Source organism: Eurosta solidaginis, chromosome X, assembly GCF_040869045.1.
Source record: "Eurosta solidaginis isolate ZX-2024a chromosome X, ASM4086904v1, whole genome shotgun sequence".
In the NCBI taxonomy this organism is placed as follows: Eukaryota; Metazoa; Arthropoda; class Insecta; order Diptera; family Tephritidae; genus Eurosta; species Eurosta solidaginis.
In genome coordinates, this window is record NC_090324.1 from 8,896,223 (window position 1) to 9,040,401 (window position 144,179).

Consider the following 144,179-nt stretch of genomic DNA (forward strand, 5'->3'; position numbering starts at 1 on the left):
TTTCGAGGTATCGCAACTTAGACTTTGTTTGTACGATATGGGTATCAAATGAAAGGTGTTAATGAGTATTTTTTAAAGGGAGTGGGTCTTCGTTCTATAGGTGGTCGCTTTTTCGAGATATCGCCATAAAGGTGGACCAGGGGTGACTCTAGAATATGGTTGTACGATATGGGTATCAAATGAAAGGTGTTAATGAGTATTTTAAAAGGGCGTGGGGCTTAGTTTTATAGGTGGACGCCTTTTCGAGATATCGCCATAAAGGTGGACCAGGGGTGACTCTAGAATGTGTTTGTACAATAGGGGTATCAAAAGAAAGGTGTTCCTGAGTATTTTAAAGGGAGTGGCCTTAGTTCTATAAGTGGAAGCCGTTGCGAAATATCGACATATAGGTGGACCAGGGGTGACTCTAGAATGTGTTTGTACGATATGGGTATAAAATTAAAGGTATTAATGAGGGTTTTAAAAGGGAGTGGAAGTAGTTGTATAGGTGGTCGCCTTTTCGAGATATCGCCATAAAGGTGGACCAGGGGTGACTCTAGAATGCGTTTGTACAATATGGGTATCAAACGAAAGGTGTTAATGTTAATGAGTATTTTAAAAGGGAGCGTGCCTTAGTTCTATAGGTGGAAGCCGAAGCGAAATGTCGCCATAAAGGTGGACCAGGGGTGACTCTAGAATGTGTTTGTACGATATAGGTATAAAATTAAAGGTATTTATGAGGGTTTTAAAAGGGAATGGTGGTAGTTGTACAGGTGGGTTCGAGATATCGCCATAAAGGTGGGCCAGGGGTGACTCTAGAATGCGTTTGTACAATATGGGTATCAAACGAAAGGTGTTAATGAGTATTTTAAAAGGGAGTGGGCCTTAGTTCTATAGGTGGAAGCCGTTGCAAAATATCGCCATAAAGGTGGACCAGGGGTGACCCCAAAATTTGTTTGTACGATATGGGTATCAAATTAAAGGTATTAATGAGGGTTTTAAAAGGGAGTGGTGGTAGTTGTATAGGTGGTCGCCTTTTCAGAGATATCGCCATAAAGGTGGAACAGGGGTGACCCTAGAATGCGTTTGTACAATATGGGTATCAAACGAAAGGTGTTAATGAGTATTTTAAAAGTGAGTGAGCCTTTGTTCTATCGGTGGAAGCCGTTGCGAAATATCGCCATAAAGGTGGACCAGGGGTGACTCTAGAATGTGTTTGTACGATATGGGTATAAAATTAAAGGTATTAATGAGGGTTTTAAAAGGGAGTGGTGGTAGTTGTATAAGTGGTCGCCTTTTCGAGATATCGGCATAAAGGTGGACCAGGGGTGACTCCAGAATGCGTTTGTACAATATGGGTATCAAACGAAAGGTGTTAATGAGTATTTTAAAAGGGAGTGTGCCTCAGTTCTATAGGTGGAAGCCGTTGCGAAATATCGCCATAAAGGTGGACCAGGGGTGACTCTAGAATGTGTTTGTACGATATGGGTATAAAATTAAAGGTATTAATGAGGGTTTTAAAAGGGAGTGGTGGTAGTTGTATAGGTGGTCGCCTTTTCAGAGATATCGCCATAAAGATGGACCAGGGGTGACTCTAGAATATGTTTGTAAGATATGGGTATCAAATGAAAGGTGTTAATGAGTATTTTAAAAGGGCGTGGGGCTTAGTTCTATAGGTGGACGCCTTTTCGAGATATCGCCATAAAGGTGGACCAGGGGTGACTCTATAATGTGTTTGTAGGATATTGGTATCAAATTAAAGGTATTAATGAGAGTTTTAAAAGGGAGTGATGGTAGTTGTATATGTGAAGGCGTTTTCCAGATATCGACCAAAATGTGGACCAGGGTGACCCAGAACATCATCTGTTGGATACCGCTAATTTATTTATATATGTAATACCTGCCAAGATTTCAAGGGTTTTTTATTTCGCACTGCAGAACTTTTTCATTTTCTTCTACTTAATATGGTAGGTGTCACAACCATTTTACAAAGTCTTTTCTAAAGTTATATTTCGCGTCAATAAACCAATCCAATTACCATGTTTCATCCCTTTTTTCGTAGTTGGTATAGAATTATGGCATTTTTTTCATTTTTCGTAATTTTCGATATCGAAAAAGTGGGCGTGGTCATAGTCGGGTTTCGTTCATTTTTTATATCAAAATAAAGTGAGTTCAGGTAAGTACGTGAACTAAGTTCATCATGTTAACGGCCAAGCGGAAGGACAGACGGACGACTGTGTATAAAAGCTGGGCGTGGCTTCAACCGATTTCGCCCATGTTCACAGAGAACAGTTAGCGTCATCAAATCTATGCCCCTACCAAATTTCAAAAGGATTGGTAAATTTTTGTTCGACTTATGGCATTAAAAGTATCCTAGACAAATTAAATGAAAAAGGGCGGAGCCACGCCCATTTTGAAAATTTCTTTTATTTTTGTATTTTGTTGCACCATATCATTACTGGAGTTAAATGGTGACATAATTTACTTATATGCTGTAAAGATATTAGATTTTTTTTTTAAATTTTACTTTTAAAAAAATTTTTTTTTAAAAGTGGGCGTGGTCCTTCTCCTATTTTGCTAATTTTTGTTAAGCAGACATATAGTAATAAGGGTAACGTTCCTGCCAAATTTCATCATGATATCTTCAACGACTGCCAAATTACAGCTTGCAAAACTTCTAAATTACCTTCTTTTAAAAGTGGGCGGTGCCACGCCCATTGTCCAAAATTTTACTAATTTTCTATTCTGCGTCATAAGTTCAACCCACTTGGTAGTTTCATCGCTTTATCTGTCTTTGGTAATGAATTATCGCACTTTTTCGGTTTTTCGAAATTTTCGATATCGAAAAAGTGGGCGTGGTTATAGTCCGATATCGTTCATTTTAAATAGCGGTCTGAGATGAGTACTCAGGAACCTACATACCAAATTTCATCAAGATACCTCAAAATTTACTCAAGTTATCGTGTTAACGGACGGACGGGCGGACGGACGGACATGGCTCAATCAAATTTTTTTTCGATCCTGATGATTTTGATATATGGAAGTATATATCTATCTCGATTCCTTTATACCTGTACAATCAAACTTAATATACTCTGTGAGCTCTGCTCAACTGAATATAAAAATTGTTTTTATTTATTTGAAAAAGGTTTATTTGACAAAAAAAGTAAGTATTTACATTGAGCCAAGTAGCCCTTATCTTTCTGAATGTATGTATATGGATGGATGTGGCTGTGTCGGTATGTATTTTGTAATTTGTTGATATTCCCATGTACAAACATATGTGATGGCATGTGCACAAAATGTTCAATATTCATATTTAAAAAATATAATTTATGTATATGCTCTCATTTTTAAGGAGCCCAAATGGAATTATGAAATTCTCACATGCATGTATATATGAACCAGCATCAGCATGTGTACACAAACTTACAATCAAACAATCATATGTGTAAGTATGTACATACAAACTTATACCCTAATAAAAAAACAAATAAAATGTTCAATAATGGAAAATCATGAGTTCAATATTAAGATAACCTTTAGTTAACAATCTGCCCCTGATTGGGTGCCCGACAGGCCCGTTTTGCAGATGAGAAAAAAAAAAAAAGGGGGGGGGGGGTACTACAAGTGCCCATCGACTCCTTTTTGTAGAAGAGAAAAATGGAGGTTGGGGTTGGTGGTTGGTGGTTGGGGGGTTGGGGGTTGGGATTGGGCGGTACTAAAGGTGTCCAACTGCTACTTTTTGTAGACGAGAAAAAAGAGGGAGGGATGGGGGGATTTGGGAGCAGTCGCTCGATTAAAAAATCTATGGGACTCTTTAAAACGGCTCGGGTGAAGTCTAGGACTCATTAGAAATATGAGGAGACTTTTAAAAATTTGCGGCCCTTTAAAAATGTAGTGCCCCCCATTTAACGATCCTCATTTTTTTTACTCAAAAGATGTCCAACTTGTATACATTGAGACAAGTAGCCCTTATCTAAATGTATGTATATGGATGGGTGTGTCTGTGTCGATATGTATTTTGCGGTTTGTTGATATATATATATATATATATATATAATTTATATGCTATCATGTTTACGGCAAAGCTCTGCAAAAGGTAAAAAGCTCTAAGCTTTTTCTTATACACCACTAAGCTTTTATGCGCCATCTAGAGATGCCAATCGGTATTGTTAAGCTCTTGAGGTACCTGAGGGACTAAACAAATTGGTTCACGGCGTCGGAAACTTTGGGGCTACTTCTGCTCCTACTCATCATTTGGATAATTTGGAGGAAATTAACAACGGGACCCAAATTCCCGGAATTGCGACTGTCCATTAGAAGAAAACATTAAGAGGACACTTTTCCAAATCCTGATCTGCGTGACGCAGATCTTTGAAGGGGGCGACCACGACGCTAGGCGGTCAGTCGAGTTTGGGACGGAATATCACTTCAAGCTGTTTAGTTTAATTAGTTTTCAACTTGTGTTTATTTCTAACTGTAAAATATACTTAATTGTTACGAAGTGAAATCTTCTGTTTGTGTTTGTTCTTTGGGCGAGTTGACCCAACAAATTAATTGTTTTATATATCAAGGGCTATTGCCCTTTAACTTGTATATAGAATATGTTCCCACAAAACTTGAGGCTAGAGGTCAATCTAATTTTTCGATACTTTCAGAATTACATTTATTGGCTCTTGTATAATGGTGATATAACTATTGACGTAATATTTTAAGCAAATATTTTGTAACATGAAACCAAATATTCAACTTTTTCCGACCTCAAATAATTAACATTTTTTCAAAAGCGCGCCTAAAAATCATATCCACACCATTAGGAATAAAACTACATACAGAGTATTTGTGCCTACATGGTGATCAAAAGGAATATAAACAAAAAGGCAACTCTTAGAGACCAATTGTACAGCGAACAACGGGGCATTCATATAGCTTAGCAGCTAAAGGCTTGCACTGATATGAATGTTGGAGATTCGAGTTCAACGCTCAGCTCCCGAAAATCTAGCTGATGAAGAAGTGAAATTCAGAAACATATCCTATTAACCATCGCCGTTTGTAAACTTACAATTTTTCTCTAATATCAATTACAAAAACCATTGTATAAAGCAATATGAGCAACGCTCGCTAATTAAATACATATGATCATATTGATATAATAGTAACAGCGGAAGTATTAAAAATTAATACTGTAAAAATCCGAACAAATGTTACTAAGCTTTCAAAAGCGCGCCTAAAAATCATATCCACACCATTAGGAATAAAACTACATACAGAGTGTATATGCCTACATGGTGATCAAAAGGAATATAAACAAAAAGGCAACTCTTAGAGACCAATTGTACAGCGAACAACGGGACATTCATATGGCTTAGCAGCTAAAGGCTTGCACTGATATGAATGTTGGAGATTCGAGTTCAACGCTCAGCTCCCGAAAAGCTAGCTGATGAAGAAGTGAAATTTGGAAACATGTCCTAGTAACCATCGCCGTTTGTAAACTTACAATTTTTCTCTAATATCAATTAAAATTTTTTAAATATAAAAAGTTTCAGTGCACATACAATTTTGTATATGTATTTTGATTCGCACTTCCATATACAAAATTTTGAGCAGCACTGCATATATACATTAATAATAATTGAATCTTGGAATATTCATTTTTTCTTTTTATTGTATTTATTTTATATTGTTTTTAATTGCTCGCATATATTTATGTACTAATTCAATTTTATGGAAATTTCATAGAATGTAAAATAAAATAAAAAAAACTGTATTAAAACTAAGTGGAGCCTAATTATGAACTAGTTTGGAACTTTGTGAAGAATCCATACCCGCCAACTTCAAGAAAGTCCAAACGAAAATAGAAAGAACTCAATGTGACATGAAAATAATTTTTATTTATTTATTTATTTGTTTAAATCAACACAGACACAAAGCGGTCGACTGCTGGATATAAGATACAATACATATAACAAGGAAAGAAAACATAAGCGTAAAAAACAAAATTTAAAGTAAAAACTTAAATAATATACAATCAAATTAATTAAGTTAAATTTTAATTAATACATAAATCAAATCGAAAATAAAAATTAGTTAAATTAATATTGAAATAAAATTGACATCTTATTTAAAAATCTTTAAAAATATCATGCCAGACGGGAGAGTATTTCCTTACGGATAGCAGCAATCGAATACTCAGAACTAATACAGTTGTACAGATCGTTATAGCGCGAGCGCAAATTGCGAAGAGGGCTATATTTGGCAAAATTACGCCGTAGAATGGGTAAATGAAAGAGTACATAGTGTCTTGTAGGTATCGCAGGAACAGAAAAGTTCAGTTTGCTTACAAGGTCAGTGGAGTCTACCTCATCGATAATCACTTTATGAAGGAACATTACCCCGAGTAATGTTCTTTTATTCTCTAAAGTTGGCAAACTAATGAGAAGAAGTCTATTTCTATAAGGTGGAAGATGTTGATTTGATTCCCAGTTAAGACCGCGCAAAGCGAAGATGAGAAACTGCTTCTGTACCGATTCAATCCGATCTATATGATTTTTATACCCCGGGGACCAAATACAGGAACAATACTCAAGTATTGGGCGAACCAAAGATGTTGAAAGGGTCTTGGTTAAATAAGTATCATCAAATTCTTTAGCCCATCTTTTAATAAATCCGAGTACACCCGATGCCTTATTTACAATAGATGAAATATGCATGTTAAAGCTAAATTTCGCATCAAAAAGAACACCTAGGTCACATACTACAGATATACGCTCCAAGGGAGCACCATCTAGCATATAGGATTTTAAAACTGGGTTGACTCTGTGAAATGTCATTAGTTTACATTTGCAGCAGTTCAAAACTAGTACATTTGCTGTACACCATAATTGAAATGAGTCCAAATCGGCCTGAAGTAAATCCAAACGGGAAGAGTCAGAAGGCAAGTATGTATAGCATAGTTTAACATCATCTGCATACATTATAACACGGGAATACGAGATAATCATTGGTAAGTCATTTATAAAGAGGGTAAAAAGTAATGGACCCAGATGCCTGCCCTGAGGCAAACCAGAAGTTACTTCTATCAACTCTGAGAGACTGTTTTAGAACATAACTTGCTGAGTTCTATTTAAGAGATAGCTGCGAAGCCAAAGTAATAAATTCTTCGAAAAACCCAGTAAGTCAAGTTTATGAGTTAAAAGCTCATGATTAACAGAATCAAATGGTTTGCTGAAGCCGGCATAAATAACATCGGTTTGCTTATTGGATAAAAATCCACCCATGACTAGAGAGGTGAACTCAAACAAGTTGGTTGTCGTTGGGTGAGTGATAATAAAGAACTACATATATATTGAATTTGCTGAAGCCGGCATAAATAACATCGGATTGCTTATTGGATAAAAATCCGTCCATAACTAGAGAAGTGAACTCAAACAAGTTGGTTGTGGTTGATCTTCTACGCACAAAACAATGTTGGCTAGGTGATAATGAAGAACTACATATATATTGAATTTGGCAGGTGATTATCTTTTCAAACATTTTTGGAATAGCCGGAAGTTTAGCTATGTCCCTGTAGTTCTCAATATTGGAAATGATTGAAGGGAGCAACGAAGATTTCAGAGATAGTGTAAATAATTTAAGGATCTGCTGGGATAAATTGACAGTGCAGAACTTTAGCACACAACTAGGAACACCACCTGTACCCGGAGAAAAAATAGGTTTAAACTCCAGAAGACTCCTCCGAACAGAATCTGTGTCTATGGCAGGATCTAGAATACAATTAGAACTTTATAAGGTGTAAGGATAGAGATCCGATTGAAAAAGTTGAGACGAATAGGTCGACTTAAAGTATTCAGCAAATAAGTTGGCAACATCATCATCCGAGCTTGCGTTCTTACATCCATAAGCAAAAGCAGACGGAAATCCTGAGGTTTTTCTCTTGGAATTGACAAAACTAAAGAATTGTTTCGGGTTGTTAAAAATGTTAAGCTTACACCGATTTAAGTAACATTTATAGCACTGCTGATTAAGACGATGAAAATTTGATCTAGCATGATCTGATATTTTAAATCGTTTGTATAGGCTAGATTTAATATTATTTAGTCTTACAAGGTGGCTTGAAAACCACGGGGGTTTGCCCGTTCCAGCAATGCCATGACGCAGAGGCACGCAGCATGCAAAGAAACCATCGAGAGAGCTGTAAAAAATAGAAGTTGCTGACTCGACATCTTTACAAGCATAAAGATCAGACCAGTCATGGGTGGAAATAAGATAATTCAGCTTATTAAAATTTGCCTTACAAAAACATCTTGATCGAAAGCTAGATTTTACTTTTGCTGCATCAAACAACACAGGCTGAGCATAATCAAGCATTACCTCAAGTGTAGGATGAAGTGGGTCCTCTGGAAGTGATAATGGGGGAATTTGCCTAAGGGCAATACCCACAGCCTCATCCACAAATACCAAATCCAGCATTTTATTTTTGCAATTTAATATATTGTTTAATTGTAGTAAATGTATATCAAGCAGACTCTTACAAAAAATCATGCTGAGTGGTGGACGTCAAACAGTTTAATTCATTGTTGCCAATCCAACTTACTTTAGGCAAATTGAAGTCACCAAGCACCAACAGACCAACCCTATCTCACAACTGAGAGTAAACACTACGTATAGATAAGCTATGTTGAGTATAAACATGCATATCCGAACATGGCGGAATATAGCAGCAGCAAATAAATAGACTAGCACTATGTAATGAGATCTTTACTGCTATAAACTCAATATCAGAGTTATAGTCCAACGACATTAATTCTGACGGTAGGCTAGAGTCTACGGCTATAAGGACACCACCCGCTCTAGATACACGATCGCGCCTATACACGACATAGTTATACGAGAAGATCTCTGAGTTATAATTATCTTCCTTAAGCCAGGTCTCAGCAAAGGCTATCACTTGCGCTGTGAACGAAAAACTATTTAGAAATAACGAACTCAATTTCGATCGTAAGCCACGAACATTCTGATAATGAATAGATATATAAGACAAACCGATATTTACGTCTGCTGTATTCTTGCCGCGTCCGGTAAGTTTTTTGAAATTCTTACATTTGCCTTTTTTGTGAACAAATGTGCCACCCAATGTTTCGGCCAAAAAGACTATTCAAGAATTTTGTCAAAATATGCATCAGGCACTGATATTTTAAAAGACGAGATGTCCCTTTCATACTTAAAATTAAATTTGTAAACACTTAATTTAACAGGTTCAGAATCAAGCTTGGATACAATATAGTTAGTTATGTCATCTTCCGTCAACGATGCGTGAAGCCGTGATACAAATATCGACCTACGAGGCGGCACAGCAGTCACCTCTCTGTGGGCCTCAGGTTGCACTCCAGTATTAACATCATTAATAATATTATCAGCGTTATCGGCAGACCCAATATTAGCGGAATGAGGCTTACCATTGGTATTTACAGCATAAGAGGTACTTGAGGTGTCGACGGCATCACTGTAAGTATGTGGGGCGACAGTATGTACATTATCGGCGGCGGTGAAATTGTTTGAATTAGCGGCGCCAGAATTTTCAAAAGCAGACAGCCTGGCGTCACTGCAGACAGTGGACGGTGACAAAACAATTGACGAAAATGAAGGTGGGATAGGCACAGAGAGGGGTGTAGGTGTGAGCATAGCCGATGCATTATAAGCTATATGTAGCTGTGAACCTTCTAGAGGAGTGTTGAGAGGGGGACCCGTACACTGCGAATGCGAGCCAGAACGCAACGGCGGGAAAGTGCATAGATCCATTGCATATGTAAGCATAGCATCGTTGTTGTGTTTTGGGGGCAAAGTACACGAACTCACTGCAGCTTTGAGCGCACCGATTTCGGCAGCCAACACACCAATGCTATCACGATTGTTCTTATTGTTTTTGTTTTTATTTTTTATTTTTATTTCTAGCACTGCGCTTAAGTATATTTCCAAATATTAACCTATACAAATCCCTTAATTTGTTTGAATGACTAGATGTGTTCAAAAATGCATGTCAACAAAAACGTTTTACTACAATTCAAAAAAACTTAGAAATATAATTAGTAAACCTTTTTTTGAGAGAAATTAAGTATAAAATAAAATTAACATGTATTTAATTCCGTTTTGATTGCAAAAAAAAAAAAATAAAACTAATCAAGTTCGAACCTGGCAGCCACATTCTCCCATTATCCATTACACCCTTTACCACCATTGTGTCGACTCACTGCAAACCTCAAATGCACGCAATGCTGGACTGAGTTTACGGTAGCTTGAGCAGTGGCCTACTTAACAAAAACAAAACTCTCAAACTTATTCCCCCTTTAGTATCAGTCAGGAATTAGAATTCCACTTGCAAAAACTTTCATTTGTAAGGTACTCTTAATGTCAGACACATACACGTACGTTATAGCAGCACTAACAGTTTTGACTGGTCCAAACTGCGTTGCTACTATAACACTAACAAGTAAAAAAAAAAAACTTAAAGATAGGAAAGGACACATTAGATGGTAAGCAAATGAAATAGACTTAGGGGTAGATATGAAAGAATCTATTAAAGAAGAGGAAAAGTAAAATGGACGAGAAACAAAAACTCATGATAAAAGAAATGAAAAAATTTGGGATATTCGTTGAGCGCCATTGTTACGGTACTGCCTGTTTTTGTGGCAAGGAACGGTGGCAAGCAGGCATGCAGTACTGTAACAAGGCTTCTACTTCATTTGAGTTTGGTTTTTATAGGAGGAGGACTCTACTCCAGATGAGCGTAGATATAAGCGGAGGGACTCTACCTCTACTTACTCTTATCTAGATAGGGCAATACAGTACGGTAGCCATAAAGAATTTAAGTTTTAATAAGTACACGTATATAATTAATTCGAACACACTCACTTTTACTTTCTGAAGGAGTAGGCACTCTCTCCCATATTTTCAGAACCCTGTATCGACCGACAAAACCCCAGTATTGAGGAAGCCCGTCACATTATTCAAACACTTTTATTTACTTTTCTGAGCATTATCTCAGTTAAAAATTAAGATTTATATGATTTCAACATTTTCTGTTTAATTTTTGAATTTATTCAGATAGTCAAATAAGTGCATTTTTAGTGTGTAACGTTACGACAAAAGCAAGGTTCTTACTTGCTTACTTACTTAATTAAACTGGGCTTTGGTAAAATTTTATAAAATGCCGTTGTATTGTTTAGCCAAAACAGAAAGGTTTCACTCCAAATATTACTAAATGCAGGAATTTTATTACTAATTCAGACGAAATTATTCAAAAATGCTGTCACTGCTTGCTAACATAAATATATTGGTGGAAAAACTAAACAATGCATTTCATTTCAGTTGTCTTTCGGTCCTTGAGCCGATTGATGATTTTACGTCACCCGGTAAATACATACAAGAAAATTAAAAAAAAATTAAATTTGAAGTGGTTATGTTGATAAATTTATTATTATGCCAACCAAAATTTTATGGTTAAAAACATTTTATTTATTCGTAGTTTAAAAATGCAATTTAAACAGCTTTCTGAGGGCGATAATCTAAATATCATGTATTTAAGTTGAAATAACTGTTTGCACCATGAGTTCTCTCGTGAATTTTAATATTTAAATTTTATAGTAGGTAGATGTCAGTAAACTAGCATTACTCACATTGCTGTCCTTCCTCTGGTAAGTTGGTAGTCATTGCCATTTTTGGAGGCTTTTCTTGTACTGGGTAAACTCGCGTCAATATTTGTATCAACGCAGCCAATGAACAATCCGGAATACTTGGCAAATCTAAAAATAATAAAAAAGTATTGTAAGGCATATTTCAACATACTTTGCTAAACAAAATAGTATATATTTTTATATGTTTCAATGGTGTTTCAAACTTAAATCTATTTTTAAGAACTCATGAGTTTAACACCAGTTAATAATACTTAGTTGTTGTCATGAATTCTTAAAAGCTCAGTAAAACTGAACACACCATTAAAATAGCTTCTTCCTAAATAAAAAGTATTTAAACAAACAAATTATCATGATCTGCACAATCTATTAAAGGCACAGAATACCTATCTACTGTTCGCATAACAATGGGCGAAACTGAGGTTAGGTTAGGTTAGGTTGGACTGGCCGGTCCTTGAGGACCTCACATAAACTCAATGAGTCCGTAGTGTTACCAGAAGTTTATCTAACGATCAAACTGAAAACCCCTATCAAAAGTAATGACCAAGCCTAATTTAAAGGCATGTGACGCCAGAGGGCAGTGTCTAGTCAGAATACCTGCCATAAGTCTGCAGGCGAAGCAGTGGCGAATAAATCGACACTCAGAGCAAATCGCGGGAATCTAGACCCAGGGACAACAGTAGGCTCTTAAAAAATTAGAAATATGGAACGCCACCCTGAAGTAATGCGAAAGCGGTACCGGGGTGGCCAACGGTTCCAAAACGGGGCTGGTTTTAGTCTACGGACACACGGTTCCTGCGACGGCTGCAATTATGGTGCATTAGGCATTTTTCAGCCCTCACGCAAAAAAAGTCCTCTCTTTTTAATAATAGAAGCAACTTCCTTAGTCTAAGGTTGTAAGACCTGCACATAATCTTCGAAACTTTAGCACGCCGTAAGGGATGCGCCCTTTTTAGCTAGTTTATCCCCTTTTTCATTCCCATCTATTCCCATATGCCCTGGGAACCAATATAGATGTATGCCTTTCCCTGTCCGGATTCTTCCCAGGGATTGCTTACACTCTAACAATCGTTTAGATGATGCGCTTGGCGAGATTATGACCTTAATTGCTGCTTGGTTGTCAATATAAAAAAATGCAAAAAGCATTCGTGGTATGCAGAAGTGTTTTCGACTTGACCGCTTTGTTTTCGTTTTTAATTTGTGTTTGTATTTGTTTTCGAGTTTTTGCTCTCAATTTAATTATGGATGAACTTTGCGGAAAATGTGATAAGGGGTTTGGTCATACTGACAATACAAGTGTGCCGTGTAGTGGCTTCTGTAAAAACCGCTTCCATCGTGCGTGTTGTGAGGGCATCATCACTGAATATGACGTCAAGCTGATCAAAACAAATTATCATATACGCTACATGTGTCCGGAGTTTGTTAATGCGCCTGTTAAGATTTCCAAGGGATGTTTTCACCCAGATAGATGGAATAACAAACTTAATTTGTTGTAACCAAACATCTAGTATTGGTGTGTTGACTGCCGAAATTGGTGCGCTCAAAGCTGCAGCGAGATCGTCTACTTTGCCCCCAAAAAGCAACAACGATCCTAAGCTCCATATGTACTTGATCTATGCACTCTCTCGCCGTTGCCTTCTGGCTCGCATACAGAGTGTACGGCCCCCCTCTAAACTCTCCTCTACAAGGTCCACAGCTACATACAACTGTTAATGCATCGCCTATCTTAACACTTACACTCCTCAAACCCCCGTGGTTCTCAAGACATCTAGTGAGACTATATAACATTAAATCTAGGCTATACAAACGATTTAAAATATCAGGATGAAGCTCCGATTTTTATAAATATTTAGTTGCTAAATCAAATTTTCATCGTCTTAATCAGCAGTGCTATAAATGTTAAACCGGTGTAAGCTTAAATTTTTTATCAACCCGAAACAATTCTATAGTTTTATCAATTCGAAGAGAAAAACTTATGGATTTTCGTCTGCTTTTTCCTATGGATGTAATCACGTAAGGTCTGATGTTGATATTGCCAACTTATTTGCTGAATACTTTAAGTCGACCTATTCATCTGAACTTTTTCAATCAGATCTCTATCCGTCCCCTTAACAGTTCTAATTGTATTATAGATCCTGCCATAGACACAGATACTGTTCTGAAGAGTCTTCTGGAGTTGAAACCTATTTTTTCTCCGGGTACAGTTTGTGTTCCTAGTTGTGTGCTAAAGTTCTGCACTGTCAATTTATCCCAGGAGATCCTTAAATTATTTACACTATCTCTGGAATCTTCGTTGTTCCCTTCAATCAACTCCAATATTGAGAACTACAGGGACATAGCTAAACTTGCGGCTATTCCAAAAATGTTTGAAAAGATAATCACCTGCCAAATTCAATATATATGTAGTTCTTCATTATCACCTAGCCAACATTGTTTTGTGCGTAGAAGATCAACCACAACCAACTTGTTTGAGTTCACTTCTCTAGTTATGGACGGATTTTTATCCAATAACCAATCCAATGTTATTCATACCGACTTCAGCAAAGAATTTGACTCTGTTAGTCATGAGCTTTTAACTCGTAAACTTGACTTACTGTGTTTTCCGAGGAATTTATTACTTTGGCTTCGTAGCTGTCTCGAAAATAGAACTCAGCGAGTTATGTTCAAAAACAGTATCTCTGAGTTGATAGAAGTGACTTCTGGTGTGCCTCAAGGCAGCCGTTTGGGTCCATTACTTTTTATCCTCTTCATAAATGACTTACCTAAGGTTATTTCGCATTCCCGTGTCTAATGCATGCAGGTGATGTAAAAATATGCTGCACTTACTTGCCTTCGGACTTTTCCCGTTTGGATCTACTTCAAGCAGTTCTGAACTGCTGGAGATGTAAGCTGATGACATTTCACAGAGTTAGCCCGGTTTTAAAATCCTATATGCCAGATGCAGCTCTCTTGGAGCGTATATCTGTAGTATGTGATCTAGGTGTTATTTTTGGGGTGAAACTGCGCTTTAACATGCATATTCATCTATCATGAACAAAGCATCGGGTGTACCCGGATTTACTAAAAGATGGACTGAAGACCTTGATTATCCTTATCTAACCAAGACCCTTTAAACATCATTGATATGCCCAATACTTGATTATTGTTCGTGTATTTGGCCTCCGGGATATAAAAATCATATAGATCCAATTTACGTGGCGTTAACTGGGAATCAAGTCTTCATCTTCCGCCATATAGAAATATACTTATTCTCATTAGTTTGCCAACTTTAGAGAATAGAAGAACATTAATCGAGGTAATGTTCCTTCATAAACTGATTATGGATGAGATAAACTCCACTGACCTTGTGAGCAGACTAAATTTTTCTATTCCTGCGAGAACTTCGAGACACTATGTACTCTTTCATTTACCCATTTTCCGGCATAGTTTTGCCAAATATAGCCCTCTTCGCAATTGGTGCTCGCGCTATAATGAACTGTACAACTGTATTAGTTTTGAGTATTCGGTCTCTGCTATACATATGGTCTGCGCTCAAGTTGCCCAGAGGCACTGAGCCTAGTTGCAATTTGTAACGCTATGTTCTTTGCTACTAGGTCTACAGGTAGAATGTGCAGAATGGCATACAGTGATGCCGTGGGGATGTTTTCAGGGATCCGGTAATGATTCGCTTTCCGCAGTCTTTGCTAGCTTAAACATTTTTTTTTACTTATTTTCGAAGAAGACTCAGATCATTGCTCCACCATTGCGGCTTTGCTTTCCTCTGAATCTTCTTAAAGGGCAAGCTCTGTTATACGCAATCATAAGCGTCCTTGTTAGGAAATCATTGAAATCATCAAGTTCCTCCACATTGGCAACCTCTGTGGGTTGTCCCACTTTTGTTTCTGGAATTTCATCCAGTTCGCTGACCTAGGGTTTCTAAAGGTTCCTCCCTTCACTACCCTCTTTAGGGGGAGGCCAAAGCTGATATATGCATGGTCGGAGAAGGATGGTCTAGTAAGAACCATCCAATCATGCCTTGATATATCACGTTCAGAGCTCAATGTAATATCAAAAACATTGCTTGATGTTGGACTAATGTGTAGGTACACTTACCTTGTTGAATATTATATATCGACGGCCACCGCAGGTCGCATCCTTCCTTCTCTTTGCGCATAACAAACGTCAAAACTGCGCGCGCTGAGCTCAGGAACCTTTCGTCCCGGTGAGAACCACGGCTGCTGGATCAGCGCCTCCTTAAGAGGTAGGAGGACTTCTCTCGACGCTACTTTACTGTGTTGGAGGTTTATCTGTAAGGCACGCAGCACCATTGGGCTGTTTGTCCCCCTCCAACACGTGACGTCTTCGTCCTCCTCTGAAGGAGAAACTGAGTAAGCGAGAAAAAATACAATCACCAAGTTAGGCTTTGCAAGTTTTGTGCCAAGTTATTCTTGGTTCGGATCTCGGTGAAACCTTTGCAAAAACAAGACTAAATAGCTTAGCCATGATTACGTGCCGCCTTTCGAAATTGTACCATCGCAATATACCATTAAGGATGACGGCAGTATGCTCGCTATAAACTATGCTAGACGAGAAGCAAAGTTTTTTTTCATATATTTTACAATCTTGAAACGTTTCTAGAACTGTGATATCTTTTACAATTTTTCATAAAAAATCGATTTCTTAGCTTTCTATCTTTTTATTAAAGCAACACTCCTCGCGTCCACTCTGTCGCCAGCCTAAAAGTTTTTTTTCCAATTATTCCCTAATAACATAAATAACAATTATTGACTGGTTGCAAGCTCATTAATTTTTAAAAATTAGGTAAAATTGAACACGAAATTAAAAATATACAAACAAATTAGTATATTAACTGAGCACATTACGAGATTGGCTAGCGATGATTGCGTGGCGGTTTTCGAAATCTAACCACAGTAATACGCCAGTATATCTACACTCGTATATTTAAATTAGTTATAAACGACTTTTAAATTAATCTGTTTATTAAACTGTTATGATTCATTATACAGAAAAAGCTGAAAAGAATTAAACATACTGGCTGACATTATAGCTATTTCTTTTATTTTTTTCTAACCATTAATTTTATATTAAAAATCGTGTTTTGAGTTATGATACTATTGATGTCCGGCATATGTAACACAATGCTTCTTAACGAACGATGGGTTGCTAAAAATGGCACCGATACTGGGAACCCATTACGTTTGAAGTCTTTTCCCAGTTGTAAATCTGTTGGAATGGAAATTCTAGCTGATCTTTTTTGCAATATATATATTCATCCGTACATTACTGAACTGAAACTGAAAATTCCACTTCAATTGGGGTTTTACCCTCATAATTTGTATGATTTTTGATCCTGTTTTCAATAAGCTGCATTTTTGTGCATTTATTACTGAAGTGTGCAGTTTCAATGCAAGTTTTGATGAACATAGCTACACAATTATAGCCTTTTATTCGCATTTATATTATTGTTTTTTAAAACACAGTTATATTTCAACCTATCCTTATATAAAGGTCGTAACATAAATGTTTTGTTAAAACAGCGTACCTCAGACATGCTGTTAATAAGACCGTTTCTCGGAGAAGTATTTATTAAAGTCGTATCTCAGTTAAAAAGTTTAGAATTTCAATGAAAAAATGTTTGACAGAAGCAGAGCTGATGAAGAATGAAATCATTTGCTTTTTGAAATTAGAGCTTTTCTACAATCAGTATTTCACAATTTTTTCTGCCTACGAGAATTATGCTTTCATTTTTTTAATTCTGCAATAATGCAGAGAAATAAGGATTTCATTCAGCACCACATGCAATTGAAAAGAATGTTAAATCAGACTGCAGAAATAAATATACTGAAATCAATGAGTGCACTCAGGTGATTTCACATTTTTGGTGTGTGAAGTCATGCATTCAGTACCAATCACTTACTACAAAAATGCGCAAATAGTACCTAAAATAGTACGAAAAAATTTTTCTTTCCTTTTTATGAAAGTTTAGTTTTAAAAATTGGTTGAAAAAGTTTTTATGAAGATAATTAGCGTGAGAATGGTTAAAACAACTTGCTCAGAGCATTAAGCATGACAATTTTAAAAATGTCCAGTTATATTGAAAAAAAAAGTATTATTCTGGCAAGTTGAACATTCCTGTCTTTCATATTAAATTTTTTATTGGAGTTGCTGATATAGTGACTTTTTTACTTGGGCTTATTTAATTAACCCGCGGAGCATATTTGGGGATTCATTTTGTTAAGTTTTCTTAACAAAATTTGCTCGCTTTTTTCGAAGGAGCCCTTTAAAGTCGCTTTCACAGCTTTAAAAAAGTTAAGCTAAATGGAAAATAAATGCTTATCAAATTTTTTTTGGGAAATTGTATTTGACAAAGTGCAAAACCACCCAAATAATACAAATCGCGAACGTAAGATTTTACAGCTCTGAACCCCAGATACCCCACTCATAAATTTTTTATTTTAACCTTAATTTTGAAAGATAACGGTTGAATAATATGTTGCTTTCACAAATGCGAAAGACTCTTTCAGTAAGCAGAAGCATTTTTAAATTTAGAAAAATGATACTTACCTTCTCATGGTACAAATTTGAAAAGAAAAAGTTGTCTACAGTAAGTTTACTACCCACCTGTTTCCAATATCGGGTTTCCCCGTGATAATTTTGATACATGTAAACTTTATTTATCTCGATTAGTTCATGCCATTACGATGCAGAGTGACAGATGAAACCAATCACCTTATTATCGTGGGTAGAATAAAGTAAAATATATATATCCATAATTCTACATCATTTGCCCATATTATGCCCAACATATGGCACATTTAGTTATATAAAAATGTGTGAAAATCGGCGTGATATCGAGCAATTTATTTAAGTGCGCTTTGGGTGTAAACTATGTATGTAAATAATGTTTTTTATGAATGTTTGTTTTGATGTCAATTGTTATTTTTATTTTGTTTATGTTTCTTTATATTGTTATAGTTAATCCTGAAGACGGTTACAGTAGGTAACCGAAAGATATTGAAGAAAAAAACTCAAAAATTTTTGAAAAATTTTATTTACAAAATTGGACCTCAAGCCGGCAAGAAAATTATTTATTTAAAAAAGAAAGGTCGTTAAAAACTTATAATGTACAATACGAAAGGCACGCCGAACGCATACAACAGTAAAATGGGATATGCAGAAATAAAAAGAAGCTATGGCAACGAGAAGGCAACTATAAACAAATTTCAATTAACTGTAAAAAAAGTAACAAAACTTAAATGTAGTATAAAATGTTTGGTAAAGTGTAGAAAATCCAAATTAGTTCCTAATTTTATAAGAAATTCAACTAGAAGTGATAAATTATTTGCATAGGACGGTGACAGACACACAGATATAGATAAGACATTAGACAGACACACATACAACTACCACTTGAAAATTCTAAGCCTACTTATAAAACAGAAACACAACACATTAAAACGGCAACAAGAAAAAATGGAATATGCAACAAAAAAGCTAAAGAAGAAGCTGAGCGAACATGATTTCGACGAATTTGTGAAAAGAGAAGAAAATGCCGCCAACCAACTTACCAAAACATTGAAGAAGAAACAGGAATCAAAGCACGAGAAACTACGAAGCAAACAAAATAACATACTCGTCGACAACAAAAAGAGCAAAGAGTGGTTTGTAAACAAAACAAACGTTGAATTCCCCCCAGATATAAAAACTCTGATAACAAAAGGTCCAAAGTTTGCGCTGCCGATAGAAAATGAGAGATTTCCATTATTCCAATATATCGCGGATGGTGAGGATCTCATACAAACTATTAAAACAAAGGAAGAACAAGAAGAAGCGCGAACTAAATTATCACAGCTAATAAAACATCACACAACAACAAATAAACCAAGTGCAATAGATCGTGCAATATCGGATACAGTGAAGCGGACGCGGAATTTTCTGAGCAAAAATAATAATATTCGTATTTTAACATCGGACAAGGGAAACCAAACAGTAGCAATGTATATGTGTGATTATGAAAATAAAATGAAAGATGTATTAAATGACTTGACAATGTATAGAGAACAAAGACAGGACCCCACATCGAGGCTACAAAGCAAAAACAATAGCTTAGTTGATAAGCTTTTCAAATTGGACCTAATTTCAAAGGCCGAAAGAAATAAGTTAACCACGACCACGGCACTATCCCCACGAATTTATGGACTTCCGAAAACACACAAGGAAGGAACACCACTTCGGCCGATTTGCTCTGGGATTGGGTCACCATCACACGGCCTATGTAAATACATTGCCGACATATTAAAAAACGTCATGACGAACTCCATATATAATATTAAAAATTCGCTAGAGTTTAAAGAAAATATAAATAACTCATATATTTTGTGACGATGAAAAACTTATATCTTTTGACGTAATTTCCCTATTCCCCAGTATACCCACACAGCTAGCACTTGACATTATAATAAGAAAATGGACGATATTAGAAAAACATACGAAAATGCCAAAGAAACTATTTATGGAAGTATTAAAATTCTGTATAGAAGAAAACAGATATTTTAAGTTTAAAGAGACAATATACACACAACTAAAAGGATTACCGATGGGATCGCCGACTTCACCAGTGATTGCAGATATCGTAATGGAGGAATTATTGGAAAATACAACTGCAAAATTGACTAGAACACCAAGATGCATTACCAAATATGTGGACGATCTATTCGCTATTATAAATAAAAATGACGTAAAAAGTACACTTGACGCATTAAATTCATTTGACAAAAATATAAAATTCACAACAGAACTCGAAGTGGTATAAGAAATCAACATCTACCGGACGAATCATCAATTTTTATTCAAAACATCCAAAAAAGATGATAATGAATACAGCAATGGGCTGTATACGACGTATGTTACAAATATCAGACGACACTTGCCACAAGGAAAAAAAAGAAGAAATTAAATTAATATTAAAAAGGAATGACTTTCCTGACAATGTTATCAAAACCTTAATAAAAAGAAGTTTATCACAGACGAGTCAACGTGAATCCGAAAAAACAAAAATATTCAAATCGCTACCATATGTACCAAAATTGTCAGAGCGTCTAGAAAAATCAGATTGCTATAATAGAGAAAAAGTGAAGATAGCTCACAAACCAATAAACACATTGAAAAATATTTTTAACAAAACGAAATCCGAAATTCCTAAAACAGAAAAAAGTAATATTGTCTATAAAATCCCTTGTAATGGAAACAAAACAGAATCATGCAATAACTTATATGTGGGAACAACGAAAGCAAAATAAAAATCTCGACTAGCGCAACATAAATCCGATTTTAAATATTGTCATGAAACTATTAACCAAAAAACAGCATTAATGACACACTGTGCAACGAAGAACCATTTTCCAGACTTTGATAAAACGACGATACTCCAACAAGAAACCAATTATAACAAAAGATTTACACTGGAAATGCTGCATATAATTAACACACCGACCAGCATAAGAATGAACTACAAGACGGACATCGATAATTGCGCGAGCTCCTACAGACATTTGATAACAAACAGACGGACAGTACAAAACTCCGCGTTAAGCAGTGAAGACGCGCAAAATAATGCATGTAAATAATGTTTTTTATGAATGTTTGTTTTGATGTCAATTGTTATTTTTATTTTGTTTATGTTTCTTTATATTGTTATAGTTAATCCTGAAGACGGTTACAGTAGGTAACCGAAATATATTGAAGAAAAAAACTCAACAATTTTTGAAAAATTTTATTTACAAAATTGGACCTCAAGCCGGCAAGAAAATTATTTATTTAATAAAAAACTTATAATAGTAAACTATTTACTTTACTGCAAAATGTCTAAACTGTACCTACTCGCTAAGAACCATGGATCTTACTTATCTCTTATTCTTTATTTACGTTGTTTGTTTTAAATGCTCTTTTTTCATAAAAAAAGTTTCTTGCACTTTTAATGGTTTTTATGTTATTAGTAAAATATATATACGTATACGTACTCACCGTATAGGTTTGTGAGGTCTCGAGAACTAGTGTTTTAGATAATTTTTTCTAGTTTCCGAATAATAGCAACATGTGCCTTCAAATGGGTTCATGAATATGCCAACAAATTCTAAAACTTCACCTTAATTAGGGATGTCAATATTTTATAATTTCGGAACCCCGGGATTTTCAGGATCTTGTATTGTAATTAATACCGGGATTAAATATTATTTAAATTTCAAAAACTTAACCTACGAAAGTGCACAATATTATTTGGGATAACTTTTTATGCATCAAATCATAAGGGTTAAAATTAATTCAGAAATAAATAGGCTTCAAACTTCGTTGCATAATATTTTCAGTTCAAACTAACAATCACATATTTTGAAAAAAATATAATACATTGTATAATAAGACCATAATTTCTTGAGAACCATTGTGATCTCATAAATTAAAGAAATTTCATAACATCCTACTTATGTGTATGTTCTGCTTTTAATACTAAGCAACATTCAAAAACTTCAAAAAGTATTCCTACATTCAAAAAAGTACTACTACTAGAGGTTTGTATGTATTCGTATGTATATGAATGTGCGCATGCTAAATTGGTATTGAATTAGGTAAGCTCTAAAAAGCGGTTATCTGACGGCACTTCATGTTTCTTAAGAAATCTGGAGTCCCGAAAATGCTAGAATTTGTATTAAAGGTGAAGTCTCTGAATTTACATCGTTGGCATGCATGTTTAGGCAATTGTCAAATAAAAATAAAAAATGTATTCAAATAATTTTACACACCAAGCACACCAGTAGGAAATGAGCGCATGTTTGGCAAAGTTTCTGCAAGCCTATCTAATGGGGATTTCCTTTCTTTCTTATTGTTACTATTTAATAATGTAACGATCACTAAATTTGTACAAAATGATGCTTTTTCGGGCAGTATTTTATTAAATGAGGACGAAAACTTTCGGGAGAGCTGCGAAAATCGTGCAATATTTATTCCAGAAAAGAACACAAACATGTCCACTGCCAAGAGTGGGGAAAGGGTTTTGTAAATTTGTTTCACAAACTTCACCCTTAAATTGAACAATTTAAGTCTAAGCACTCCCCCAGTATTACTTTAGCAATTTTTTTGCTTACTGCCGGCCCCACCGTACAGATTAATTCTGCTTAACCGGTTCCCCAACTTTTTTTTTCAGAAAAATATACGTACTTATTCTCAGTACTAAGAAGTTGTTTTCATGGTATAAACCAAACAAGAAAATTATGATCTTAATGTACGTTTTAGCACAACCAATTAAAGGACATGAAGGATTCAAGTTTTTTATTAACACGCTTTTATTAGCTTGGCCTGTATGTAACGGAATCTTTGAGCTTAATTTTCACCGGTTTCTAGAAGTCTGATTAATTTGAAACTTTGCATACGTATCAAGGGCCGATGACAATGCATTAATGTGATGGTGTGGTGACATAAGGTCAACGGCCATAAGGTCAATTGGCCTTATTACCACTTTGAATAGCCATAAGTTTGATTGAAACTTTGCACACGTATCAAGGATCAAGGACAATGCATTAATATGATGGTGTGGTGACATAAGGTCAATGGCCATAAGGTCAATTGGCCTTATTACCACTTTGAATGGCCATAAGTTTGATTGAAACTTTGCATACGTATCAAGGGCCGATGACAATGCATTAATGTGATGGTGTGGTGACATAAGGTCAACGTCCATAAGGTCAATTGGCGTTATTACCACTTTGAATGACCATAAGTTTTTTTTTTCAGAAAAATATACGTACTTATTCTCAGTACTAAGAAGTTGTTTTCATGGTATAAACCAAACAACAAAATTATGATCTTAATGTACGTTTTAGCACAACCAATTAAAGGACATGAAGGATTCAAGTTTTTTATTAACACGCTTTTATTAGCTTGGCCTGTATGTAACGGAATCTTTGAGCTTAATTTTCACCGGTTTCTAGAAGTCTGATTAATTTGAAACTTTGCATACGTATCAAGGCTCGATGACAATGCATTAAGGTGATGGTGTGGTGATATAAGGTCAACGGCCATAAGGTCAATTGGCCTTATTACCACTTTGAATGGCCATAAGTTTGATTGAAACTTTGCACACGTATCAAGGCTCGATGGTGTTTGGAGCTCGTAAATAGAAAAAACATTATAAAGTCTGTGTGCTTTGATAAGCGCTAAAAATTGGTGAAACTAGCAAAGTAGTGACAGGTGATGTACCAGCATTAATAAAGTGCCTTTCTTGTGAGATTCAATTATATTTAATTTAAATAAAAAGGTGAAAATATATTTTGCTTGTGCAGTTTTGTGTAACTGTTAAGCAGAAAATGGAAGAGTGCGGGAAATGTCGCAAAAAAATAAGAGGGGAAACAGGTGTAAGATGTGAGGGTGTGTGTGGTATGGCCTTAATTGTTTGCAAGGTTGTATGATGATTTATGTTTCCAATGTTGATGAGGCTTTAAGGGAAATCTTGGCTATTTCAGAGGTAAACAAAATGAATTTGAAAAAGCAAAAAAGCGAAATTGAAAAAATGTTGAGTGAACATATAAGGGAAATAAGCGCTTCCATAACTCACAACGAAAGAGAGGCGAAAATAATAGTAGAAAAAATCTATAAGGTGAACTCAGAAATACTAGAGTTAATGAAAAAAATAGAATGCTTGTGCTTAGAAAATAAGGATAAACTAAGTAAAGTTAGTATATCGAATGAGGCGTTCACTAAGCAAAAGAATGAAATTATTAATGAAGTTAAAAAGGTTGCTAATATCCCTAATGAAACAGAAAGTGGAAATTATAAAAGAGGTTAAGAAGGCTGCAAATCAGAATAAAGGTTTTGATGGTGGAAATGTTTCTACATATGCCACTGTTAAAAAAGGCATCCCTCCAATTGTTATTAAGCCCAAAGTGAAACAAGCCATTGAGAAAAAAAAAACGGATTTAAACAAAATAGATCCATCCCATCTAAATATAGGAAGGGTACAAAACAAAAATAATGGCACGATAATTATAAGCGCTAATACAGCAGGCGACAAGGACAAAATTAGAGATACGCTAACAGAAAAGTTGGATAAAAATGTGTATAATATTAATATTATATATTGTAATATATTTTCCTAGAGTTGTGGTAGCTAATATTAGTGCAGAGCATATCGAGAGCGAAATAGTTAGCCGGATCCTTGCGCAGAATGATACACTGAGGGAAGCTAATATGAAATGTATTACAATTAAACGCGCTAAAAAAGAAAATAGAGGACAACATATTAATGCAGTTATAGAAATAAAATAAAAATAAATGTAAGGCGCGATAACCTCGGAAGAGATCTAAGGCCGAGCTTCTCTTCCAATTTGCGTCGTGCTCCTCTTGATTTTCCCTACAAATTGGCCGGACGGGACCTAAATGTTTTATGCCGACTCCGAACGGCATCTGCAAGGCAGATGAGTTTTCACTGAGAGCTTTTCATGGCAGAAATACACCCGGAGCGCTTGCCAAACACTGCCGAGGGGCGACCCCGCTTAGAAAAAATTTCTTCTAATTTAAAAACCTTATTTCTAAAATTTTGATGTTGCTTTGCCCGGGGTGCGAACCCAGGGCATACGGTGTGGTAGGCGGAGCACGCTACCATCACATCACGGTGGCCGTGCATAATAGAGCATACATATTATGAGGCCATCCTGACACATAAGAAAATTAATGTTGGATGGGATCGCTGCCCCGTTTATTACGGTCAAACTGTAAAAAGGTGCTACAAATGTTTAGGGTTTAACCACATAGCTGCCAATTGCACTCTGAAACAGAGATGTAGTAAATATCTGGGAGAACATGAGGCAGAAAACTGCCAGGAGAGCATGCCCATTAATAAATGTGGTAATTGCGTAGATGCCAATAATCAGTTAGGTTTTAAACTCAATATAGACCATAGCATAATGAGCCATGACTGCCCAGCTTATCAAAGGAAGCTTAAACTGGAAAAACAACGAGTTGGTTTTTAGCAACCAAGGCGTACAAGCCCAGTAATAAATGTTTTTGATTTGGAATGTGTCTACTTGAATATTTGTAGTTTGTTAGCAGATAAAGCAGAGCTCGAAAAAATTATAGAAGAAGTGGATCCGGACATTGTTTTATGCTCAGAAACACGTATAACTTCAGATATTCTTGATTCTGAAATTAAAATTGCACCGTATACATTAATTCGCTGCGACTCCAATAGTAGACATACGGGAGGGGTCGTTTTGTTACTGAAAATGGAAATCAAGTACAAAGTCAGGTTTAATCGATCAATTGATAGAAATGTATGGTGTGCTATAATAAAATTAAAACAAGTGGACATTAAGTGGCAAATAGGTGTGTTGCACCATTCCCCAAGTTCTAGTGACAGTGAATTTTTAAATCACGTAGAGAGTATTTTATCAGAAGTATTAGAATCAGGTACGAATTCTCTTCTAGTTGGAGATTTCAATATAAACTTAAATATTAACTCTTCGCGTAGCTACAAACTGAATGAAATTTGTGCACGTAGCGCAATGAAACAAAAAATAAATTTCAATACAAAAGTCGCGGAAAATTCTCAAACAAAAATAGATTTATTATATGCAAAGGCTGATATACTGTCTTGTGTAAATCTTGAAGACCACAGAATATCCGATCACGAAACTATTTCATTTGCTATAAAAGTAAGTAATTGAAACCCGTTACGAAGAGTCATTTCATCAACATCCTGGGAGAATTATTCTGCCGATAACTTGACCACTCTACTGAGGAATTGCGATCTCAGTTTAATAAGAATGTCATCGACATGGTCAACTATATAAATACTCGTTTACTAGATTGTATGCGAGTACTAACGTTTGAAAAAAACAGTACGGTAAAGTTAAGAAATAAATGGTATGACGAAGAATTGACAGAATTGAATAAACTAAAATACCGGTTGCACTCACAAGCTAGAGCAACGGGTGACTATACTGAATATAAAATGGTCGCGAAGTACTACAAAAAACTAATCAAATTTAAAAAGATTAAATACATGGAGAATAATATTGATATCAATAGTTCAGATAGCAAGGTAATGTGAAAGCATCTTAAGCATGCTGTAAACTTAACGGGGCCACAAGAAAAGATCTTGACGGTGATCGTAAAAGGTGTGACATATGGTAAACCTCGCGATATTGCTGAAGCATTGAACTCCTTCTTTATAGATACCATTGTTGATATAAACAGGGAAATTGAAGTTGTTCAAAGTCAGAACGACTTCCAATTTACAGCTAGGTCGTGTTTAAAATTCGAAGAAATTACGGTTGAGGAAGTTACACGTGTAGCAAAAAGGTTCAAAAATAAAACTGGGGGGGATTTACTTTCAGAAGGCGTAATTAAAGATTCGGTATCGTACATGGGTTTCTTCTATGCAACCGCTATAAACAAATCCATGACTACTGGAATAGTGCCAGACATGTGAAAATTTTGACAATAGTACCAATTAGGAAAGTAAAAGGTTCAATAATGGCAGAAGAACTAAGGCCGATAAATGCATTGCTGAACATAGAAAAAATTCTAGAAATTGTAATAAAAAATCAACTGCTTAATTACTTAGAAAATAATAAAATCCTTATAAAGGGACAATCCGGTTTCCGAGAAAGGCACTCTTGCGAGACAGCGTTAAATTACGTCATATCTAGCTGGAAAGAAGAGCTGAGCCTAAAAAAACATATAGTAGCAGTTTTCATTGACCTGAAAAGAGCGTTCATAACAATTGATAGAAATACAATGCTCGATAAATTGGTATTAGGGAAAATGAATTGCAGTGGTTTAGAAGCTTCTTATCAGACCGGAAACAAAGAACAACCATCGAGTCAGTAGTCTCATCCGAGGCACAAGTGGACATAGGTTTACCACAAGGGTCGGTATTAGCACCAATCTTGTTCAACATTTACATAAACGATATACCATCAGCACTGAAGTATAGTAAAATCAGGTTGTTTGCAGATGATGCGCTACTTGAAGTAAATGAAACGGACATTTCAATAGCAAGGAGCAAAATGCAAGAAGATTTAGACTCATTGTATAGATGGCTTTGCATTAATAAACTGAAGCTTAACGTTAACAAAACTAAGTTCATGGTTTTATCTAGGACGACCAATAAAGAATCACTTAATTTAGATCTAAAAATAATGAATACAAGCATTGAGGATGTCAAAATATTTAAGTACTTAGGGATCCTGATTGACAATAAACTGAGGTTTACGGATCATATTGATTATATTGTTGCCAAAATGGGCAAAAAATTGGATGTTGGAAGAGATCGTGTAAACTTATTAGTAAGAAATATAAGTTGAAAGTATATAGATCCATCATAGAACCGTACTTCTTATATTGCCCTACAATATTCTTTATTGTCAATGAAACACAAGTAGACAGGTTACAAATTATGCAAAACAAAGCTATGAGATTTATATCGAAAGTGAGGTAAGTCACTTCCATAAAGAGTATGCTTGATGCACTAAACTGGTTGAGTGTGAAACAGTTGATATTTTCCCATAGTATGAAATTTGTATTTTATATCAAGCATGGTAAATTACCAGCCTACCTAAGTGAAAAACTTGTTTATGTGAATGAAACCCATTCTTACATAATCAGGGAAAATAATAATTTTAGATTACCTCTTCTCAAAACAGAAGTGGACAAGTAAAATATATTTTACAAAGGCCAGAAATGTTTTAATGAACTACCTAATCATGTTAAAAATTGTGAAAACTTAAACACCTTCAAAAAAAGTTTATTAGAATATTGCAAAACCCGTCAAATAAGATAAAATATTTTGTATCTGTATTTCATGTTACTGATCCTTGAGCGTACATGGCAATCCAAATAGACACAGAGGAACCTTATGCATCAGGTCAAAAACATATATCGCTCGCAATAAAATTGGGAAAGAATTCCTGAAAATATCGTCCCAGACAAACAGTTGGAGTGTTCATGTGAATCAGTATATTCCTACAACAATCATATATTATAGTTGGTTGTGTTTACATAAAAGCTGGTACAGGGATGATTGGAAACGCGTCCTTTCCAACCGTCCGATAAGAGTGGCTCGTTCTGCTGAGCTGCTAGCTTTTGGGTTGACCGGAATCAAATGCATTCCGACAGCATAAATAATAAAACTGTGTAATCATACGTCTTGGAGTAGGGCAGGGTTGAGAACACGTCCTTCCAACCTCCCAATGAGATGACTCCAAGACTCGCCCGTTGCGACCACCAGTTCCCGTGCTGATCGGAATCTCATGCATTCCGACACCCCAAACGCTAGAAATCCTATTATTATTAAAATATATTTATAATTTGTAATAATCTAAGTTTTAGGCTTAAATTGCCGTAATAATAAATAAATAATAATAATAATAAGGTTAATGGACATAAGGTCAATTGAACTTATGACCACCACAAATGGCCATAGATTTCAAACCTTGCACGTAATGCGAAAAACGCATTCCTCTATTAATGATAGAAGTGGATGCATGGCACATCTAAGAAAGAGCATACTGGAGCCCTTTTTAACACGCTTTTATTAGCTTGGCCTGTATCTATCTATGTATCCATGTATGTATGTAACGGAATCTGGAGTGGAGCCGAGAGCCCCGGTAATGCAGAGCTCCGAACTCCGTTGCACCTTTTGAAGCATTTTAAGATACGTACTGTTAGCTAGTGCATGCCACCAGACCAAGGCATCATAAAGAAGAATCGGGCGCACAATGGCTGTGTAAATCCAGTAGGTCACCTTAGGGGAGAATCCCCAGGACGTGCCAATTGCCCTCTTGCAGGTAAACAGCTCTGCTGCTGCCTTCTTGGATCGCTTCACTATATGGTCACTCCATAATAGCTTCCTATCCAGAATGACTCCCAAATACTTGACTTGATCGCTAAACGCTAAGAACGTACCTCCAATTCTTGGCGGTGTAAGATTTGGTACTTTGTACCTCCTCGTGAAGAGGACAAGTTCGGTTTTATCCGGGTTGACTTCCAAACCTCTGGCGGGTTGTACTGCTGGAGCAGCTCCAGGATGTCAGCTGGGTCCATTGGCGTCACTGGAACCCAGGCTCTAGCCCTTGGTCGTGAGGGGATATCACGCGCCTCCACTACCTTGAGGCGCGCGCCCGGTTATATCACCCCTCTCAGCGTGACGGCGGCCCTATAGAGGTTTGCCGACCTGGCGTCGTCACAGCTAATTAGCTTGGCATTGCCTGGAACTACCCTGCATCGGTGAAAGATGGCGGTGGACCAGGGTTGCCTTTCTTAACCTCAACGGCCACCGTAGCGAGCCCGACCTCGATCCACTTCCACTGTTGTTTCGGGATCCTGCCATCTTCGCTGCTCTCGTCTATAATGCCAATGATCTGCCGACCCTTGGAAATTTCAGCGAAAGACCGCGTCCAGCCTCCCTGCGTCTTGGCCCTTTTCGGTGCCGTGGGGTTGGATTCATCCATGGACCGCTGGCGTTTCGAGGTTTCATCACTCTCGGCAAAATCTTTTAAAATTACTTGAACTAAAAAATAAAAATAAATAATAGTTAAAAAAAAACTAAAAAAACACGCTTTTATAGCTAACCGAACTAAAAAGTAGATAATAATTTTCAATTAAAAAGAGTTTATATAACAGTAGTAGAATATCAAACAATCATTTATAGTTAATCACCTCAAAATAAAATTATAATGAAATTTAAGTTATTAACAGAATAATTTAATTCACATTAAAAAGCGTGGGGTGCTTGATATTGTATGGTGCAATCATTCTATTGGCAACTATCTGAGAGGAAAGATATGAAATGATATGAAAAGAGTTTATATTCTTTTTAATTGAAAATTATTTTCTACTTTTTAGTTCGGTTAGCTATAAAAGCGTGTTTTATTTAGTTTTTTAAACTTTTATTTATTACTATCATTTTAAATGATCCCATCAAGTAAATGGAGCATTTTATAAAAATTTTCTTGTGAACAAAAAGTGTTCAGAACGGAGAGTTTTTGTTTTTTTTTATATTTTTTTTATGGAAGTTGAATGAAACCAGGCTAATCCGGTTCATGCCGAGTAGTTGTGGTTGTTAATCGTCGAAATCCAAAACTGCTCAGCTACAGAGGAAACCAGGCTAATCTGGTTCATGCCGAGTAGTTGTGGTTGTTAATCGTCGAAATCTAAAACTGCTCAGCTACAGAGGAAACCTCATCAGCTAAGTAAAATAGATGCCGAATTAGTAATTAATATACATACATATAATGGATAGAATTAGTAGAAAATGAAATCAATATGTTAACGAATACAGTTAGTTACTATTAAGAGAGGAAAGAACAGATTTTTTAATACAAAAAAGCGAGTCCGAAACATCAAATGTGGTAGTGGGAGTTGAAATTCTGACACAAACAGCTGAAGGGCTCATTTAATTCAAAATTTTTTCTACAATATTTTAGGTAGAGAGGCTTAAGATGTCCTGAAGGCCGGGAAGGGACTTTAAAGTTGTTTACTTCGCTCAACAGGAATGAGTTAGAGACCGAACCATTTAGTAATTTAATCATATATACAATTCCAAGCATTTCCCTACGACTAGCAAGGAAATCTCTTAAGGAGAAAAGTTAGAATTGTTTTTGGACTGATTCTAGCCGATCAATATGAACCTGGCAGCTCGGGTTCCAAATTATTGCACCATACTGTAATATCGGCCTGACTAATGTTGTAAAAGGGCTTTAGTAACGTACGGGTAGCTGAATTCTTTATACCTTCGCTTTACAAACGCCAGAACACCTCTAGCCTTATTAACAGTTGCAGTAATATGAAGGTTGAAGTTAAGTTTACTGTCCATATCAACCCCAAGGTCTATAAAACTGTATACATACCTGTTCAAGATTATAATTGTAAAGAGTGTAGGAAGCTGGCTGAAGTAATCTATGTACATAAATTAGCATTTTTTAAGATTAAGTGGCACCAATTGAGCAATGTGTCCAAATCTGATTGCAAAAGAGACCTTTCTTTGCTTGACGCCTAGGATAAAAAAGATTTACATCTTCCTTTGCAAGAGAAAAACTAAATATTATTATTAACTTATTTATTTGAGCGAAATCCAAAATTTTCTTGCTAACGTATTCTTGGAAAAAATACGGCGATATATATTGTATGAGCAATAAAATTTCCAACTGGGTACGTAGTCCAATATTGTGCTTATGTCATTAATGAAATTTTTTATTTTTATGTATTTTTTTGTTTATAACAATAGAAAAAACATCGCCTTCCAGACACAGTGTAGCATTTTCAACAAACATGAAATATAAAGAAAAAAGCTTATAGCCAGCTAACGTGATTAAAATTACAGTTGCACTATTAATAAAAAATCACGTTGTTGTCATGCGAATTTCATCTTTTTATATAAAAATTTTCAAAAAGCCTTCAACACGATACAGGTCATATTTTTCATTAAAAATAGTGGTAAATTTTGATACCATTAGCTGCCAAAACTTTCTAAACTTTCAAAACTATTGCAGGGGCTCCAAGAAAAAAAAAATCGTTTTTACAAATTATAATCTGTACAAAATCCCCCTTTCTCCTTAAGTTTGATCCCATTATGCCTTTATTTGTACCAAACGCAACGGGAAGCTTAGTCAATGCACAGAGATATCACACCTCTAGATCTAGTGGAAATTAACTATCACATTTTGGTTTATTTTATGTTATGCACACAATGCCAAAGACTTTGTAAATCGGAAAAATGGCTTTTTTTAAGTTTCAGAGTATCTTGCTTTTTTTTTTTTGTTCAATTTCGATACATATTTGCTAGTAACAGTATTCAAGACTGTCCCAGATGTGAGTTTTACTTCATAATGGCGCCTGAAATGTGGAAAACGTCAACAATAATACCTGTGGAAAAAGTTAAAAAGACAAAGCAATCTGAAGAACTTAGACCCATAAATACCCTGCCAAGTGATGCTAAAATTCTCGAAGTCGTTGTTAAGAATCAGTTGGTGAATCATCTTGAAGTAAATAATATACTAGTCTACCAACAGTCAGGATTTAGGAAAAAACATTCCTATGAGACAGCGCTGAACTTGGTGATATCTGATTGGAAAGAAGAGGTAAACAACAAAAAAGTAGTGGGTTCAGTTTTCCTTGACCTCAAAAGAGCTTTTGAAACGCTGGATAGAGAGATATTAATAAAAAAAATGCAGCGGATTGGCATAACTGATATTGAACTTAAATGGTTCCGCAACTATTTGAAGCAGAGAAAGCAGAAAACAGTTATAAATGTTGTGACGTCGGATGAATTAGAGGTACCCATAGGGTTACCTCAAGGCTCAGTATTGGCACCTATACTATTTCTTATATACATAAATGACATAGTCAATGCTATCGAAGGTTGTGAAATTAGACTTTTTGCGGATGATGCATTAATTATGATAAGTGAAAATAATATTAATACTGCACTTGCCAAAATGCAACATGAACTAAATAACTTGTATAAATGGTTGTGTGGTAATAGACTGAAACTAAATATTAATAAAACTAAATATATGATAATAACAAGGAGGAATATCAATGAGGATGATATAGCCGAGCTAAAAATAAATTATGAAATCATACAAAGAGTTAACAGTATAAAATACTTAGGAATAAGAATTGATAATAAACTTAGATTTGAAGATCATACAAATTATACAATTAAAAAAGTTTCTAATAAAATAGGAGTCATGCAGAGAACAACTAAATTCATTCAAGAAAAGTACAAAATAATTTTATATAAATCAATTATGGAACCGCACTTCGTATATCGAATAAAGAAGTAGACAAGCTCCAAAAGCTTCAAAATAGATGCATGAGATTTATTCTTCAGAAACCTAGAGATACACGAACGGCTGACATGTTGAAGACTTTAGACTGGTTAAGTGTGAAACAAAAGATTTTTTTCCACTCCATGAAATTCATATTTAATATCAAAGATTTCATTTCATTTCATTTATTTATTACGGCAAAAAATCCTAATTCATAAATTAAATTAGATTACAATTTACAACTTATTGCTAAGGTTTAACAATATTCATAAAGCTTTGCTTTAAAAGCTACGATTTCATTACAACTTTTTATATCTATAGGCAGTTCATTGAAACTTTTTAGACCTTTATAAAAAATATTTTGCTGATCTATTTCAGTTCCGAATAAAGGCAGTTTGAAATTATGTTTATCCCTTGTATTAATGTTATGTGTTTGCTTAACTAATACTACGTTTTTACTTAGATATTCAGGTACATTTTCACTTCTAATATTAAATATAAACTTCATAGCGTGAAAAAAAATCTTTTGCTTGACACTTAACCAGTTCAAACTTCTCAGCATATCAGGCGTACGAGTATCTCTAGGTTTTTTAAGAATAAATCTCATACATCTGTTTTGCATCTTTTGAAGTTTATCTATTTCTTTGTCTGACACAATGAATAGAATAGATGGGCAGTATACAAAGTGCGGTTCTATAATGGACTTATATATAATTATTTTGTACTTTTTTTGAATATATTTGGATGTTCTCTGCATAACCCCAACTTTCTCGACTGTGTAGTTTATATGTTCTTCAAACTTGAGTTTGTTATCAATTATAATTCCCAAATATTTTATACTGTCAACTTTTTGTATTCTTTCATTTATTTTTAAACCAATTATATCCTCATTAACGTTCCTCCTTGTTATTATCATAAATTTCGTTTTGTTTATATTAAGTTTCAGTCTATTTCCGCACAACCATTTATACAGGTTATTCAGTTCATGTTGTATTTTGGAAAGTGCAGAATTAATATTATTCTCACTAATCATTATTAATGCATCATCAGCGAATAGTTTAATTTCACAACCTTCAATAGCGTTAACTATATCATTAATATAAATTAAGAACAGTATCGGTGCCAAAACTGAGCCTTGTGGTAACCCTATGGGTACTTCCAATTTATCAGACATCACGGTATTTATAACCGATTTCTGTCTCCTCTGCTTCAAATAGCTGCGAAACCAGTCAAGTTCTATACCAGTTATACCCATACATTGCATTTTTTTAATTAAGATCTCCCTATCCACTATTTCAAATGCTCGTTTGAGGTCAAGGAAGACTGAAACAACCACTTTTTTATTATTTAACTCTTCTTTCCAGTCATGTATCACCAAATTAAGAGCTGTCTCACATGAATGTTTCCTTCTAAAGTCTGACTGTGGGTGGGCTAGTATATTATTATCTTCAAGGTATTTCATTAACTGGTTCTTAACACAAGCTTCAAGTATTTTACAATCACTACACAGGGTGTTTATGGGTCTAAGTTCTTCAGGTTTTACTGTCTTTTTAACTTTTTCCACTGGTATCACCGTTGACGTTTTCCACTTTTCTGGTACAACACCCTCTTCTAGGCTGTTATTGATTATTTGTGTGTAAAAATATCCTGTATACGATATACAGTCTTTAAGTACTCCATCAGATAAAAGTTTTCTGCCGACTATTTTTTATTTGAACTCTTTCAGAATATTAATAACTTCGTCTGTTGTTATTTTGGCAAACTTCAATCTAGAATTGACTTGTACATCACTTAGTGCTACACGGCAAGTTTCTATGATGTTATTAATTTCTATTACGCTATTTATAAAGAACCTATTTAGACCATTTGCCAGCTCAGTTTCATTTTCTACCATCATACCATTTATTATCGCCTTTTTAATCCCTTCGTTATCTCTCGTTAAGCAAACCGCTTGCATGAGATGTTTCCACATTTCTTTGGCGTTATTTTCATTCATTTCGACTTTATTTTCCATATATTTAACTTTCTTTATTTTTACTAGCTTTTTGTAGATACGATTTATATTTTTATATTCGTTCCAATCACCTGTTTGTATCGCAAGCTTATAATTATTATATTTGCATTTATGCATTTGCGCCAATTCTCTGTCGTACCATTTATTCATTAGCTTGATATGAACTTCTTTTTCATACGTTAAACTCTCCATAGCTTGCATTATTATGTTGTTCACTAATTCTACTTTCTCATCAATTAGTAGGTTTTCATTTATGTTGAAATTACATGATCTCAGGAGGCTTATTAAGATTTCACTATTATATTTATCCCATGCTGTGATTTTCTTGGTCATTCTCATCTGGTATGATCTAGACGTTTTAATATTGAACATTATTGTTTCATTATCTGAAATTTTGTATGCAGGCAAATTATTGCACTGAATTTCATCTGAATTTGAATATAATAAATCAATTTTAGATGCACTTGTATCTGTAATTCGAGTATTAAATTCTACTTTTTGGGTCACACCCATCACAGAAAATATCTCATTCAATTTTGTACTATATGTTGATATGTAGTTCATGTTTATATTAAAATCCCCGATTAGTATATTACATTTACTTCTTTCAAACATGGAAATGTACCTGAGTACTTAAATAAAAATATAGCATTAGTTGAGCAAACTCACAACATAAATACGAGGAACAAACATAATTTCAAATTGCCGTTTTTTAGAACTGAAATTGATCAACAGAACATTTTCTACAAGGGTCTGAAAAGTTGCAATGATCTGCCCATGGATATAAAAAGTTGCAACCAAATAACAGTATTTAAAACAAAATTATATGAATATTGTAAAACCATAACTATAAGATAAAAAAACTGTAATATATTCTAATTTACGAATTAGGCTTCTGGCCGTAATAAATAAATAATCTAATCTAATCTAATCATAAAGGTATCATTAACATGCTGCAATAAAAGAGTTCAAGTTACTTGTGCATGGTGATATAGACAGAGGTCCAAAATTATAAAATGTAAAATCACTGATAAGCAAAGTTAACCATATTAAGAAATGATAAAATAATTGTTTTGTAAAAACAAGCTTATATCTGCAAGTGAAATAGTCTCGCGGTCTTAAAATATATATTTGGGGAAGATCAAGAAATGCAAGGCCTTTGAATAATACAATCACATTTTATGTGTTTTTGATATAAAGAGGAACACTGTGCACAACTATTTGACGTCTACCGTTTCAGGTTTTTAAACGCATTTTTCCCCACCTTCACTGCACTATAATCTGCAAGAAGCACTTCATGATATTCCTTATTTATGTGGCAATTGATTTCTATTTAACTTTTTAAAAAATTATGCTTATTTTTGTAGAAAATACCAAAATACAGTTTTACAATATAAAATGTCAAAACATTGAGTCAGAGTTACCGTCGCTATTGAATGCGAGAACCACATTTTGGATTTATGATTGGAAATTATTTTTTTGGAAATAATATTTTATTCCAATTATGTTTTATGAATGTATTAACTCATTTGTTCGTGTTTCTTATTTATTTCAATCAGAACTGAAACGTTTAAAATTTAATTTCATTGATTTCGGGCAAAATTCCTCGAATAAAACTTTTTAGAATCAAACATAATGTTTTAAATGAAATATGTCAGCCCGGTTACTTATAACTATTTTGACACCTTCAAACCAATCACAGGTATGTTAACTATCAAAAGTACGAAAATATCAACCCTGAAAACGGATATTTCAATGGAACTGAATGAAAAAGTGAATGAGTCAACAAATTTTGCAATCATCGTGAGTGGGAGTGCTCTCGATGCATTCACAATCAATCTGAATGCTTTTTTTACAGTCATGCAATCACTAACGGAATTTTTGAATGGAAAAAATGAAATCGCATTCAAACTTGGCTTATATATTTGAAATCAAACAATCATATTTTTAAAATGAATCAATCTTGATTTATAACTGTATTGATTGAATCATTTTACAGCTCTGGATAGAAGAGATATGAACTAGTAAAATGTATTCTCAAAATTCGTTAACTACTTAAAATGCTAAACTATACTATCGAAGACACCGAACCTATACTCTGGTTTGCCAATTTATGTCTTTTACGAATTCTAAAAAGCAAATATAAAATAAGTAATAATAACACATTTAAAGCTTTTTTAACAACAAAATAATTTTTTCAGTTACAGCCTTTTTAACCGTTCTCCTAAGATACGACTCTTTACTCAGATACGGCCTTATGAACAATATGTGCTTATTAACAAACCTTTTTAACTGTTAAGATAGGTCGATATACATATGTAGCGGCAACACTGAACATCGATAATCGTTAGTCGATAATATTCAAGCGGTTGGTGTAAGCGCTAACAACAAGACTTTACCATTCGTCGTTCAATCGTGCATTATATAACACAGATAGTTTGAATTTCATATTGGCTTTTATTTAGTGTATCCTTTTTATAAGTACATTTGTTAATAAATCATAATATCAACAAATAAACTACGATTGGTGACCCCATCGATAAAGAAACATGAATACTAAAGGAGATATTTTTGTAGACGCATCAAACGCGTTGCAAGTAGCTCGTGCCGCAGTGAAGCATCCGCCATTTTGGAAACCTGATGTTCAGCTATTGTTTCAACAAGTTGAAGCAAAATCGCTCGAATATAACGACAGATAATACTAAATTTTATACGCTAGTCGCGGAAATTGATTCCACAGTGCTTAAACATGCAGCTGATATTATTCGAAGACCTCCGGCGGCTAACAAATACGATGCTTTAAAGGAGCGGCTAATCAAGGAGTTCAGCGAATCAAAAATTATACGAATGATACGTCTATTGAGCGACAATACAATCGAAGGAAAAAAGCAGACAACTTTTCTTCGAGAATTACGCGACCTGGCAGATGACCATCTCAATGAAACAGCGCTGAAATCTTTGTGGTTACGGCAGTTACCGGCAAATGTGCAGCAAATTTTAGAAACTATGGCAGGTGATCTAGATAGTTTAGCAGATAAAGCGGACAACATCATGACGGTCAGTAATGAGCCATTAATAAACGAGATGAACGACTTGGGCGCGGGTAATGATGTACTAGCATTGTAGTATTACCAGAATACGCTTTACCCACAATTCATTCCTATGCATATACCAGAATACGCTTTTACACATAATGCAGTCTTATGCATATACAAATGCATATTCAAATCGACCACACGCAGGCATAACGACCCTAATAAATTATATTGACCCCGGCATGAGTTTAATATCATACAGACATGCCGACATACAATGCACATATCTGTTTACGTTCGTCAACCCTATTTGACTGACACATTGACCAACTCTCTAACAGCATGACCGGACGTCAGTAACGGTTTGTCAATGTGCCTGCCAAAACATTTATATGTACATAACAACCAATATCTAAAATTAAGTCAAAATAAAATGCTGACTGTATATATGTATCAAGAATGTAGATTAAACTAGGTCGATTTGTATGGACGAAAGTTAACCGATATCGCGCCATCGATTTTTCGATAGGATTTGGGCTCAGGAAAAAAAGTTCCACTACGCATACCCAAAAAAATAATTTTCGAGACTGCAAAAAAAATGACGAAAGGGTAAATTTTTCGACCAAAACACTCCCCAAAACCCAAAAAATATTTTTTTTTCTTCAAAAAACTGTTGTAAAAACGTTGGCGATAACAGTTTTTTAAAAAAAAAATATTTTTTGGGTTTTGGGGAGTGTTTTGGTCCCAAAAATTTATTTTTTGGGTATGCGTAGTGGATCTTTTTTTCCCTGAGCCCAAATCCTATTGAAAAATCAATGGCGCGATATAGGTTAATAAATCGACCCAGTCTAATGAAGATGCCTTTAGCTTGTAAGTATTAGTGAAATTACGTATGTGTAAAATAGGAAATTCTGTATAAATAGTAAGGCATTTCTTCAATAAAGACAATCAATTTTCAACGCTACTCATCAGCGTTTCTCTTTCATTTGTTACTAAGTTTACATGGCGATCCTGCCAGTTTGGTAATTTTTTAGCGGAAAAATTTGCTCATAAGCGCCATCCTAAAGGATGATCAATATAAGGACTAGAAATAAATAATAAAATCCTAAAAAGGATCTAAGTAATTTTTCCAAAATTTCTTAAATCGGTAAAAAAAATAAAATTTCGTACATCAAAAAAACAAAAAAAATCCATTAATTCTGAGGATGAAAGAGACTCTATTTTTTACTGGCAAAAATGCAACTCACAAAAGGCGTATACAACGAATTAACCAAATGTTGTCTCCTTATATGAATTAATCGGGGATTGCCCGTATTGCTTTAAATGTATGAACATTTATTTAAAGCAATTTTTAATTTTATAATTTATTTAATAATGTGGGGAACATTTAAACAACGTGACATCAGGACGGACAAGGCGACAGCTGTTTCGATTATACCTTGTAAATCTGTTCAAAGCCTTTTCTCCCGGGAGTGGGAGTCGAACCCGCACTCCTACGATAGATGAAATGGTTACAAACGCATTCAGCTACGTCATGCCTTAGTTGTTGTAAATTTTTTTCCAATTGCCTTCTTTCGCATATATTATCTTCCACACATCACATAATTCGTATGTAGTTATGTATTGAAGTTATGCATGTTTGCAAAATACCAAGTTTCTATAAAACCGCCTTACAAACGTGCATAACTTCAACACATAACTACATACGAATTATGTGATGTGTGGAAGATAATATATGCGAAAGAAGGCAATTGGGAAAAACTTTACAACAACTAAGGCATGACGTAGCTGAATGCGTTTGTAACTATTTCAACTATCGTAGGAGTGCGGGTTCGACTCCCACTCCCAGGAGAAAAGGCTTTGAAGAGATTTACAAGGTATAATCGAAACAGCTGTCGCCTTGTCCGTCCTGATGTCACGTTGTTTAAATTTTTTCCAAATAATTAAATAAATTATAAAATTAAAAATTGCTTGAAATAAATGTTCATACATTTAAAGCAATACGGGCAATCCCCGATTAATTCATATAAAGAGACAACATTTGGTTAATTCGTTGTAGTTCTATAAATAGAACAAAAACAGCAATATACCAAGTTCCTATGAAACCGGCTTACAAACATGCATAACTTCAACACATAACTACATACGAATTATGTGATGTGTGGAGATAATATATGCGAAAGAAGGCAATTGGGAAAAACTTTACAACAACTAAGGCATGACGTACCTGAATGCGTTTGTAACCATTTCAACTATCGTAGGAGTGCGGGTTCGACTCCCACTCCCGGGAGAAAAGGCTTTGAAGAGATTTACAAGGTACAATGGAAACAGCTGTCGCCTTGTCCTTCCTTATGTCACGTTGTTTAAATTTTTCCCAAATTATTAAATAATTATAAAATTAAAAATTGCCTGAAATAAATGTTCATACATTTAAAGCAATAGGGACAATCCCCGATTAATTCATATAAAGTGGAATAATCACAGCAAATTTCATTCCGACGGACGGCATAATTGTAACCAACAAACTCCTTTTACCCACTGTGTGCATAAAAAGGGTGGAATATCTACCACATTCATGACAATAGATCAGCACTAAGACTGATAGCATAAAATTGGGACATTGGTGGCTGGCAACATTCTGACTGGCAGCAAGTTTTATAAGTATATTTTATATTTTTAGAATAAATTGAGCAGCCTCATGGACGCTAAACCATTAGCAAAAACTTTTGTTTTTGCTTAGGAATTTTTTTTCTTAAGTAGGACTAGTTTAATTGAAAGGAAGTTTGAAATATTAAGTTAACATTGTTAAAATTTAAAGAAAAATGTTTTGAAAAAAAATTTAATTAAATATTAAAGAATTAATTAAAAATTAAAAATATCAGTTAGTTAAACCAGTAAATTGTAATGCTTAGTCCTCATACAACTCCTTAAATGCGGGAAGAATAAAATTTTCAAATAATTTGGTAAAGTAAAAAAAAAATACCGAGAGATTTTTCAAAAAACCCCATCAAATGGTGGGATGAAATACAACATTAAAATTAAAAATAGTAGATTACGAAAAGGAGTTAAATTGGCTAAAACCATTTTGGAAAAAGATAGGCATGAATAGGGAGCCCACAATAGAGGATGTAAAAACCCCCACAACCAGGGAGGAAGAAACCATAAGGATGATTAGAATGGTATTCCCCAATAGGGATTAAAAAGGAAAAAAAAAATGTTGGTCTATGAATAAATAAAAATAATACAAAACAAAATTTTATATTAGTAGCACAAAAATAGCATAGAAATAATCAACAAAAAATATATTTTGTAAAATTAGTTAAAAGAAGAATAAACTATACCCAAATATTAGTAACTTGGAAAAAAATTATAAAATTCTCTTTTTCAAAATTTTAAAAAATATTAACTTAAATAAAAATATTTTTAAGGAAATTTTATAACATTTTTTATAATGTTAATTGAACAAAATAAATTAACGAAATCTATAAGTAATTTATTTAAGATAGAGAATAAAGTCGAAGAAATTTTATTAAAATTTGAATTTACCCCTTATTTATTGAAACAGGAAAGTAATTACAGAAATTTCAAAATGTCTTGGTGGACAAAAATAGCCCAAGGCATTATGATAGCCATAGCTGGTTACGAGGTAGGAAAAGGAAACTCTGAAACAACAGAGAACAGGATAACCAAGTATGAACCACCAATAGAATCAGATATGAAAAACGTTCCAAACGTCCCAGATGTTTGGTTAGCAGTAACAATTTGTGGATTCATGCTATTGACCATCACAATAGATATGATGCTCAAAAATTACATGAAGCACAAATATAGGCAATAGAAAAACGTGCAACAGCGCGTCTAAAAATTTTTTCTTCCCAAATCTCCAAAACTCAAAGCTGAGGAAGAGCAATAAATAATTCAAGTAAACCCCAAATAGTAAACTTCAAAATGTCGCAATCGACAGTAAAGGCAGCTCCACTAGCCCTGCCCAAATTAAACAGCAAATCAAGAATTTGCATAATTCACATTAAATACCACAGTAGTTCCTATGGAAGTTATCAAAATAACATCCTTAAAGGCTTATACCACAACCCTGATAAAATTCGTTTCAGTGGATATATGCAAAATACAAAAACTATAAAATCAGCCCATAACAGCAAGAATGAAGAAAAACACGAAGAGAACCTTAAAATATATATAAAGCGCTATATAAATTTGCAACAAAAAGACATGTCGCGCTCGTTTTCATCTTAGGATAGAAAAATGCTAGCGTAGGAAATACAAGCAACCTGATTGTTGATGACAAGATTGACTTAGGACAATTGATTCAGGCTGTGCCTGCAATCTAGGTCTTGTAAAAAGTTGTCCTGAGGGACAAATTGGTGAAAATTATAGAATAGTACTCGAGTAGGCAAATTTAAAATAATAAAAGTATGGTACGATTCTGCCTGCGGTGGTGAGTCACGGCGGTATGCAGGCATGCTTGTTAGCCCACGCTAGCTCGTCGGATGGGGGGTCTTTTCCACCGGCCTCACCTGCAGTACTCGTAAACAAATTATATGTAAATCATGCCTATGCTTGTGGAAGGTGATAGTGTGAAAGGAAGCGAAAAGAAGGATAGGAAAGAAGAGGCCCGTCCGGTAAGGTGGAGTCTGCCCTCCCACTTCTACGTAGTGTACGTAGCCTTGGGCTCCGCTAAGACTCCGTATACCGAGCGAAGCACCCTTTGCCTGACACTTGTCCGTCCGTTAATTGTCCACTACGTCTCTGGTCAACTTAACATCCTGTCTCTACATCTGTCTGCACACCCACGTCCCCTCTTACGCTCTTGTGTAACGCCCACACCAAACAACAGGGTATCTTATCTACGCATCATGGTATCTTACCCCGTTAATCAAAAAAAGGTAGAAATCCAAAAAAAGCAGAACCAACGTTATTCCTTAAAAACGTTATAAACACATTCACATTCCTTTATTTAATTCAGATATTAACCTACTCTTATATCTACCCATATATGTATTACTAAGTTTCTTATACTAATTCCTCGGCGGCCACCGTGGTGTGATGGTAGCGTGCTCCGCCTATCACACCGTATGCCCTGGGTTCAGCTCCCGGGCAAAGCAACATCAAAATTTTTAGAAAATAAGGTTTTTCAATTAGAGGAAAATTTTTCTAAGCGGGGTCGCCCCTCGGCAGTGTTTGGCAAGCGCTCCGGGTGTATTTCTGCCATGAAAAGCTCTCAGTGAAAACTCATCTGCCTTGCAGATGCCGTTCGGAGTCGGCATAAAGCATGTAGGTCCCGTCCGGCCAATTTGTAGGGAAAATCAAGAGGAGCACGACGCAAATTGGAAGAGAAGCTCGGCCTTAGATCTCTTCGGAGGTTATCGCGCCTTACATTTATTTATTTTTATTTTAATTCCTCGTTCAAAAATAAACAGCAGTTGGCATATCTGCACTTAGGCCTGCCTATGTGCAAAGAAGAAAAGAAAAGGTCAACTACCTTACAAGTTAATTTCAAAACAAATCCATAAAAAAAATTTATATTAAACTTTTGTAAGTGGTGGAAACTTCAAATACGTGAGGCTTCAATTCAACAAAATTAATCGAGCTTAGTAGATATGGAGTTACAGAGCCTATCATAAAACTATAAAAATAAATTAATTATAAAAGTAAAAAAAATAAAAATAAAATCCAATCATAACTCCGTTTATTTTTCGGTAGTGGTTCTAGTTCAATGGCCGCCGCTGTTGGATATTTAATCCCCAAACTAATCCGTCTCTTAATATTCCAACAGGCAGCAAAAAAAAACATATGATAAGAAAAACATGCAAAATAAAATATGTATGTAAAATTGTATGTATATGTATATACTTAATTATGGGTATTATATTTATGTGCTAGCACTTACCGGTTTATCCCACGATGAGGCGCCGCATCTAGGAGAGCTGTTGAAGCCAAAAGGCTGGGAATCACTGGGCATTTCTCGATGCAGCCGTATGCTGCAAAACTACTCGTGCCGGGAAATGCACCGGTGAGAATTTGCGAAAGCAGTGAGAACAAATTGATGTACGACTTGAGAAGACAGTCTTTGGCTATCCACCAACCGCTGCGCTTCCAGTCGTCATCAACATTACAAGGTACTTTTTCTGCCTTTCATTATTTTACTTTCTACCTTTATTTAATTCTTGTATATATTTGCATAAATTCATATATATCCTTCTATATATGTAATTTATCTCTTATTTTTATGCAAATAAACAATCCTTGAATTGTATTCTAATTCATTGTTTTTTCTTTCTTTGTGGTTCGCTGCTTGAGCAACTTTTCCAACTCGTGAGTTCGTACCGGCGCTTTCTTTCGTCGCTATCCCCCCCAAACATTTGGTCCTTCGAGCCGGACCAAATTGTTCTAATGAAATCTTAAAGTACAGCTCAAATCCTTCGAAAGTCTATGTATGTAGACGATGTACTAGCAGGCTTTCATGACGTATCTACAGCGCTGAGAGCACGAAATGAGCTAATTGAAACACTAGGTAGTGCAGGTTTGTCTCTAAGAAAGTGGTCGTCAAATTCAAGGGAAACTTTGATAGATCTTCCCCGAGACCATTTATTAGATAAAGATTTCTTAGAATTAGAGGAAACTAGCACTACAAAAGCTTTAGGTATACGATGGAGTGCTAAGTCAGATCAGTTTTTCTTCCAAGTTCATACCCCTCCTATGAAAGACAACTATACCAAGCGTGAAGCGCTCTCGATCATAGCAAAGCTTTTTGATGCAGCCGGTTGGCTAGCACCAGTAGTAGTATTAGCAAAGATAGTCATGCAGCAAATTTGGTCAGATGGTACCTTGTGGGATCAGCCTTTAAAGCTTCAAACTCTTTCCCAATGGAAAACCTTTTTGGAAAACTATAGATATGTCGAGGAGATACAAATTCCACGATGGGTGGAATACAACGAAAAATCGCCCTTCCAAATTCATGCCTTTTGCGACGCCTCGGAAAAGGCATACGCGGGGGGATATACTTGAGAGTGGAAACCGCAAACATCACTTCTTCTCACCTTTTATTTGCAAAAACCAAAGTTGCACCAATCAAAACGATTTCTCTACCTCGATTGGAGCTATGTGGTGTTCTTCTCATCGCCGAAATGCTTCAAACTCTCCTCAGCGAACTTCCATTTAAACCGGAAAATATCTTCTGTTGGACAGATTCAACTATCGTGCTAGCGTGGCTTAAAAAGTGACCTAGCTCTTGGATCACCTTTGTCGCTAATCGAGTGGCAAAGATACAGGAACTAGTCGAGGTTGATCATTGGAATCATGTGGACTCAAAGGAGAATCCTGCAGATCTTGGTAGCAGAGGAGCCTACCCCGTGGACTTGCGAGAAAATCAGCAATGGTGGCACGGCCCTCCTTGGCTGATAAAGGATGCGGGGCAATGGCCATCGTACTATCCTGAAACCGAGGACTTAACCCTCGAAGCGAGGGAAGTGAAGGCGCACACTTCAGTCGTATCCAAATATGAGGACCTTCTCGCAAGGTTTTCTTCGTTTCCGCGAGCACTTCGGGTGCTTTCCTACGTCATGAGATTTTACCATCGGACTTGTACACACACGCGTCGGTTCCATGTGTATCCATCTCTTATCATCTCGGGAGAGGAAATCTCAAAAACGCGTAGACGGCTAATTATTTTTGCTCAGATGAATTGTTTCCCAGAAGAGCATCGCAATCTAACGTCCAAAATTCCTATTAGCTCGAAAAGTAAAATTTTGACCTTGAATCCATTTTTTGACAGTCAGGGTGTAATACGAGTCAACGGCCGGTTAGCAAACTCGCCGACCATACCCTACAACGAAAAACATTCAATTCTACTTCCGTACAACTGTTCGTTTTCCAAATTGCTAGTTTACTTTCTACATTGCATTTCCCTTCACGGAGGCAATCAACTGACACTACGGTTACTTCGTCAGCAGTATTGGATTCCGCAAGCCAAAAATCTAATCAGGACTACGATTCATCATTGCAAACCTTGCGTTCTGCATAGACAACGAGACCAAAGTCAAATCATGGCTGCTCTTCCAGAGGAAAGGACAACTCTCTCCAGACCGTTCGAAAACACTGGGGTCGATTTTGCGGGTCCATTCGACATTAAGACGTATTCCGGATGATCGTATAAGGTGACCAAAGGATATGTGTGCATTTTCATTTGCTTTTCTACAAAAGCAATTCATTTGGAAGCGGCCAGTGATCTCTCCACAGAAGCCTTTCTCCGGGCCTTTTCTAGGTTCACTTCCCGCAGAAGTTGTCCAAAAAATATCTTTTCGGATAATGGGACAAACTTCGTTGGTGCGTCAACCAGCCTTAAAAAGGATTTTAAGCAATTTTTAACCTCATCTCAGGAATCCTTGTGTAACCTCTATAGTCATCAAGAGGTGTCGTGGTACTTTATACCGGCGGGCGCTCCTCACATGGGTGGGCTATGGGAAGCTGGGGTTAAAAGTTTTAAATTCCATTTCCGAAGAGTCGCTGCGTTTCAGAAATTCACATTCGAAGAGTTCCAAACTCTGTTATGTCGCATAGAAGCTTGCCTTAACTCTCGACCACTATCGCCAAATTCCACTGAAGTATCGGACTCTGCCGCCTTAACACCTGGTCATTTTATCACGGGAGGTCCCATCCTCTCGCCCGCAGAACCATCCATTGAAGCCAATCCCACATCGCTAATTAATCGGTGGCAGAAGTTAAAAGCTTTGAGCCAACAGCATGCCCTTCGATGGAAGGAGGAATACTTAAAAGAACTCCACAAAAGTTATAAGTGGAAGTTCCCCAAGAGAGATATCGCGATTGATGATTTAGTAGTTGTACGTCACGAAAATATACCACCCAATGAATGGCGCTTGGGCCGGGTTACTAAGGTCTACCAAGGCACCGATAAAAGAATTCGCGTCGCCGACATTCGCACCCAAAAGGGAATGATAACGCGCCACATCGGGAAGTTAGTAGTCTTACCCAATTAACTTTTATGTATATTCTATTTCTCTCACTTTAGCATCATGGAATTGGCACGTTTAAATGAATCGACAACCTCCACGGCACGCGCCTCATCGCCCCCAGCGCCAACTGCACCGAAAAAAGCCATCCAACCCCCATCAAAATCGGACGGCCGATTCAAATGCAGAGTTTGCCACCGCGCGCATCCACTGCGGTACTGTAAGAAGTTTCTGCAAGCGAACCATGAACGTCGTTTAAGACTCGTACTATTGCATCGCTACTGTTCGCGCTGTCTAGCACACTCACATGGGGCCAAAAATTGCCAAAGTAGTGGAACATGCCAGTACTGCCATGACACTCACCACACGCTCTTACACTCCAAAACTCCTCTATACCTCCAAAAAGAGGTGCCTCAGCTTCTGACGCAACTCTCGGGAACCATCACTGTATTGCCAACCGTCGCGGTATACTTACATGTGGAACAGCGGAGGGTTTTGACCCGAGGCCTGCTCGATCCGTGCTCGCAGACGAGTAAAGTTTGTGGGTCATTAGTCAAGCGTCTCAGCTTGCGAACCTTACCGGTGGCAATCACCGAAATGTGCGAGTTGCACGTCAGCTCGTGTAATGACCCATACGTGCAGTTCTCGTTTGCTGCTAGGGTCGTCGCGGAGGTCGGGTTGAAAACCCCTGTCCGCCACCTCAGCCAAACGACGCGAGACAAATTCGTTAACCTGCTATTAGCCGATCCGAACTTTCATACCTCGTCCGCGGTAGCCGTAATCTTCGGCGGCGATGTACATAATAAAATAATGCGTACCGAGAGCATAGCGTATTCTGGGTATCCTACTGCCCAGAACTCAATATTCGGTTGGGTCCTTTCTGGCCCATGTGCCCTTTAAGACAGATCTACCCCCTACTGGGTACCATTTACAAATTTACGAAGGCGCCTCCTTACTGAGGACTAGATGTAAGAATATACTATAACATATTGAATTCCTAAAACATACGTAGTTATACACATATATAAATAAAAGCTCAACAATTTATTTCCTTTACACGCATGTTTGAATTTATAGAGTTAAGCATTATATTGTAAATTGAGAGCTACTACATTTACAACGAATCTTGTACATACATAGATTACCAACGTTTATCTCCAAGTCATTTGCAATTCCTCAGTATTGCAAGACTGGCGGCAATGTTGAAGCCAAAAGGCTTGCAATAGTTGGGAATCACTGGACATTTCTCGATGCAGCCGTATGCTGCAAAACTACTCGTGCCGGGAAATGCACCGGTGAAAATTTGCGAAAGCAGTGAGAACAAATTGATGTACGACTTGAGAAGACAGTCTTTGGCTATCCACCAACCGCTGCGCTTCCAGTCGTCATCAACATTACAAGGTACTTTTTCTGCCTTTCATTATTTTACTTTCTACCTTTATTTAATTCTTGTATATATTTGCATAAATTCATATATATCCTTCTATATATGTAATTTATCTCTTATTTTTATGCAAATAAACAATCCTTGAATTGTATTCTAATTCATTGTTTTTTCTTTCTTTGTGGTTCGCTGTTTGAGCAACTTTTCCAACTCGTGAGTTCGTACCGGCGCTTTCTTTCGTCGCTATCCCCCCCAAACAGAGCAGTGCTAAAAATTATATATATATATATCCATACATATGTACATAAAGAAGACTCATTAAAAGGAAAGCTAAGTGAATAATCTGATTTCCAATGCCTAACGTTGGCTGGATCTCAGAGAGGACTTATTTTGGAAGCACTTCCGCCTTTAGTCATGCGGTTGTGGGCTGGATTACAACAGCCAATTCTATTTCGGGCTTTACGGCGGTCAGAAAAATTGTTTAAAATGAGGAAACAAGGAAGAAAAAACCCCAAAATGGGGTTAAAAGTGCACAGAAGGTGAAGTGAAAAAAAATTATTGAGTGCCTTGTGACGGGCAAGATCGGGTTCGTTCAACCGGACCTAAGTACGGATTATAGGTGGGTCAAAGAAGAAAACAAAAACAAAGGAATGAAGAAGGAGGGAGTTGGGAAATCAAAATTTCCGATTACCTCAATCGAAATCTTCCTCCTTCCCGTTTTTCCTTTTTTTTTTGGTTTTGAAATATATTGATTTGACCAAAAGAAACACAAACAGAATGCAAAAAAAAAAATGAAAAGCTTAAAAATGGGTGCAGAGAAAGTTAATCTGTGAATAAAAAAAAAAAACGCCGTGAATTATTAAAAAGTTTAACCAAAGAAAAAACGTTTTCCCTGGAATTCCCCCAAGGAGGGTTAGCCTAACAAGAAAAATTCGCTGTTATGTATGTACATAAAGTTATCATACAGTCTTAATATAAATTTATGTATATGTAAATGGTTCGCCGCCAGTCTTCTCTCCGCGTGTTTGTTGTTCTTGTCGCTGGGCTGATGCTGTGCTCTGGCCTCGTTGGTCTGGTGCTTAATCGTCGGTGTCGTTCTCCAAATAACATAGCTTTAGGGGGGTATAAATATGCTGCAATTGTTTATTGCCTCCAGGCAGTTCAGCTGCAGGAACCTCTCGACTGCTTATTAGTTTAACGGCCTTTCGTTGAGGCCCAGGAATACTCCTGCCGCGTGAGGATCTGAAATAGACAACGTATATTACCATCTACGATTCGCATTGATTTTACACCTTCTAATTATTTTATATAGATTTTATTCACTTTCAGTTTATCTCATTTACTTAAAAATGTTTTGTTCACTTTATTACTAGCCTTCGCTTACATTTTAAATTATTTTATCAAATTTATTTTTAGGTTTTATTTAAATTCTAAATTATTTTATTAACTTTATTTTTAGGCTTTATTTAAATTTTAAGTTATTTTATTAAATTTATCTCTATGTTTTATTTCAATTTTAAATTATTTCATTAGATTTATTTTTAGGTTTTATTTAAATTTGAATTCATTTTATTAAATTAAATTTTCAGGTTTTCTTTAAATTTTAAATTATTTTATTAAATTTATTTAATTTATTTTTAGGTTTTTTTTTAATTTTATATTATTTCATTAGATTTATTTTTAGGTTTTATTTAAATTCTAAATTATTTCATTAGATCTATTTTTAGGTTTTACTTAAATTTGAGTTTATTTTATTAAATTAAATTTTTAGGTTTTATTTAAATTCTAAATTAACTGTCGCTAAATTAAAATAAATATTACTGAAGGGAGATAAATAAAATTGAAAACAACCTAACATGAAGTGGGAATACACCAGCATACGTAAGATACAAACATCACAAAAAGAATTAAAAGAAAAATTAAATAAATAAGTAAAACTAAATAACTTGAGATAGGTAGTCAATAAGATAGCGTCATATAGGTATACACATAATACTACGTCAATCAATAATTTTATAAATAACAACATTGACGTTACTTTACAATTAATTCCTGCGGTTGCAGTTCGTCGAAATAAGTGTCCGTGTTGTTACTGACAAAACGCACATCCATTTTATTAAACACATACATGCACTAAACACCTATCTAAACAGCGAACATATCTTTAGCATGGTATATGCCGATTTTCTTGCCACTAGTGTCACCAAGCTCATACATGGAGTTCCCCATCGAGCGCAACACCACGCACCTGACCTGGTTTGGTGCAAGTTTGGCGTTGTAATGGTCCACTTGCGAGCTTTGCTTGAAATTTCGGCGATATACCACTTGTCCTATCTGAAACCTTACTCCTCTACCCCTAGTGTCATAAGCTTTTCCACTTCTTTCATGTGCTAGCTTTAGTTCCTTCATGGTTTTTTCCCGGATGAGCTGCAATCGGTCTGTCCCTACCTCCACTTGAAAATCTGCGTCCTTGACGGAATGAAGTCGTCGACATATTTCATAGGACGCCCCGTGTTGCATCATGGACATTCCGAATGTGGCGCAAACGCTGCGTCGCTGATGTATTTATCCCAATTGCGTTGATTTTCGTTTATGTATGACCTTATGATTTGCAGCACCGACCGCTTAACCCTTTCGGCTGCATTTCCCTGCGGCGAATAGAAAGCTGTTCTAATATGTTTTGTTCCATATTTTTCTAAAAACTCCAAAAATAGCTTTGATACAAATTGTTTTCCATTATCCGAGTGGAGGTACTTAGGGACACCGAATACATGAAAGATGTAGCGCTCTAAAAATTTTATAACTTCCGCTGAAGTCGCCTTCTTCATGGGTTTCAGAAACACAAATTTCGAAAAGTGGTCAAGACGTACAAACACATAAACATTACCATCACACGTACGCAGATATGGACCCATAAAATCTATAAATACACGTTGAAGCGGCCGTTCGGTGATGTGCTGTTTTACCATCATTGGCTTATGAAAATTATTAAGATTTTTATTCCCCTTACAAATATCACATTCTTTAACAAATTTTTGTACATCAGTCACCATCCCTGGCCAGTAGTATTTCTCGCGGATTCGTGCTAGGGTTTTGTGGATACCTCCGTGGCCAACAGATGGCGAACTGTGGGCGCTTTCCACTAACCCCGCTCTCAATCCCAACGGAACCCAGAGTTTCCACGTCTGGTCCGATTGGAGTCCGTCTCCCCGGTCAAATTGCGTTCGTCGATAAACTTAACCGTTCGAGGTACACAGGTCAGGTAGTGTGTCTTTGTTTCCGTCAACAATCTTTATAAGTTCCACGTATTCGTCCGATTTGAAGCAAGGTGAGTCCAGGCAGACTTCGACATTCCTTTCACCCAAGCTTAGTCCCTCCATATTCATCCTCGACAAGGTGTCGGGCACTACATTTTGCGAATTTTCCGGTGTTGGATGTCGAAGTCATACCCTTGAAGTTTTAGGCTCCATCGTGCCAGTCTGCCTGATAAGTCCTTTTGGTTCATCAGCCACTTAAGGCTGGCATGGTCAGTAATCATGGTGAACGGAAGTCCTTCTATGTAGGGTCTGAATCGTTTTACACTAACGATAGCAGCATAACACTCAAGTTCGGTGATGCTATAATTCTTTTGGGCTTTATTGAGCTTAGCGGAAATGTATGCTATGGATCGTTCGTTGCCGTCCTCGTCTAATTGAAACAAAACCCCACCCACTCCGTCCTTCGACGCGTCACATTGGATGCAAAAATGTTTAGAAAAGTCCGGATGCGTCAGTACAGGGGCAGTAATCAGGCTTTGTTTTAGTTGCGTAAAGGACTTTCGTGCGTCTTCGGTCATTGTAAATCGCTTAATCTTGTCCTTTTGGAGGCAGTCGTGCAGCGGCACTGCGATTGTCGCATAGTCCTGGATAAATCTTCGGTAGCAGCCGGACATCCCGAGGAACCGTCGTAATTGCTTCGGCGTTTTGGGTTCCGGAAAGTCCCTCACTGCTGCTACTTTGTTGGCATCAGTACGAATGCATCCGTCTCCAACTACATATCCTAGGTATCGGCCCTCCTTATAGCAAAACTTGCTTTTCTCGACATTAATTGATAGTTTTACTTCTCGCAAACACCGATGGACCTTTTCTAACAAAGACAAATGAGACAAGAAATCCTCATAACACACTAACAAATCGTCTAAATACACAAAACCACATTCACGTAAAGAAGTGGGTATAACTTTGTCCATTAACCTGCACATTCTTTGTGCATCATTACAAAGACCGAAGGGCATCACAGTAAAATGGTAGAGGGGTCTTCCTGGCACAGGAAAAGCGGTATTTTCCCTGGTTTTTTGCTCCAGTAGTATTTGCAAAATGCATCTTTAAGATCTATCGCGGAAATAAAATGTGTGTTTTGCAAACGGTTAAGAATCCCGTCGATGTGGGGAAGAGGGTATGCGTCCTTCACCGTGCGTTAATTAACTTTTCTCGCATCTAGACAGAGCCTATTTTTTGTTCCTTTAATTACTAACAATACGGGAGAACTCCAGCTACTATTACTCTCTTCTATCACTCCCATGTCTATCATTCTGTCTAATTCCTGGTACACAAGCTTCTGTATCGCCGGCGAGGTCGGGTAATGTCTCTGCTTAACGGGTAAGTTTTCATTAACGACCTCAATGATGTGTTCCTCTACATCTGTACGCCCTAATCCTAACACCGCAAAAGATGGAAACTTCGCTTTCACCTTTTCCAACGCTTTACTCTCTTCCAGCGTCAACGTATGCTGCATGGCATCAAAGGACAAGTCCCCTTCGGCGGGCACGAGTTCTGCAACGGCAGCTTGTTTTGAATGTAACATAGCTCCCCTACCCACCACGTTCAAGTCAAACACCTGCCAAAAGTCGATACCAAGATACACTTCCTGTTGCAACCCCGGGACAATCAAAAACTCCAATTCCTTACACATTCCATCCCAATGCACGGGAAGGGTGATTACTCCCACAACTGGCGTTTCTCCACCGTTCGCGGTACGAATGTTTTGCCCACTTATCGGGAGTATTAAGTTTTCTTTGCCCTCTAATAGTCTTTGACAATTTTTTCCTAAACAGCTAGCCCCCGCACCCGAATCCAAAGAGCTACCGCGTCACGGCCACCAATGGTTGTCTGGGCAAAGATCCTATTGTCTCCCTTAACCGTTACTATCGTTGAGATAATTTTATTAAAAATCCTCTTAATTCTTTTTGCCTTTTCTCTCATCTTTCTTATTTTCTCAAAGTTTCGTTTCTTTTTCTCTAGTATTATTTCCTCACAAAAAATTCTCCTATGTGCTGCTTCATAATCAATTTTCCTTTGGTGCAAATTTTTAAATCGGTTTTCACTCCAGATCCTACTTCCTCTGTACCACGAACGGTTCTATCCCTTTTCAAAACCCTGTATTCCGGTTGGTTTCCGGTTTCGCCTGTTCCTGGCTGGAGGTACCGGAAATCTCCGCCAGCGTAGAGTATCCCTTCCCGGGCTTAAAAACACAAAAAAGCGTGGCACTACCACAAGCAAAACAAACCATACTGTGAAAACGAGACTTACACCTATTTTATTTCAATGCCTCCGACGGATTCATGACAAAGTAGTTCACAGGCATACCACACGTAACACATAACATTAAGTGGAATGGAGACGTACAGAAGGAGTTAACAGTGTGTTTGGGACCTATCGTGGTGTTAGTTCCAACAGACACACCACCAGCAGTGGAAAAAGGCCCAGAATTATTACTATTAAGTGGCTGATTAAACCCTAGCCTCGGTTTTGCTGGCTTTTCGAGTGCCTCGACGAGCTTCCCCCCATCTACTTCAGCCTCAACTTGTGCTACGGGAAATACCATCTCGTTCACTGCTCTTGCCGACCTACTCCTATTCTCCTTGCGTTCTGCACGCCGACACTCCGTCCTTAGATCGGCCGAGGTATCCATTTTTGCTGCGAACGTTAAATTTGCCAAAAAAGGCTTTAAATTGACTTTAATGATGTCAACTAGTTCCTTTTCTGGAATTTTCTGCTTCAGCCTAAACGTCAAGTCGTGGACCTCTCCATAAAATTCATCGAAGCTCTCTTGAGCGGACTGCTTCCTCTCCATGATTTCTCTAATTATTTCGTTATCAGACTCCGCGGTTTTAAAATGGGCCAACAACTCTGCCTTAAGCTCGAAGTAGCCAAAGGCAGAGCCGTCGGCATGGTCCTCAAGAACCTGCCAATACCACTTAAGCGCGGAGCCGGTCACGAGATAATGGAAATCTGTGAAGAGGCGTCCATATGATATGTTATACTGTGCCTTCAACTTTTCAATTCTAAATAAAAAGCTCTCTACAGTGATCCCCTTAGCAGACCCATCGAACTTGATGTGCCATTTATCTAGGTCGACTTTTCTCCAGTTTGGGTGCGTATGTTCCTCACTTCTGCCCTGATCTGTGGCAGCTTCGGCGTTATTCCCATTTTGGCCCCTTTCCTTTCTCCCTTCCGGAGTGGATGCGTTGGCGGCTGGATGGTTCAGCGCTTGAGCCGAAACCTCTAAGTCTCCCATACGATTGCTGAGGTGCGAAACGTCGGTCCTCAGGTCACGAACCGCGCTCATGTACTGCGCATCATCTCCATCATCCACTCTAGCTGTTCGTTACCGGCGACAGTTGCACTTGGTCCGTTTCCTGAGGCCCTCGAACCACCAGCTCCCGAATTTCCTGGCTGTCCATCTTGCACGACATCCGTTCCTCCGGTAGCCCCTGGTGTTCCGTTTTCTGGCATATTTAGTAGTCGCTCCATTTTTGTAGAAAAACTTAGGCTGTTGTTGGATTCGTTCCTTCGCTTGTACCGAAAATTCTGGCTGCACACCGATTAAAAAGGTCAGTAGGTACGAAGTCAACCGGAAATGGTATTCCCGTATCGATTTGGTTAAAAAGGGATCCTGCCACCTGTTTTTCTAATTGCCTAGTAACACTCCTAGTGATGCGCCTATCGGTACCAAATAATCCCAACCCACCAGTAACTATATCTGGGTTGTCCCCTTCCTCCTTCTACGCACACACATACGAGCGAAGGAGGCTTGGCTTCCTGGGTACTTCTATTCACAAGGCCGAGACAATGTATTGGGTTTGGGAATCCAACAAGATACACTCTATCACGAGCTCACACACCACCGAGCTTCACGAAAAATTAAAGTAAAAGAATTCAAGAATTTATAAATAGGGTGTTATGTAAAAAGAGAAATATGCGAATAAACGTTGCAAAGCAAGGCTTTAGTTCAGTAACGCGTTGGCTATAACGTTATTAACGATATTAAGTAAATTCAGGTGAAATATAGCGTGTACGCACAATCAAAAAAAATTAGAATCTGTTGAATGCTTACAACTCAAGCCGGGGTAAATTCAAAATGACTTAACCTAATCACCAACGGGGTGATGTGAATTTCCGACGAGGTTAAATGTATATGAAAACACTACGTATACAAAGAAATAACTTGAATACCAAAACAAGTACTAGTAAAATGCTTGTTTGAAACTTAATCAAGATTATATATTAGGTTCACGATTTCAGGAAATTGAAAAATAGAATTCAGGCAAAAAAATAAAAAAAAATTTTTTTTTTCAATTCCTTAAAAGGAAAACAATAATATAAAAAAACATATAAAAAAAATTGGGAAAAGCAATAATTCAATTCACTATGCTTTTGACTCTTAACTAAACTAAGTTTATTATTATTATTATTCAAATTCGATAAAAAGGAAATATTCTTTAAAAAAAATTCCTTGACTGAGTATTTGAAATTTTTTTTTTTTGTTTGGGTAAATTAATTCAGAATAATTAATATATAAAAAACACTAAGACAATAAAAAAAAACTCGAGAAGCAAGTGTAAAGCTATTAATTTTGAATCCGTGTTGACTTTATGATGGTAATTTATTTAACCGGATAACCCGGTGGAAATTGGTGAAAAAAAATTTGCACCTCTAATAACTATAAAAACTCAGGAAATGAAATAGTCAATAAAATAGACGTGTGAGTAGTTCTAACAATACTTCTAAATATGTTTATTAAAAAGTTATTTTCAAATCCATATGAATATATGTATATATATGTTTGAAAAAAAAAAAATTAAATGGTGTAGAGATTTGTAGATGTAGACTTATTTACGTAATACTCATGTATGTACAACCGATTTGTAAAGTGGTATGAAATTTTATTTCTCCTTATGAAACAAAAAAACTTCTAAAGGTTCGGTGTGTTACGGCGATGGACCTTAGCAAGGTCGTAATGAGTGTGCTAGATCCGTATGTTCGTCATCCGTCCAAAGTCACCATCAGCTAGATTTCACCTAGTGTCGAATGTGGCACAACAGTATTCGAAAATTGAATCCAAAGCCTGGAAATCACATTCTCCCATATCCCATTACGCCCTTACCCCCACTGCGTTGACTCACTGTAAACCTCACATGCACGCAATGCTGGACTGCGTGCATGGCAGCCTGAGCAACGTCCAACTAACTAAAACAAAAAAATTGGAATATTATCCCCCCCCCCCCCCCCCCTTCTGATATCCGCCAGACATCAGGATTCCACTTGCAACAGCGCTAAGGTCCTTACAAGGTACTACTAATGCCGGACAGATATACCCCCCTTTTTGTCATAGCAGCGCTAACAGTTTTGACTGGTCCAAACTGCATCGCTGCTATAACCCTAACATGTCGAAAATCTTAAGGATAGGTAATGAAATTTGAAAGAAAAATCGATAGAAATAGAAAAGTGATAGATACGTAGGTAAAGGGAGGAAAGTAACGGAAGAATAATAAAATGGTAAAACACTAGAAAGAGTTTGGGCTATACCGTTGGGCGCCATTGTTACGATTCTGCCTTGCGGTGGTGAGTCACGGCGGTATGCAGGCATGCTTGTTAGCCCACGCTAGCTCGTCGGATGGGGGGGTCTTTTCCACCGGCCTCACCTGCAGTACAAATTACATGTAAATCATGCCTATGTTTGTGGAAGGTGATAGTGTGAATGGAAGCGAAAAGAAGGATAGGAAAGAAGAGGCCCGTCCAGGTAAGGTGGAGTCTGCCCTCCCATTTCTACGTAGTGTACGTAGCCTTGGGCTCCGCTAAGACTCCGTATACCGAGCGAAGCACCCTTTGCCTGACACTTGTCCGTCCGTTAATTGTTCACTACGTCCCTGGTCAACTTAACATCCTGTCTCTACATCTGTCTGCACACCCACGTCCCCTCTTACGCTCTTGTTTAACGCCCACACCAAACAACAGGGTATCTTATCTACGCATCATTGTATCTTACCCCGTTAATCAAAAAAAAGGTAGAAATCCAAAAAAGCAGAACCAAATTTATTCCTTCAAAACGTTATAAACATATTCACATTCCTTTATTTAATTCAGATGTTAACCTACTCTTATATCTACCCATATATGTATTAATAATTTTCTTATACTAACTCCTCGTTCAAAAATAAACAGCAGTTGGCATATCTGCACTTAGGCCTGCCTATGTGCAAAGAAGAAAAGAAAAGGTGAAACTACCGTACAAGTTAATTTCAAAACAAATCCATAAAAAATTTATATTAAACTTTTGTAAGTGGTGGAAACTTAAATACGTGAGGCTTCAATTCAACAAAATTAATCGAGCTTAGTAGATATGCAGTTACAGAGCCTATGATAAAACTATAAAAATAAAATAATTATACAAGTAAAAAAATAAAAATAAAATCCAATCATAACTCCGTTTATTTTTCGGTAGTGGGTCTAGTTCAATGGCCGCCGCTGTTGGGTATTTAATCCCCAAACTAATCCCTCTCTTAATATTCCAACAGGCAGCAAAAAAAAACATATGATAAGAAAAACATGCAAAATAAAATATGTATGTAAAATTGTATTTATATGTATATACTTAATTATGGGCCTGTAGTCATGCGGTTGTGGGCTGGATTACAACAGCCAATTCTATTTCGGGCTTTACGGCGGTTAGAAAAATTGTTTAAAATGAGGAAACAAGGAAGAAAAAACCCCAAAATGGGGTTAAAAGTGCACAGAAGGTGAAGTGAAAAAAAATTATTGAGTGCCTTGTGACGCGCCAGATCTGGTTCGTTCAACCGGACCTAAGTACGGATTATAGGTGGGTCAAAGAAGAAGGAGGGAGTTGGGAAATCAAAATTTCCGATTACCTCAATCGAAATCTTCCTCCTTCCTGTTTTTCCTGTTTTTTTTTTTGTTTTTGAAATATATTGATTTGACCAAAAGAAACACAAACAGAATGCAAAAAAAAAAAATCAAAAGCTTAAAAATGTGTGCAGAGAAAGTTAATCTGTGAACAAAAAAAAAAAAAAAACGCCGTGAATTATTAAAAAGTTTAACCAAAGAAAAAACGTTTTCCCTGGAATTCCCCCAAGGAGGGTTAGCCTAACAAGAAAAATTCTCTGTTATGTATGTACATAAGGTTATCATACAGTCTTAATATAAATGTATGTATATCTAAATGGTTCGCGCCAGTCTTCTCTCCGTGTGTTTGTTGTTGTTGTCGCTGGGCTGATGCTGTGCTCTGGCCTCGTTGGTCTGGTGCTTAAGTACTACTTTATTGGTATCGTCGGTGTCGTTCTCCAAATAACATAGCTTTTGAGGGGTTGTCATGAATTCTTAAAAGCTCAGTAAAACTGAACACACCATTAAAATAGCTTCTTCCTAAATAAAAAGTATTTGAACAAACAAATTATCATGATCTGCACAATCTATTAAAGGCACAGAATACCTATATACTGTTCGCATAACAATGGGCGAAACTGAGGTTAGGTTAGGTTAGGTTGGACTGGCCGGTCCTTGAGGACCTCACATAAACTCAATGAGTCCGTAGTGTTACCAGAAGTTTATCTAACGATCAAACTGAAAAACCCTATCAAAAGTAATGACCAAGCCTAATTTAAAGGCATGTGACGCCAGAAGGCAGTGTCTAGTCAGAATACCTGCCATAAGTCTGCAGGCGAAGCAGTGGCGAATAAATCGACACTCAGAGCAAATCGCGGGAATCTAGACCCAGGGACAACAGTAGGCTCTTAAAAAATTAGAAATATGGAACGCCACCCTGAAGTAATGCGAAAGCGGTACCGGGGTGGCCAACGGTTCCAAAACGGGGCTGTTTTTAGTCTACGGACACACGGTTCCTGCGACGGCTGCAATTATGGTGCATTAGGCATTTTCAGCCCTCACGCAAAAAAAGTCCTCTCTTTTTAATAATAGAAGCAACTTCCTTAGTCTAAGGTTGTAAGACCTGCACATAATCTTCGAAACTTTAGCACGCGGTAAGGGATGCGCCCTTTTTAGCTAGTTTATCCCCTTTTTCATTCCCATCTATTCTCATATGCCCTGGGAACCAATATAGATGTATGCCTTTCCCTGTCCGGATTCTTCCCAGGGATTGCTTACACTCTAACAATCGTTTAGATGATGCGCTTGGCGAGATTATGACCTTAATTGCTGCTTGGTTTTCAATATAAAAAAATGCAAAAAGCATTCGTGGTATGCAGAAGTGTTTTCGACTTGACCGCTTTGTTTTCGTTTTTAATTTGTGTTTGTATTTGTTTTCGAGTTTTTGCTCTCAATTTAATTATGGATGAACTTTGCGGAAAATGTGATAAGGGGTTTGGTCATACTGACAATACAAGTGTGCCGTGTAGTGGCTTCTGTAAAAACCGCTTCCATCGTGCGTGTTGTGAGGGCATCATCACTGAATATGACGTCAAGCTGATCAAAACAAATTATCATATACGCTACATGTGTCCGGAGTTTGTTAATGCGCCTGTTAAGATTTCTAAGGGATGTTTTCACCCAGATAGATGGAATAACAAACTTAATTTGTTGTAACCAAACATCTAGTATTGGTATGTTGACTGCCGAAATTGGTGCGCTCAAAGCTGCAGCGAGATCGTCTACTTTGCCTCCAAAAAGCAACAACGATCCTAAGCTCCATATGTACTTGATCTATGCACTCTCTCGCCGTTGCCTTCTGGCTCGCATACAGAGTGTACGGCCCCCCTCTAAACTCTCCTCTACAAGGTCCACAGCTACATACAGCTGATAATGCATCGCCTGTCTTAACACTTACACTCCTCAAACCCCCGTGGTTCTCAAGACATCTAGTGAGACTATATAACATTAAATCTAGGCTATACAAACGATTTAAAATATCAGGATGAAGCTCCGATTTTTATAAATATTTAGTTGCTAAATCAAATTTTCATCGTCTTAATCAGCAGTGCTATAAATGTTAAACCGGTGTAAGCTTAAATTTTTTATCAACCCGAAACAATTCTATAGTTTTATCAATTCGAAGAGAAAAACTTATGGATTTTCGTCTGCTTTTTCCTATGGATGTAATCACGTAAGGTCTGATGTTGATATTGCCAATTTATTTGCTGAATACTTTAAGTCGACCTATTCATCTGAACTTTTTCAATCAGATCTCTATCCGTCCCCTTAACAGTTCTAATTGTATTATAGATCCTGCCATAGACACAGATACTGTTCTGAAGAGTCTTCTGGAGTTGAAACCTATTTTTTCTCCGGGTACAGTTTGTGTTCCTAGTTGTGTGCTAAAGTTCTGCACTGTCAATTTATCCCAGGAGATCCTTAAATTATTTACACTATCTCTGGAATCTTCGTTGTTCCCTTCAATCAATTCCAATATTGAGAACTACAGGGACATAGCTAAACTTGCGGCTATTCCAAAAATGTTTGAAAAGATAATCACCTGCCAAATTCAATATATATGTAGTTCTTCATTATCACCTAGCCAACATTGTTTTGTGCGTAGAAGATCAACCACAACCAACTTGTTTGAGTTCACTTCTCTAGTTATGGACGGATTTTTATCCAATAAGCAATCCGATGTTATTCATACCGACTTCAGCAAAGAATTTGACTCTGTTAGTCATGAGCTTTTAACTCGTAAACTTGACTTACTGTGTTTTCCGAGGAATTTATTACTTTGGCGTGGTAGCTGTCTCGAAAATAGAACTCAGCGAGTTATGTTCAAAAACAGTATCTCTGAGTTGATAGAAGTGACTTCTGGTGTGCCTCAAGGCAGCCATTTGGGTCCATTACTTTTTATCCTCTTCATAAATTACTTACCTAAGGTTATTTCGCATTCCCCTGTCTAATGCATGCAGGTGATGTAAAAATATGCTGCACTTACTTGCCTCCGGACTTTTCCCGTTTGGATCTACTTCAGGCAGTTATGAACTGCTGGAGATGTAAGCTGATGACATTTCACAGAGTTAGCCCGGTTTTAAAATCCTATATGCCAGATGCAGCTCTCTTGGAGCGTATATCTGTAGTATGTGATCTAGGTGTTATTTTTGGGGTGAAACTGCGCTTTAACATGCATATTCATCTATCATGAACAAAGCATCGGGTGTACCCGGATTTACTAAAAGATGAACTAAAGACTTTGATTATCCTTATCTAACCAAGACCCTTTAAACATCATTGATATGCCCAATACTTGATTATTGTTCGTGTATTTGGCCTCCGGGATATAAAAATCATATAGATCCAATTTACGTGGCGTTAACTGGGAATCAAGTCTTCATCTTCCGCCATATAGAAATAGACTTCTTCTCATTAGTTTGCCAACTTTAGAGAATAGAAGAACATTAATCGAGGTAATGTCCTTCATAAACTGATTATGGATGAGATAAACTCCACTGACCTTGTGAGCAGACTAAATTTTTATATTCCTGCGAGAACTTCGAGACACTATGTACTCTTTCATTTACCCATTTTCCGGCATAATTTTGCCAAATATAGCCCTCTTCGCAATTGGTGCTCGCGCTATAATGAACTGTACAACTGTATTAGTTTTGAGTATTCGGTTTCTGCTATACATATGGTCTGCGCTCAAGTTGCCCAGAGGCACTGAGCCTAGTTGCAATTTGTAACGCTATGTTCTTTGCTACTAGGTCTACAGGTAGAATGTGCAGAATGGCATACAGTGATGCCGTGGGGATGTTTTCAGGGATCCGGTAATGATTCGCTTTCCGCAGTCTTTGCTAGCTTAAACATTTTTTTTTACTTTTTTTCGAAGAAGACTCAGATCATTGCTCCGCCATTGCGGCTTTGCTTTCCTCTGAATCTTCTTAAAGGGCAAGCTCTGTTATACGCAATCATAAGCGTCCTTGTTAGGAAATCATTGATATCATCAAGTTCCTCCACATTGGCAACCTCTGTGGGTTGTCCCACTTTTGTTTCTGGAATTTCATCCAGTTCGCTGATCTAGGGTTTCTAAAGGTTCCTCTCTTCACTACCCTCTTTAGGAGGAGGCCAAAGCTGATATATGCATGGTCGGAGAAGGATGGTCTAGTAAGAACCATCCAATCATGCCTTGATATATCACGTTCAGAGCTCAATGTAATATCAAAAACATTGCTTGATGTTGGACTAATGTGTAGGTTCACTTACCTTGTTGAATATTATATATCGACGGCCACCGCAGCTCGCATCCTTCCTTCTCTTTGCGCATAACAAACGTCAAAACCACGCGCGCTGAGCTCAGGAACCTTTCGTCCCGGTGAGAACCACGGCTGCTGGATCAGCGCCTCCTTAAGAGGTAGGAGGACTTCTCTCGACGCTACTTTACTGTGTTAGAGGTTTATCTGTAAGGCACACAGCACCATTGGGCTGTTTGTCCCCCTCCAACACGTGACGTCTTCGTCCTCCTCTGAAGGAGAAACTGAGTAAGCGAGAAAAAATACAATCACCAAGTTAGGCTTTGCAAGTTTTGTGCCAAGTTATTCTTGGTTCGGATCTCGGTGAAACCTTTGCAAAAACAAGACTAAATAGCTTAACCATGATTACGTGCCGCCTTTCGAAATTGTACCATCGCAATATACCATTAAGGATGACGGCAGTATGCTCGCTATAAACTATGCTAGACGAGAAGCAAAGTTTTTTTTCATATATTTTAAAATCTTGAAACGTTTCTAGAACTGTGATATCTTTTACAATTTTTCATAAAAAATCAATTTCTTAGCTTTCTATCTTTTTATTAAAGCAACACTCCTCGCGTCCACTCTGTCGCCAGCCTAAAAGTTTTTTTTCCAATTATTCCCTAATAACATAAATAACAATTATTGACTGGTTGCAAGCTCATTAATTTTTAAAAATTAGGTAAAATTGAACACGACATTAAAAATATACAAACAAATTAGTATATTAACTGAGCACATTACGAGATTGGCTAGCGATGATTGCGTGGCGGTTTTCGAAATCTAACCACAGTAATACGCCAGTATATCTACACTCGTATATTTAAATTAGTTATAAACGACTTTTAAAATAATCTGTTTATTAAACTGTTATGATTCATTATACAGAAAAAGCTGAAAAGAATTAAACATACTGGCTGACATTATAGCTATTTCTTTTATTTTTTTCTAACGATTAATTTTATATTAAAAATCGTGTTTTGAGTTATGATACTATTGATGTCCGGCATATGTAACACAATGCTTCTTAACGAACGATGGGTTGCTAAAAATGGCACCGATACTGGGAACCCATTACGTTTGAAGTCTTTTCCCAGTTGTAAATCTGTTGGAATGGATATTCTAGCTGATCTTTTTTGCAATATATATATATTCATACGTACATTACTGAACTGAAACTGAAAATTCCACTTCAATTGGGGTTTTATCCTCATAATTTGTTTGATTTTGATCCTGTTTTCAATAAGCTGCATTTTTGTGCATTTATTACTGAAGTGTGCAGTTTCAATGCAAGTTATGATGAACATAGCTACACAATTATAGCCTTTTATTCGCATTTATATTATTGTTTTTTAAAACACAGTTATATTTCAACCTATCCTTATATAAAGGTCGTAACATAAATGTTTTGTTAAAACAGCGTACCTCAGACATGCTGTTAATAAGACCGTTTCTCGGAGAAGTATTTATTAAAGTCGTATCTCATTTAAAAAGTTTAGAATTTCAATGAAAAAATGTTTGACAGAAGCAGAGCTGATGAAGAATGAAATCATTTGCTTTTTGAAATTAGAGCTTTTCTACAATCAGTATTTCACAATTTTTTCTGCCTACGAGAATTATGCTTTCATTTTTTTAATTCTGCAATAATGCAGAGAAATAAGAATTTCATTCAGCACCACATGCAATTGAAAAGAATGCTAAATCAGACTGCAGAAATAAATATACTGAAATCAATGAGTGCACTCAGGTGATTTCACATTTTTGGTGTGTGAAGTCATGCATTCAGTACCAATCACTTACTACAAAAATGCGCAAATAGTACCTAAAATAGTACGAAAAAAATTTTTCTTTCCTTTTTATGAAAGCTTAGTTTTAAAAATTGGTTGAAAAAGTTTTTATGAAGATAATTAGCGTGAGAATGGTTAAAACAACTTGCTCAGAGCATTAAGCATGACAATTTTAAAAATGTCCAGTTATATTGAAAAAAAAGTATCATTCTGGCAAGTTGAACATTCCTGTCTTTCATATTAAATTTTTTATTGGAGTTGCTGATATAGTGACTTTTTTACTTGGGCATATTTAATTAACCCGCGGAGCATATTTGGGGATTCATTTTGTTAAGTTTTCTTAACAAAATTTGCTCGCTTTTTTCGAAGGAGCCCTTTAAAGTCGCTTTCACAGCTTTAAAAAAATTAAGCTAAATGGAAAATAAATGCTTATCAAATGTTTTTTTGGGAAATTGTATTTGACAAAGTGCAAAACCACCCAAATAATACAAATCGCGAACGTAAGATTTTACAGCTCTGAACCCCAGATACCCCACTCATAAATTTTTTATTTGAACCTTAATTTTGAAAGATAACGGTTGAATAATATGTTGCTTTCACAAATGCGAAAGACTCTTTCAGTAAGCAGAAGCATTTTTAAATTTAGAAAAATGATACTTACCTTCTCATGGTACAAATTTGAAAAGAAAAAGTTGTCTACAGTAAGTTTACTACCCACCTGTTTCCAATATCGGGTTTCCCCGTGATAATTTTGATACATGTAAACTTTATTTATCTCGATTAGTTCATGCCATTACGATGCAGAGTGACAGATGAAACCAATCACCTTATTATCGTGGGTAGAATAAAGTAAAATATATATATCCATAATTCTACATCATTTGCCCATATTATGCCCAACATATGGCACATTTAGTTATATAAAAATGTGTGAAAATCGGCGTGATATCGAGCAATTTATTTAAGTGCGCTTTGGGTGTAAACTATGTATGTAAATAATGTTTTTTATGAATGTTTGTTTTGATGTCAATTGTTATTTTTATTTTGTTTATGTTTCTTTATATTGTTATAGTTAATCCTGAAGACGGTTACAGTAGGTAACCGAAAGATATTGAAGAAAAAAACTCAAAAATTTTTGAAAAATTTTATTTACAAAATTGGACCTCAAGCCGGCAAGAAAATTATTTATTTAAAAAAGAAAGGTCGTTAAAAACTTATAATGTACAATACGAAAGGCACGCCGAACGCATACAACAGTAAAATGGGATATGCAGAAATAAAAAGAAGCTATGGCAACGAGAAGGCAACTATAAACAAATTTCAATTAACTGTAAAAAAAGTAACAAAACTTAAATGTAGTATAAAATGTTTGGTAAAGTGTAGAAAATCCAAATTAGTTCCTAATTTTATAAGAAATTCAACTAGAAGTGATAAATTATTTGCATAGGACGGTGACAGACACACAGATATAGATAAGACATTAGACAGACACACATACAACTACCACTTGAAAATTCTAAGCCTACTTATAAAACAGAAACACAACACATTAAAACGGCAACAAGAAAAAATGGAATATGCAACAAAAAAGCTAAAGAAGAAGCTGAGCGAATATGATTTCGACGAATTTGTGAAAAGAGAAGAAAATGCCGCCAACCAACTTACCAAAACATTGAAGAAGAAACAGGAATCAAAGCACGAGAAACTACGAAGCAAACAAAATAACATACTCGTCGACAACAAAAAGAGCAAAGAGTGGTTTGTAAACAAAACAAACGTTGAATTCCCCCCAGATATAAAAACTCTGATAACAAAAGGTCCAAAGTTTGCGCTGCCGATAGAAAATGAGAGATTTCCATTATTCCAATATATCGCGGATGGTGAGGATCTCATACAAACTATTAAAACAAAGGAAGAACAAGAAGAAGCGCGAACTAAATTATCACAGCTAATAAAACATCACACAACAACAAATAAACCAAGTGCAATAGATCGTGCAATATCGGATACAGTGAAGCGGACGCGGAATTTTCTGAGCAAAAATAATAATATTCGTATTTTAACATCGGACAAGGGAAACCAAACAGTAGCAATGTATATGTGTGATTATGAAAATAAAATGAAAGATGTATTAAATGACTTGACAATGTATAGAAAACAAAGACAGGACCCCACATCGAGGCTACAAAGCAAAAACAATAGCTTAGTTGATAAGCTTTTCAAATTGGACCTGATTTCAAAGGCCGAAAGAAATAAGTTAACCACGACCACGGCACTATCCCAACGAATTTATGGACTTCCGAAAACACACAAGGAAGGAACATCACTTCGGCCGATTTGCTCTGGGATTGGGTCACCATCACACGGCCTATGTAAATACATTGCCGACATATTGAAAAACGTCATGACGAACTCCATATATAATATTAAAAATTCGCTAGAGTTTAAAGAAAATATAAATAACTCATATATTTTGTGACGATGAAAAACTTATATCTTTTGACGTAATTTCCCTATTCCCCAGTATACCCACACAGCTAGCACTTGACATTATAATAAGAAAATGGACGATATTAGAAAAACATACGAAAATGCCAAAGAAACTATTTATGGAAGTATTAAAATTCTGTATAGAAGAAAACAGATATTTTAAGTTTAAAGAGACAATATACACACAACTAAAAGGATTACCGATGGGATCGCCGACTTCACCAGTGATTGCAGATATCGTAATGGAGGAATTATTGGAAAATACAACTGCAAAATTGACTACAACACCAAGATGCATTACCAAATATGTGGACGATCTATTCGCTATTATAAATAAAAATGACGTAAAAAGTACACTTGACGCATTAAATTCATTTGACAAAAATATAAAATTCACAACAGAACTCGAAGTGGTATAAGAAATCAACATCTACCGGACGAATCATCAATTTTTATTCAAAACATCCAAAAAAGATGATAATGAATACAGCAATGGGCTGTATACGACGTATGTTACAAATATCAGACGACACTTGCCACAAGGAAATAAAAGAAGAATTTAAATTAATATTAAAAAGGAATGACTTTCCTGACAATGTTATCAAAACCTTAATAAAAAGAAGTTTATCACAGACGAGTCAACGTGAATCCGAAAAAACAAAAATATTAAAATCGCTACCATATGTACCAAAATTGTCAGAGCGTCTAGCAAAATCAGATTGCTATAATAGAGAAAAAGTGAAGATAGCTCACAAACCAATAAACACATTGAAAAATATTTTTAACAAAACGAAATCCGAAATTCCTAAAACAGAAAAAAGTAATATTGTCTATAAAATCCCTTGTAATGGAAACAAAACAGAATCATGCAATAACATATATGTGGGAACAACGAAAGCAAAATTAAAATCTCGACTAGCGCAACATATATCCGATTTTAAATATTGTCATGAAACTATTAACCAAAAAACAGCATTAATGACACACTGTGCAACGAATAACCATTTTCCAGACTTTGATAAAACGACGATACTCCAACAAGAAACCAATTATAACAAAAGATTTACACTGGAAATGCTGCATATAATTAACACACCGACCAGCATAAGAATGAACTACAAGACGGACATCGATAATTGCGCGAGCTCCTACAGACATTTGATAACAAACAGACGGACAGTACAAAACTCCGCGTTAAGCAGTGAAGACGCGCAAAATAATGCATGTAAATAATGTTTTTTATGAATGTTTGTTTTGATGTCAGTTGTTATTTTTATTTTGTTTATGTTTCTTTATATTGTTATAGTTAATCCTGAAGACGGTTACAGTAGGTAACCGAAATATATTGAAGAAAAAAACTCAACAATTTTTGAAAAATTTTATTTACAAAATTGGACCTCAAGCCGGCAAGAAAATTATTTATTTAATAAAAAACTTATAATAGTAAACTATTTACTTTACTGCAAAATGTCTAAACTGTACCTACTCGCTAAGAACCATGGATCTTACTTATCTCTTATTCTTTATTTACGTTGTTTGTTTTAAATGCTCTTTTTTCATAAAAAAAAGTTTCTTGCACTTTTAATGGTTTTTATGTTATTAGTAAAATATATATACGTATACGTACTCACCGTATAGGTTTGTGAGGTCTCGAGAACTAGTGTTTTAGATAATTTTTTCTAGTTTCCGAATAATAGCAACATGTGCCTTCAAATGGGTTCATGAATATGCCAACAAATTCTAAAACTTCACCTTAATTAGGGATGTCAATATTTTATAATTTCGGAACCCCGGGATTTTCAGGATCTTGTATTGTAATTAATACCGGGATTAAATATTATTTAAATTTCAAAAACTTAACCTACGAAAGTGCACAATATTATTTGGGATAACTTTTTATGCATCAAATCATAAGGGTTAAAATTAATTCAGAAATAAATAGGCTTCAAACTTCGTTGCATAATATTTTCAGTTCAAACTAACAATCACATATTTTGAAAAAAATATAATACATTGTATAATAAGACCATAATTTTTTGAGAACCATTTAATCTATTGTGATCTCATAAATTAAAGAAATTTCATAACATCCTACTTATGTGTATGTTCTGCTTTTAATACTAAGCAACATTCAAAAACTTCAAAAAGTATTCCTACATTCAAAAAAGTACTACTGCTAGAGGTTTGTATGTATTCGTATGTATATGAATGTGCGCATGCTAAATTAGTATTGAATTAGGTAAGCTCTAAAAAGCGGTTTTCTGACGGCACTTCATGTTTCTTAAGAAATTTGGAGTCCCGAAAATGCTAGAATTTGTATTACAGGTGAAGTCTCTGAATTTACATCGTTGGCATGCATGTTTAGGCAATTGTCAAATAAAAATAAAAAATGTATTCAAATAATTTTACACACCAAGCACACCAGTAAGAAATGAGCGCATGTTTGGAAAAGTTTCTGCAAGCCTATCTAATGGGGATTTCCTTTCTTTCTTATTGTTACTATTTAATAATGTAACGATCACTAAATTTGTACAAAATGATGCTTTTTCGGACAGTATTTTATTAAATGAGGACGGAAACTTTCGGGAGAGCTGCGAAAATCGTGCAATATTTATTCCAGAAAAGAACACAAACATGTCCACTGCCAAGAGTGGGGAAAGGGTTTTGCAAATTTGTTTCACAAACTTCACCCTTAAATTGAACAATTTAAGTCTAAGCACTCCCGCGGTATTACTTTAGCAATTTTTTTGCACACTAACGGCCCCACCGTACAGATTAATTCTGCTTAACCGGTTCCCCAACTTTTTTTTTTCAGAAAAATATACGTACTTATTCTCAGTACTAAGAAGTTGTTTTCATGATATAAACCAAACAAGAAAATTATGATCTTAATGTACGTTTTAGCACAACCAATTAAAGGACATGAAGTATTCAAGTTTTTTATTAACACGCTTTTATTAGCTTGGCCTGTATGTAACGGAATCTTTGAGCTTAATTTTCACCGGTTTCTAGAAGTCTGATTAATTTGAAACTTTGCATACGTATCAAGGGCCGATGACAATGCATTAATGTGATGGTGTGGTGACATAAGGTCAACGGCCATAAGGTCAATTGGCCTTATTACCACTTTGAATAGCCATAAGTTTGATTGAAACTTTGCACACGTATCAAGGATCAAGGACAATGCATTAATATGATGGTGTGGTGACATAAGGTCAACGGCCATAAGGTCAATTGGCCTTATTACCACTTTGAATGGCCATAAGTTTGATTGAAACTTTGCATACGTATCAAGGGCCGATGACAATGCATTAATGTGATGGTGTGGTGACATAAGGTCAACGTCCATAAGGTCAATTGGCGTTATTACCACTATGGATGACCATAAGTTTGATCGAAACTTTGCACACGTATCAAGGCTCGATGACAATGCATTAAGGTGATGGTGTGGTGACATAAGGTCAACGGCCATAAGGTCAATTGGCCTTATTACCACTTTGAATGGCCATAAGTTTGATTGAAACTTTGCACACGTATCAAGGCTCGATGGTGTTTGGAGCTCGAAAATACATTATAAAGTCTGTGTGCTTTGATAAGCACTAAAAATTGGTGAAACTAGCAAAGTAGTGACAGGTGATGTACCAGCATTAATAAAGTGCCTTTCTTGTGAGATTCAATTATATTTAATTTAAATAAAAAGGTGAAAATATATTTTGCTTGTGCAGTTTTGTGTAACTGTTAAGCAGAAAATGGAAGAGTGCGGGAAATGTCGCAAAAAAATAAGAGGGGAAACAGGTGTAAGATGTGAGGGTGTGTGTGGTATGGCCTTAATTGTTTGCAAGGTTGTATGATGACTTATGTTTCCAATGTTGATGAGGCTTTAAGGGAAATCTTGGCTATTTCAGAGGTAAACAAAATAAATTTGAAAAAGCAAAAAAGCGAAATTGAAAAAATGTTGAGTGAACATATAAGGGAAATAAGCGCTTCCATAACTCACAACGAAAGAGAGGCGAAAATAATAGTAGAAAAAATCTATAAGGTGAACTCAGAAATACTAGAGTTAATGAAAAAAATAGAATGCTTGTGCTTAGAAAATAAGGATAAACTAAGTAAAGTTAGTATATCGAATGAGGCGTTCACTAAGCAAAAGAATGAAATTATTAATGAAGTTAAAAAGGTTGCTAATATCCCTAATGAAACAGAAAGTGGAAATTATAAAAGAGATTAAGAAGGCTGCAAATCAGAATAAAGGTTTTGATGGTGGAAATGTTTCTACATATGCCACTGTTAAAAAAGGCATCCCTCCAATTGTTATTAAGCCCAAAGTGAAACAAGCCATTGAGAAAAAAAAACGGATTTAAACAAAATAGATCCATCCCATTTAAATATAGGAAGGGTACAAAACAAAAATAATGGCACGATAATTATAAGCGCTAATACAGCAGGTAATTATAAGCGCTAATACGCTAACAGAAAAGTTGGATAAAAATGTGTATAATATTAATATTATATATTGTAATATATTTTCCTAGAGTTGTGGTAGCTAATATTAGTGCAGAGCATATCGAGAGCGAAATAGTTAGCCGGATCCTTGCGCAGAATGATACACTGAGGGAAGCTAATATGAAATGTATTACAATTAAACGCGCTAAAAAAGAAAATAGAGGACAACATATTAATGCAGTTATAGAAATAAAATAAAAATAAATGTAAGGCGCGATAACCTCCGAAGAGATCTAAGGCCGAGCTTCTCTTCCAATTTGCGTCGTGCTCCTCTTGATTTTCCCTACAAATTGGCCGGACGGGACCTACATGTTTTATGCCGACTCCGAACGGCATCTGCAAGGCAGATGAGTTTTCACTGAGAGCTTTTCATGGCAGAAATACACCCGGAGCGCTTGCCAAACACTGCCGAGGGGCGACCCCGCTTAGAAAAATTTTCTTCTAATTTAAAAACCTTATTTCTAAAATTTTGATGTTGCTTTGCCCGGGGTGCGAACCCAGGGCATACGGTGTGGTAGGCGGAGCACGCTACCATCACATCACGGTGGCCGTGCATAATAGAGCATAAATATTATGAGGCCATCCTGACACATAAGAAAATTAATGTTGGATGGGATCGCTGCCCCGTTTATTACGGTCAAACTGTAAAAAGGTGCTACAAATGTTTAGGGTTTAACCAGATAGCTGCCAATTGCACTCTGAAACAGAGATGTAGTAAATGTCTGGGAGAACATGAGGCAGAAAACTGCCAGGAGAGCATGCCCATTAATAAATGTGGTAATTGCGTAGATGCCAATAATCAGTTAGGTTTTAAGCTCAATATAGACCATAACATAATGAGCCAAAGGAAGCTTAAACTGGAAAAATAAACGAGTTGGTTTTTAGCAACCAAGGCGTACAAGCCCAGTAATAAATGTTTTTGATTTGGAATGTGTCTACTTGAATATTTGTAGTTTGTTAGCAGATAAAGCAGAGCTCGAAAAAATTATAGAAGAAGTGGATCCGGACATTGTTTTATGCTCAGAAACACGTACAACTTCAGATATTCTTGATTCTGAAATTAATATTGCACCGTATACATTAATTCGCTGCGACTCCAATAGTAGACATACGGGAGGGGTCGTTTTGTTACTGAAAATGGAAATCAAGTACAAAGTCAGGTTTAATCGATCAATTGATAGAAATGTATGGTGTGCTATAATAAAATTAAAACAAGTGGACATTAAGTGGCAAATAGGTGTTTTGCACCATTCCCCAAGTTCTAGTGACAGTGAATTTTTAAATCACGTAGAGAGTATTTTATCAGAAGTATTAGAATCAGGTACGAATTCCCTTCTAGTTGGAGATTTCAATATAAACTTAAATATTAACTCTTCGCGTAGCTACAAACTGAATGAAATTTGTGCACGTAGCGCAATGAAACAAAAAATAAATTTCAATACAAAATCGCGGAAAATTCTCAAACAAAAATAGATTTATTATATGCAAACGCTGATATACTGTCTTGTGTAAATCTTGAAGAACACAGAATATCCGATCACGAAACTATTTCATTTGCTGTAAAAGTAAGTAATTGAAACCCGTTACGAAGAGTCATTTCATCAACATCCTGGGAGAATTATTCTGCCGATAACTTGACCACTCTACTGAGGAATTGCGATCTCAGTTTAATAAGAATGTCATCGACATGGTCAACTATATAAATACTCGTTTACTAGATTGTATGCGAGTACTAACGTTTGAAAAAAACAGTACGGTAAAGTTAAGAAATAAATGGTATGACGAAGAATTGACAGAATTGAATAAACTAAAATACCGGTTGCACTCACAAGCTAGAGCAACGGGTGACTATACTGAATATAAAATGGTCGCGAAGTACTACAAAAAACTAATCAAATTTAAAAAGATTAAATACATGGAGAATAATATTGATATCAATAGTTCAGATAGCAAGGTAATGTGAAAGCATCTTAAGCATGCTGTAAACTTAACGGGGCCACAAGAAAAGATCTTGACGGTGATCGTAAAAGGTGTGACATATGGTAAACCTCGCGATATTGCTGAAGCATTGAACTCCTTCTTTATAGATACCATTGTTGATATAAACAGGGAAATTGAAGTTGTTCAAAGTCAGAACGACTTCCAATTTACAGCTAGGTCGTGTTTAAAATTCGAAGAAATTACGGTTGAGGAAGTTACACGTGTAGCAAAAAGGTTCAAAAATAAAACTGGGGGGGATTTACTTTCAGAAGGCGTAATTAAAGATTCGGTATCGTACATGGGTTTCTTCTATGCAACCGCTATAAACAAATCCATGACTACTGGAATAGTGCCAGACATGTGAAAATTTTGACAATAGTACCAATTAGGAAAGTAAAAGGTTCAATAATGGCAGAAGAACTAAGGCCGATAAATGCATTGCTGAACATAGAAAAAATTCTAGAAATTGTAATAAAAAATCAACTGCTTAATTACTTAGAAAATAATAAAATCCTTATAAAGGGACAATCCGGTTTCCGAGAAAGGCACTCTTGCGAGACAGCGTTAAATTACGTCATATCTAGCTGGAAAGAAGAGCTGAGCCTAAAAAAACATATAGTAGCAGTTTTCATTGACCTGAAAAGAGCGTTCATAACAATTGATAGAAATACAATGCTCGATAAATTGGTATTAGGGAAAATGAATTGCAGTGGTTTAGAAGCTTCTTATCAGACCGGAAACAAAGAACAACCATCGAGTCAGTAGTCTCATCCGAGGCACAAGTAGACATAGGTTTACCACAAGGGTCGGTATTAGCACCAATCCTGTTCAACATTTACATAAACGATATACCATCAGCACTGAAGTATAGTAAAATCAGGTTGTTTGCAGATGATGCGCTACTTGAAGTAAATGAAACGGACATTTCAATAGTAAGGAGCAAAATGCAAGAAGATTTAGACTCATTGTATAGATGGCTTTGCATTAATAAACTGAAGCTTAACGTTAACAAAACTAAGTTCATGGTTTTATCTAGGACGACCAATAAAGAATCACTTAATTTAGATCTAAAAATAATGAATACAAGCATTGAGGATGTCAAAATATTTAAGTACTTAGGGATCCTGATTGACAATAAACTGAGGTTTACGGATCATATTGATTATATTGTTGCCAAAATGGGCAAAAAATTGGATGTTGGAAGAGATCGTGTAAACTTATTAGTAAGAAATATAAGTTGAAAGTATATAGATCCATCATAGAACCGTACTTCTTATATTGCCCTACAATATTCTTTATTGTCAATGAAACACAAGTAGACAGGTTACAAATTATGCAAAACAAAGCTATGAGATTTATATCGAAAGTGAGGTAAGTCACTTCCATAAAGAGTATGCTTGATGCACTAAACTGGTTGAGTGTGAAACAGTTGATATTTTCCCATAGTATGAAATTTGTATTTTATATCAAGCATGGTAAATTACCTACCTAAGTGAAAAACTTGTTTATGTGAATGAAACCCATTCTTACATAATCAGGGAAAATAATAATTTTAGATTACCTCTTCTCAAAACAGAAGTGGACAAGTAAAATATATTTTACAAAGGCCAGAAATGTTTTAATGAACTACCTAATCATGTTAAAAATTGTGAAAACTTAAACACCTTCAAAAAAAGTTTATTAGAATATTGCAAAACCTGTCCAATAAAATAAAATATTTTGTATCTGTATTTCATGTTACTGATCCTTGAGCGTACATGGCAATCCAAATAGACACAGAGGAACCTTATGCATCAGGTCAAAAACATATATCGCTCGCAATAAAATTGGGAAAGAATTCCTGAAAATATCGTCCCAGACAAACAGTTGGAGTGTTCATGTGAATCAGTATATTCCTACAACAATCATATATTATAGTTGGTTGTGTTTACATAAAAGCTGGTACAGGATGATTGGAAACGCGTCCTTTCCAACCGTCCGATAAGAGTGGCTCGTTCTGCTGAGCTGCTAGCTTTTGGGTTGACCGGAATCAAATGCATTCCGACAGCATAAATAATAAAACTGTGTAATCATACGTCTTGGAGTAGGGCAGGGTTGAGAACACGTCCTTCCAACCTCCCAATGAGATGACTCCAAGACTCGCCCGTTGCGACCACCAGTTCCCGTGTGGATCGGAATCTCATGCATTCCGACACCCCAAACGCTAGAAATCCTATTATTATTAAAATATATTTATAATTTGTAATAATCTAAGTTTTAGGCTTAAATTGCCGTAATAATAAATAAATAATAATAATATAAGGTTAATGGACATAAGGTCAATTGAACTTATGACCACCACAAATGGGCATAGATTTCAAACCTTACACGTAATGCGAAAAACGCATTCCTCTATTAATGATAGAAGTGGATGCGTGGCACATCTAAGAAAGAGCATACTGGAGCCCTTTTTAAAAAGCTTTTATTAGCTTGGCCTGTATCTATCTATGTATCTATGTATGTATGTAACGGAATCTGGAGTGGAGCCGAGAGCCCCGGTAATGCAGAGCTCCGAACTCCGTTGCACCTTTTGAAGCATTTTAAGATACGTACTGTTAGCTAGTGCATGCCACCAGACCAAGGCATCATAAAGAAGAATCGGGCGCACAATGGCTGTGTAAATCCAGTAGGTCACCTTAGGGGAGAATCCCCAGGACGTGCCAATTGCCCTCTTGCAGGTAAACAGCTCTGCTGCTGCCTTCTTGGATCGCTTCACTATATAGTCACTCCATAATAGCTTCCTATCCAGAATAACTCCCAAATACTTGACTTGATCGCTAAACGCTAAGAACGTACCTCCAATTCTTGGCGGTGTAAGATTTGGTACTTTGTACCTCCTCGTGAAGAGGACAAGTTCGGTTTTAGCCGGGTTGACTTCCAAACCTCTGGCGGGTTGTACTCCTGGAGCAGCTCCAGGATGTCAGCTGGGTCCGTTGGCGTCACTGGAACCCAGGCTCTAGCCCTTGGTCGTGAGGGGATATCACGCGCCTCCACTACCTTGAGGCGCGCGCCCGGTTATACCACCCCTCTCAGCGTGACGGCGGCCCTATAGAGGTTTGCCGACCTGGCGTCGTCACAGCTAATTAGCTTGGCATTGCCTGGAACTACCCTGCATCGGTGAAAGATGGCGGTGGACCAGGGTTGCCTTTCTTAACCTTAACGGCCACCGTAGCGAGCCCGACCTCGATCCACTTCCACTGTTGTTTCGGGATCCTGCCATCTTCGCTGCTCTCGTCTATAATGCCAATGATCTGCCGACCCTTGGAAATTTCAGCGAAAGACCGCGTCCAGCCTCCCTGCGTCTTGGCCCTTTTCGGTGCCGTGGGGTTGGATTCATCCATGGACCGCTGGCGTTTCGAGGTTTCATCACTCTCGGCAAAATCTTTTAAAATTACTTGAACTAAAAAATTAAAAATAAATAATAATTAAAAAAAAACTAAAAAAACACGCTTTTATAGCTAACCGAACTAAAAAGTAGATAATAATTTTCAATTAAAAAGAGTTTGTATAACAGTAGTAGAATATCAAACAATCATTTATAGTTAATCACCTCAAAATAAAATTATAATGAAATTTAAGTTATTAACAGAATAATTTAATTCACATTAAAAAGCGTGGGGTGCTTGATATTGTATGGTGCAATCATTCTATTGGCAACTATCTGAGAGGAAAGATATGAAATGATATGAAAAGAGTTTATATTCTTTTTAATTGAAAATTATTTTCTACTTTTTAGTTCGGTTAGCTATAAAAGCGTGTTTTATTTAGTTTTTTAAACTATTATTTATTACTATCATTTTAAATGATCCCATCAAGTAAATGGAGCATTTTATAAAAATTTTCTTGTGAACAAAAAGTGTTCAGAACGGAGAGTTTTTGTTTTTTTTTTATATTTTTTTTATGGAAGTTGAGACAGCGCACTGCCCTCAAGTCGTCCAATGAAACCAGGCTAATCCGGTTCATGCCGAGTAGTTGTGGTTGTTAATCGTCGAAATCTAAAACTGCTCAGCTACAGAGGAAACCAGGCTAATCTGGTTCATGCCGAGTAGTTGTGGTTGTTAATCGTCGAAATCTAAAACTGCTCAGCTACAGAGGAAACCTCATCAGCTAAGTAAAATAGATGCCGTATTATTAATTAATATACATACATATAATGGATAGAATTAGTAGAAAATGAAATCAATATGTTAATGAATACAGTTAGCAGATTTTTTAATACAAAAAAGCGAGTCCGAAACATCAAATGTGGTAGTGGGAGTTGAAATTCTGACACAAACAGCTGAAGGGCTCATTTAATTCAAAATTTTTTCTACAATATTTTAGGCAGAGAGGCTTAAGATGTCCTGAAGGCCGGGAAGGGACTTTAAAGTTGTTTACTTCGCTCAACGGGAATGAGTTAGCGACCGAACCATTTAGTAATTTAATCATAAATACAATTCCAAGCATTTCCCTACGAATAGCAAGGAAATCTCTTAAGGAGAAAAGTAAGAATTGTTTTTGGACTGATTCTAGCCGATCAATATGAACCTGGTAGCTCGGGTTCCAAATTATTGCACCATACTGTAATATCGGCCTGACTAATGTTGTAAAAGGGCTTTAGTAACGTACGGGTAGCTGAATTCTTTATACCTTCGCTTTACAAACGCCAGAACACCTCTAGCCTTATTAACAGTTGCAGTAATATGAAGGTTGAAGTTAAGTTTACTGTCCCTATATAAACCCCAAGGTCTATAAAACTGTATACATACCTGTTCAAGATTATAATTGTAAAGAGTGTAGGAAGCTGGCTGAAGTAATCTATGTACATAAATTTGCATTTTTTAAGATTAAGTGGCACCAATTGAGCAATGTGTCCAAATCTGATTGCAAAAGAGACCTTTCTTTGCTTGACGCCTAGGACAAAAAAGATTTACATCTTCCTTTGCAAGAGAAAAACTAAATATTATTATTAACTTATTTATTTGAGCGAAATCCAAAATTTTCTTGCTAACTTATTCTTGGAAAAAATACGGCGATATATATTGTATGAGCAATAAAGTTTCCAACTGGGTACGTAGTCCAACATTGTGCTTATGTCATTAATGAAATTTTTTATTTTTATGTATTTTTTTGTTTATAACAATAGAAAAAACATCGCCTTCCAGACACAGTGTAGCATTTTCAACAAACATGAAATATAAAGAAAAAAGCTTATAGCCAGCTAACGTGATTAAAAGTACAGTTGCACTATTAATAAAAAATCACGTTGTTGTCATGCGAATTTCATCTTTTTATATAAAAATTTTCAAAAAGCCTTCAACACGATACAGGTCATATTTTTCATTAAAAATAGTGGTAAATTTTGATACCATTAGCTGCCAAAACTTTCAAAACTATTGCAGGGGCTCCAAGAAAACAAAAAAATCGTTTTTACAAATTATAATCTGTACAAAATCCCCCTTTCTCCTTAAGTTTGATCCCATTATGCCTTTATTTGTACCAAACGCAACGGGAAGCTTAGTCAATGCACAGAGATATCACACCTCTAGATCTAGTGGAAATTAACTATCACATTTTGGTTTATTTTATGTTATGCACACAATGCCAAAGACTTTGTAAATCGGAAAAATGGCTTTTTTTAAGTTTCAGAGTATCTTGTTTTTTTTTTTTTTTTTTCAATTTCGATACATATTTGCTAGTAACAGTATTCAAGACTGTCCCAGATGTGAGTTTTACTTCATAATGGCGCCTGAAATGTGGAAAACGTCAACAATAATACCTGTGGAAAAAGTTAAAAAGACAAAGCAACCTGAAGAACTTAGACCCATAAATACCCTGCCAAGTGATGCTAAAATTCTCGAAGTCGTTGTTAAGAATCAGTTGGTGAATCATCTTGAAGTAAATAATTGACTAGTCTACCAACAGTCAGGATTTAGGAAAAAACATTCCTGTGAGACAGCGCTGAACTTGGTGATATCTGATTGGAAAGAAGAGGTAAACAACAAAAAAGTAGTGGGTTCAGTTTTCCTTGACCTCAAAAGAGCTTTTGAAACGCTGGATAGAGAGATATTAATAAAAAAAATGCAGCGGATTGGCATAACTGATATTGAACTTAAATGGTTCCGCAACTATTTGAAGCAGAGAAAGCAGAAAACAGTTATAAATGCTGTGACGTCGGATGAATTAGAGGTACCCATAGGGTTACCTCAAGGCGCAGTATTGGCACCTATACTATTTCTTATATACATAAATGACATAGTCAATGCTATCGAAGGTTGTGAAATTAGACTTTTTGCGGATGATGCATTAATTATGATAAGTGAAAATAATATTAATACTGCACTTGCCAAAATGCAACATGAACTAAATAACTTGTATAAATGGTTGTGTGGTAATAGACTGAAACTAAATATTAATAAAACTAAATATATGATAATAACAAGGAGGAATATCAATGAGGATGATATAGCCGAGCTAAAAATAAATTATGAAATCATACAAAGAGTTAACAGTATAAAATACTTAGGAATAAGAATTGATAATAAACTTAGATTTGAAGATCATACAAATTATACAATTAAAAAAGTTGCTAATAAAATAGGAGTCATGCAGAGAACAACTAAATTCATTCAAAAAAAGTACAAAATAATTTTATATAAATCAATTATGGAACCGCACTTCGTATATCGAATAAAGAAGTAGACAAGCTCCAAAAGCTTCAAAATAGATGCATGAGATTTATTCTTCAGAAACCTAGAGATACACGAACGGCTGACATGTTGAAGACTTTAGACTGGTTAAGTGTGAAACAAAAGATTTTTTTCCACTACATGAAATTCATATTTAATATCAAAGTTTCATTTCATTTCATTTATTTATTACGGCAAAAAATCCTAATTCATAAATTAAATTAGATTACAATTTACTATCTTATTGCTAAGGTTTAACAATATTCATAAAGCTTTGCTTTAAAAGCTACGATTTCATTACAACTTTTTATATCTATAGGCAGTTCATTGAAACTTTTTAGACCTTTATAAAAAATATTTTGCTGATCTATTTCAGTTCCGAATAAAGGCAGTTTGAAATTATGTTTATCCCTTGTATTAATGTTATGTGTTTGCTTAACTAATACTACGTTTTTACTTAGATATTCAGGTACATTTTCACTTCTAATATTAAATATAAACTTCATAGCGTGAAAAAAAATCTTTTGCTTGACACTTAACCAGTTCAAACTTCTCAGCATATCAGGCGTACGAGTATCTCTAGGTTTTTTAAGAATAAATCTCATACATCTGTTTTGCATCTTTTGAAGTTTATCTATTTCTTTGTCTGACACAATGAATAGAATAGATGGGCAGTATACAAAGTGCGGTTCTATAATGGACTTATATATAATTATTTTGTACTTTTTTTGAATATATTTGGATGTTCTCTGCATAACCCCAACTTTCTCGACTGTATAGTTTATATGTTCTTCAAACTTGAGTTTGTTATCAATTATAATTCCCAAATATTTTATACTGTCAACTTTTTGTATTCTTTCATTTATTTTTAAACCAATTATATCCTCATTAACGTTCCTCCTTGTTATTATCATAAATTTCGTTTTGTTTATATTAAGTTTCAGTCTATTTCCGCACAACCATTTATACAGGTTATTCAGTTCATGTTGGATTTTAGAAAGTGCAGAATTAATATTATTCTCACTAATCATTATTAATGCATCATCAGCGAATAGTTTAATTTCACAACCTTCAATAGCGTTAACTATATCATTAATATAAATTAAGAACAGTATCGGTGCCAAAACTGAGCCTTGTGGTAACCCTATGGGTACTTCCAATTTATCAGACATCACGGTATTTATAACCGATTTCTGTCTCCTCTGCTTCAAATAGCTGCGAAACCAGTCAAGTTCTATACCAGTTATACCTATACATTGCATTTTTTTAATTAAGATCTCCCTATCCACTATTTCAAATGCTCGTTTGAGGTCAAGGAAGACTGAAACAACCACTTTTTTATTATTTAACCCTTCTTTCCAGTCATGTATCACCAAATTAAGAGCTGTCTCACATGAATGTTTCCTTCTAAAGTCTGACTGTTGGTGGGCTATTATATTATTATCTTCAAGGTATTTCATTAACTGGTTCTTAACACAAGCTTCAAGTATTTTACAATCACTAGACAGGGTGTTTATGGGTCTAAGTTCTTCAGGTTTTACTGTCTTTTTAACTTTTTCCACTGGTATCACCGTTGACGTTTTCCACTTTTCTTGTACAACACCCTCTTCTAGGCTGTTATTGATTATTTGTGTGTAAAAATATCCTGTATACGATATACAGTCTTTAAGTACTCCATCAGATAAAAGTTTTCTGCCGACTATTTTTTATTTGAACTCTTTCAGAATATTAATAACTTCGTCTGTTGTTATTTTGGCAAACTTTAATCTAGAATTGACTTGTACATCACTTAGTGCTACACGGCAAGTTTCTATGATGTTATTAATTTCTATTACGCTATTTATAAAGAACCTATTTAGACCATTTGCCAGCTCAGTTTCATTTTCTACCATCATACCATTTATTATCGCCTTTTTAATCCCTTCGTTATCTCTCGTTAAGCAAACCGCTTGCTTGAGATGTTTCCACATTTCTTTGGCGTTATTTTCATTCATTTCGACTTTATTTTCCATATATTTAACTTTCTTTATTTTTACTAGCTTTTTGTAGATACGATTTATATTTTTATATTCGTTCCAATCACCTGTTTGTATCGCAAGCTTATAATTATTATATTTGCATTTATGCATTTGCGCCAATTTTCTGTCGTACCATTTATTCATTAGCTTGATATGAACTTCTTTTTCATACGTTAAACTCCATAGCTTGCATTATTATGTTGTTCACTAATTCGACTTTCTCATCAATTAGTAGGTTTTCATTTATGTTGAAATTACATGATCTCAGGAGGCTTATTAAGATTTCACTATTATATTTATCCCATGCTGTGATTTTCTTGGTCATTCTCATCTGGTATGATCTAGACGTTTTAATATTGAACACTATTGTTTCATTATCTGAAATTTTGTATGCAGGCAAATTATTGCACTAAAATTCATCTGAATTTGAATATAATAAATCAATTTTAGATGCTCTTGTATCTGTAATTCGAGTATTAAATTCTACTTTTTGGGTCACACCCATCACAGAAAATATCTCATTCAATTTTGTACTATATGTTGATATGTAGTTCATGTTTATATTAAAATCCCCGATTAGTATATTACATTTACTTCTTTCAAACATGGAAATGTACCTGAGTATTTAAATAAAAATATAGCATTAGTTGAGCAAACTCACAACATAAATACGAGGAACAAACATAATTTCAAATTGCCGTTTTTTAGAACTGAAATTGATCAACAGAACATTTTCTACAAGGGTCTGAAAAGTTGCAATGATCTGCCCATGGATATAAAAAGTTGCAACCAAATAACAGTATTTAAAACAAAATTATATGAATATTGTAAAACCATAGCTATAAGATAAAAAAACTGTAATATATTCTAATTTACGAATTAGGCTTCTGGCCGTAATAAATAAATAATCTAATCTAATCTAATCATAAAGGTATCATTAACATGCTGTAATAAAAGAGTTCAAGTTACTTGTGCATGGTGATATAGACAGAGGTCCAAAATTATAAAATGTAAAATCACTGATAAGCAAAGTTAACCATATTAAGAAATGACAAAATAAATGTTTTGTAAAAACAATCTTATATCTGCAAGTGAAATAGTCTCGCGGTCTTAAGATATATATTTGGGGAAGATCAAGAAATGCAAGGCCTTTGAATAATACAATCACATTTTATGTGTTTTTGATATAAAGAGGAACACTGTGCACAACTATTTGACGTCTACCGTTTCAGGTTTTTAAACGCATTTTTCCCCACCTTCACTGCACTATAATCTACAAGAAGCACTTCATGATATTCCTTATTTATGTGGCAATTGATTTCTATTTAACTTTTAAAAAAATTAAGCTTATTTTTGTAGAAAATACCAAAATACAGTTTTACAATATAAAATGTCAAAACATTGAGTCAGAGTTACCGTCGCTATTGAATGCGAGAACCACATTTTGGATTTATGATTGGAAATTATTTTTTTGGAAATAATATTTTATTCCAATTATGTTTTATGATTGTATTAACTCATTTGTTCGTGTTTCTTATTTATTTCAATCAGAACTGAAGCGTTTAAAATTTAATTTCATTGATTTCGGGCAAAATTCCCCGAATAAAACTTTTTAGAATCAAACATAATGTTTTAAATGAAATATGGCAGCCCGGTTACTTATAACTATTTTGACACCTTCAAACCAATCACAGGTATGTTAGCCATCAAAAGTACGAAAATATCAACCCTGAAAACGGATATTTCAATGGAACTGAATGAAAAAGTGAATGAGTCAACAAATTTTGCAATCATCGTGAGTGGGAGTGCTCTCGATGCATTCACAATCAATCTGAATGCTTTTTTTACAGTCATGCAACCACTAACGGAATTTTTGAATGGAAAAATGAAATCGCATTCAAACTTGGCTTATATATTTGAAATCAAACAATCATATTTTTAAAATGAATCAATCTTGATTTATAACTGTATTGATTGAATCATTTTACAGCTCTGGATAAAAGAGATATGAACTAGTAGAATGTATTCTCAAAATTCGTTAACAACTTAAAATGCTAAACTATACTATCGAAGACACCGAACCTATACTCTGGTTTGCCAATTTATGTCTTTTACGAATTCTAAAAAGCAAATATAAAATAAGTAATAATAATAAATTTAAAGCTTTTTTGACAACAAAATAATTTTTTCAGTTACAGCCTTTTTAACCGTTCTCCTAAGATACGACTCTATCAACGACTTTACTCAGATACGGCCTTATGAACAATATGTGCTTATTAACAAACCTTTTTAACTGTTAAGATAGGTCGATATACATATGTAGCGGCAACACTGAACATCGATAATCGTTAGTCGATAATATTCAAGCGGTTGGTGTAAGCGCTAACAACAAGACTTTACCATTCGTCGTTCCATCGTGCATTATATAACACAGATAGTTTGACTTTCATATTGGCTTTTATTTATTGTATCCTTTTTATAAGTACATTTGTTAATAAATCATAATATCAACAAATAAACTACGATTGGTGACCCCATCGATAAAGAAACATGAATACTAAAGGAGATATTTTTGTAGACGCATCAAACGCGTTGCAAGTAGCTCGTGCCGCAGTGAAGCCTCCGCCATTTTGGAAACCTGATATTCAGCTACTGTTTCAACAAGTTGAAGCAAAATCGCTCGAATATAACGACAGATAATACTAAATTTTATACGCTAGTCGCGGAAATTGATTCCGCAGTGCTTAAACATGCAGCTGATATTATTCGAAGACCTCCGGCGGCTAACAAATACGATGCTTTAAAGGAGCGGCTAATCAAGGAGTTCAGCGAATCAAAAATTATACGAATGATACGTCTATTGAGCGACAATACAATCGAAGGAAAAAAGCAGACAACTTTTCTTCGAGAATTACGCGACCTGGCAGATGACCATCTCAATGAAACAGCGCTGAAATCTTTGTGGTTACGGCAGTTACCGGCAAATGTGCAGCAAATTTTAGAAACTATGGCAGGTGATCTAGATAGTTTAGCAGATAAAGCGGACAACATCATGACGGTCAGTAATGAGCCATTAATAAACGAGATGAACGACTTGGGCGCGGGTAATGATGTACTAGCATTGTAGTATTACCAGAATACGCTTTACCCACAATTCATTCCTATGCATATACCAGAATACGCTTTTACACATAATGCAGTCTTATGCATATACAAATGCATATTCAAATCGACCACACGCAGGCATAACGACCCTAATAAATTATATTGACCCCGGCATGAGTTTAATATCATACAGACATGCCGACATACAATGCACATATCTGTTTACGTTCGTCAACCCTATTTGACTGACACATTGACCAACTCTCTAACAGCATGACCGGACGTCAGTAACGGTTTGTCAATGTGCCTGCCAAAATATTTATATGTACATAACAACCAATATCTAAAATTAAGTCAAAATAAAATGCTGACTGTATATATGTATCAAGAATGTAGATTAACCTAGGTCGATTTGTATGGACGAAAGTTAACCGATATCGCGCCATCGATTTTTCGATAGGATTTGGGCTCAGGAAAAAAAGTTCCACTACGCATACCCAAAAAAATAATTTTCGAGACTGCAAAAAAAAATGACGAAAGGGTAAATTTTTCGACCAAAACACTCCCCAAAACCCAAAAAATATTTTTTTTCTTCAAAAAACTGTTGTAAAAACGTTGGCGATAACAGTTTTTTGAAAAAAAAATATTTTTTGGATTTTGGGGAGTGTTTTGGTCCCAAAAATTTATTTTTTGGGTATGCGTAGTGGATCTTTTTTTCCCTGAGCCCAAATCCTATTGAAAAATCAATAGCGCGATATCGTTTAATAAATCGACCCAGTCTAATGAAGATGCCTTTAGCTTGTAAGTATTAGTGAAATTACGTATGTGTAAAATAGGAAATTCTGTATAAATAGTAAGGCATTTCTTCAATAAAGACAATCAATTTTCAACGCTACTCATCAGCGTTCCTCTTTCATTTATTACTAAGTTTACATGGCGATCCTGCCAGTTTGGTAATTTTTTAGCGGAAAAATTTGCTCATAAGCGCCATCCTAAAGGATGATCAATATAAGGACTAGAAATAAATAATAAAATCCTAAAAAGGATCTAAGTAATTTTTCCAAAATTTCTTAAATCGGTAAAAAAAATAAAATTTCGTACATCAAAAAAACAAAAAAAATCCATTAATTCTGAGGATGAAAGAGACTCAATTTTTTACTGGCAAAAATGCAACTCACAAAAGGCGTATACAACGAATTAACCAAATGTTGTCTCCTTATATGAATTAATCGGGGATTGCCCGTATTGCTTTAAATGTATGAACATTTATTTAAAGCAATTTTTAATTTTATAATTTATTTAATAATTTGGGGAACATTTAAGCAACGTGACATCAGGACGGACAAGGCGACAGCTGTTTCGATTATACCTTGTAAATCTGTTCAAAGCCTTTTCTCCCGGGAGTGGGAGTCGAACCCGCTCTCCTACGATAGATGAAATGGTTACAAACGCATTCAGCTACGTCATGCCTTAGTTGTTGTAAATTTTTTTCCAATTGCCTTCTTTCGCATATATTATCTTCCACACATCACATAATTCGTATGTAGTTATGTATTGAAGTTACGCATGTTTGCAAAATACCAAGTTTCTATGAAACCGCCTTACAAACGTGCATAACTTCAACACATAACTACATACGAATTATGTGATGTGTGGAAGATAATATATGCGAAAGAAGGCAATTGGGAAAAATTTTACAACAACTAAGGCATGACGTAGCTGAATGCGTTTGTAACCATTTCAACTATCGTAGGAGTGCGGGTTCGACTCCCACTCCCGGGAGAAAAGGCTTTGAAGAGATTTACAAGGTATAATCGAAACAGCTGTCGCCTTGTCCGTCCTGATGTCACGTTGTTTAAATTTTTTCCAAATAATTAAATAAATTATAAAATTAAAAATTGCTTGAAATAAATGTTCATACATTTAAAGCAATACGGGCAATCCCCGATTAATTCATATAAAGAGGCAACATTTGGTTAATTCGTTGTAGTTCTATAAATAGAACAAAAACAGCAATATACCAAGTTCCTATGAAACCGGCTTACAAACATGCATAACTTCAACACATAACTACATACGAATTATGTGATGTGTGGAGATAATATATGCGAAAGAAGGCAATTGGGAAAAACTTTACAACAACTAAGGCATGACGTACCTGAATGCGTTTGTAACCATTTCAACTATCGTAGGAGTGCGGGTTCGACTCCCACTCCCGGGAGAAAAGGCTTTGAAGAGATTTACAAGGTACAATGGAAACAGCTGTCGCCTTGACCGTCCTAATGTCACGTTGTTTAAATTTTTCCCAAATTATTAAATAATTATAAAATTAAAAATTGCCTGAAATAAATGTTCATACATTTAAAGCAATACGGGCAATCCCGGATTAATTCATATAAAGAGACAACATTTGGTTAATTCGTTGCAGTTCTATAAATAGAACAAAAACAGCAAAATATCAAATTTCTATGAAACCGCCTTACAAACATGCATAACTTCAACACATAACTACATACGAATTATGTGATATGTGGAAGATAATATATGCGAAAGAAGGCAATTGGGAAAAACTTTACAACAACTAAGGCATGACGTAGCTGAATGCGTTTGTAACCATTTCAACTATCGTAGGAGTGCGGGTTCGACTCCCACTCCCGGGAGAAAATGCTTTGAAGAGATTTACAAGGTATAATCGAAACAGCTGTCGCCTTGTCCGTCCTGATGTCACGTTGTTTAAATTTTTCCCAAATTATTAAATAAATTATAAAATTAAAAATTGCTTGAAATAAATGTTCATACATTTAAAGCAATAGGGACAATCCCCGATTAATTCATATAAAGTGGAATAATCACAGCAAATTTCATTCCGACGGACGGCATAATTGTAACCAACAAACTCCTTTTACCCACTGTATGCATGAAAAGGGTGGAATATCTACCACATTGATGACAATAGATCAGCACTAAGACTGATAGCGTAAAATAGGGACATTGGTGGCTGGCAACATTCTGACTGGCAGCAAGTTTTATAAGTATATTTTATATTTTTAGAATAAATTGAGCGGCCTCATGGACGCTAAACCATTAGCAAAAACTTTTGTTTTTGCTTGGGAATTTTTTTTTTTTAAGTAGGACTAGTTTAATTGAAAGGAAGTTTGAAATATTAAGTTAACATTGTTAAAATTTAAAGAAAAATGTTTTGAAAAAAGAAAGATTTAATTAAAAATTAAAAATATCAGTTAGTTAAAGCAGTAAATTGTAATGCTTAGTCCTCATACAACTCCTTAAATGCGGGAAGAATAAAATTTTCAAATAATTTGGTAAAGTAAAAAAAAATGTCGTGAGATTTTTCAAAAAACCCCATCAAATGGTGGGATGAAATACAACATTAAAATTAGAAATAGTAGATTACGAAAAGGAGTTAAATTGGCTAAAACCATTTTGGAAAAAGATAGGCATGAATAGGGAGCCCACAATAGAGGATGTAAAAAACCCCACAACCAGGGAGGAAGAAACCATGAGGATGATTAGAATGGTATTCCCCAATAGGGATTAAAAAGGAAAAAAAAAAATTGTTGGTCTATGAATAAATAAAAATAATACAAAACAAAATTTTATATTAGTAGCACAAAAATAGCATAGAAATAATCAACAAAAAATATATTTTGTAAAATTAGTTAAAAGAAGAAAAAACTATACCCAAATATTAGTAACTTGGAAAAAAATTATAAAATTATCTTTTTCAAAATTTTAAAAAATATTAACTTAAACAAAAATATTTTTAAGGAAATTAAAAAATTTTTGAAAAAAAAATTTTTTTATAACATTTTTTATAATGTTAATTGAACAAAATAAATTAACGAAATCTATAAGTAATTTATTTAAGATAGAGAATAAAGTCGAAGAAATTTTATTAAAATTTGAATTTACCCCTTATTTATTGAAACAGGAAAGTAATTACAGAAATTTCAAAATGTCTTGGTGGACAAAAATAGCCCAAGGCATTATGATAGCCATAGCTGGTTACGAGGTAGGAAAAGGAAACTCTGAAACAACAGAGAACAGGATAACCAAGTATGAACCACCAATAGAAACAGATATGAAAAACATTCCAAACGTCCCAGATGTTTGGTTAGCAGTAACAATTTGTGGATTCATGCTATTGACCATCACAATAGATATGATGCTCAAAAATTACATGAAGCACAAATATAGGCAATAGAAAAACGTGCAACAGCGCGTCTAAAAATTTTTTCTTCCCAAATCTCCAAAACTCAAATCTGAGGAAGAGCAATAAATAATTCAAGTAAACCCCAAATAGTAAACTTCAAATGTCGCAATCGACAGTAAAGGCAGCTCCACTAGCCCTGCCCAAATTAAACAGCAAATCAAGAATTTGCATAATTCACATTAAATACCACAGTAGTTCCTATGGAAGTTATCAAAATAACATCCTTAAAGGCTTATACCACAACCCTGATAAAATTCGTGTCAGTGGATATATGCAAAATACAAAAACTATAAAACCAGCCCATAACAGCAAGAATGAAGAAAATTCACGAAGAGAACCTTAAAATATATATAAAGCGCTATATAAATTTGCAACAAAAAGACATGTCGCGCTCGTTTTCATCTTAGGATAGAAAAATGCTAGCGTCGGAAATACAAGCAACCTGATTGTTGATGACAAGATTGACTTAGGACAATTGATTCAGGCTGTGCCTGCAATCTAGGTCTTGTAAAAAGTTGTCCTGAGGGACAAATTGGTGAAAATTATAGAATAGTACTCGAGTAGGAAAATTTAAAATAATAAAAGTATGGTACGATTCTGCCTGCGGTGGTAAGTCACGGCGGTATGCAGGCATGCTTGTTAGCCCACGCTAGCTCGTCGGATGGGGGGTCTTTTCCACCGGCCTCACCTGCAGTACTCGTAAACAAATTATATGTAAATCATGCCTATGCTTGTGGAAGGTGATAGTGTGAAAGGAAGCGAAAAGAAGGATAGGAAAGAAGAGGCCCGTCCGGTAAGGTGGAGTCTGCCCTCCCACTTCTACGTAGTGTACGTAGCCTTGGGCTCCGCTAAGACTCCGTATACCGAGCGAAGCACCCTTTGCCTGACACTTGTCCGTCCGTTAATTGTCCACTACGTCCCTGGTCAACTTAACATCCTGTCTCTACATCTGTCTGCACACCCACGTCCCCTCTTACGCTCTTGTGTAACGCCCACACCAAACAACAGGGTATCTTATCTACGCATCATGGTATCTTACCCCGTTAATCAAAAAAAGGTAGAAATCCAAAAAAAAGCAGAACCAACGTTATTCCTTAAAAACGTTATAAACACATTCACATTCCTTTATTTAATTCAGATACTAACCTACTCTTATATCTACCCATATATGTATTACTAATTTTCTTATACTAATTCCTCGGCGGCCACCGTGGTGTGATGGTAGCGTGCTCCGCCTATCACACGGTATGCCCTGGGTTCAACTCCCGGGCAAAGCAACATCAAAATTTTTAGAAAATAAGGTTTTTCAATTAGAGGAAAATTTTTCTAAGCGGGATCGCCCCTCGGCAGTGTTTGGCAAGCGCTCCGGGTGTATTTCTGCCATGAAAAGCTCTCAGTGAAAACTCATCTGCCTTGCAGATGCCGTTCGGAGTCGGCATAAAGCATGTAGGTCCCGTCCGGCCAATTTGTAGGGAAAATCAAGAGGAGCACGACGCAAATTGGAAGAGAAGCTCGGCCTTAGATCTCTTCGGAGGTTATCGCGCCTTACATTTATTTATTTTTATTTTAATTCCTCGTTCAAAAATAAACAGCAGTTGGCATATCTGCACTTAGGCCTGCCTATGTGCAAAGAAGAAAAGAAAAGGTCAACTACCTTACAAGTTAATTTCAAAACAAATCCATAAAAAAAATTTATATTAAACTTTTGTAAGTGGTGGAAACTTCAAATACGTGAGGCTTCAATTCAACAAAATTAATCGAGCTTACTCCATATGAGTTACAGAGCCTATCATAAAACTATAAAAATAAATTAATTATAAAAGTAAAAAAAAAATAAAAATAAAATCCAATCATAACTCCGTTTATTTTTCGGTAGTGGTTCTAGTTCAATGGCCGCCGCTGTTGGATATTTAATCCCCAAACTAATCCGTCTCTTAATATTCCAACAGGCAGCAAAAAAAAACATATGATAAGAAAAACATGCAAAATAAAATATGTATGTAAAATTGTATGTATATGTATATACTTAATTATGGGTATTATATTTATGTGCTAGCACTTACCGGTTTATCCCACGATGAGGTGCCGCATCTAGGAGAGCAGTGCTAAAAATTTTATATATATATATCCATACATATGTACATAAAGAAGACTCATTAAAAGGAAAGCTAAGTGAATAATCTGATTTCCAATGCCTAACGTTGGCTGGATCTCAGAGAGGAGTTATTTTGGAAGCACTTCCGCCTTTAGTCATGCGGTTGTGGGCTGGATTACAACAGCCAATTCTATTTCGGGCTTTACGGCGGTCAGAAAAATTGTTTAAAATGAGGAAACAAGGAAGAAAAAACCCCAAAATGGGGTTAAAAGTGCACAGAAGGTGGTTCGTTCAACCGGTGGGTCAAAGAAGAAAACAAAAACAAAGGAATGAAGAAGGAGGGAGTTGGGAAATCAAAATTTCCGATTACCTCAATCGAAATCTTCCTCCTTCCTGTTTTTACTTTTTTTTTTGTTTTGAAATATATTGATTTGACCAAAAGAAACACAAACAGAATGCAAAAAAAAAATGAAAAGCTTAAAAATGGGTGCAGAGAAAGTTAATCTGTGAACAAAAAAAAAAAACGCCGTGAATTATTAAAAAGTTTAACCAAAGAAAAAACGTTTTCCCTGGAATTCCCCCAAGGGGGGTTAGCCGTGGGCGGACGAAAGCATGCCCGACGGTTGGAATCTAAGTGTTCTTTGCCCAGTCCACAAGAAGGGGGATACTGCAAAATGCACCAACTATCGTGGAATCAGCCTTCTTAATATCGCATATAAGGTCCTTTCAAGTGTATTGTGCGAAAGATTGAAGCCCACCGTGAACCGGCTGATTGGACCTTATCAGTGCGGCTTCAGACCTGGTAAATCTACCATCGACCAGATTTTCACAATGCGCCAAATCTTGGAAAAAACCCGTGAAAAGAGAATCGACACACATCACCTCTTCGTCGACTTTAAAGCCGCCTTCGACAGCACGAAAAGGAGCTGCCTATATGCCGCTATGTCTGAATTTGGTTTCCCCGCAAAACTTATACGGCTGTGCAAAATGACGTTGAGCAACACCATCAGCTCAGTCAGAATTGGGAAGGACCTCTCCGAGCCGTTCGAAACTAAACGAGGTTTCAGACAGGGTGACCCCCTATCGTGCGATTTCTTTAATTTGATGCTGGAGAAAATTATACTAGCTGCAGAACTTAACCGCACTGGAACAATATACTATAAAAGCGTGCAATTACTGGCATATGCTGATGACATTGATATCATCGGCCTAAAAACCCGCGCTGTTAGTTCTGCTTACTCCAAGCTGGAAAAAGAAGCGGTAAAGATGGGTTTGATGGTGAATGAGGACAAAACGAAGTACCTGCTGTCATCGAGCAAAGAGTCAGCGCATATGCGCCTTGGCAACCACGCTACTGTTGGCAGCCATAATTTCGAAATAATAAAAGACTTCGTTTATTTGGGAACCAGCATCAACACTAGCAACAACATCAGCACTGAAATCCAGCGAAGAATCAATCTTGCCAATAAATGCTACTTTGCATTAGGTAGGCAATTGAAAAGTAAAGTCCTCTCTCGGCGAACGAAAATCATACTCTACAAGTCACTTATCGTACCCGTCCTGCTATATGGGGCAGAAGCATGGACCATGACAACAGCAGATGAAGCGGCTTTGGGAGTGTTCGAGAGAAAAGTTCTTCGAAAGATTTATGGACCTCTACGCTTTGGCGATGGCGAGTACCGAAGAAGATTTAATGATGAGCTGTACGAGCTATACGCAGACATCAACATAGTCCAGCGAATTAAAACGCAGCGGCTGCGCTGGCTAGGCCATGTTATGCGAATGAAAGATGATGCTCCGGCCAAGAAAGTGTTTCTATCGGAACCCGCCTATGGAAGCAGAGGTAGAGGGCGGCCCCCACTCCGTTGGAAGGACCAGGTGGAAAACGATTTAAACTCCCTTGGTGTGACCAATTGGCGCCGGTTGGCGGAGCGAAGGAGCGACTGGCGCGCCTTGTTGGACGGCCATAACCGTTTAGACAGTTAAGCGCCAATTAAGTAAGTAAGTAAGGGTTAGCCTAACAAGAAAAATTCGCAGTTATGTATGTACACAAAGTTATCATACAGTCTTAATATAAATTTATGTATATGTAAATGGTTCGCCGCCAGTCTTCTCTCCGCGTGTTTGTTGTTCTTGTCGCTGGGCTGATGCTGTGCTCTGGCCTCGTTGGTCTGGTGCTTAATCGTCGGTGTCGTTCTCCAAATAACATAGCTTTAGGGGGGTATAAATATGCTGCAATTGTTTATTGCCTCCAGGCAGTTCAGCTGCAGGAACCTCTCGACTGCTTATTAGTTTAACGGCCTTTCGTTGAGGCCCAGGAATACTCCTGCCGCGTGAGGATCTGAAATAGACAACGTATATTACCATCTAGATTCGCATTGATTTTACACCTTCTAATTATTTTATATAGATTTTATTCACTTTCACTTTATCTCATTTACTTAAAAATGTTTTGTTCACTTTATTACTAGCCTTCGCTTACATTTTAAATTATTTTATCAAATTTATTTTTAGGTTTTATTTAAATTCTAAATTATTTTATTAAATTTATTTTTAGGCTTTATTTAAATTTTAAGTTATTTTATTAAATTTATCTCTAGGTTTTATTTCAATTTTAAATTATTTCATTAGATTTATTTTTAGGTTTTATTTAAATTTGAATTCATTTTATTAAATTAAATTTTCAGGTTTTCTTTAAATTTTAAATTATTTTATTAAATTTATTTAATTTATTTTTAGGTTTTTTTTTTAATTTTAAATTATTTCATTAGATTTATTTTTAGGTTTTATTTAAATTCTAAATTATTTCATTAGATCTATTTTTAGGTTTTACTTAAATTTGAGTTTATTTTATTAAATTAAATTTTTAGGTTTTATTTAAATTCTAAATTAACTGTCGCTAAATTAAAATAAACATTACTGAAGGGAGATAAATAAAATTGAAAACAACCTAACATGAAGTGGGAATACACCAGCATACGTAAGATACAAACATCACAAAAAGAATTAAAAGAAAAATTAAATAAATAAGTAAAACTAAATAACTTGGGATAGGTAGTCAATAAGATAGCGTCACATAGGTATACACATAATACTACGTCAATCAATAATTTTATAAATAATAACATTGACGTTACTTTACAATTAATTCCTGCGGTTGCAGTTCCTCGAAATAAGTGTCCGTGTTGTTACTGACAAAACGCACATCCATTTTATTAAACATATACATGCACTAAACACCTATCTAAACAGCGAACATATCTTTAGCATGGTATATGCCGATTTTCTTGCCACTAGTGTCACCAAGCTCATACATGGAGTTCCCTATCGAGCGCAACACCACGCACCTGACCTGGTTTGGTGCAAGTTTGGCGTTGTAATGGTCCACTTGCGAGCTTTGCTTGAAATTTCGGCGATATACCACTTGTCCTATCTGAAACCTTACTTCTCTACCCCTAGTATCAGAAGCTTTTCCACTTCTTTCATGTGCTAGCTTTAGTTCCTTCATGATTTTTTCCCGGATGAGCTGCAATCGGTCTGTCCCTGCCTCCACTTGAAAATCTGCGTCCTTGACGGAATGAAGTCGTCGACATATTTCATAGGACGCCCCGTGTTGCATCATGGGCATTCCGAATGTGGCGCAAACGCTGCGTCGCTGATGTATTTATCCCAATTGCGTTGATTTTCGTTTATGTATGACCTTATGATTTGCAGCACCGACCGGTTAACCCTTTCGGCTGCATTTCCCTGCGGCGAACAGAAAGCTGTTCTAATATGTTTTGTTCCATATTTTTCTAAAAACTCCAAAAATAGCTTTGATACAAATTGTTTTCCATTATCCGAGTGGAGGTACTTAGGGACACCGAATACATGAAAGACGTCGCGCTCTAAAAATTTTATAACTTCCGCTGAAGTCGCCTTCTTCATGGGTTTCAGAAACACAAATTTCGAAAAGTGGTCAAGACGTACAAACACATAAACATTACCAGATATTGGCCCCATAAAATCTATAAATACACGTTGAAGCGGCCGTTCGGTAATGTGCTGTTTTACCATCATTGGCTTATGAAAATTATTAAGATTTTTATTCCCCTTACAAATATCACATTCTTTAACAAATTTTTGTACATCAGTCACCATCCCTGGCCAGTAGTATTTCTCGTGGATTCGTGCTAGGGTTTTGTGGATACCTCCGTGGCCAACAGATGGCGAACTGTGGGCGCTTTCCACTAACCCCGCTCTCAATCCCAACGGAACCCAGAGTTTCCACGTCTGGTCCGATTGGAGTCCGTCTTCCCGGTCAAATTGCGTTCGTCGATAAACTTAACCGTTCGAGGTACACAGGTCAGGTAGTCTGTCTTTGTTTCCGTCAACAATCTTTATAAGTTCCACGTATTCGTCCGATTTGAAGCAAGGTGAGTCCAGGCAGACTTCGACATTCCTTTCACCCAAGCTTAGTCCCTCCATATTCATCCTCGACAAGGTGTCGGGCACTACATTTTGCGAACCTTTCCGGTGTTGGATGTCGAAGTCATACCCTTGAAGTTTTAGGCTCCATCGTGCCAGTCTGCCTGATAAGTCCTTTTGGTTCATCAGTCACTTAAGGCTGGCATGGTCAGTAATCATGGTGAAGGGAAGTCCTTCTATGTAGGGTCTGAATCGTTTTACACTAACGATAGCAGCATAACACTCAAGTTCGGTGATGCTATAATTCTTTTGAGCTTTATTGAGCTTAGCGGAAACGTATGCTATGGGTCGTTCGTTGCCGTCCTCGTCTAATTGAAACAAAACCCCACCCACTCCGTCCGTCGACGCGTCACATTGGATGTAAAAATGTTTAGAAAAGTCCGGATGCGTCAGTACAGGGGCAGTAATCAGGCTTTGTTTTAGTTGCGTAAAGGACTTTCGTGCGTCTTCGGTCATTGTAAATCGCTTAATCTTGTCCTTTTGGAGGCAGTCGTGCAGCGGCACTGCGATTGTCGCATAGTCCTGGATAAATCTTCGGTAGCAGCCGGACATCCCGAGGAACCGTCGTAATTGCCGGAGGGTATGCGTCCTTCACCGTGCGTTCATTAACTTTTCTCGTATCTAGACAGAGCCTATTTTTTGTTCCTTTAATTACTAACAATACGGGAGAACTCCAGCTACTATTACTCTCTTCTATCACTCCCATGTCTATCATTCTGTCTAATTCCTGGTACACAAGCTTCTACAAGCTTCTGTATCGCCGGCGAGGTCGGGTAATGTCTCTGCTTAACGGGTAAGTTTTTATTAACGACCTCAATGATGTGTTCCTCTACATCTGTACGCCCTAATCCTAACACCGCAAAAGATGGAAACTTCGCTTTCACCTTTTCCAACGCTTTACTCTCTTCCAGCGTCAACGTATGCTGCACGGCATCAAAGGACAAGTCCCCTTCGGCGGGCACGAGTTCTGCAACGGCAACTTGTTTTGAATGTAACATAGCTCCCCTACCCACCAAGTTCAAGTCAAACACCTGCCAAAAGTCGATACCAAGATACACTTCCTGTTGCAACCCCGGGACAATCAAAAACTCCAATTCCTTACACATTCCATCCCAATGCACGGGAAGGGTGATTACTCCCACAACTGGCGTTTCTCCACCGTTCGCGGTACGAATGTTTTGCCCACTTATCGGGAGTATTAAGTTTTCTTTGCCCTCTAATAGTCTTTGACAATTTTTTCCTAAACAGCTAGCCCCCGCACCCGAATCCAAAGAGCTACTGCGTCACGGCCACCAATGGTTGTCTGGGCAAAGATCCTATTGTCTCCCTTAACCGTTACTATCGTTGAGATAATTTTATTAAAAATCCTCTTAATTCTTTTTGCCTTTTCTCTCATCTTTCTTATTTTCTCAAAGTTTCGTTTCTTTTTCTCTAGTATTATTTCCTCACAAAAAATTCTCCTATGTGCTGCTTCATAATCAATTTTCCTTTGGTGCACATTTTTAAATCGGTTTTCACTCCAGATCCTACTTCCTCTGTACCACGAACGGTTCTATCCCTTTTCAAAACCCTGTATTCCGGTTGGTTTCCGGTTTCGCCTGTTCCTGGCTGGAGGTCCCGGAAATCTCCGCCAGCGTAGAGTATCCCTTCCCGGGCTTAAAAACACTGTGAAAACGACACTTACACCTATTTTATTTCAATGCCTCCGACGGATTCATGACAAAGTAGTTCACAGGCATACCACACGTAACACATAACATTAAGTGGAATGGAGACGTACAGAAGGAGTTAACAGTGGGTTTGGGACCTATCGTGGTGTTAGTTCCAACAGACACACCACCAGCAGTGGAAAAAGGCCCAGAATTATTACTATTAAGTGGCTGATTAAACCCTAGCCTCGGTTTAGCTGGCTTTTCGAGTGCCTCGACGAGCTTCCCCCCATCTACCTCAACTTGTGCTACGGGAAATACCATCTCGTTCACTGCTCTTGCCGACCTACTCCTATTCTCCTTGCGTTCTGCACGCCGACACTCCGTCCTTAGATCGGCCAAGGTATCCATTTTTGCTGCGAACGTTAAATTTTCCAAAAAAGGCTTTAAATTGACCTTAATGATGTCAACTAGTTCCTTTTCTGGAATTTTCTGCTTCAGCCTAAACGTCAAGTCAATTCATCGAAGCTCTCTTGAGCGGACTGCTTCCTCTCCATGATTTCTCTAATTATTTCGTTATCAGACTCCGCGGTTTTAAAATGGGCCAACAACTCTGCCTTAAGCCCGAAAGGCAGAGCCGTCGGCATGGTCCTCAAGAACCTGCCAATACCACTTAAGCGCGGAGCCGGTCACGAGATAATGGAAATCTGTGAAGAGGCGTCCATATGATATGTTATACTGTGCCTTCAACTTTTCAATTCTAAATAAAAAGCTCTCTACAGTGATCCCCTTAGCAGACCCATCGAACTTGATGTGCCATTTATCTAGGTCGACTTTTCTCCAGTTTGGGTGCGTATGTTCCTCACTTCTGCCCTGACCTGTGGCAGCTTCGGCGTTATTCCCATTTTGGCCCCTTTCCTTTCTCCCTTCCGGAGTGGATGCGTTGGCGGCTGGATGGTTCAGCGCTTGAGCCGAAACCTCTAAGTCTCCCATACGATTGCTGAGGTGCGAAACGTCGGTCCTCAGGTCACGAACCGCGCTCATGTACTGCGCATCATCTCCATCATCCACTCTAGCTGTTCGTTACCGGCGACAGTTGCACTTGGTCCGTTTCCTGAGGCCCTCGAACCACCAGCTCCCGAATTTCCTGGCTGTCCATCCTGCACGACATCCGTTCCTCCGGTAGCCCCTGGTGTTCCGTTTTCTGGCATGTTTAGTAGCCGCTCCATTTTTGTAGAAAAACTTAGGCTGTTGTTGGATTCGTTGATGGCCACTTGGTTGGCGATCGACACAGCAGAACGCCTATTTGTATCTCCTTCGCTTGTACCGAAAATTCTGGCTGCACACCGATTAAAAAGGTCAGTAGGTACGAAGTCAACCGGAAATGGTATTCCCGTATCGATTTGGTTAAAAAGGGATCCTGCCACCTGTTTTTCTAATTGCCTAGTAACACTCCTAGTGATGCGCCTATCGGTACCAAATAATCCCAACCCACCAGTAACTATATCTGGGTTGTCCCCTTCCTCCTTCTACGCACACACACACGAGCGAAGGAGGCTTGGCTTCCTGGGTACTTCTATTCACAAGGCCGAGACAATGTATTGGGTTTGGGAATCCAACAAGATACACTCTATCACGAGCTCACACACCACCGAGCTTCACGAAAAATTTAAGTAAAAGAATTCAAGAATTTATAAATAGGGTGTTATGTAAAAAGAGAAATATGCGAATAAACGTTGCAAAGCAAGGCTTTAGTTCAGTAACGCGTTGGCTATAACGTTATTAACGATATTAAGTAAATTCAGGTGAAATATAGCGTGTACGCACAATCAAAAAAAATTAGAATCTGTTGAATGCTTACAACTCAAGCCGGGGTAAATTCAAACTGACTTAACCTAATCACCAACGGGGTGATGTGAATTTCCGACGAGGTTAAATGTATATGAAAACACTACGTATACAAAGAAATAACTTGAATACCAAAGCAAGTACTAGTAAAATGCTTGTTTGAAACTTAATCTAGATTATATATTAGGTTCACGATTTCAGGAAATTGAAAAATAGAATTCAGGCAAAAAAATAAAAAAAAATTTTTTTTTTCAATTCCTTAAAAGGAAAACAATAATATAAAAAAAAACATATAAAAAAAAATTGGGAAAAGCAATAATTCAATTCACTATGCTTTTAACTCTTAACTAAACTAAGTTTATTATTATTATTATTCAAATTCGATAAAAAGGAAATATTCTTTAAAAAAAATTCCTTGACTGAGTATTTGAATTTTTTTTTGTTTGGGTAAATTAATTCAGAATAATTAATATATAAAAAAAACTAAGACAATAAAAAAAAACTCGAGAAGCAAGTGTAAAGCTATTAATTTTGAATCCGTGTTGACTTTATGATGGTAATTTATTTAACCGGATAACCCGGTGGAAATTGGTGAAAAAAAATTTGCACCTCTAATAACTATAAAAAACTCAGGAAATGAACTAGTCAATAAAATAGACGTGTGAGTAGTTCTAACAATACTTCTAAATATGTTTATTAAAAAGTTATTTTCAAATCCATATGAATATATATATAAATATGTTTGAAAAAAAAAATTAAATGGTGTAGAGATTTGTAGATGTAGACTTATTTACGTAATACTCATGTATGTACAACCGATGTGTAAAGTGGTATGAAATTTTATTTCTCCTTATGAAATAAAAAAACTTCTAAAGGTTCGGTGTGTTACGGCGATGCACCTTAGCAAGGTCGTAATGAGTGTGCTAGATCCGTATGTTCGTCATCCGTCCAAAGTCACCATCAGCTAGATTTCACCTAGTGTCGAATGTGGCACAACAGTATTCGAAAATTGAATCCAGGCCTGGAAACCACATTCTCCCATATCCCATTACGCCCTTACCCCCATTGCGTTGACTCACTGTAAACCTCACATGCACGCAATGCTGGACTGCGTGCATGGCAGCCTGAGCAGCGGCCAACTAACTAAAACAAAAAAATTGGAATATTATCCCCCCCCCCCCTTCTGATATCCGCCAGACATCAGGATTCCACTTGCAACAGCGCTAAGGTCCTTACAAGGTACTACTAATGCCGGACAGATATAACCCCTTTTTGTCATAGCAGCACTAACAGTTTTGACTGGTCCAAACTGCGTCGCTGCTATAACCCTAACATGTCGAAAATCTAAAGGATAGGTAATGAAATTTGAAAGAAAAATCGATAGAAATAGAAAAGTGATAGATACGTAGGTAAAGGGAGGAAAGTAACGGAAGAATAATAAAATGGTAAAACACTAGAAAGAGTTTGGGCTATACCGTTGGGCGCCATTGTTACGATTCTGCCTTGCGGTGGTGAGTCACGGCGGTATGCAGGCATGCTTGTTAGCCCACGCTAGCTCGTCGGATGGGGGGGTCTTTTCCACCGGCCTCACCTGCAGTACAAATTACATGTAAATCATGCCTATGTTTGTGGAAGGTGATAGTGTGAATGGAAGCGAAAAGAAGGATAGGAAAGAAGAGGCCCGTCCAGGTAAGGTGGAGTCTGCCCTCCCATTTCTACGTAGTGTACGTAGCCTTGGGCTCCGCTAAGACTCCGTATACCGAGCGAAGCACCCTTTGCCTGACACTTGTCCGTCCGTTAATTGTTCACTACGTCCCTGGTCAACTTAACATCCTGTCTCTACATCTGTCTGCACACCCACGTCCCCTCTTACGCTCTTGTTTAACGCCCACACCAAACAACAGGGTATCTTATCTACGCATCATTGTATCTTACCCCGTTAATCAAAAAAAAGGTAGAAATCCAAAAAAGCAGAACCAAATTTATTCCTTCAAAACGTTATAAACATATTCACATTCCTTTATTTAATTCAGATGTTAACCTACTCTTATATCTACCCATATATGTATTAATAATTTTCTTATACTAACTCCTCGTTCAAAAATAAACAGCAGTTGGCATATCTGCACTTAGGCCTGCCTATGTGCAAAGAAGAAAAGAAAAGGTGAAACTACCTTACAAGTTAATTTCAAAACAAATCCATAAAAAATTTATATTAAACTTTTGTAAGTGGTGGAAACTTAAATACGTGAGGCTTCAATTCAACAAAATTAATCGAGCTTAGTAGATATGCAGTTACAGAGCCTATGATAAAACTATAAAAATAAAATAATTATACAAGTAAAAAAATAAAAATAAAATCCAATCATAACTCCGTTTATTTTTCGGTAGTGGTTCTAGTTCAATGGCCGCCGCTGTTGGGTATTTAATCCCCAAACTAATCCCTCTCTTAATACTCCAACAGGCAGCAAAAAAACATATGATAAGAAAAACATGCAAAATAAAATATGTATGTAAAATTGTATTTATATGTATATACTTAATTATGGGTATTATATTTATGTGCTAGCACTTACCGGTTTATCCCACGATGAGGCGCCGCATCTAGGAGAGCAGTGCTAAAAATTTTATATATATATATCCATACATATGTACATAAAGAAGACTCATTAAAAGGAAAGCTAAGTGAATAATCTGATTTCCAATGCCTAACGTTGGCTGGATCTCAGAGAGGAGTTATTTTGGAAGCACTTCCGCCTTTAGTCATGCAGTTGTGGGCTGGATTACAACAGCCAATTCTATTTCGGGCTTTACGGCGGTTAGAAAAATTGTTTAAAATGAGGAAACAAGGAAGAAAAAACCCCAAAATGGGGTTAAAAGTTCACAGAAGGTTAAGTGAAAAAAAATTATTGAGTGCCTTGTGACGGGCAAGATCTGGTTCGTTCAACCGGACCTAAGTACGGATTATAGGTGGGTCAAAGAAGAACGAGGGAGTTGGGAAATCAAAATTTCCGATTACCTCAATCGAAATCTTCCTCCTTCCTGTTTTTCCTGTTTTTTTTTTTTTTTTTTTTTTTTGAAATATATTGATTTGACCAAAAGAAACACAAACAGAATGTAAAAAAAAGAAATCAAAAGCTTAAAAATGTGTGCAGAGAAAGTTAATCTGTGAACAAAAAAAAAAAAAACGCCGTGAATTATTAAAAAGTTTAACCAAAGAAAAAACGTTTTCCCTGGAATTCCCCCAAGGAGGGTCAGCCTAACAAGAAAAATTCTCTGTTATGTATGTACATAAGGTTATCATACAGTCTTAATATAAATGTATGTATATCTAAATGGTTCGCGCCAGTCTTCTCTCCGTGTGTTTGTTGTTGTTGTCGCTGGGCTGATGCTGTGCTCTGGCCTCGTTGGTCTGGTGCTTAAATACTACTTTATTGGTATCGTCGGTGTCGTTCTCCAAATAACATAGCTTTAGAGGGGTTGTCATGAATTCTTAAAAGCTCAGTAAAACTGAACACACCATTAAAATACCTTCTTCCTAAATAAAAAGTATTTGAACAAACAAATTATCATGATCTGCACAATCTATTAAAGGCACAGAATACCTATATACTGTTCGCATAACAATGGGCGAAACTGAGGTTAGGTTAGGTTAGGTTGGACTGGCCGGTCCTTGAGGACCTCACATAAACTCAATGAGTCCGTAGTGTTACCAGAAGTTTATCTAACGATCAAACTGAAAAACCCTATCAAAAGTAATGGCCAAGCCTAATTTAAAGGCATGTGACGCCAGAAGGCAGTGTCTAGTCAGAATACCTGCCATAAGTCTGCAGGCGAAGCAGTGGCGAATAAATCGACACTCAGAGCAAATCGCGGGAATCTAGACCCAGGGACAACAGTAGGCTCTTAAAAAATTAGAAATATGGAGCGCCACCCTGAAGTAATGCGAAAGCGGTACCGGGGTGGCCAACGGTTCCAAAACGGGGCTGTTTTTAGTCTACGGACACACGGTTCCTGCGACGGCTGCAATTATGGTGCATTAGGCATTTTCAGCCCTCACGCAAAAAAAGTCCTCTCTTTTTAATAATAGAAGCAACTTCCTTAGTCTAAGGTTGTAAGACCTGCACATAATCTTCGAAACTTTAGCACGCGGTAAGGGATGCGCCCTTTTTAGCTAGTTTATCCCCTTTTTCATTCCCATCTATTCTCATATGCCCTGGGAACCAATATAGATGTATGCCTTTCCCTGTCCGGATTCTTCCCAGGGATTGCTTACACTCTAACAATCGTTTAGATGATGCGCTTGGCGAGATTATGACCTTAATTGCTGCTTGGTTTTCAATATAAAAAAATGCAAAAAGCATTCGTGGTATGCAGAAGTGTTTTCGACTTGACCGCTTTGTTTTCGTTTTTAATTTGTGTTTGTATTTGTTTTCGAGTTTTTGCTCTCAATTTAATTATGGATGAACTTTGCGGAAAATGTGATAAGGGGTTTGGTCATACTGACAATACAAGTGTGCCGTGTAGTGGCTTCTGTAAAAACCGCTTCCATCGTGCGTGTTGTGAGGGCATCATCACTGAATATGACGTCAAGCTGATCAAAACAAATTATCATATACGCTACATGTGTCCGGAGTTTGTTAATGCGCCTGTTAAGATTTCTAAGGGATTTTTTCACCCAGATAGATGGAATAACAAACTTAATTTGTTGTAACCAAACATATAGTATTGGTGTGTTGACTGCCGAAATTGGTGCGCTCAAAGCTGCAGCGAGATCGTCTACTTTGCCCCCAAAAAGCAACAACGATCCTAAGCTCCATAAGTACTTGATCTATGCACTCTCTCGCCGTTGCCTTTTTTTTTTTTTTTTTTTAATCAGCATTGCTATAAATGTTAAACCGGTGTAAGCTTAAATTTTTTATCAACAAACAAACAATTCTATAGTTTTATCAATTCGAAGAGAAAAACTTATGGATTTTCGTCTGCTTTTTCCTATGGATGTAATCACGTAAGGTCTGATGTTGATATTGCCAATTTATTTGCTGAATACTTTAAGTCGACCTATTCATCTGAACTTTTTCAATCAGATCTCTATCCGTCCCCTTAACAGTTCTAATTGTATTATAGATCCTGCCATAGACACAGATACTGTTCTGAAGAGTCTTCTGGAGTTGAAACCTATTTTTTCTCCGGGTACAGTTTGTGTTCCTAGTTGTGTGCTAAAGTTCTGCACTGTCAATTTATCCCAGGAGATCCTTAAATTATTTACACTATCTCTGGAATCTTTGTTGTTCCCTTCAATCAATTCCAATATTGAGAACTACAGGGACATAGCTAAACTTGCGGCTATTCCAAAAATGTTTGAAAAGATAATCACCTGCCAAATTCAATATATATGTAGTTCTTCATTATCACCTAGCCAACATTGTTTTGTGCGTAGAAGATCAACCACAACCAACTTGTTTGAGTTCACTTCTCTAGTTATGGACGGATTTTTATCCAATAACCAATCCGATGTTATTCATACCGACTTCAGCAAAGAATTTGACTCTGTTAGTCATGAGCTTTTAACTCGTAAACTTGACTTACTGTGTTTTCCGAGGAATTTATTACTTTGGCTTCGTAGCTGTCTCGAAAATAGAACTCAGCGAGTTATGTTCAAAAACAGTATCTCTGAGTTGATAGAAGTGACTTCTGGTGTGCCTCAAGGCAGCCATTTGGGTCCATTACTTTTTATCCTCTTCATAAATGACTTACCTAAGGTTATTTCGCATTCCCGTGTCTAATGCATGCAGGTGATGTAAAAATATGCTGCACTTACTTGCCTTCGGACTTTTCCCGTTTGGATCTACTTCAGGCAGCTATGAACTGCTGGAGATGTAAGCTGATGACATTTCACAGAGTTAGCCCGGTTTTAAAATCCTATATGCCAGATGCAGCTCCCTTGGAGCGTATATCTGTAGTATGTGATCTAGGTGTTATTTTTGGGGTGAAACTGCGCTTTAACATGCATATTCATCTATCATGAACAAAGCATCGGGTGTACCCGGATTTACTAAAAGATGGACTAAAGACTTTGATTATCCTTATCTAACCAAGACCCTTTAAACATCATTGATATGCCCAATACTTGATTATTGTTCGTGTATTTGGCCTCCGGGATATAAAAATCATATAGATCCAATTTACGTGGCGTTAACTGGGAATCAAGTCTTCATCTTCCGCCATATAGAAATAGACTGAGAAGGAGTCTTTGCCAACCAACCAAGAAGTTAGTTTGCCAACTTTAGAGAATAGAAGAACATTAATCGAGGTAATGTTCCTTCATAAACTGATTATGGATGAGATAAACTCCACTGACCTTGTGAGCAGACTAAATTTTTCTATTCCTGCGAGAACTTCGAGACACTATGTACTCTTTCATTTACCCATTTTCCGGCATAAAAATAAAAAATAAATAAATGTAAGGCGCGATAACCTCCGAAGAGATCTATGGCCGAGCTTCTCTTCCAATTTGCGTCGTGCTCCTCTTGATTTTTCCCTACAAATTGGCCGGACGGGACCTACATGTTTTATGCCGACTCCGAACGGCATCTGCAAGGCAGATGAGTTTTCACTGAGAGCTTTTCATGGCAGAAATACAATCGGAGCGCTTGCCAGACACTGCCGAGGGGCGACCCCGCATAGAAAAATTGTCTTCTAATTGAAAAATCTTATTTCTAAAATTTTGATGTTGCTTTGCCCGGGAGTTGAACCCAGGGCATACGGTGTGATAGGCGGAGCACGCTACCATCACACCACTGTGGCCGCCAAATATAGCCCTCTTCGCAATTGGTGCTCGCGCTATAATGAACTGTACAACTGTATTAGTTTTGAGTATTCGGTTTCTGCTATACATATGGTCTGCGCTCAAGTTGCCCAGAGGCACTGAGCCTAGTTGCAATTTGTAACGCTATGTTCTTTGCTACTAGGTCTACAGGTAGAATGTGCAGAGTGGCATACAGTGATGCCGTGGGGATGCTTTCAGGGATCCGGTAATGATTCGCTTTCCGCAGTCTTTGCTAGCTTAAACATTTTTTTTTTACTTATTTTCGAAGAAGACTCAGATCATTGCTCCACCATTGCGGCTTTGCTTTCCTCTGAATCTTCTTAAAGGGCAAGCTCTGTTATACGCAATCATAAGCCTCCTTGTTAGGAAATCATTGAAATCATCAAGTTCCTCCACATTGGCAACCTCTGTGGGTTGTCCCACTTTTGTTTCTGGAATTTCATCCAGTTCGCTGACCTAGGGTTTCTAAAGGTTCCTCCCTTCACTACCCTCTTTAGGGGGAGGCCAAAGCTTATATATGCATGGTCGGAGAAGGATGGTCTAGTAAGAACCATCCAATCATGCCTTGATATATCACGTTCAGAGCTCAATGTAATATCAAAAACATTGCTTGATGTTGGACTAATGTATAGGTACACTTACCTTGTTGAATATTATATATCGACGGCCACCGCAGCTCGCATCCTTCCTTCTCTTTGCGCATAACAAACGTCAAAACCGCGCGCGCTGAGCTCAGGAACCTTTCGTCCCGGTGAGAACCACGGCTGCTGGATCAGCGCCTCCTCAAGAGGTAGGAGGACTTCTCTCGACGCTACTTTACTGTGTTGGAGGTTTATCTGTAAGGCACACAGCACCATTGGGCTGTTTGTCCCCCTCCAACACGTGACGTCTTCGTCCTCCTCTGAAGGAGAAACTGAGTAAGCGAGAAAAAATACAATCACCAAGTTAGGCTTTGCAAGTTTTGTGCCAAGTTATTCTTGGTTCGGATCTCGGTGAAACCTTTGCAAAAACAAGACTAAATAGCTTAACCATGATTACGTGCGGCCTTTCGAAATTGTACCATCGCAATATACCATTAAGGATGACGGCAGTATGCTCGCTATAAACTATGCTAGACGAGAAGCAAAGTTTTTTTTCATATATTTTACAATCTTGAAAAGTTTCTAGAACTGTGATATCTTTTACAATTTTTCATAAAAAATTAATTTCTTAGCTTTCTATCTTTGTATTAAAGCAACACTCCTCGCGTCCACTCTGTCGCCAGCCTAAAAGTTTTTTTTCCAATTATTCCCTAATAACATAAATAACAATTATTGACTGGTTGCAAGCTCATTAAATTTTAAAAATTAGGTAAAATTGAACACGACATTAAAAATATACAAACAAATTAGTATATTAACTGAGCACATTACGAGATTGGCTAGCGATGATTGCGTGGCGGTTTTCGAAATCTAACCACAGTATATCTATACTCGTATATTTAAATTAGTTATAAACGACTTTTAAAATAATCTGTTTATTAAACTGTTATGATTCATTATACAGAAAAAGCTGAAAAGAATTAAACATACTGGCTGACATTATAGCTATTTCTTTTATTTTTTTCTAACCATTAATTTTATATTAAAAATCGTGTTTTGAGTTATGATACTATTGATGTCCGGCATATGTAACACAATGCTTCTTAACGAACGATGGGTTGCTAAAAATGGCACCGATACTGGGAACCCATTACGTTTGAAGTCTTTTCCCAGTTGTAAATCTGTTGGAATGGAAATTTTAGCTGATCTTTTTTGCAATATATATATTCATCCGTACATTACTGAACTGAAACTGAAAATTCCACTTCAATTGGGGTTTTATCCTCATAATTTGTTTGATTTTTGATCCTGTTTTCAATAAGCTGCATTTTTGTGCATTTATTACTGAAGTGTGCAGTTTCAATGCAAGTGTTGATGAACATAGCTACACAATTATAGCCTTTTATCCGCATTTATATTATTGTTTTTTAAAACACAGTTATATTTCAACCTATCCTTATATAAAGGTCGTAACATAAATGTTTTGTTAAAACAGCGTACCTCAGACATGCTGTTAATAAGACCATTTCTCGGAGAAGTATTTATTAAAGTCGTATCTCAGTTAAAAAGTTTAGAATTTCAATGAAAAAATGTTTGACAGAAGCAGAGCTGATGAAGAATGAAATCATTTGCTTTTTGAAATTAGAGCTTTTCTACAATCAGTATTTCACAATTTTTTCTGCCTACGAGAATTATGCTTTCATTTTTTTAATTCTGCAATAATGCAGAGAAATAAGGATTTCATTCAGCACCACATGCAATTGAAAAGAATGCTAAATCAGACTGCAGAAATAAATATACTGAAATCAATGAGTGCACTCAGGTGATTTCACATTTTTGGTGTGTGAAGTCATGCATTCAGTACCAATCACTTACTACAAAAATGCGCAAATAGTACCTAAAATAGTACGAAAAAATTTTTCTTTCCTTTTTATGAAAGCTTAGTTTTAAAAATTGGTTGAAAAAGTTTTTATGAAGATAATTAGCGTGAGAATGGTTAAAACAACTTGCTCAGAGCATTAAGCATGACAATTTTAAAAATGTCCAGTTATATTGAAAAAAAGTATCATTCTGGCAAGTTGAACATTCCTGTCTTTCATATTAAATTTTTTATTGGAGTTGCTGATATAGTGACTTTTTTACTTGGGCTTATTTAATTAACCCGCGGAGCATATTTGGGGATTCATTTTGTTAAGTTTTCTTAACAAAATTTGCTCACTTTTTTCGAAGGAGCTCTTTAAATTCGCTTTCACAGCTTTAAAAAAATTAAGCTAAATGGAAAATAAATGCTTATCAAATGTTTTTTTGGGAAATTGTATTTGACAAAGTGCAAAACCACCCAAATAATACAAATCGCGAACGTAAAATTTTACAGCTCTGATCCCCAGATACCCCACTCATAAATTTTTTATTTGAACCTTAATTTTGAAAAATAACGGTTGAATAATATGTTGCTTCACAAATGCGAAAGACTCTTTCAGTAAGCAGAAGCATTTTAAAATTTAGAAAAATGATAATTACCTTCTCATGGTACAAATTTGAAAAGAAAAAGTTGTCTACAGTAAGTTTACTACCCACCTGTTTCCAATATCGGGTTTCCCCGTGATAATTTTGATACATGTAAACTTTATTTATCTCGATTAGTTTATGCCATTACGATGCAGAGTGACAGATGAAACCAATCACCTTATTATCGTGGGTAGAATAAAGTAAAATATATATATCCATAATTCTACATCATTTGCCCACCATACAACAACATATGGCACATTTAGTTATATAAAAATGTGTGAAAATCGGCGTGATATCGAGCAATTTATTTAAGTGCGCTTTGGGTGTAAACTATGTATGTAGATAATGTTTTTTATGAATGTTTGTTTTGATGTCAATTGTTATTTTTATTTTGTTTATGTTTCTTTATATTGTTATAGTTAATCCTGAAGACGGTTACAGGAGGTAACCGAAAGATATTGAAGAAAAAAACTGAAAAATTTTTGAAAAATTTTATTAACAAAATTGGACCTCAAGCCGGCAAGAAAATTATTTATTTAAAAAAGAAAGGTCGTTAAAAACTTATAATGTACAATACGAAAGGCACGCCGAACGCATACAACAGTAAAATGGGATATGCAGAAATAAAAAGAAGCTATGGCAACGAGAAGGCAACTATAAACAAATTTCAATTAACAGCAAAAAAAGTAACAAAACTTAAATGTAGTATAAAATGTTTGGTAAAGTGTAGAAAATCCAAATTAGTTCCTAATTTTATAAGAAATTCAACTAGAAGTGATAAATTATTTGCATAGGACGGTGACAGACACACAGATATAGATAAGACATTAGACAGACACACATACAACTACTACTTGAAAATTCTAAGCCTACTTATAAAACAGAAACACAACACATTAAAACGGCAACAAGAAAAAATGGAATATGCAACAAAAAAGCTAAAGAAGAAGCTGAGCGAACATGATTTCGACGAATTTGTGAAAAGAGAAGAAAATGCCGCCAACCAACTTACCAAAACATTGAAGAAGAAACAGGAATCAAAGCACGAGAAACTACGAAGCAAACAAAATAACATACTCTTCGACAACAAAAAGAGCAAAGAGTGGTTTGTAAACAAAACAAACGTTGAATTCCCCCCAGATATAAAAACTCTGATAACAAAAGGTCCAAAGTTTGCGCTGCCGATAGAAAATGAGAGATTTCCATTATTCCAATATATCGCGGATGGTGAGGATCTCATACAAACTATTAAAACAAAGGAAGAACAAGAAGAAGCGCGAACTAAATTATCACAGCTAATAAAACATCACACAACAACAAATAAACCAAGTGCAATAGATCGTGCAATATCGGATACAGTGAAGCGGACGCGGAATTTTCTGAGCAAAAATAATAATATTCGTATTTTAACATCGGACAAGGGAAACCAAACAGTAGCAATGTATATGTGTGATTAAGAAAATAAAATGAAAGATGTATTAAATGACTTGACAATGTATAGAAAATAAAGACAGGACCCCACATCGAGGCTACAAAGCAAAAACAATAGCTTAGTTGATAAGCTTTTCAAATTGGACCTGATTTCAAAGGCCGAAAGAAATAAGTTAACCACGACCACGGCACTATCCCAACGAATTTATGGACTTCCGAAAACACACAAGGAAGGAACACCACTTCGGCCGATTTGCTCTGGGATTGGGTCACCATCAAACGGCCTATGTAAATACATTGCCGACATATTAAAAAACGTCATGACGAACTCCATATATAATATTAAAAATTCGCTAGAGTTTAAAGAAAATATAAATAACTCATATATTTTGTGACGATGAAAAACTTATATCTTTTGACGTAATTTCCCTATTCCCCAGTATACCCACACAGCTAGCACTTGACATTATAATAAGAAAATGGACGATATTAGAAAAACATACGAAAATGCCAAAGAAACTATTTATGGAAGTATTAAAATTGTGTATAGAAGAAAACAGATATTTTAAGTTTAAAGAGACAATATACACACAACTAAAAGGATTACCGATGGGATCGCCGACTTCACCAGTGATTGCAGATATCGTAATGGAGGAATTATTGGAAAATACAACTGCAAAATTGACTACAACACCAAGATGCATTACCAAATATGTGGACGATCTATTCGCTATTATAAATAAAAATGACGTAAAAAGTACACTTGACGCATTAAATTCATTTGACAAAAATATAAAATTCACAACAGAACTCGAAGTGGTATAAGAAATCAACATCTACCGGACGAATCATCAATTTTTATTCAAAACATCCAAAAAAGATGATAATGAATACAGCAATGGGCTGTATACGACGTATGTTACAAATATCAGACGACATTTGCCACAAGGAAATAAAAGAAGAAATTAAATTAATATTAAAAAGGAATGACTTTCCTGACAATGTTATCAAAACCTTAATAAAAAGAAGTTTATCACAGACGAGTCAACGTGAATCCGAAAAAACAAAAATATTCAAATCGCTACCATATGTACCAAAATTGTCAGAGCGTCTAGCAAAATCAGATTGCTATAATAGAGAAAAAGTGAAGATAGCTCACAAACCAATAAACACATTGAAAAATATTTTTAACAAAACGAAATCCGGAATTCCTAAAACAGAAAAAAGTAATATTGTCTATAAAATCCCTTGTAATGGAAACAAAACAGAATCATGCAATAACATATATGTGGGAACAACGAAAGCAAAATTAAAATCTCGACTAGCGCAACATAAATCCGATTTTAAATATTGTCATGAAACTATTAACCAAAAAACAGCATTAATGACACACTGTGCAACGAAGTACCATTTTCCAGACTTTGATAAAACGACGATACTCCAACAAGAAACCAATTATAACAAAAGATTTACACTGGAAATGCTGCATATAATTAACACACCGACCAGCATAAGAATGAACTACAAGACGGACATCGATAATTGCGCGAGCTCCTACAGACATTTGATAACAAACAGACGGACAGTACAAAACTCCGCGTTAAGCAGTGAAGACGCGCAAAATAATGCATGTAAATAATGTTTTTTATGAATGTTTGTTTTTATGTCAATTGTTATTTTTATTTTGTTTATGTTTCTTTATATTGTTATAGTTAATCCTGAAGACGGTTACAGTAGGTAACCGAAATATATTGAAGAAAAAAACTCAACAATTTTTGAAAAATTTTATTTACAAAATTGGACCTCAAGCCGGCAAGAAAATTATTTATTTAATAAAAAACTTATAATAGTAAACTATTTACTTTACTGCAAAATGTCTAAACTGTACCTACTCGCTAAGAACCATGGATCTTACTTATCTCTTATTCTTTATTTACGTTGTTTGTTTTAAATGCTCTTTTTTCATAAAAAAAGTTTCTTGCACTTTTAATGGTTTTTATGTTATTAGTAAAATATATATACGTATACGTACTCACCGTATAGGTTTGTGAGGTCTCGAGAACTAGTGTTTTAGATAATTTTTTCTAGTTTCCGAATAATAGCAACATGTGCCTTCAAATGGGTTCATGAATATGCCAACAAATTCTAAAACTTCACCTTAATTAGGGATGTCAATATTTTATAATTTCGGAACCCCGGGATTTTCAGGATCTTGTATTGTAATTAATACCGGGATTAAATATTATTTAAATTTCAAAAACTTAACCTACGAAAGTGCACAATATTATTTGGGATAACTTTTTATGCATCAAATCATAAGGGTTAAAATTAATTCAGAAATAAATAGGCTTCAAACTTCGTTGCATAATATTTTCAGTTCAAACTAACAATCACATATTTTGAAAAAAATATAATACATTGTATAATAAGACCATAATTTCTTGAGAACCATTGTGATCTCATAAATTAAAGAAATTTCATAACATCCTACTTATGTGTATGTTCTGCTTTTAATACTAAGCAACATTCAAAAACTTCAAAAAGTATTCCTACATTCAAAAAAGTACTACTACTAGAGGTTTGTATGTATTCGTATGTATATGAATGTGCGCATGCTAAATTGGTATTGAATTAGGTAAGCTCTAAAAAGCGGTTTTCTGACGGCACTTCATGTTTCTTAAGAAATTTGGAGTCCCGAAAATGCTAGAATTTGTATTAAAGGTGAAGTCTCTGAATTTACATCGTTGGCATGCATGTTTAGGCAATTGTCAAATAAAAATAAAAAATGTATTCAAATAATTTTACACACCAAGCACACCAGTAGGAAATGAGCGCATGTTTGGCAAAGTTTCTGCAAGCCTATCTAATGGGGATTTCCTTTCTTTCTTATTGTTACTATTTAATAATGTAACGATCACTAAATTTGTACAAAATGATGCTTTTTCGGACAGTATTTTATTAAATGAGGACGAAAACTTTCGGGAGAGCTGCGAAAATCGTGCAATATTTATTCCAGAAAAGAACACAAACATGTCCACTGCCAAGAGTGGGGAAAGGGTTTTGTAAATTTGTTTCACAAACTTCACCCTTAAATTGAACAATTTAAGTCTAAGCACTCCCGCAGTATTACTTTAGCAATTTTTTTGCTTACTGCCGGCCCCACCGTACAGATTAATTCTGCTTAACCGGTTCCCCAACTTTTTTTTTCAGAAAAATATACATACTTATTCTCAGTACTAAGAAGTTGTTTTCATGGTATAAACCAAACAAGAAAATTATGATCTTAATGTACGTTTTAGCACAACCAATTAAAGGACATGAAGGATTCAAGTTTTTTATTAACACGCTTTTATTAGCTTGGCCTGTATGTAACGGAATCTTTGAGCTTAATTTTCACCGGTTTCTAGAAGTCTGATTAATTTGAAACTTTGCATACGTATCAAGGGCCGATGACAATGCATTAATGTGATGGTGTGGTGACATAAGGTCAACGGCCATAAGGTCAATTGGCCTTATTACCACTTTGAATAGCCATAAGTTTGATTGAAACTTTGCACACGTATCAAGGATCAAGGACAATGCATTAATATGATGGTGTGGTGACATAAGGTCAACGGCCATAAGGTCAATTGGCCTTATTACCACTTTGAATGGCCATAAGTTTGATTGAAACTTTGCATACGTATCAAGGGCCGATGACAATGCATTAATGTGATGGTGTGGTGACATAAGGTCAACGTCCATAAGGTCAATTGGCGTTATTACCACTTTGAATGACCATAAGTTTTTTTTTTCAGAAAAATATACGTACTTATTCTCAGTGCTAAGAAGTTGTTTTCATGGTATAAACCAAACAACAAAATTATGATCTTAATGTACGTTTTAGCACAACCAATTAAAGGACATGAAGGATTCAAGTTTTTTATTAACACGCTTTTATTAGCTTGGCCTGTATGTAACGGAATCTTTGAGCTTAATTTTCACCGGTTTCTAGAAGTCTGATTAATTTGAAACTTTGCATACGTATCAAGGCTCGATGCCAATGCATTAAGGTGATGGTGTGGTGACATAAGGTCAACGGCCATAAGGTCAATTGGCCTTATTACCACTTTGAATGGCCATAAGTTTGATTGAAACTTTGCACACGTATCAAGGCTCGATGGTGTTTGGAGCTCGTAAATAGAAAAAACATTATAAAGTCTGTGTGCTTTGATAAGCACTAAAAATTGGTGAAACTAGCAAAGTAGTGACAGGTGATGTACCAGCATTAATAAAGTGCCTTTCTTGTGAGATTCAATTATATTTAATTTAAATAAAAAGGTGAAAATATATTTTGCTTGTGCAGTTTTGTGTAACTGTTAAGCAGAAAATGGAAGAGTGCGGGAAATGTCGCAAAAAAATAAGAGGGGAAACAGGTGTAAGATGTGAGGGTGTGTGTGGTATGGCCTTAATTGTTTGCAAGGTTGTATGATGATTTATGTTTCCAATGTTGATGAGGCTTTAAGGGAAATCTTGGCTATTTCAGAGGTAAACAAAATGAATTTGAAAAAGCAAAAAAGCGAAATTGAAAAAATGTTGAGTGAACATATAAGGGAAATAAGCGCTTCCATAACTCACAACGAAAGAGAGGCGAAAATAATAGTAGAAAAAATCTATAAGGTGAACTCAGAAATACTAGAGTTAATGAAAAAAATAGAATGCTTGTGCTTAGAAAAAAAGGATAAACTAAGTAAAGTTAGTATATCGAATGAGGCGTTCACTAAGCAAAAGAATGAAATTATTAATGAAGTTAAAAAGGTTGCTAATATCCCTAATGAAACAGAAAGTGGAAATTATAAAAGAGGTTAAGAAGGCTGCAAATCAGAATAAAGGTTTTGATGGTGGAAATGTTTCTACATATGCCACTGTTAAAAAAGGCATCCCTCCAATTGTTATTAAGCCCAAAGTGAAACAAGCCAATGAGAAAAAAAAAAACGGATTTAAACAAAATAGATCCATCCCATTTAAATATAGGAAGGGTACAAAACAAAAATAATGGCACGATAATTATAAGCGCTAATACAGCAGGCGACAAGGACAAAATTAGAGATACGCTAACAGAAAAGTTGGATAAAAATGTGTATAATATTAATATTATATATGTAAGAGAGCGAGTACAGTTCAGTTCGCCTTAGGTTGTCGGTGAGTTAAGTTGCCTAATTCAGTTTTTGCGTACAGCTGCTAATCGAAAGTCGTTCTTTTCAGTTGTCGAACCGTCGCGCCATATTCAACCGTTATTACTTGGACTTTTTAATTACATATACGCTAAGTGTAAACTTAAATACTAAATTTCTTATATTATATTATTTTATTAACCGGGAATAAATATTCAAATACATTCCCCTTTACATCTGGGGGCTCAACCATTGCGAATTAAGTTGGCCAAAATTGTTGTTCAAATTGTAGAGACACATTTTGGGAAAGTTGACAATTCCGCGTCGTGTTGTTGCCGTCGCGTACAAAGTTGACCAAAATTGTTGTTTAGGTAAGTTGCAGAAACACATTTTGGAAAAGGGAAGTTGGATTTGCACAATAATTCGAAAGCTGTAAAAAGTCACATATTTGGAGCATAATCCAAAACGCCAAACGGCAAATTTATGTCCACGCAGAAAAGCGCAGTGAACTTGCAAGTAAAAGCAGCAAAAGCCCGTGAAGAGCGAGCAAAAGCAAGGGCAAAAAGGTCAGCAACAGAAGAGATCGATTTACTTGAAGGAAATACAGTAGAGAAGCTGGAGGGTGACGACGAAGTTTTTGTCGACGCAAAGAACGAACAAACAGAAGATAATAAAATAAGAGCCGAGATGAGCGAAATCAGCGAGTTAATCAAACTCTTGACGTTAAAATTCCAGAAGGAAGAAGAGCAGCAAAAATCCACTCAAGCAACAATATCCACAGAAAACGTCGACAGCGTAATTGGCGACTTCGATGGACAATCACCTTTTCGTGTAGAGAGCTGGTTTGCAAATTTTGAGAAATGCGCAGAGGCTCTCAAATGGAGCGAAAATCAAAAATACGTTTTCGCACGTAGGAAGATGACAAAAGCAGCTAAATTGTTCGTCGAATCAATTTGTGTGTTCGATTATAGTACTCTTAAAAGGGAAGTCGAATTGGAATTTCGACGAGACTTTGTTAGTGCGGACATACACAAACAATTGCAAGACAGACGTAAAAAGAGCACCGAAAGCATGCACGAGTATATATTACATATGCGCCGGTTGGGAGCGTACGGCAAAGTTGATGATACATCCATAATCAGGTACATTGTAGATGGAATAAACGAGAAAGCAGAGAACAATTTTTTTTTATATGCTGCTAAAAATTTTGACGATTTGAAAGTCGTGCTCTAAGCATACGAAAAACAAGTAGAAGCAAAAGTGAACAATAGTCGAAAGCCTGGTGCAACGGATAACAACAAAAACAAGAGAGGAAAACGGGATCATTGCTTCAATTGCGGGTCGGTTGATCACAAAAGCAACGAGTGTAAAGAACAAACTAAATGTTTTGGGTGTAATAAAACAGGGCATATTGCGAAAAATTGCCCATCAAATACACAAAAGAATGGTGAAGTCAAAACGGTGAATACAGTTGAACAACTTAAAAACATGCAAAAAACAATACAAATTAACAAAATACGCGTACAGTGCCTAGTTGACAGCGGTGCGGAAATCTCAATTATTGAGCAAACGTTCGCAAAAAAATTGAATTGTATTCTAATCAAGTGTAGCGACAGTTTATCGGGTTATGGTAATAAAAAAGTTAATGCTATCGGCAGATTTGAAGCAGATATCAATGTCGATGGTCTTGTATGCAAACACAATTTTTTAGTTGTACCAGACAATTTATCTAAATATGAAGTCATTCTAGGTTTTGATTTTGTTGGCAAATGCGAATACATCCATGATAAAGACGGCTATAAGTTTGTAAAATTTATTACGGAAAGTGAGTTTGAGATAAATAACATTTCGGTTGAAAATAACGAAATAGAAGCGCCAATAAAATACAAAGAGCAAATTGAAAACATTATAAAGGAATATTCACCTAAAATTGATGTGACAAGCCCGATAAGTATGAAAATTGTGTTGTGTGAAGATAAAGTCATACGACATTTACCAAGAAGGCTACCATTGCCAGAACAAAAAGCTGTAAGTGAGCAAGTTGAAGACTGGCTACAAAAGAAAATAATACGTCCGTCGAGTTCAGAATATTGCAGCCGGGTTGTTGTGGTCGACAAAAAAGATGGAAAAAAACGTTTATGTGTAGATTTCCGTGATCTTAATAATATCGTTCAAAAAGACCGTTTTCCAGTTCCTCTGATGGAGGAAGTAATTGAAGCGCTAGAAGGCGCATGTGTATTTACAACTTTGGACCTTGAAAACGCCTTTTTTCATGTACCAATAGAAGAAAGTTCCAAAAAGTACACTGCGTTTGTGACACGAGATGGCATTTATGAATTCAACCGAGCTCCGTTTGGGTTCTGTAACTCACCAGCTATGTTTTTACGTTTTGTCAACCACATTTTTCATAGTTTGATTAGGCAAAATGTCATGCAGTTATACATGGACGACGTTATTATACCTTCAAAGGATGAAGAAGAGGGCACGGAAAATTTGAAAAAAGTATTAAGCTTGGCTGAACAGTACGGCCTTAACATTAAGTGGCAAAAATGCAAATTTCTTAAGCCAGATGTCGTTTATTTGGGGTTATTAATTAAAAACGGATGCGTTTCACCCGATGCTGAGAAGTGTGTTGCCATACGAAAGTTCCCAGTACCTCAAAATGTGAAGCAGTTACAACGAATGTTAGGTCTGTTTGGGTATTTTCGCAAATTCGTTCCGAATTACGCTATGGTCACGAAGTCACTTACAGACCTTTTAAAAAAGGAAGCTAAATTCGTCATTGGTACCACAGAGATGTCAGCAATAGAGAAAGTTAAAGGTATACTTACCAATCAACCAGTTTTGCGTATTTTTTGTCCTTCTGCACCAACAGAACTACACACGGATGCCTCGAAAGATGGTCTTGGAGGTATTCTGTTCCAAATATTCGATGGAAAACTACACCCGATATACTACTGGAGCAGAAAAAATTCACCAGAAGAGAGCAGACTACATAGTTTCTACCTTGAAATAAAAGCCGCGTACTACGCTGTGCAGAAATTCCGCCATTACCTACTTGGACGAGAGTTTAAATTGGTTACTGATTGCCAAGCATTTAAAAGCACGACAACGAAAAAAGAGTTGCCACCGGCTGTAACACGTTGGATACTTTATCTTGAAGACTACAAATACGTTATAGAGCATCGCAAAGGCACCTCGATGAAACACGTGGACGCACTAAGTAGAGCACCAGCAAGTATTTTGGTACTTAATGAAGAAATTAGTGCTAGACTACGGCAAGCTCAAATAAATGATGAACATTTTAAAGCAATAAAGCAAATTCTGCAGACACAAGATTATGAGGATTACGTAGTTAAGAATGGTATTTTGTTTAAGAACCAAAATGGTCTACTGCTGTTTGCAGTGCCGCGTTTAATGGAGCATCAAATTATCAAAGATGAACACGAAAAAGGGCATTTTGCGGTAGAAAAAACAGTTAATGCGGTTAAACAGCGTTATTTTATACCACATTTACGACAAAAAGTCGAAAAGTGCATTAATAACTGTATAAAGTGCATTTTATTCAACAAAAAGCTAGGCAAAAAAGAAGGAAAAATGTATAGAATCGATAAGGGAGACGCGCCACTGCTAACTATCCACGTAGATCACCTTGGGCCATTAGATGCGACAACAAAACTGTATAAACACATCTTCATTATTGTTGACGGCTTCAGTAAGTTTACGTGGCTCTACCCAACCAAATCAACATCGGCAGAGGAAGTAATCAGGAAAATGTGCGAATGGGTTAATATATTTGGAGCACCACATCGAATAATTAGTGATAGAGGACCAGCTTTTACATCGACGGCATTCCAAGACTGGTGCCAGACGGAAAGAGTGGAACACGTTCTGACCACAACTGGCATACCAAGAGGCAATGGACAAATCGAACGCTTGAACCGAGTTGTCATAAATGTCATATCGAAGTTGTCAGCAGATCGCACAGAAGCCTGGTACAAATATGTTGGAAAAGTGCAGAAATTAATCAACAGCACCATCAATAGTTCAATAAAGTACACACCCTTCGAAATTATGTTCGGCGTAAAAATGAAAACGCCAATAGATGTGAATCTCAACGAAATGATAGAAGCGGAAATAGTTGACATCGCTATGGCAGAGCGTGGAAATATAAGAGAAAAAGCAAAAGAAGAAATCGTAGCCGCTCAGAAAGAATACAAAAAAAACTTTGACAAGCGCCGTAAATGTGCAAAGGCTTACGAGATAGGAGACTTAGTGGCTATCAAACGGTCGCAATTCGTCGCAGGGAAGAAGTTGGCCAGCGAGTATGTGGGACCTTATGAAGTAACCAAGATTAAACGAAACGATCGATACGAAGTTAAGAAGGCAGCAAATTTTGAAGGCTCTAATGTTACATCAACGAGCATTGACTTTATGAAGCCGTGGAAACGAGAAGAAAGCGATCTATCCGGGACGGAAGACGATGTCGAATGGCCGGATGTAAGAGAGCGAGTACAGTTCAGTTCGCCTTAGGTTGTCGGTGAGTTAAGTTGCCTAATTCAGTTTTTGCGTACAGCTGCTAATCGAAAGTCGTTCTTTTCAGTTGTCGAACCGTCGCGCCATATTCAACCGTTATTACTTGGACTTTTTAATTACATATACGCTAAGTGTAAACTTAAATACTAAATTTCTTATATTATATTATTTTATTAACCGGGAATAAATATTCAAATACATTCCCCTTTACATATATTGTAATATATTTTCCTAGAGTTGTGGTAGCTAATATTAGTGCAGAGCATATCGAGAGCGAAATAGTTAGCCGGATCCTTGCGCAGAATGATACACTGAGGGAAGCTAATATGAAATGTATTACAATTAAACGCGCTAAAAAAGAAAATAGAGGACAACATATTAATGCAGTTATAGAAATAAAATAAAAATAAATGTAAGGCGCGATAACCTCCGAAGAGATCTAAGGCCGAGCTTCTCTTCCAATTTGCGTCGTGCTCCTCTTGATTTTCCCTACAAATTGGCCGGACGGGACCTACATGTTTTATGCCGACTCCGAACGGCATCTGCAAGGCAGATGAGTTTTCACTGAGAGCTTTTCATGGCAGAAATACACCCGGAGCGCTTGCCAAACACTGCCGAGGGGCGACCCCGCTTAGAAAAATTTTCTTCTAATTTAAAAACCTTATTTCTAAAATTTTGATGTTGCTTTGCCCGGGGTGCGAACCCAGGGCATACGGTGTGGTAGGCGGAGCACGCTACCATCACATCACGGTGGCCGTGCATAATAGAGCATAAATATTATGAGGCCATCCTGACACATAAGAAAATTAATGTTGGATGGGATCGCTGCCCCGTTTATTACGGTCAAACTGTAAAAAGGTGCTACAAATGTTTAGGGTTTAACCACATAGCTGCCAATTGCACTCTGAAACAGAGATGTAGTAAATGTATGGGAGAACATGAGGCAGAAAACTGCCAGGAGAGCATGCCCATTAATAAATGTGGTAATTGCGTAGATGCCAATAATCAGTTAGGTTTTAAGCTCAATATAGACCATAACATAATGAGCCATGACTGCCCAGTTTATCAAAGGAAGCTTAAACTGGAAAAATAAACGAGTTGGTTTTTAGCAACCAAGGCGTACAAGCCCAGTAATAAATGTTTTTGATTTGGAATGTGTCTACTTGAATATTTGTAGTTTGTTAGCAGATAAAGCAGAGCTCGAAAAAATTATAGAAGAAGTGGATCCGGACATTGTTTTATGCTCAGAAACACGTATAACTTCAGATATTCTTGATTCTGAAATTAATATTGCACCGTATACATTAATTCGCTGCGACTCCAATAGTAGACATACGGGAGGGGTCGTTTTGTTACTGAAAATGGAAATCAAGTACAAAGTCAGGTTTAATCGATCAATTGATAGAAATGTATGGTGTGCTATAATAAAATTAAAACAAGTGGACATTAAGTGGCAAATAGGTGTGTTGCACCATTCCCCAAGTTCTAGTGACAGTGAATTTTTAAATCACGTAGAGAGTATTTTATCAGAAGTATTAGAATCAGGTACGAATTCCCTTTTAGTTGGAGATTTCAATATAAACTTAAATATTAACTCTTCGCGTAGCTACAAACTGAATGAAATTTGTGCACGTAGCGCAATGAAACAAAAAATAAATTTCAATAAAAAATCGCGGAAAATTCTCAAACAAAAATAGATTTATTATATTCAAACGCTGATATACTGTCTTGTGTAAATCTTGAAGAACACAGAATATCCGATCACGAAACTATTTCATTTGCTGTAAAAGTAAGTAATTGAAACCCGTTACGAAGAGTCATTTCATCAACATCCTGGGAGAATTATTCTGCCGATAACTTGACCACTCTACTGAGGAATTGCGATCTCAGTATAATAAGAAGCATGAATATCATCGACATGGTCAACTATATAAATACTCGTTTACTAGATTGTATGCGAGTACTAACGTTTGAAAAAAACAGTACGGTAAAGTTAAGAAATAAATGGTATGACGAAGAATTGACAGAATTGAATAAACTAAAATACCGGTTGCACTCACAAGCTAGAGCAACGGGTGACTATACTGAATATAAAATGGTCGCGAAGTACTACAAAAAACTAATAATTTTTGTTGTTATATCGGCCTACTGATTTTAAGATCGCGGGTTCGAATCGAGCTCAAGGCCTAACAATAATTTTTTATCATTATTATTGTTATGATAAATTTTTTCTTAATTGAAAAAATTTTTAAATTAGAATAGAAGAAAGAAAAAATTTTAGACAACTGCCAAAGCTCGTTGTATAGATCCATTTCGGGAACTGCTAAATTCCTTCATCGGCAACGTTTAGGCGCCGCTGCTATAACCATTCAGCCATCACAGCGGTTTTTTGTTTGTCTTCATTAATCCTACTTCTATTCTGTTTCGTGCCAATTGATATTCACAACACTGCGACATCTGTTGCAGAATGGTTGTGAAAATTGGACTTGTTTGTTGGCAATGCTGCCATAGTGTCATATTTTATTGACACTTTTTTCCCCGTGCTCTGGGATGTATTAACAATTTTTGTTGTTATATCGGCCTACTGATTTTAAGATCGCGGGTTCGAATCGAGCTCAAGGCCTAACAATAATTTTTTTTTTATCATTATTATTGTTATATTGTTATAACAACAAAAATTGTTAATACATCCCAGAGCACTGGGAAAAAAGTGTCAATAAAATATGATACTATGGCAGCATTGCCAACAAACAAGTCCAATTTTCACAACCATTCTGCAACAGATGTCGCAGTGTTGTGAATATCAATTGGCACGAAACAGAATAGAAGTAGGATTAATGAAGACAAACAAAAAACCGCTGTGATGGCTGAATGGTTATAGCAGCGGCGCCTAAACGTTGCCGATGAAGGAATTTAGCAGTTCCCGAAATGGATCTATACAACGAGCCTTGGCAGTTGTCTAAAATTTTTTCTTTCTTCTATTCTAATTTAAAAATTTTTTCAATTAAGAAAAAATTTATCATAACAATAATAATGATAAAAAAATTATTGTTAGGCCTTGAGCTCGATTCGAACCCGCGATCACAAAAAACTAATCAAATTTAAAAAGATTAAATACATGGAGAATAATATTGATATCAATAGTTCAGATAGCAAGGTAATGTGAAAGCATCTTAAGCATGCTGTAAACTTAACGGGGCCACAAGAAAAGATCTTGACGGTGATCGTAAAAGGTGTGACATATGATACACCTCGCGATATTGCTGAAGCATTGAACTCCTTCTTTATAGATACCATTGTTGATATAAACAGGGAAATTGAAGTTGTTCAAAGTCAGAACGACTTCCAATTTACAGCTAGGTCGTGTTTAAAATTCGAAGAAATTACGGTTGAGGAAGTTACACGTGTAGCAAAAAGGTTCAAAAATAAAACTGGGGGGGATTTACTTTCAGAAGGCGTAATTAAAGATTCGGTATCGTACATGGGTTTCTTCTATGCAACCGCTATAAACAAATCCATGACTACTGGAATAGTGCCAGACATGTGAAAATTTTGACAATAGTACCAATTAGGAAAGTAAAAGGTTCAATAATGGCAGAAGAACTAAGGCCGATAAATGCATTGCTGAACATAGAAAAAATTCTAGAAATTGTAATAAAAAATCAACTGCTTAATTACTTAGAAAATAATAAAATCCTTATAAAGGGACAATCCGGTTTCCGAGAAAGGCACTCTTGCGAGACAGCGTTAAATTACGTCATATCTAGCTGGAAAGAAGAGCTGAGCCTAAAAAAACATATAGTAGCAGTTTTCATTGACCTGAAAAGAGCGTTCATAACAATTGATAGAAATACAATGCTCGATAAATTGGTATTAGGGAAAATGAATTGCAGTGGTTTAGAAGCTTCTTATCAGACCGGAAACAAAGAACAACCATCGAGTCAGTAGTCTCATCCGAGGCACAAGTGGACATAGGTTTACCACAAGGGTCGGTATTAGCACCAATCCTGTTCAACATTTACATAAACGATATACCATCAGCACTGAAGTATAGTAAAATCAGGTTGTTTGCATATGATGCGCTACTTGAAGTAAATGAAACGGACATTTCAATAGCAAGGAGCAAAATGCAAGAAGATTTAGACTCATTGTATAGATGGCTTTGCATTAATAAACTGAAGCTTAACGTTAACAAAACTAAGTTCATGGTTTTATCTAGGACGACCAATAAAGAATCACTTAATTTAGATCTAAAAATAATGAATACAAGCATTGAGGATGTCAAAATATTTAAGTACTTAGGGATCCTGGTTGACAATAAACTGAGGTTTACGGATCATATTGATTATATTGTTGCCAAAATGGGCAAAAAATTGGATGTTGGAAGAGATCGTGTAAACTTATTAGTAAGAAATATAAGTTGAAAGTATATAGATCCATCATAGAACCGTACTTCTTATATTGCCCTACAATATTCTTTATTGTCAATGAAACACAAGTAGACAGGTTACAAATTATGCAAAACAAAGCTATGAGATTTATATCGAAAGTGAGGTAAGTCACTTCCATAAAGAGTATGCTTGATGCACTAAACTGGTTGAGTGTGAAACAGTTGATATTTTCCCATAGTATGAAATTTGTATTTTATATCAAGCATGGTAAATTACCAGCCTACCTAAGTGAAAAACTTGTTTATGTGAATGAAACCCATTCTTACATAATCAGGGAAAATAATAATTTTAGATTACCTCTTCTCAAAACAGAAGTGGACAAGTAAAATATATTTTACAAAGGCCAGAAATGTTTTAATGAACTACCTAATCATGTTAAAAATTGTGAAAACTTAAACACCTTCAAAAAAAGTTTATTAGAATATTGCAAAACCCGTCAAATAAGATAAAATATTTTGTATCTGTATTTCATGTTACTGATCCTTGAGCGTACATGGCAATTCAAATAGACACAGAGGAACCTTATGCATCAGGTCAAAAACATATATCGCTCGCAATAAAATTGGGAAAGAATTCCTGAAAATATCGTCCCAGACAAACAGTTGGAGTGTTCATGTGAATCAGTATATTCCTACAACAATCATATATTATAGTTGGTTGTGTTTACATAAAAGCTGGTACAGGGATGATTGGAAACGCGTCCTTTCCAACCGTCCGATAAGAGTGGCTCGTTCTGCTGAGCTGCTAGCTTTTGGGTTGACCGGAATCAAATGCATTCCGACAGCATAAATAATAAAACTGTGTAATCATACGTCTTGGAGTAGGGCAGGGTTGAGAACACGTCCTTCCAACCTCCCAATGAGATGACTCCAAGACTCGCCCGTTGCGACCACCAGTTCCCGTGCTGATCGGAATCTCATGCATTCCGACACCCCAAACGCTAGAAATCCTATTATTATTAAAATATATTTATAATTTGTAATAATCTAAGTTTTAGGCTTAAATTGCCGTAATAATAAATAAATAATAATAATAATAAGGTTAATGGACATAAGGTCAATTGAACTTATGACCACCACAAATGGCCATAGATTTCAAACCTTACACGTAATGCGAAAAACGCATTCCTCTATTAATGATAGAAGTGGATGCATGGCACATCTAAGAAAGAGCATACTGGAGCCCTTTTTAACACGCTTTTATTAGCTTGGCCTGTATCTATCTATGTATCTATGTATGTATGTAACGGAATCTGGAGTGGAGCCGAGAGCCCCGGTAATGCAGAGCTCCGAACTCCGTTGCACCTTTTGAAGCATTTTAAGATACGTACTATTAGCTAGTGCATGCCACCAGACCAAGGCATCATAAAGAAGAATCGGGCGCACAATGGCTGTGTAACTCCAGTAGGTCACCTTAGGGAAGAATCCCCAGGACGTGCCAATTGCCCTCTTGCAGGTAAACAGCTCTGCTGCTGCCTTCTTGGATCGCTTCACTATATAGTCACTCCATAATAGCTTCCTATCCAGAATAACTCCCAAATACTTGACTTGATCGCTAAACGCTAAGAACGTACCTCCAATTCTTGGCGGTGTAAGATTTGGTACTTTGTACCTCCTCGTGAAGAGGACAAGTTCGGTTTTAGCCGGGTTGACTTCCAAACCTCTGGCGGGTTGTACTCCTGGAGCAGCTCCAGGATGTCAGCTGGGTCCGTTGGCGTCACTGGAACCCAGGCTCTAGCCCTTGGTCGTGAGGGGATATCACGCGCCTCCACTACCTTGAGGCGCGCGCCCGGTTATACCACCCCTCTCAGCGTGACGGCGGCCCTATAGAGGTTTGCCGACCTGGCGTCGTCACAGCTAATTAGCTTGGCATTGCCTGGAACTACCCTGCATCGGTGAAAGATGGCGGTGGACCAGGGTTGCCTTTCTTAACCTTAACGGCCACCGTAGCGAGCCCGACCTCGATCCACTTCCACTGTTGTTTCGGGATCCTGCCATCTTCGCTGCTGCTAATGCCAATGATCTGCCGACCCTTGGAAATTTCAGCGAAAGACCGCGTCCAGCCTCCCTGCGTCTTGGCCCTTTTCGGTGCCGTGGGGTTGGATTCATCCATGGACCGCTGGCGTTTAGAGGTTTCATCACTCTCGGCAAAATCTTTTAAAATTACTTGAACTAAAAAATTAAAAATAAATAATAGTTAAAAAAAAAATAAAAAAAACACGCTTTTATAGCTAACCGAACTAAAAAGTAGATAATAATTTTCAATTAAAAAGAGTTTATATAACAGTAGTAGAATATCACACAATCATTTATAGTTAATCACCTCAAAATAAAATTATAATGAAATTTAAGTTATTAACAGAATTTAATTCACATTAAAAAGCGTGGGGTGCTTGATATTGTATGGTGCAATCATTCTATTGGCAACTATCTGAGAGGAAAGATATGAAATGATATGAAAAGAGTTTATATTCTTTTTAATTGAAAATTATTTTCTACTTTTTAGTTCGGTTAGCTATAAAAGCGTGTTTTATTTAGTTTTTTTAAACTATTATTTATTACTATCATTTTAAATGATCCCATCAAGTAAATGGAGCATTTTATAAAAATTTTCTTGTGAACAAAAAGTGTTCAGAACGGAGAGTTTTTGTTTTTTTTTATATTTTTTTTATGGAAGTTGAGACAGCGCACTGCCCTCAAGTCGTCCAATGAAACCAGGCTAATCCGGTTCATGCCGAGTAGTTGTGGTTGTTAATCGTCGAAATCTAAAACTGCTCAGCTACAGAGGAAACCAGGCTAATCTGGTTCATGCCGAGTAGTTGTGGTTGTTAATCGTCGAAATCTAAAACTGCTCAGCTACAGAGGAAACCTCATCTTACTTACTTACTTAATTGGCGCTTAACCGTCTAAACGGTTATGGCCGTCCAACAAGGCGCGCCAGTCGCTCCTTCGCTCCGCCAACCGGCGCCAATTGGTCACACCAAGGGAGTTTAAATCGTTTTCCACCTGGTCCTTCCAACGGAGTGGGGGCCGCCCTCTACCTCTGCTTCCATAGGCGGGTTCCGATGGAAACACTTTCTTGGCCGGAGCATCATCTTTCATTCGCATAACATGGCCTAGCCAGCGCAGCCGCTGCGTTTTAATTCGCTGGACTATGTTGATGTCTGCGTATAGCTCGTACAGCTCATCATTAAATCTTCTTCGGTACTCGCCATCGCCAACGCGTAGAGGTTTCGAAGAACTTTTCTCTCGAACACTCCCAAAGCCGCTTCATCTGCTGTTGTCATGGTCCATGCTTCTGCCCCATATAGCAGGACGGGTACGATAAGTGACTTGTAGAGTATGATTTTCGTTCGCCGAGAGAGGACTTTACTTTTCAATTGCCTACCTAGTCCAAAGTAGCATTTATTGGCAAGATTGATTCTTCGCTGGATTTCAGTGCTGATGTTGTTGCTAATGTTGATGCTGGTTCCCAAATAAACGAAGTCTTTTACTATTTCGAAATTATGGCTGCCAACAGTAGCGTGGTTGCCAAGGCGCATATGCGCTGACTCTTTGCTCGATGACAGCAGGTACTTCGTTTCGTCCTCGTTCACCATCAAACCCATCTTTACCGCTTCTTTTTCCAGCTTGGAGTAAGCAGAACTAACAGCGCGGGTGTTTAGGCCGATGATATCAATGTCATCAGCATATGCCAGTAATTGCACGCTTTTATAGTATATTGTTCCAGTGCGGTTAAGTTCTGCAGCTAGTATAATTTTCTCCAGCATCAAATTAAAGAAATCGCACGATAGGGGGTCACCCTGTCTGAAACCTCGTTTAGTTTCGAACGGCTCGGAGAGGTGCTTCCCAATTCTGACTGAGCTGATGGTGTTGCTCAACGTCATTTTGCACAGCCGTATAAGTTTTGCGGGGAAACCAAATTCAGACATAGCGGCATATAGGCAGCTCCTTTTCGTTCTGTCGAAGGCGGCTTTAAAGTCGACGAAGAGGTGATGTGTGTCGATTCTCTTTTCACGGGTTTTTTCCAAGATTTGGCGCATTGTGAAAATCTGGTCGATGGTAGATTTACCAGGTCTGAAGCCGCACTGATAAGGTCCAATCAGCCGGTTCACGGTGGGCTTCAATCTTTCGCACAATACACTTGAAAGGACCTTATATGCGATATTAAGAAGGCTGATTCCACGATAGTTGGTGCATTTTGCAGTATCCCCCTTCTTGTGGACTGGGCAAAGAACACATAGATTCCAACCGTCGGGCATGCTTTCGTCCGCCCATATTTTGCTAAGAAGCTGCTGCATGCGCCTTACCAACTCCTCGCCGCCGAACTGGAATAGCTCCGCAGGCAATCCATCAGCGCCCACGGCCTTGTTGTTTTTCAATCTGGTTATTGCTATTCTAACTTCGTCATAATCGGGCGGGGGGACATATATTCCATCATCATCGATTGCGGGATCGGGTTCTTCATCTCTGCGCGGTGAATTGCTGCCTCCATTTAGGAGAGCAGAGAAGTGTTCCCTCCATAATCTAAGCACTCTCTGGACATCAGTTACAAGGTCGCCGTTTTCATTCCTACAGGAGTTTGCCCCGGTCTTAAAACCTTCCGTCTGTCGCCGTATTTTTTGGTAGAATTTTCGGGCGTTATTCCTGGTGGCTAGCAGCTCAAGCTCCTCGCACTCACGCCTTTCTGCGTCTGCTTTTTTCTTCCTGAAAAGGCGTCTCGCTTCCCTTTTCAACTCACGATAGCGTTCACACACTCCTCTTGTCGCGCTCGCTTTTAACGTAGCCCTGTAGGCAGCGTCTTTTCTTTCGGTTGCAACGCGGCATTCTTCATCATACCAGTTGTTTTTTCGTGGCCGCCGATAACCAATTTTTTCCTCGGCGGCAGTATGAAGTGCTTTGGAGATATGCTCCCACTGCTCCTGTATTCCTTCAGGATGAGTTGTGCCCGCAGGTGTGAGAGTCGAGTTGCGAAATCATTGGCAGTCTGTTGTGATTGAAGCTTTTCGACGTCTAGCTTTCCTTGTGTTTTTTGTTCCTTGTTTTTAGCCGCGATGAGGCGGGTGCGTATTTTGGCTGCAACGAGATAATGGTCCGAATCGATGTTAGGTCCTCGGATCGTTCGCACATCTAAAACACTGGAGGCATGCCGTCCGTCTATCACAACGTGATCGATCTGATTGCGAGTATTTCGATCAGGAGACAGCCATGTTCCTTGATGTATCTTTTTATGCATGAACCTCGTGCTTGATATGACCATGTTTTGAGCACCGGCAAAGTCAATCAGCCTCAGTCCGTTATGAGAAGTTTCATTGTGTAGGCTGAACTTTCTGACTGTAGGGCCAAAAACACCTTCTTTGCCCACCCTGGCGTTAAAGTCGCCAAGCACGACTTTTATATCATGACGGGGGCAGCGCTCGTATGTGCGTTCTAATTGTTCATAAAAAGTGTCTTTCACCTCATCGTCTTTCTCCTCTGTCGGCGCATGGGCGCAGATGAATGATATATTAAAAAATTTTGCTTTTATTCGAATAGCGGCGAGACGCTCGTCCACAGGCGTGAACGCCAGCACTTGGCGACAAAGTCTCTCTCCCACCACGAATCGACGCCGAAACTGCGCTTATTCGCATGGCCACTCCAATATATGTCACAATTTTTGATCTTCTTTCTTCCTTGCTTCGTCCAACGCATTTCTTGGATGGCGGTGATGTCAGATTTTGCTTTGACGAGGACATCAACCAGCCGGGCATCCGCACCAATCCCATTCAGGGAGCGGACGTTCCAGGTGCATGCCCTCAATTCATTGTCCTTCAAACGTTTGCCATGGTCGTCATCAATAGAGAGTGTATTTATCCGAGGCTTGTTGTTATATTTCATTGGAGTTTGGTTTTACGTGGCGGGTCCCAAGCCCAGCGCACAACCCGCCCAGCGGGGGTGAAAATATTACTTGGCACGTTTATATAGCGAGCCGCTTGCTCCAAGACAGACGCCCGCTTGCAGCCGCACCTAGAGGTGTACAGACGCTGCCGATGAAATCTCCCCCGGCTAGCCCGATTATGTCAGAGTGGCCTAGCCAGGTTGTCGCCTTCTCACATTAGCTCACCGCTAAACGGGTGTTTAGCGGCTACCCAGAGGAAACCTCATCAGCTAAGTAAAATAGATGCCGTATTAGTAATTAATATACATACATATAATGGATAGAATTAGTAGAAAATGAAATCAATATGTTAATGAATATAGTTAGTTACTATTAAGAGAGGAAAGAACAGATTTTTTAATACAAAAAAGCGAGTCCGAAACATCAAATGTGGTAGTGGGAGTTGAAATTCTGACACAAAAAGCTGAAGGGCTCATTTAATTCAAAATCTTTTCTACAATATTTTAGGTAGAGAGGCTTAAGATGTCCTGAAGGCCGGGAAGGGACTTTAAAGTTGTTTACTTCGCTCAACAGGAATGAGTTAGAGACCGAACCATTTAGTAATTTAACCATAAATACAATTCCAAGCATTTCCCTACGACTAGCAAGGAAATCTCTTAAGGAGAAAAGTAAGAATTGTTTTTGGACTGATTCTAGCCGATCAATATGAACCTGGTAGCTCGGGTTCCAAATTATTGCACCATACTGTAATATCGGCCTGACTAATGTTGTAAAAGGGCTTTAGTAACGTACGGGTAGCTGAATTCTTTATACCTTCGCTTTACAAACGCCAGAACACCTCTAGCCTTATTAACAGTTGCAGTAATATAAAGGTTGAAGTTAAGTTTACTGTCCATATCAACCCCAATAAAACTATAAAACTGTATACATACCTGTTCAAGATTATAATTGTAAAGAGTGTAGGACGCTGGCTGAAGTAATCTATGTACATAAATTTGCATTTTTTAAGATTAAGTGGCACCAATTGAGCAATGTGTCCAAATCTGATTGCAAAAGAGACCTTTCTTTGCTTGACGCCTAGGATAAAAAAGATTTACATCTTCCTTTGCAAGAGAAAAACTAAATATTATTATTAACTTATTTATTTGAGCGAAATCCAAAATTTTCTTGCTTACTTATTCTTGGAAAAAATACGGCGATATATATTGTATGAGCAATAAAGTTTCCAACTGGGTACGTAGTCCAATATTGTGCTTATGTCATTAATGAAATTTTTTATTTTTATGTATTTTTTTGTTTATAACAATAGAAAAAACATCGCCTTCCAGACACAGTGTAGCATTTTCAACAAACATGAAATATAAAGAAAAAAGCTTATAGCCAGCTAACGTGATTAAAAGTACAGTTGCACTATTAATAAAAAATCACGTTGTTGTCATGCGAATTTCATCTTTTTATATAACAATTTTCAAAAAGCCTTCAACACGATACAGGTCATATTTTTCATTAAAAATAGTGGTAAATTTTGATACCATTAGCTGCCAAAACTTTCTAAACTTTCAAAACTATTGCAGGGGCTACAAGAAAACAAAAAAATCGTTTTTACAAATTATAATCTGTACAAAATCCCCCTTTCTCCTTAAGTTTGATCCCATTATGCCTTTATTTGTACCAAACACAACGGGAAGCTTAGTCAATGCACAGAGATATCACACCTCTAGATCTAGTGGAAATTAACTATCACATTTTGGTTTATTTTATGTTATGCACACAATGCCAAAGACTTTGTAAATCGGAAAAATGGCTTTTTTTAAGTTTCAGAGTATCTTGTTTTTTTTTTTTTTCAATTTCGATACATATTTGCTAGTAACAGTATTCAAGACTGTCCCAGATGTGAGTTTTACTTCATAATGGCGCCTGAAATGTGGAAAACGTCAACAATAATACCTGTGGAAAAAGTTAAAAAGACAAAGCAACCTGAAGAACTTAGACCCATAAATACCCTGCCAAGTGATGCTAAAATTCTCGAAGTCGTTGTTAAGAATCAGTTGGTGAATCATCTTGAAGTAAATAATATACTAGTCTACCAACAGTCAGGATTTAGGAAAAAACATTCCTGTGAGACAGCGCTGAACTTGGTGATATCTGATTGGAAAGAAGAGGTAAACAACAAAAAAGTAGTGGGTTCATTTTTCCTTGACCTCAAAAGAGCTTTTGAAACGCTGGATAGAGAGATATTAATAAAAAAAATGCAGCGGATTGGCATAACTGATATTGAACTTAAATGGTTCCGCAACTATTTGAAGCAGAGAAAGCAGAAAATAGTTATAAATGCTGTGACGTCGGATGAATTAGAGGTAGGGTTACCTCAAGGCTCAGTATTGGCACCTATACTATTTCTATATACATAAATGACATAGTCAATGCTATCGAAGGTTGTGAAATTAGACTTTTTGCGGATGATGCATTAATTATGATAAGTGAAAATAATATTAATACTGCACTTGCCAAAATGCAACATGAACTAAATAACTTGTATAAATGGTTGTGTGGTAATATACTGAAACTAAATATTAATAAAACTAAATATATGATAATAACAAGGAGGAATATCAATGAGGATGATATAGCCGAGCTAAAAATAAATTATGAAATCATACAAAGAGTTAACAGTATAAAATACTTAGGAATAAGAATTGATAATAAACTTAGATTTGAAGATCATACAAATTATACAATTAAAAAAGTTGCTAATAAAATAGGAGTCATGCAGAGAACAACTAAATTCATTCAAAAAAAGTACAAAATAATTTTATATAAATCAATTATGGAACCGCACTTCGTATATCGAATAAAGAAGTAGACAAGCTCCAAAAGCTTCAAAATAGATGCATGAGATTTATTCTTCAGAAGCCTAGAGATACACGATCGGCTGACATGTTGAAGAATTTAGACTGGTTAAGTGTGAAACAAAAGATTTTTTTCCACTCCATGAAATTCATATTTAATATCAAAGATTTCATTTCATTTCATTTATTTATTACGGTAAAAAATCCTAATTCATAAATTAAATTAGATTACAATTTACTATCTTATTGCTAAGGTTTAACAATATTCATAAAGCTTTGCTTTAAAAGCTACGATTTCATTACAACTTTTTATATCTATAGGCAGTTCATTGAAACTTTTTAGACCTTTATAAAAAATATTTTGCTGATCTATTTCAGTTCCGAATAAAGGCAGTTTGAAATTATGTTTATCCCTTGTATTAATGTTATGTGTTTGCTTAACTAATACTACGTTTTTACTTAGATATTCAGGTACATTTTCACTTCTAATATTAAATATAAACTTCATAGCGTGAAAAAAAATCTTTTGCTTGACACTTAACCAGTTCAAACTTCTCAGCATATCAGGCGTACGAGTATCTCTAGGTTTTTTAAGAATAAATCTCATACATCTGTTTTGCATCTTTTGAAGTTTATCTATTTCTTTGTCTGACACAATGAATAGAATAGATGGGCAGTATACAAAGTGCGGTTCTATAATGGACTTATATATAATTATTTTGTACTTGTTTTGAATATATTTGGATGTTCTCTGCATAACCCCAACTTTCTCGACTGTATAGTTTATATGTTCTTCAAACTTGAGTTTGTTATCAATTATAATTCCCAAATATTTTATACTGTCAACTTTTTGTATTCTTTCATTTATTTTTAAACCAATTATATCCTCATTAACGTTCCTCCTTGTTATTATCATAAATTTCGTTTTGTTTATATTAAGTTTCAGTCTATTTCCGCACAACCATTTATACAGGTTATTCAGTTCATGTTGGATTTTAGAATGTGCAGAATTAATATTATTCTCACTAATCATTATTAATGCATCATCAGCGAATAGTTTAATTTCACAACCTTCAATAGCGTTAACTATATCATTAATATAAATTAAGAACAGTATCGGTGCCAAAACTGAGCCTTGTGGTAACCCTATGGGTACTTCCAATTTATCAGACATCACGGTATTTATAACCGATTTCTGTCTCCTCTGCTTCAAATAGCTGCGAAACCAGTCAAGTTCTATGCCAGTTATACCTATACATTGCATTTTTTTAATTAAGATCTCCCTATCCACTATTTCAAATGCTCGTTTGAGGTCAAGGAAGACTGAAACAACCACTTTTTTATTATTTAACTCTTCTTTCCAGTCATGTATCACCAAATTAAGAGCTGTCTCACATGAATGTTTCCTTCTAAAGTCTGACTGTTGGTGGGCTAGTATATTATTATCTTCAAGGTATTTCATTAACTGGTTCTTAACACAAGCTTCAAGTATTTTACAATCACTAGACAGGGTGTTTATGGGTCTAAGTTCTTCAGGTTTTACTGTCTTTTTAACTTTTTTCCACTGGTATCACCGTTTACGTTTTCCACTTTTCTGGTACAACACCCTCTTCTAGGCTGTTATTGATTATTTGTGTGTAAAAATATCCTGTATACGATATACAGTCTTTAAGTACTCCATCAGATAAAAGTTTTCTGCCGACTATTTTTTATTTGAACTCTTTCAGAATATTAATAACTTCGTCTGTTGTTATTTTGGCAAACTTTAATCTAGAATTTACTTGTACATCACTTAGTGCTACACGGCAAGTTTCTATGATGTTATTAATTTCTATTACGCTGTTTATAAAGAACCTATTTAGACCATTTGCCAGCTCAGTTTCATTTTCTACCATCATACCATTTATTATCGCCTTTTTAATCCCTTCGTTATCTCTCGTTAAGCAAACCGCTTGCTTGAGATGTTTCCACATTTCTTTGGCGTTATTTTCATTCATTTCGACTTTATTTTCCATATATTTAACTTTCTTTATTTTTACTAGCTTTTTGTAGATACGATTTATATTTTTATATTCGTTCCAATCACCTGTTTGTATCGCAAGCTTATAATTATTATATTTGCATTTATGCATTTGCGCCAATTCTCTGTCGTACCATTTATTCATTAGCTTGATATGAACTTCTTTTTCATACGTTAAACTCTCCATAGCTTGCATTATTATGTTGTTCACTAATTCGACTTTCTCATCAATTAGTAGGTTTTCATTTATGTTGAAATTACATGATCTCAGGAGGCTTATTAAGATTTCACTATTATATTTATCCCATGCTGTGATTTTCTTGGTCATTCTCATCTGGTATGATCTAGACGTTTTAATATTAAACATTATTGTTTCATTAACTGAAATTTTGTATGCAGGCAAATTATTGCACTGAATTTCATCTGAATTTGAATATAATAAATCAATTTTAGATGCACTTGTATCTGTAATTCGAGTATTAAATTCTACTTTTTGGGTCACACCCATCACAGAAAATATCTCATTCAATTTTGTACTATATGTTGATATGTAGTTCATGTTTATATTAAAATCCCCGATTAGTATATTACATTTACTTCTTTCAAACATGGAAATGTACCTGAGTATTTAAATAAAAATATAGCATTAGTTGAGCAAACTCACAACATAAATACGAGGAACAAACATAATTTCAAATTGCCGTTTTTTAGAACTGAAATTGATCAACAGAACATTTTCTACAAGGGTCTGAAAAGTTGCAATGATCTGCCCATGGATATAAAAAGTTGCAACCAAATAACAGTATTTAAAACAAAATTATATGAATATTGTAAAACCATAGCTATAAGATAAAAAAAACTGTAATATATTCTAATTTACGAATTAGGCTTCTGGCCGTAATAAATAAATAATCTAATCTAATCTAATCATAAAGGTATCATTAACATGCTGCAATAAAAGAGTTCAAGTTACTTGTGCATGGTGATATAGACAGAGGTCCAAAATTATAAAATGTAAAATCACTGATAAGCAAAGTTAACCATATTAAGAAATGATAAAATAAATGTTTTGTAAAAACAAGCTTATATCTGTAAGTGAAATAGTCTCGCGGTCTTAAAATATATATTTGGGGAAGATCAAGAAATGCAAGGCCTTTGAATAATACAATCACATTTTATGTGTTTTTGATATAAAGAGGAACACTGTGCACAACTATTTGACGTCTACCGTTTCAGGTTTTTAAACGCATTTTTCCCCACCTTCACTGCACTATAATCTACAAGAAGCACTTCATGATATTCCTTATTTATGTGGCAATTGATTTCTATTTAACTTTTAAAAAAATTATGCTTATTTTTGTAGAAAATACCAAAATACAGTTTTACAATATAAAATGTCAAAACATTGAGTCAGAGTTACCGTCGCTATTGAATGCGAGAACCACATTTTGGATTTATGATTGGAAATTATTTTTTTGGAAATAATATTTTATTCCAATTATGTTTTATGAATGTATTAACTCATTTGTTCGTGTTTCTTATTTATTTCAATCAGAACTGAAGCGCTTAAAATTTAATTTCATCGATTTCGGGCAAAATTCCCCGAATAAAACTTTTAAGAATCAAACATAATGTTTTAAATGAAATATGGCAGCCTGGTTACTTATAACTATTTTGACACCTTCAAACCAATCACAGGTATGTTAGCCATCAAAAGTACGAAAATATCAACCCTGAAAACGGATATTTCAATGGAACTGAATGAAAAAGTGAATGAGTTAACAAATTTTGCAATCATCGTGAGTGGGAGTGCTCTCGATGCATTCACAATCAATCTGAATGCTTTTTTTACAGTCATGCAATCACTAACGGAATTCTTGAATGGAAAAAATGAAATCGCATTCAAACTTGGCTTATATATTTGAAATCAAACAATCATATTTTTAAAATGAATCAATCTTGATTTATAACTGTATTGATTGAATCATTTTACAGCTCTGGATAGAAGAGATATGAACTAGTAAAATGTATTCTCAAAATTCGTTAACTACTTAAAATGCTAAACTATACTATCGAAGACACCGAACCTATACTTTGGTTTGCCAATTTATGTCTTTTACGAATTCTAAAAAGCAAATATAAAATAGGTAATAATAATAAATTTAAAGCTTTTTTGACAACAAAATAATTTTTTCAGTTACATCCTTTTTAACCGTTCTCCTAAGATACGACTCTATCAACGACTTTACTCAGATACGGCCTTATGAACAATATGTGCTTATTAACAAACCTTTTTAACTGTTAAGATAGGTCGATATACATATGTAGCGGCAACACTGAACATCGATAATATTCAAGCGGTTGGTGTAAGCGCTAACAACAAGACTTTACCATTCGTCGTTCAATCGTGCATTATATAAAACAGATAGTTTGACTTTCATATTGGCTTTTATTTATTGTATCCTTTTTATAAGTACATTTGTTAATAAATCATAATATCAACAAATAAACTACGATTGGTGACCCCATCGATAAAGAAACATGAATACTAAAGGAGATATTTTTGTAGACGCATCAAACGCGTTGCAAGTAGCTCGTGCCGCAGTGAAGCCTCCGCCATTTTGGAAACCTGATGTTCAGCTATTGTTTCAACAAGTTGAAGCAAAATCGCTCGAATATAACGACAGATAATACTAAATTTTATACGCTAGTCGCGGAAATTGATTCCGCAGTGCTTAAACATGCAGCTGATATTATTCGAAGACCTCCGGCGGCTAACAAATACGATGCTTTAAAGGAGCGGCTAATCAAGGAGTTCAGCGAATCAAAAATTATACGAATGATACGTCTATTGAGCGACAATACAATCGAAGGAAAAAGCAGACAACTTTTCTTCGAGAATTACGCGACCTGGCAGATGACCATCTCAATGAAACAGCGCTGAAATCTTTGTGGTTACGGCAGTTACCGGCAAATGTGCAGCAAATTTTAGAAACTATGGCAGGTGATCTAGATAGTTTAGCAGATAAAGCGGACAACATCATGACGGTCAGTAATGAGCCATTAATAAACGAGATGAACGACTTGGGCGCGGGTAATGATGTACTAGCATTGTAGTATTACCAGAATACACTTTACCCACAATTCATTCCTATGCATATACCAGAATACGCTTTTACACAAAATGCAGTCTTATGCATATACAAATGCATATTCAAATCGACCACACGCAGGCATAACGACCCTAATAAATTATATTGACCCCGGCATGAGTTTAATATCATACAGACATGCCGACATACAATGCACATATCTGTTTACGTTCGTCAACCCTATTTGACTGACACATTGACCAACTCTCTAACAGCATGACCGGACGTCAGTAACGGTTTGTCAATGTGCCTGCCAAAATATTTATATGTACATAACAACCAATATCTAAAATTAAGTCAAAATAAAATGCTGACTGTATATATGTATCAAGAATGTAGATTAACCTAGGTCGATTTGTATGGACGAAAGTTAACCGATATCGCGCCATCGATTTTTCGATAGGATTTGGGCTCAGGAAAAAAAGTTCCACTACGCATACCCAAAAAAATAATTTTCGAGACTGCAAAAAAAAATGACGAAAGGGTAAATTTTTCGACCAAAACACTCCCCAAAACCCAAAAAATATTTTTTTTCTTCAAGAAACTGTTGTAAAAACGTTGGCGATAACAGTTTTTTGAAAAAAAAATATTTTTTGGATTTTGGGGAGTGTTTTGGTCCCAAAAATTTATTTTTTGGGTATGCGTAGTGGATCTTTTTTTCCCTGAGCCCAAATCCTATTGAAAAATCAATGGCGCGATATCGTTTAATAAATCGACCCAGTCTAATGAAGATGCCTTTAGCTTGTAAGTATTAGTGAAATTACGTATGTGTAAAATAGGAAATTCTGTATAAATAGTAAGGCATTTCTTCAATAAAGACAATCAATTTTCAACGCTACTCATCAGCGTTTCTCTTTCATTTATTACTAAGTTTACATGGCGATCCTGCCAGTTTGGTAATTTTTTAGCGGAAAACATTGCTCATAAGCGCCATCCTAAAGGATGATCAATATAAGGACTAGAAATAAATAATAAAATCCTAAAAAGGATCTAAGTAATTTTTCCAAAATTTCTTAAATCGGTAAAAAAAATAAAATTTCGTACATCAAAAAAACAAAAAAAAATCCATTAATTCTGAGGATGAAAGAGACTCTATTTTTTACTGGCAAAAATGCAACTCACAAAAGGCGTATACAACGAATTAACCAAATGTTGTCTCCTTATATGAATTAATCGGGGATTGCCCGTATTGCTTTAAATGTATGAACATTTATTTAAAGCAATTTTTAATTTTATAATTTAATTAATAATTTGGGGAACATTTAAACAACGTGACATCAGGACGGACAAGGCGACAGCTGTTTCGATTATACCTTGTAAATCTGTTCAAAGCCTTTTCTCCCGGGAGTGGGAGTCGAACCCGCACTCCTACGATAGATGAAATGGTTACAAACGCATTCAGCTACGTCATGCCTTAGTTGTTGTAAATTTTTTTCCAATTGCCTTCTTTCGCATATATTATCTTCCACACATCACATAATTCGTATGTAGTTATGTATTGAAGTTATGCATGTTTGCCAAATACCAAGTTTCTATGAAACCGCCTTACAAACGTGCATAACTTCAACACATAACTACATACGAATTATGTGTTGTGTGGAAGATAATATATGCGAAAGAAGGCAATTGGGAAAAACTTTACAACAACTAAGGCATGCAAATGCAACTCACAAAAGGCGTATACAACGAATTAACCAAATGTTGTCTCCATATATGAATTAATCGGGGATTGCCCGTATTGCTTTAAATGTATGAACATTTATTTAAAGCAATTTTTAATTTTATAATTTAATTAATAATTTGGGGAACATTTAAACAACGTGACATCAGGACGGACAAGGCGACAGCTGTTTCGATTATACCTTGTAAATCTGTTCAAAGCCTTTTCTCCCGGGAGTGGGAGTCGAACCCGCACTCCTACGATAGATGAAATGGTTACAAACGCATTCAGCTACGTCATGCCTTAGTTGTTGTAAATTTTTTTCCAATTGCCTTCTTTCGCATATATTATCTTCCACACATCACATAATTCGTATGTAGTTATGTATTGAAGTTATGCATGTTTGCCAAATACCAAGTTTCTATGAAACCGCCTTACAAACGTGCATAACTTCAACACATAACTACATACGAATTATGTGTTGTGTGGAAGATAACATATGCGAAAGAAGGCAATTGGGAAAAACTTTACAACAACTAAGGCATGCAAATGCAACTCACAAAAGGCGTATACAACGAATTAACCAAATGTTGTCTCCATATATGAATTAATCGGGGATTGCCCGTATTGCTTTAAATGTATGAACATTTATTTAAAGCAATTTTTAATTTTATAATTTAATTAATAATTTGGGGAACATTTAAACAACGTGACATCAGGACGGACAAGGCGACAGCTGTTTCGATTATACCTTGTAAATCTGTTCAAAGCCTTTTCTCCCGGGAGTGGGAGTCGAACCCGCACTCCTACGATAGATGAAATGGTTACAAACGCATTCAGCTACGTCATGCCTTAGATGTTGTAAATTTTTTTCCAATTGCCTTCTTTCGCATATATTATCTTCCGCACATCACATAATTCGTATGTAGTTATGTATTGAAGTTATGCATATTTGCAAAATACCAAGTTTCTTTGAAACCGCCTTACAAACGTGCATAACTTCAACACATAACTACATACGAATTATGTGATGTGTGGAAGATAATATATGCGAAAGAAGGCAATTGGGAAAAACTTTACAACAACTAAGGCATGACGTAGCTGAATGCGTTTGTAACCATTTCAACTATCGTAGGAGTGCGGGTTCGACTCCCACTCCCGGGAGAAAAGGCTTTGAAGAGATTTATAAGGTATAATCGAAACAGCTGTCGCCTTGTCCGTCCTGATGTCACGTTGTTTAAATTTTTTCCAAATAATTAAATAAATTATAAAATTAAAAATTGCTTGAAATAAATGTTCATACATTTAAAGCAATACGGGCAATCCCCGATTAATTCATATAAAGAGACAACATTTGGTTAATTCGTTGTAGTTCTATAAATAGAACAAAAACAGCCAATATACCAAGTTCCTATGAAACCGGCTTACAAACATGCATAACTTCAACACATAACTACATACGAATTATGTGATGTGTGGAGATAATATATGCGAAAGAAGGCAATTGGGAAAAACTTTACAACAACTAAGTCATGACGTACCTGAATGCGTTTGTAACCATTTCAACTATCGTGGGAGTGCGGGTTCGACTCCCACTCCCGGGAGAAAAGTCTTTGAAGAGATTTACAAGGTACAATGGAAACAGCTGCCGCCTTGTCCGTCCTGATGTCACGTTGTTTAAATTTTTCCCAAATTATTAAATAATTATAAAATTAAAAATTGCCTGAAATAAATGTTCATACATTTAAAGCAATACGGGCAATCCCGGATTAATTCATATAAAGAGACAACATTTGGTTAATTCGTTGCAGTTCTATAAATAGAACAAAAACAGCAAAATATCAAATTTCTATGAAACCGCCTTACAAACATGCATAACTTCAACACATAACTACATACGAATTATGTGATATGTGGAAAATAATATATGCGAAAGAAGGCAATTGGGAAAAACTTTACAACAACTAAGGCATGACGTAGCTGAATGCGTTTGTAACCATTTCAACTATCGTAGGAGTGCGGGTTCGACTTCCACTTCCGGGAGAAAATGCTTTGAAGAGATTTACAAGGTATAATCGAAACAGCTGTCGCCTTGTCCGTCCTGATGTCACGTTGTTTAAATTTTTCCCAAATTATTAAATAAATTATAAAATTAAAAATTGCTTGAAATAAATGTTCATACATTTAAAGCAATAGGGACAATCCCCGATTAATTCATATAAAGTGGAATAATCACAGCAAATTTCATTCCGACGGACGGCATAATTGTAACCAACAAACTTCTTTTACCCACTGTATGCATAAAAAGGGTGGAATATCTACCACATTGATGACAATAGATCAGCACTAAGACTGATAGCGTAAAATAGGGACATTGGTGGCTGGCAACATTCTGACTGGCAGCAAGTTTTATAAGTATATTTTATATTTTTAGAATAAATTGAGCGGCCTCATGGACGCTAAACCATTAGCAAAAACTTTTGTTTTTGCTTAGGAATTTTTTTTTTTTAAGTAGGACTAGTTTAATTGAAAGGAAGTTTGAAATATTAAGTTAACATTGTTAAAATTTAAAGAAAAATGTTTTGAAAAAAAAAGATTTAATTAAATATTAAAGAATTAATTAAAAATTAAAAATATCAGTTAGTTAAAGCAGTAAATTGTAATGCTTAGTCCTCATACAACTTCTTAAATGCGGGAAGAATAAAATTTTCAAATAATTTGGTAAAGTAAAAAAAAATGCCGTGAGATTTTTCAAAAAACCCCATCAAATGGTGGGATGAAATACAACATTAAAATTAGAAATAGTAGATTACGAAAAGGAGTTAAATTGGCTAAAACCATT

The 144,179-nt window shown here is 36.2% G+C and overlaps 1 long non-coding RNA gene across 1 annotated transcript; it reads right to left on the reverse strand.

Moving 5' to 3' along the window:
* Window positions 1–11,425: 11,425 nt before the first annotated feature.
* On the reverse strand, window positions 11,426–92,365 carry LOC137234214 (uncharacterized). Its single transcript, XR_010947731.1, has 2 exons — window positions 92,292–92,365; window positions 11,426–11,780 (listed from the first exon to the last, which is right to left on the reverse strand). It is a non-coding gene; the product is annotated as an uncharacterized lncRNA (long non-coding RNA).
* Between the last annotated feature and the right edge of the window lie 51,814 nt (window positions 92,366–144,179).